Genomic DNA, 123156 nt, shown 5'->3' on the forward strand with positions numbered 1-123156 from the left:
AGCCAGCACCTCTGCACAGCTGATCTATAGCAGCTGTCGAGCGCTCCCCCTCCTGCATGCCATACATTATCATTTGATTGCACCCATGTACCACACACATATGTCACTGTACACACATGTTGTAAGTCTGAGTGAGGCAGGCTACTTAAGATTCGTAAGAAATATCAATATAAACAGTGTCCTGTTGCCCCATTACCTACGCATTTTAACTACTGCCATTATCATTACTCTAGTGATGTTTAATTCACAAGTGTGTGTGACATCATCCATAGGAGGAAGTCATTAGATTGGATCAATAGTCTATTCCCTACAGACGAAGACAGGTCGTCGTGGTGGGACCCAGTAGCAGGGCAGCCAGGATTGAGTTAGTGCACTGGAGCCAAAGAGAAACGACACAGTATGATACCTTTATTATGTTATTTCATTACAGCCCGGCCAGGCGCTGATACAACAAGACTAGCAGGGGATGTTTTCATATGATTATAGTCCAGGATCAGATAACAAAAGCAGTATGAGACAGCTGTGCAAAGTCCACACGGCACTGGTACATTTGCAGCTGCCATATGGTGGTGATATCATTAATACACTTTTAAATAGTTCAGTTGAAAATCTATTTAAAAAAGGTACACTTGCTAAACTGGAAGTCTACTAAATAGAGGTTATGACTGAAACTATCATGGCTTCGTTACAGTTGCAGGAATCCAGGAAAACCCACATCCTGACTAATACACCCACATGCTCCTGTAAACAGGGAACAGGATACATATGAGTACCGATTTTTTTGGCTGGGTCCATTTCCTGTCTCTTCACAGAACGCAATCAATATTATTTTACAGATTAACCACCAGAGTGATGACAGAAAGGGTAAGCAGCTGACGTAGAAACAGTGTGAGTCAGAGAACTGTGTCTGTAGGTGCCATTTTGAAATTGGTTGACATTAAAAATAGAAAAGACTGAAGAAAACAGCTGTTGATTGGTTTCGGTGATCTATCTGCTATCTGCTAAGTGTTGTGGTAAACATCACATGCTATGTGCAGGAAATCAAGCAAAAAAGGGGAAGGGTGTGTGACTCTGACAAGAGACCTGCTTTACATATTTACAACAATCAATGAACAATCTATGAATTTTTAGATCAAGCCTTTCTCCTAAATCTGTGCATCATTAAAAATTACATAATGATTAAAAAGGATAGAGCAGATCAAAAGAAAAATATCATGCAACAATGATAATCAATCAGTCCATTAAGGCATTCTTCAAATGTGAAACATTAACTGGTTTTAGCTTCTTCACTGTGATATTTTCAGCATTTGTTTGTCTTCCCTGACAGTCAATTTAATATCTTTGGGTTTTGGGGCTGCTGGTCAGACAACAAAAGTGAAGACGTCCCCTTGGGCTCTGACATTTTATAGATCAAAGTCTAAGTTGAAAAAAATAGCTGCCAGATTAATCAATGATTGAAACAGTTGTTAGTTGCAGCCCTGTTATGGAACATGCCCAGAGAAAATATTACAAACTAAAAAAGTCAGTTTTGCAGCTCATTGCCTTTTTCATTATAGTGTATGAGTTTATTAAGAACAACTGTTCTACAGTTGTACCAAATTAGTTTGCCAAAACAAAGATGTGGACTGCAGTACATAAACCAAAAAAACTCTTTGGTATGTCAAAATGCTTTCGGGTGTTGTTAAACTGAATTTGATTGAAACGGCTACAGAATAGGACAATAGGGGCTGTCAAACCCATCCCCTGTCAAACCCATACTGTGGGAGGTGCATTTCACCATCACAACCAATTGTGTCAAACAATGACGGCAGTTAATTGGCAGAAAGCTACTAACGGAGACTTCAGATACTTTTGATTGCATTTTTTCTGCCCTCCAATTACTTTCATCAGAACGTATCTCTGAAGACTGAAAGTGTGAGTTAATTTGCAAGCACACAATGGCAAAGTCCATTAAGACTGCTGGCTCCTTCATGCTCAGTTTTAGCAGCTTAACAGACGCAGTCTCAGTTGCCCCCCCTCCCTTTCCTTCTGTTTGGAATCATAATTATGGCTTTACTTTACTTTCTCCCAGTAGTTGGTTCTGCAAGGGCGGCTGATGACTTCAGAGTCTGTTGACAGCTCAGGCAGCTCAGAAAGATGAGATTTCTCTTAAAACGCAAAATGCTTGTTGATGCCAGCAAAATCCCTCATTGTCAGAGGGCACACAGTCAACACAGTCATAAAAGGGTGTCCAGGAAGAGTGGAGCGTAGAAAGTAAACACTATCTTAACCATATGAGGTGGTCATATGAAAGGATTTTAAGATGCAAAGAACAAGTTGGTGCAAAAGCAGTCCATGTTATAGAGTCAAACTTACAGAGAAAAAAGATACCAGGTTAAAGTTCCTCTTCTTCCTGTTTTGATATGGTTGCCTGCTTATTATTGTCAATGGGAAAAAAAATCCAACCCTGAATATTTTATGTCATTACTGTAATTCATCTAATAATATAAAATATCTGAGCACTCAACACTCAAGCTTTGATGAGTTGAAAGCACATCATAAATAAAAAGACTGACTTCTTTTTTTTTGCCTTTGACTTTCACAGACTGCCATTGTAAATATAAAAAAAGCATCCCCAATTACTCTGTTTTCAAAGCCAAGATCATTCTTTTGTTCAGCTCAAGTACAAAACCAAGATTAGAGCTCCAACTGCTCATCTACAAAAAGGCCACCGTCCGCCATCTTCAAACACTCCATTGTGTCAGAAACTTAAACAGAGTTTGTGTAGGAAAGAAGCCAATCTATATGCGGTAATCCCATGTAAGGAGGCAGGATTGGTTACACGGCAGCACAACGGAGAGAATAAGCATTGTATCTGCAAGTTTATGCATGCACACGCCACATATACCACCAGGACAATGATGCTTCCTATCACAACAAGTATTTCTCAACACTAGCAAAGACATAACCAGAGGCTACAGTGATGTAACGCACACAGACAGACAGCTGGTTATTCCTCAGCTAAAGCCTGCATAATGCTGAAGATGGCATCATAAGAAGCTGCCTTTGACATGAAGTCAAGACCTTGGAATGAAGATGACTGGGAGGATTGCCCTACTAGTGTAAATAAAACCACAGCTGGCACCCATACAGTGGAAGTGACAACCAAAAGCTTTGGAGTACACGGCAGTGCTTTGTTACACCTTTAAAAGGATTTAGAAAGCTGCAACTGCAATACACATGCACTGACTAGACAGTATCATAGCACACAGCAGGGTAGAAGTGTAAGAAGGAACAAACCAAGGAAAGCTGATCCTGCAGCCAATGAGAAGACAGAGTGTAATGTGAGAGCCAGTGTGACAATGAAGTCTGACTGTTGGCTGCAATGACAGAATGGGCACAACCCTGACTATTGCTTTGGCAAAGCTACACTTTACAGCGTTGTGTAAGTGTGGAAGTGCTGTACTGTTGATGTTGAGCTAAAAATTGGCATTGCTGCTGTTAATATTGTTCTGAGGCAACCGTAGCCTGTAGAAGCAGTGCGGCTATGCAGGGCGCTCCTCCCGGCTTTATTATGGCTCATAATAAAAGGGACAGTGCGCGTTAGACCAGAAGCGTCCTGCAAATATGAAAATACACTTACAAATGCACAGAGGGACAAAACAATCTGTGCAGATTATATCTCTGGTCCGTCATGCAAATCTGACCATCAGCAATAAAATCAATATTGATCCACTGTGGTTAACTAGGGAGGACAGACCCAATGTACAGCAAGCTTAGATTTTTTTTTCTTCTATTAAAATACAAGAAAGCAGCATCCCAGGAACACACAGACGGCCATAAAACAATCGGATGTTTGATCATGTCGGAATGCAATAAATTACATCTTCATGACCTGCTGTTCCATCTTATTCCAGCACAAACTGAGCATCAAAAGGCTACGGGTGAAACTAACAAAAGGCTCGCTCGGACCCTGTTCACACTGCGTGTCATCCCGAGTCACTAGCACGTGCAGAATGGACAAATCTAATCAATTAATTCATTAAAAACAGCAGCGGGCACAAGCGCGTTGTTGAATTTTGCTGCAGCTCCCATTAAACTGAATGTTCATACCTTTTAATCACAACAGACTGTGGTGACCGTCGCCGGGGACCGACTGTCGGCTTCTACAGTGTTTTTTTTTTTTTAATAGCAAATTCTCACACAATTACATCCCAGCACAGTCCAGACGCACGTCCGACCGACCGACCGTCAGCTGCCTCCGGTTGGGTTTATTAAAGCGAGAGGCGCAGCGGAGACAGAGGAGCCTCAGTGTGGACGAACGCATAGCTGCATTGGACCAAATGTCGCTCCATAATTATTACTGACATACAAAAGAAGACACTCACCGCTATGTTTGGCACCGAACGACGACGTGGTTGTTTTTATTATTTTGTTGATTTCATTGCCCCCGCTGAGCAGCTGTGTGTAGTGGTGCGTCACTGACTTCCGCGTTAAGATGGAGAGGTGGGGGTGGGGGGCAAAAAAACGCAAAGGAAATAATAGATTTAAAGGACAGGCGGCGCACGCGGGCGCACGAGGGCTGTGCACTACTGAAGAGATGAGGATGATGAAGGAGGTGATGATGTTAGTACTGGATGGGAGAATATTGGTTTAGGATGAGAATGATAACGGTGGTAGAAAACTGTAAAATATAAAGCTCCCCCTCCTCCTCTCATAACTGTGTTTTTCTTCTGGTTTATTTAGTTGGATGTTTGAGCTTCATTGTGCAGAATGATGTAAGTGCAGAGTTTGACAGTGAGAAAGCTGTTTTCACATTAATTTGCTGAAAGTGAAAAGTTTCTCTGTGTTCAATGAAAATCTGATTTAAGCGCTGGGCGTATGAGCATGATTTATGACATCACAACTAGTTTTTAAGCCAATTGTGGAAATGAAATATATTTGCATATTTATTGGACCAGGATTGGCTTCTAAGTAGTTGTGATGTCACAAATCCCTACTGGCAGGCCCACCTCTGAAAATCTGATTTTCAATTTTATACTTTGACCAGATGAATGTCAAAACAGCCTTCTGATGTCAAACTCTGCACATACAGAAACTACCCGAACATACTCAAACATGTAGGAACATGTGTAGGAACCATAAAAAAACAGTAAACAAACAGGTTATGTATGTTAATTAGAGAGAGGTGCTGGCAGGAATATTTACTTTTACATCTTTGGACCAAGCCAGGCTTGAAGTATCTCTGATTTCCAGTCTTTGCTTAAGCTACTCTAATTAGCTGCTGGCTTCAGCATTATATTTTAACAGCTGCATTTATATCACAGGTTTTATTCAAAGTTTCATTTAAACTCACATTCACACACACACACACACACACACAAGATCAGGAGTAATTTGAGGTTCAGTTTCTTGAACCTCAAACACCAGGTGGAGTTAGGGATCGAACCACAGACCATCTGATAAGCTGAACCAAATTATTTGAAACGTATAATTGAGATGTAATGAACAGACTTGAGAGCCTATAGTGGACACAATAGTGGAATCAATCTTATCATATAACTCTATGCCACAAAGTGAATAAGCACGTTTCTTAAAATGTCAAACTATTCCTTTAAAGACGATGCTATAAAGATCAACATGTTAAATATAATTTCTCTTTTGTCTTTAAATACATTTCTTATTACATTAGATTGAATGAGTATTACATAATAGATTTCCTCCAGAAAATAGCTCCAATCTGTGAGTCTGTGTTAATATATTCTGGTATGGTCATTATTTCTGATGATGAATTGCCTGCAGTGTACTGAATGACTATACTAACTCAAGTGAATAAGTGAATCACACTACTGTAATTCCACACCAAGAGAGCGCCTCACTCCCAGCAGTATGTTGGGAGAGGCTCACTTATTAAACGAGGGAATGTATCCTCTGTGGACTCAAAGGCTCGGCTCTATCTCTATGAAACCTGTCATTGTGTTCAATGGGCTTATTACTGATGCGCAGTCCGCCACTCTGTCCGCGGGGTGGGACAACGGAGCCTCTGTGCTGTCTGGACAAAGTGGGCACCTCAGAAGTGAGTCTGCCAAATTGTCATGCATGTGTCTTTGCATCCAAGAGATACAGGCTGTCTTGCTGCATGGCACGGAGGGATTAGGATGAGAGGCAGGGAAGTGAAACACAACTGTCATGCTGATACTAAAAAATCCTTTTCACCACATTTACGGGACTTTGGAAATCTGGATCTTCCTTTTTTTCCAATAAACAGTTTGACTGGTGTACCTTAACCTCCCAACCAGGAAAGCAAATATCTGGAACAGATTAGATTAGAACAGGGTGTGTGTTAATTGGGTCTGGTGTAAGAGTTTGACTTGCCAAATCATCTTGCAAAATGTTCAAGACAGGGTTCATAAGAAAAAAGGACTGCTGAGTGGAAGACAGAGGTGGTGGGTGAAAGACAAAGAGGGAGTAAGCACACATGTAGAGGCAGATGAGTTAGTCCCAGGAGGTCACTGGGCTTGTGTAGATGGGATTGAAATAGTGGGGGGTGAGATGGTAAAAGACTGCCCGATGTTTCTTAAAGACTTTGTTAGTGTGTCCTTCCTGATGTTTTATTTGCTGCAGTGAACTAGTCAGACTGGTAGTGCTCGATCGTTTCATGTTTTGATCTTTCCATCCCCGCCGTACACATATGACTCAGCAGAGTTGACACTCCTATTTCATACAGGTACTGATATGTTTTTTAGATCAGCACTTAAGGTGGAGAATATTCATTGTTATATTTTTGATTAACACATGACCTATGAATATTGTAAATACTTGATGAAAAAAGGATTCTGTTACATTTACTGTCAATTATCAGATGACCTAACCCTCTGTACTTTATAAAGCTGTCATATTACAACACTACAATATAAACCACAGTCTGTATATTCAAACTGAAAATGTGGCTGAATGCAGAATTTTTAGGTTTTAGAGCCAAAAAATTGCACAAAAGGTTCATTGCACAGTTCAACTATTCTAATAGATTACTATTAAACTGGTAATCAGTAACTAACAATGTATTGTATTTTCAAATGATCCTTTTCAGACTCCTAAACACTTTGAATATGTAAATTTCCACACTCACTGAACTGGATTTCTTCTTCTATGAGCCATATTTAGAATAAAACCTCAAAAGCTTTGTTTTTTTGGTCCATGCAAAATATAGGCTCTCAGCACTTGGCAGAGTTGCAAGAGGTGAGCTGAACAATCCTGAAACAGAAAACAGACATTTTGTTGGTGTGTTTGTGTGACACAGTGCAGGAACTTTGAAAGACTGTTTCACTGAAGAAACAACTGAAGGAAACCAAATCAAATACTCAGAAAAACCTGTATGTGTCCCTCAAGTACAATATGTAATGAGAAAGAAAAGAATCCACTCTTTAAAGTGATTTAGTGTTGCACTACCTGAAGCACTCTGACTTTTTGCTCCAAAAACACTGGATCCTACACTACCCATAATACCCCTTCCCAAACTGGTAAATGCCCACATCTTTCAAGCTATCTGCCCCAGATTGTAATGTAGGCTTTGTCGAAAATGTGTCCTTGATGTCACTTTTAGCTGGCAAAGAAAATCTTCAGTGTTTGTCTGTGTGCCATATAGCCGAATATCCAGCAACCAGCATTTACCAACATCTGAAACTACTATTGAAGTCACCCATCAGGTTAGAGGATTTTTACTTACGGCAAAAATTGGGTTGGTTATCTAAAATAACCCCCTATAATTGTATATGTGGCCAGTGGAGACGACAAGCTTTAGTCTGGCTAGTAAATTGACTTCGAGGTCTAAAATTGGTGTGCGAGAGTGCCTCTTTACGTACAGTATGCCATAATGGTAACTTTGTATATCAATTTAATTTTGTTTGTATATTGCATTCCCCACTTTCAGCAGCCTGCACAACAAATTCAGTCAAAAATCATTCAAATTGGCAGAAGATAACAGAAACTCTGTGCAATAACAAACTCACCGCTACTGCAGCGAAATCAAATCAGCATGTCTTTCACTGATGTTTATCTGGAAACACCAGATAAAGATACGCTGCCTCTGAACTCAACCTTTTTCAAAAAATGATGATCCTCCTCATGTTGAGATGCATTCATCTGCCAAGAGACTAAGCAGTGTTTCAGCACTATAAACTGCACAGCCCAATTATCTTGCATCATAGCCAGACAATATGAAGTGAGGATAACCCAGGTCAGGGTCTACTTGTTGCATAAGAACTGCATCCAAAGTGAGAGCAAAGTAAATAAGAAGCAGCTCCATTTCTCAATTAAACCTTTCTACCCAGTGACTCACCGGAAAAGAAATACATATTTATGCTTTTAATGACACATTTTGTTTGTTCTTGTATTCATCATTATCAGCACTCTACTCTCTAAGGTTATATTTAATGATAGGAGCTTTTTGTTTCCCATAAGTGCTATCTCACATTCAACAAAAACCTTCTAGCACAAATGAACAATTCTCACTTGGTCGCTTGTGTTCTTTGTCAGAGTTGTTGTTTTGTTTTTTAAATTAAGGGTGTTAACCTGTCTTGACTCTTGTAAAGTTGAACCCTCTGAGTAACAAATAAGATCACAAGTTCATCATTAGATGGTGACACAGCAGTAATGAAGAAATACAATGCAGTCGGACTAACAAGATGTCGCCTTCAGCAATATACGTGCCACTTCGACTAGAAATTAGGAGAAGTGAAGGTCTTATCGGCCACAGTTTAAAAAACAAGTCCAGCTTTTTGTTGCTATGGAACTAGTGGCGCATCTGAGTCAGGTAGACAGGACAGTTAATGTGACACGGATGAGTCTGTGATACAAGACAGGAAGAAGTTCTTATTCAGTTCACAGAAATGTGAGGACTAGTTGAGTGTTGAACTATTGAGGTAAGAGTAGCGGGAAAGGTCAAACATTCAATGTGCAAATAATGAGGAACAAGAACAGCAAACTCTGAGAAAACTGCAAAGAAGTGATGGTAAATAATAGCAGGACTCTACGTAAGAGGGTTTTCGTTCCACTTTAACTCAAAAATAACTTAAGACAAAGTTAAAGGACAGTTTCACAGTTTTCCAAGTATGTCTTAAAACAAGTCATGTACCCAAATTAACATTGAAACTGTCTTTTCTGACCGGAATAATTCTTCCTGTTCATATGGACCATTAGAAGATCCCTTCATAATGCAATTACAATGTAAGTGATGGGCGACAAGTCCCTCTCTTTACTTCCACTGCAGCCCAACAGGGAAACACAAATACTGTAAATGTGGCAGATATCCACTTGATGTGACAAATTCCGTCTGCTGAAGCATCAGATAAACTTTTTTATGCACTTTTGAATGAAATGACACACTGTGGATTTTGGCCACTCATCACTTACACTCAATGAAGAGGAGGAATGATAACAGTGAGGAAAACCTCTTTCAGTGTTCATATGTACATCTGACTGTTGTCTTAAGTCTGACTTGAAAAATCGAAATGCTTAAATACGAGTCAGTGACACACAATATGTACAGAAAGAAACTTTATTAGATCAAACCCCTGTAGATACTGTAACAACATTTTTGCAACAGCTGAGCAATAAAAAAAGACTTAAAAAAGATTTTTTTTTTTATGGCAACCACCTTACTGTAGACAAATCATAAATACCATAACCCCAACACCCCCACCCCCATCCTAATACTTTACTCAATAGGCATTACGGATTACAACTGACATTCACACCTACACAAATTGCATACTTACTAAAACCAACCTTGAATTTAAATAAGTACTATTTCATTAATAAATATTAAGTATTTCATCAATAAGTGGGTGTACTGTTCTCTTTTAAGAATGATTTAATTAGTGATGTCAGATTATATGTGCCTGTGTAAAAAAAGACTTTTAGAGATGTGGAATATATAAAAATCTCGACAACATCATAAACACTTCATAAGACAAACAAAAAAAAGTAAAGATCCTTCCCCACACAATAAGGAAAAGTTAAATGTATAAATATGATAGTTCTAAAGTGCATCTGTCAAAGACTTGTCGAATGAAAAGTCATCAGCGGTCCTATTAAAAAAAAAAGATTAAAAGAAAAGTCTGAACTTGCAGCAGATATATTTTGCAAAAACTACCTACATACATGCACAGTTTTTTGTTTTTTTTGTTTTGTGTATACGCGATGGAAAAAGAACAAGGTAACAGAAACAGGACTAACATCTTCACATTTGTCAAGAGGTGATAATTACTTCTGTGCCATTTCAATCCACTCTTGTTTGTTTACACTTGGCTTCACAGAATATTTTATTTCAATTTTAAGCAAACTTGGCTGATTAAAAAAAAAAAAAAGCACACAGTGGTGAATAAGTTCCTTCTTCCTGCAAGAAATGACTGCAGACTCTTTTCCCTTTCAGTCAGTTTAACCTCCAGGTTTTTAATTCGTCCCGTATGTGAGGCGAGGGTTGTAGGGTTTAAATCTTAGGCAGCTTGGGAGCGCTGATAAGAGGGTTGGTCTCTTGCAGAAATCGTCTTCCAGCACTCTTGTAGTCGTAAGTGCAGTCATGCGTCTCTGCATAGCGGTGGGTGGCACAGAAGTTGTGACCGCACCTAAAAAAAAAGGTATAAATAGGGGTCAATGACGTATAAGGATTTTCAACAACTCAATTTTAAATAATAAAAACAAGCATATCTAATGCAGTAGTTCAAACATTCAGAATGTTGTGTACCTGACAATTCATATTACAATTTGAAAGTGATTTTAGAGGGGGTTTTCAAGATTAATTGGCACTGGCCTGAAAAAAAAGTCATTTGGTGCGACCATGATTCATCTTGAAATGTCTTATATAAATAAAAGACCATCATTTACAAAGATTTAAAAAAATGCAAATACTTTGTTTCCAAACACTTTATATTACTGAAAACTTGTAAAAAAAGATGTGAAGCGTGTTAAGTAAATTAATTTATTTCAAGATGAATCGTGGTCGCACCACATGACTCTTTTTAAAGGCCAGTGCCAATTAATCTTGAAAAACCCACTAAAATCACTTAATTTCAAATGTATAATATGGAGCTTCAGGTACACAACATTCTGAATGTTTGAACTACTGCATTAGATATGCTTGTTTTTATTATTCTACAATTGAGTTGTTCTAAATCCTTATACGTCATTGACCCATAGACAGATTTGGATATATATGCAAAACCCAGTTTCTCCATTTGTAAACCTCATCTGCAAATCACAATAGTTTTTTTAAACTAAATGGCATCTCGATGCATTTTAATCATTCTATTCAAATCAGCCCATTAGTAAGAACAGCAACACCCTATTACTTATTTAATTTGGTGCACTGTAATGTTCAGTAAACATTACGTGACTTGACAAGTTCAGCTTGATTAAACTGTAAACCTCTTTTGAACACAGTGGGGAGCTCGACTCTATTATGGCTCCACAATTTCAAGTGGTCGCTGCTCATGGCGTTGGGAGAAACTTTGATCAGGCTAATAACTTGCGGCACAACAAACTGCAAACAGATAAATGTTTTCACTGGAGAGGTGGCTCAGAGGCAAAATGATGAAGCAGGAAAGGACCACTTCTACTAAAAGGGTGCTTCTAGGACAAGACTGACAATAGGGAGGGATTTCATTTAGAGTCAGGCAGTGTGTGTGTGTGGGTGTGTGTGGGTGTGTGTGGGTGTGTGTGTGTGTGTGTGTGTGTGTGTCCTTTGGTGTGTGGCAACGTAGGTAGAAAAGCTGAAGCACTTGTACCTGCACTCGTAACTGGTGGCCAGGCCAGTCTTCTTGCCACAAAGGAAGCAGTGCTTAGAGCTCTTCTTCTTGATGCCTGCGGGAGGCTTGACTGGAGGTAAGTGGTACACTGGAGTGCCTGAAAGTAGAGGAAACATTTTTTATTTACTTTAGGGGAGCCAGTTTGGAATATCTGAACGTGGCAGTGTGAAGGTTTTCTATCAGTAAATATCGGTATTTAAATCTGGGATGAATCTAAATATTTTAGCCTGGACCTCTGCTTTAAAAATGATACAATTTACGAAGTATTCCTGGTGTCTGCACACAGCGCAACTGGAGACGTTAGGTAAGTTTTACAACTTTTTCTACTTTCTAACAAGCCCGGTGGCTTCTTTTCTGATTGTTAAACATTTCCTCAATCCGTTACAGTAATCGTGAAGCCATAAAAGGACAGAGGAACAGAGTGCTGACCTGTACGGGAAGAATATTGACCTGCTTCCTGCTTATTACATCCTGAGCATTTTTCTCAAGCACTTTAGTCAAAAACAACACTGTGACATTACTGTAAGTGCCTAAAAGTTTCCACCCTAAGAAAGAAGTGCAGAAACAATTTTCTGAATCCCATTGTTCAGTCTTCACCATTTTACTTTCTTTTGTTTGTCTGTTTTATTGTTATTTCAGTGAGTGTTGTCATGTTGTGCAATATGTCTGCTTACCCACGGGAAAAACTCTAAAAAACTACAGCATACAAAATGTCACTTTCATGTCTTTATGTTTAGTGTTTCTTTGTTAGCCATGACAGTTCATTTCAAGCTTGGTTTAAAAAAAAAACTTTTAAAAACTTTTTCCAAATGAAAACCATCACGTTATATCTAATTACAAACAGTTTTCAGTGTCAATAATTGTTAATTAAATCAAACTAAATGGAGGTAGATTTGTGATAAAAATTACAGTCATTTTTTCAATAGTACAAATAGTTGTCAATCATCAGTGTTTCCATTTGAAAAGGGTTTGAGGAAACACCTTTTCCATATTAAAGCCTGTAATTGTAGGAAGAAAGTCATAAAAGGGTGTTCATTTCCTAAGTCAGGAAACAGCAGTTTATGTCAGCTTGTACCAGTTATAATCGTGTCTGTGGAAGCATGCAGCGCGGTTAGGTTTGTGAGCCGTGGGGATAGAGGAACAGATAAACCTGCCAAGCAGCTGGGCGTGGGATTGGATTTTTATTTGTTTTGTACACTTTAATCTGCCACAGAACAGACATACATCAGGTTCAAATATATTCAGACCCCTGCACATTTTCCACTTCTCCTCTGTCGAGTAGCAGAGTGGAATTTAATAACATTTAATTCTGGGCTGTACCTATCAACTTTTCTTTGCTCCTCAATTCTAATCTGACTTGTTTCATAGAGGATCTGATACGTAACAGCTTTACAACAGTGCCGTAGAGACACCAACATAGAGTCAAAGGTACTTTTTTTGGTAACTTGAAGTGTCTCAGCTTGTTTCACTTGCAGTTACTGTTGGTATCTTCATTGAAACTGCTGACCGTTGTTTGCATTGCTCTGCAGTTCAGCCACCAGTGACTTGCTTTAATGAAGCAAAAAGGGATGTTTGTAAAGCTTGTGTACCTGGAACTGAATGGCATTCTACTAACAACAGAACTGAATTACACTGGACTTAATATTGTTACATACCCATTAAAATATGCTTAACATTTTATTTTACAGTTCTATAATGTCCAAACAATTTCCAAGGAAGTTTCCTGGAAAGAATTATTTGGTAGTAATTATAGAAAAAATGGCTCCATTTACAACAAAGGTAAATACTCATATATCATTCACTTATTATTGGAAACTTTATCCAATTGAACACAGTGTGTATTTTTCCTGTAATTTTTACCAAATCACAGAGTTCTTTCCAAAAAACCTCTAGGAAATTATGACCGTGTAAAATAAATCAAAAATAAAAATAAAATCTGTTAAAATCTGGTTTTGATGCTGATTATTCAGAGTGTTTCAGAACATCACTCAGTTTTTGAGTTGGCCTCTACAAGCTTTACTCAGACATTTTCTTTCGTTCTTCCGTAAACTGCATGCATTCTCCTTCTCTATCCTGGAGAAATCCTAAAAACAGTTTGGAAAAGTGTCTTATCTCTCATGCTTTGTGTTATTGGCTATTGAACTATTTGACCTGAATGCCAACTGTTACACCCACTGCTGACAATTGACTAACACATGACTACAGTAAAGCACGGAGGAGGAGTATCATGCAATGAGAAAGTTTCTAATGAGCCTGAAAGTAGAAAATTACTGTGAGCCAGGAATGATGTCAAATACAAGACAGGCCCCTGAAAGAAAAGTCAAGTACAAGATCTTGTAGCAGAGTGATGATTCATTTTTCAGCAAAACTTGAAGTACAAAGTCAAGACCATCATGACTTTTGAGTTTGATCTCCACCAATAAATTCTCCTGTGACGAAAACACTGATACTGATAAATGAACCGTCCAGTGATAAAAGAAAATGAACTCACTACTTGGTGTACTGATCCATGTGTACTCATCCATATTCTCTGAGCATATCAGTGGCCGACATAAATAAGTGAGTGTGCTGGTGTGTGAGCCTGCCGCCTTCTGCTGCGTGTGCTTCTTCTGCAGTTGTAGCAATGATGAATATTTAAAACCCTTGGGGTGCTTTGTTGTTGTGCTCATACAACATGCACCGAAAGCTTTGTCATAACAATATCCTCTCTGTATGTGACTGCACCTCTTAAATGATGGCTGTAAAGTCAACAACTCAAATGTCCATTTCAGCCACTTCAATGTAACAATTGTTTTATTTGCGAGTACTTGATGAATACATGAAAGTGTTTGTGTTTCTCTTACCTATTCTGCCAAAGGAAGTCATGACTCCCCCACCTGACACAAGACTGTTGGTGGCCTGAGAAAAACAACAGCAACATGAAATATTTCTGAGGAAAACAATAAAACTACAGCAGTCACAAGATCAATCATGAGAAAATGTAGATTTTTAGCGAAATTTCATGCTAGAAAAGATGTAATGGTAGTAACCTTTACTGGTGAAGTAAGAAAAATATGCACAGGGTCTTGAATAGGAAATACATATTAAGAGAGTGAAGTATACACTCAAATATGTTACACAGGTGTTAAAGTACAGAGGCACGGCAAAACATAAGTTACAAAAGACTCAAAGCTATTGCGACATAGCTCCAAGACTGAAAGCTGATTTTGACAGAACTTGCTTCTGGCTCAAGACTCATATTTGCATTCCTACCTGTGTAGCCACAATATTTACAGGACACTGACTTTTGCTTATTTGTGAAGTGTATGTTGCAAATATGATACATGTTGCTATATGAAATTCACTGGATATCATTTGTTAAAGCCTGATGAAGTCCAACTACTGCATTGTATTAAAAGACTCCTTTTTTTGTTTGAAGAAAAAAAACAAAAATCAGCATAATGTGTGCTTCGATCTCGTGACAAAAGTCATGTGATATCCTGCCTGACAGTTTTAATCTCTGAATGACTGCGGTTTGATTCATCATGAAATATGTCACAGTTTTATATACTAGAGACTGCAGTGCAGCTTTTGAAAAGGCACGACTCTGTACTAAAACACAAAATAGCAACTTGCCCGTTGGGGATCTTCTGTAGTTTTGACTAATTCATTTACTGTGACAATTAAAGAAATAGAATATAGGATTTGATGACAAATACTTAATTACATTCTTTGAAAAGCAAAAACATTTCCACACATCCAATCTTAGGCGCAAACATCGATGCCTGTCTGTGCTCACCATGTAAGAGGCTGCTGTTCGGTGCAACGGTGACATTTGTCTGATGAGATCATCCTGAAGGAGTCTATTAGTTGAGATGGGTGGCAGCCTGGAGCCAAGGCCGCCCCGTCCTGAGGCAGTGGCAGGAGGCAAAGACAGAGCAAGTCCCATACTCTCTCCAAGGCAGTCCTTGCTGCTGCCATCTGGAGCCCTTGTGGAGAGAGAGGCCAAGAGCTCAGAGCTGTTCAGTGACCCCAGTGACTCCTTACAAGCTTGGTTGGGCATCTTAGTGATGCTTCTTGCTTCCCTCTTGGAGATAAGCTCGGGCCTCTTGCCAGGGGATTCCACTTTGACAACACGAAGGCGCGGCGCATGAGCTGATGACATCGTGGAGGGGTGAGGGGATGTGCTGCCTGGCCGAACTTGCGCTGAGGAATGTGCTTGAAGGTTGGGCTGTAAACAGGAGACAGGGGAGTCAAAAGGCTGAGGCAGCGGTCTGGTAGAAGAGGACGGGGAGGTGGAGGTGGGTAATGGAGAGGGGGCGCTGATATGAAACGATGTGCCAAGCTGTGTCCCATCTGCTATGCTGGTGACGGTATCACTTGTCCCAAGTGTCAAGGTACTGGGTGGGGATTGGGAGAGCGGCAGCTGGTGCTGAGCCGCAACCTTGAAGGACCGACGCCCTCCGTCTGGCTGGTTGGACACATCCAGAGTCAGAAGGTCTGGCAGTTCCCCAAATGGAGCTCCAGGTTGTGTTTGTGCCACCAGTCCAGCAGCTTCCTCTAACAAACTCAGCCCGACTGCCTCCCCAATAGTCTCAGCTGGGTCAAATGTGGCTTCAGGTGGCCCTCTGGTGCACAGTGGAGGGAGCTGAGGGTACACACAGTCCCTCATCAACCTGGTGCTGCCAATGTCCAGCCGGGATACTTTGGGAGGGGGTCGGATTTTTGCAAATGGTGGGCATGTCTCCCATGGCTCCTCCTCCTGAAGCATATAACAAGAAGGCGAGGAGAAAGAGGGAGGGGGGCGTCTGAGGATCGAGAAGTGGGCAGAGGTTGCAGCAGCAGCAGAGGGCAGCGGGGAGTCTGTGGGTTCTTGGTCTGCAATTGGAGGTAGTTGTGCATTTGCCCGAGGCTGGTTAATCTGGGGGAGCGAGCGAAAGAGGCGATGATGGTGTCGAGTGCTGGAAGGTCCTAGGGAGCCACTGCAGGGATGAAGGCTGACGGGGGGCCGTGGTTTTACTTTAGTCGACTTCTTCGGCTGAAGGACAGAGACAGTCAGATTATACCGTAGAACCCTCTCAAATGCAAGTGCATTTTCAGTATTTTCCCCATAGTGTAAAATTATTCAATTGTAGCGGTTAACTCATCAGTTGATTTAAACAGCTTGCATAAATCTATTATGAGCATAAATTATAGAGTCGGCACAGTTTAATGAAACACTTGGCTCTATCTGCTTACAAAGACATGCAAATTAGTGTTTGGTGCAGTACATCTGCATTACACAAAATGGTTGCGGGCTACCATATCAAGTCTATGAATATGATAAAAAAGCATTCAATGTTATGACGACTTTAGACAGAATTTGGTTTTAGTTTTTATTTATAAAATGAATGATCACTGCGATCTCAATATAATAATGAGGTGCAAGGTGACAAGAAACATACAAATTTGAGAAAGAAAGGTTCTGCACACATAAGTCTCTTTGGGGTATTAGATCTAAAGAGTTCGTCCTACTTAAACTTAGAAGACCAAAATTTGTTTAAAATACCTCAACTGGACCCACAAGTGTACAACCGTTTTTTCAAGATTCAAGATGAATAAACTGAAGAATATCTTTCACATACAGGGTGCAATACAAGTCAATTTAAAAACGTTGTGAAAATTAATACAGCTTTGGAAACCGCATCTGCGATCAAATTTTAATGGGTTTCTGTGATCCCACTATCTTCCTACCTTCTTGTTGAGGTTCATGTCCTCCATCTTGGCTTTGAGCAGCTTCATTTTGTTCATGGTTATGGAGTTCTCAAGGCTCTGCTGTGCAGCTGCAGAACTCTCTCCATCCTCCTCCTCCTCTGCGTACACATTGTACACCGAGCCACCGCTGGAAGACATGACAGGCAAAAAAAAAAAAACACGCTTCCTGTCAGTGATCTATAAAAGCAGCTCAAAACACAGAGAGCCTGCTCACTCTAACCTCTACCACCACAACAGATGTGCACTGAGCTGCAGCAGTGTATGACTACACCTAAACTCTACACTGGCTACATGATCTAATAAATCTTACTTGAACATTATTTATGCCTCTTTTTTGTGCACGTTCACCTTAACACTCAAATGGCTGCCAATCAGTCCAAATGGTTAAAATCTTACATCATATCATAGGTTAAAAAAATACCCATCTTCTAGATTAATGTTTACTATTTTAGACAATGTTGTTTAACAATAACTGCCAGTCTTTTACACTAAGTGCACTCACAGTATTTGGATAGACAATAATATAATGACATAATAATTGCACTAAAAACTGTGACAACCCTCTCTGGACAGACTCCTTGTCCTCTACATGCAGGAGCCTAGTGGATGGAGTTGGGTCGTCGGGGATTCTGCTCACCTGGACTGACTGGTGTCTATATAAGCAGGTGGCCGTCAGTCACTTGCCCTCTCTCCTCCGGCTTCCATCAGAGTTTGGTTTAGGTTGTGTTTAGTTTCATTAAACTTTTAATTATGTACAATAAATCTATTTTCAGTTACAACTCATGTGTGGTCTCCCCTCCTTTGTCCAGTCTTGAGTCGGGTTGTGACGAAATATGCGACAAAATAGACTCTGTGGCAATTTGCTGACCTCAGAGATTCAGACTGAAGCGTCAAGGTGCCATCTCCTCTGTCGACCACACGGAAGAAGTTAAGCTGGTCACCCTCACGGTACACCACAAATGTGACTTGCTTGTTGGCCAGGCTTTTCTCCCAACCCTCCTCCTTAGTGCCCTCCATCAGGTCAGCCACCTCTTTGATAGGATCCTCCATGGTTACTGATATTAAAAAGAGAGGAAGTTCAATGTTTAAAACAGTTAAACACTATATCTTTGTTCCCTTGTGCATTAGCGAGTTTACTTTAAGTTATTTTTGACATGATGTAAATTTACAGATGTCCAGCCTTCATGTGAATATAGTGCCGTTTTTTTGTGTTTTCTTTACCTCTCCTGGTGTTAATTGGGCCTCCCCTCATAGCTAAGACCAGCTTCAAAGTGCAGCCCTCTGCAATGCTGCAAACAAAAACACAGCAGAATATGTATAACAAAAAATTATTGTAAACCGTTCCTTTATGTAAAAAAATCTAATGGCAGAGAAGCAAATAACAGGAAGCATATTCACATTGGGGGTAAAATGCTTTACTTCTGAGGCAAAGGAGAGAGATGTAAAGTAAATAGCACTTGCAAGGGTCAGGATGATTTCCAGATGAACTTAAGAGCACAACTGGGAATACCATTGGAACATTTGTTTATGAGCAGATGTTTCATTGCCTACTCAAACTCCTCTGCTTTGAAAACTTCAAAAAGCATGCTGCAGTGTGATAGACCAGCCTAGCGATCTCACCAGAGGCTGTTCATGTGGAAAATTAAGTGACAAGCATTCACAACAATACCACCATCTGCAGCCAGCAGAGCACTAGAGGGGAAGGTCTGCATCTCATAAACTGACAGGAGTCGAGGGGCGAGATCTTTAAACACGGCCAGTGTGTCACTTGTCTGCATCTCTGGCTGATTTACAACATGTTGAATTACATTACGACTGACTTACCATCAAAACAAGAAGGATTTTAGAGAGTGCATATGCAAATTATTCTAAATCTACACAGAGTGCTTTCAAGCATATTTCCCTTAATTGCTCTAACAAGGCTTGTTGTCTGTGTGAGCTTGCCTCCGTGTCAGAGCCCTGAAGGATAGAAAGGGTCAGGAGGAATAGATTTACCCATAGTCGTGTAGACAATGTTCATCATCCAGCTCCAGATTGTTCCAGATAAGGTGTTGCTGGGCAACAGGGATACCTTTACAGACAGATGGGGAGAGGGTAGGAGAGAAAACAACCAATGTTGACATGGACCTGTTCATATTTCTTATGCTAAGTTCACTAATCTGACAGACAGGATAGATGTGAATGCCATACACAGAAGCATCCACACAATTAATGATAATTCATGTCTGCCCCCTACAGAAAGAACTATGTAATTGCTTCAACAAGAAAAAAAAAGTCACAACAGATGCATTCTCAGCTAAAATAGGATCAATTACGAAACCTGTTGATGTGTTACAGTGATACCACACATCAAGTCAGTTACAGCCAAGACACACCAGGGGTGGTTTGGACTACTATTGGTCTATATTATATCCAATATTGTTGCATATAAGACCGAAATAATAAAACTCTGGTAAAGGGATGAAAGCCTGATCAAACACAAAGCCTCTGTAGCGCTCCTCCTCGGAATGAGATGGAGTGTATGCGTGGTCAGGCGGCTCTCTGTGCTCTCAATGAGTGAACTCGCTGACCCGGTGCTGGAGGTGAGCCAGTGTTTGAGGGTGAGCGCTGGTGCCTTCATTGCAGAGCGGTGTGCTCCATCACAAACACACAGGCTTGGCTAAACACACCTCCTCACACACACACACACACACACACACAGAACACAGAGAGGCCTTTCTGACCAAAATGGGAAACAGCAGCAAAGAATGTAGATACAAAATGTCATCTTGATCTGAAACAAAGCAACCTTAGAGCACAGCCAAGGTCAAACATTTTTTTTGGACATAAATCAAGTTTGAATAAATGAGAGGTAATTTAGTCGAGTTAATTCCAACACAACCCATATTGGCTAATCACAAACTGAGTTTATTCGTGGTGCCTCCACCGCCTCACTCGGCTGACAAGCCAAAGAGGTGACTCCAAAGAAATGCTATTGTGGTAATGAATTAAGGCAGTTGTATTTTTACAAAGTCAACAAACAGCCTGATCTTTATCAACAATTCTCCAACAAAATAATGAATTAGGATAAATCATTGCACATGTTTAATTTTAAGAATATGAATGTTTATTTTTCACCAACAAACAGTAGTTTTTTAAACTTGACACTATCAAACTCTTTATGCTTTTTTTTTGGCATTGTTTTTTTTTTTCTTTCTCTCAAAATTATATTTAAACGTGGTAAGTAGCTTTAATGAGAGTCTACAGCACAAGCAATATAAAAACTTGAATCTACTGGTGCAAAACTTAACCTGAAAATCTACAGTAGCACTTTTATAAGAGAAAAGTAAACCTCTTGAGCATGATTCGATCGTACAACATGGACCAACAAACACTATGAAAGGCTTTAAATGTGCAGTTTTCCAGACGAGGCGATCTTATAACCCTCCTCTTCTCGGTCTAACAAATAATTGATACAGCTTACTGTTACAGTGCACCGTCCCCTAATTGCAGACCACAACAAACAACTACTACTACACATTAGTGAGCTTTTTACCTTCCAGCCTCTGGATCTTTGCCTTGACTGAGATGACAGCCTCAAAGGGCAACACGCGCAGCTCGAAGCAGGTCCCAGTCAGGGTCTCTATGAAGAGCTCCATAGTGTCATAGAGAGGAAGCTTATAGCGAAAAGTTCCCATGCTGTCATCGTTGAAGAAGGGGGGCTCCTTCTTGTCGGTCATCTTGGCAGGGTTGGAGAGAAGGACTTTTTAGGGAAAAAGCCAAATTGAGGGGTTGGCCCAAGACGAGGGAGAGGGAGACAGGTATGGCTCACTGGCCTCACAACCGTCACACATCATGCAGCATGACCGCAGCTGTGAGCAGAAAACAAACATCACATGATCACCTTAACTATTTAAGACATTTGATTAGTTTTACCACTCTCAGCGCCTCCACTCCAATGACTTCAATACACTCTACGTGCTTCCCATGTTGATAATTTGTGATTGTCTGAGCTCTGAAATCAGACAGGTGTACGCTGAGGTTATCTAGCATTCTCAACTAACCTCTGATATTGTCATTTTTGATCCCACGTGAATGATTTTGACACGTTTCAATCAATTCATGCATTCATCTGCATTTTTGTGCAGATGTATAAAAGGCAAATATAAACACAAAGATCTTTTTGGGTGGGCGACATAAATTATATACAAAGTAAATACAACATAATTCTGGGGAGTATTCACATGATTCATTAAATAAAAGTCGAGTTAATCACCTGAGGTGGTCATTTTGTATATGACACAAACAGGATGGACAGTTACAACAATATGCTAATGTACGTAAAAGCTGTCCCCAAAAATGAAGCTTTGACTTCTAGTACGTTTCAAATGTTTCATTTCGTTTCGGAAGGAAGGCTCATCTCAGTGGAAGCAGACATGTATAACCCCTTCATAAAACATTCAGTGCAGCATTTAGGGCCCTGGCCAAAATTCAAGAAGATCAGGTGTGTTACATAAACCCATCCAGTGGAGTAAGGTGTCCGCTGCCAGACCACTGCCTTTGACAGGTCATCTCTGGTGTGTCTGCACTCACCAAAAACGTAAAACAGATGCTGTGTGAGAGGGCAACTTCATCCAGTCATGCTTTTATTTACATTGAAAATGAAGATGAGATCAATTCAAGATTTGGGAAAATAGTGGTCCTATAACCCCGGACATTTTGTGGAAACATTATAAATTTTTCTGGTGTGGGACCGATTTTTCATGTCTGCTGTAAAACAACAGTTAGGTGTCAATATGAATACTGAAAGAAGTTTTCCTCACTGTAATCATTCCTCCTGTTCATACTGGCTATTAAAAAATCTTCTTCAAGTGAACTTGTAAGCGATCGGGGCCAAAATCCAAACAGTGGATGTGTCCACACAGTCATTTTGTACAAAAATGCATTTAAATGTTTATATGAAGCTTCTACGAGTAAGTCATAACAAGTGGATATCTGGCACATTTACAGTCCTTTTAGCATCAAATCGCCTCTTTGTGTTTCCATGCTGAGCTGAGGTGGATAAATAGTAACAAATAAAAGGGATCTTGGCCCTAAAAGGACTGTTTAAAGATATCTTCTTCTTGACTTGACACATTTGGACATCTGAAGCTTCATATTAGCTTCAAGTATTATTACATTGCAAACTCCTTTAATATATGGTATTATCTTCTCTATATGTGTGTTTTGAAATACAGTTGTCCACAAGCTGCTTGCTGTCCGTGGCACATAAAATCCTTTAAATGACCCTCCAAATTGAGTTATTCGACTTCATCGGGGGCTGACAGGAGCTCACAAAGGATTTTAAAAAACACTGAGGATGAGCGCTGATTGTTGGATCTGTAATGTTAGTATACGAGGCCTGAGGTGTATTACTGAAGGGTTGTCATAACAGGCCATTCTCCAAAGGAAAACTATTAGGTTGTCAAGTTACATGTGAAGATATGTGTGGATTACCTCTGAGTTAGTTACATTTATTTATAGTTATAACAGGAATTGGCAGCTCCACCACAGCAGAAGCCACAGACCAGTTCAGCAAGAGATGAACTAAACGGAGAAGAATGGAGTTGCCAGTCGTCTCAATACAATTTCAGCGGCTAACACTATTAGATAAAGATCACACACACACTATTTAATTCGCCGAGTTTTAACAAAGACGTTCAAACGTAGTTTAACAGTAGAGTTTCATTGTTGAGACCTGCTTACCGATATCTTCTTCAATACACGGCAGTGAAGCCCGTCAAGCCGATGCTGCTAACCTAAGCTTTCGTTGCCATGTTAGCCAACAACTCAAACAATGGCTACCGTTCTTACTATTTGGCTAGTAGGCTGCTAGGCTACATCCATCCATGGGCTCCAGTCCTGTCCGGTCCGGTGTAGCTGTCGACGGTAGCGCTAACCAAGCCGCATTTCATCACGTTAATCCATGAAAACTATACACAGGACAGGCTCTCGACCTTTTTCGGTCGCCGTGGTCCTCTGGTCGGCGACATCATACCTGTCACAGGCGGCTGAAACAACACCTTTGTTACTTCACATGATTGACAGGAAAACGAACCAATGGGCGTCAGGAAGGCTTATTTCATTTCCCACCCGCATTCCACAAACACCCACCCTACTCTGCGCCTGATTGGCTAATACTAGTTGCCTTCATTGGTTAGATTGGTTGGGCTCTGGGCTAGGGTAAAAAAAAATCAGGACCAGAGCCAATCATAGGCAGAGCAGGGGCGGTTCTTCACCGAATGCGGGTGGTAAGATAAATACCGTGGGCGAGACAACAAATGGTCCATTGTCAACACCTAAGGTCAAAGGCTGTCTTTCACATCCTCCAAAACTGGCATCAAAATTATTATAAATTTCTTATATACAGTCTATGCATCAAACATATTGTGAGGAAATTATATCGCAAGTATGCCAGTAATCCATAAAATGTGTGGTTTTATCATTGATATAAACACCATATATCTAGTATCAAATATTAAATATTAGGACTTAATCTCTTAAAAAATGAAAGAGATGAAATGAAAATAATTGTTAGTTGCAGTCTTATGCATTACTCCATCGTACCTAATACTCCGTCGTACATATCACATGTTGAAAGTACAACAGGATTTACATCCCATGACCAAAGGTTTATGGCGCTTTCACCAACATCGTCACTTTAAAAGGTGACATAAAGCAGACAGGCAAGTTCTGCATTCTTTTCAGATTCTAATAAGGGAGCAGCTTCAGTTCCTCCTTTTTTAGTTTAATACTGATTTTGGAAGAAAAAAAACACTAAACCATAATCATCAAAAACTCAAATTGAAATGTTAACAGTTCTAAAATTCTGTCAGACACAAAAACACATGAAAACAAATGAGCTAGAAATAAACACACACATTTCAGATAGCATAAAATATGTTTCCTTTTAGTTATTAAAAATGAATTTCATTTTCATCACAGCCAAAGTTAAGAAATGGATGAATTTCTTATTAATAAAAACATTGTCAAAATGCCTAAGACATTAAGTAAACACATTGATTTCTCATAACCATGATATGGCACAAACCCAAAGACATGAAATCTCAATATGGCAAAGCCAAATGATAAACATAGTCAAAACAAACAAAACAATTTACTGCTAATTTCTGCAGGCTTTGAGGCTAAGCATATGGTATGCTTATAAAGTGCTATCATGTATAATAACGATTAACAGTATTTAAGTGTTACATAATATAATCTGATGCTGAGATGATTTTCGGAAATGCTTTTGAATGATGACTGGAATCTTTATATGGAAAAAAAATAAGCCACAGTATTTATATGAATTTATATGAATAAATACTCTATCAACAGTGTATCCGATCTCCAGTCTGTCAGCAATCCAAATGACAAAATAATTAAATCCACATTTGTACAAATCTGGCTACTCAAAAACAGTTCAGTTCCCACCAAGAGCATTAAGTGGATCATCAAATATGTCGCCTGAATCTGTTGTTGCACTGGTATCCTGGGATGGTGTTGTTTTCTTTGATTTTGGGGGAGGCTTGGTCACTGGCTTTACTGTGCTTGGTGAGAAGATATCATCTTTAAAGAAGAGAGAGGTGGCACAATATTTAATTAAATATGACAATCTTAGAACAGGATCGACCACAGGACAGATGTTATCAAAAGAGCTGCTGTTTTATTGTTACTTACCCATGTCATCGTCGAATATTGACTTGGTCTCTCCCTTTGTCTTGGACTTCTGTTTTGGTTTAAAAGTGTCTGTCAGATCAGCAAAAATGTCTATGTTGTCATCAAACAAGCTGGCATCAACAGGCTTTTCTGTGTTCTTCTTCTGAACTTTAGGCACAGTGGCTACTTCATCCTGGGGAGAGTCAGCCAATAAGGGAAGAAATTAAAGTTATTATAATGGCACAGTTAAAACATGACAGTATTATCATTGATGTAAAATTTAGTTACCTTGAAGATGTCCTGCTTTGAAAAACTACCGCTACTCTTGATTTCTTTACCACTTGTGGATGTGGGGGTCGCATTGTTGCTCACACCAAAGATGTCCTCATCATCATCGTCTTCCAAAAAGGACGAGGCCTTGGCTTTCTTTGTGGTTGACTTTGGCTTGACCTTTTGGAAAAGGTCAACGCTGTTGTCATCAAAAATGGATGGGAGTGTGCTCTTATCTTTGTCTTTCTTTAACGTCGCCCCGCTACCGTCTTGATGTTGTGAAGTCTTCGTAGTTGTCTTGGTGGAGGGTGTATTTGTGACTGAGGCAGCCCCAAACAAACCTACAGAGCCAAAAAGGTCATCCTCATCAGAACATGGCAGCACTTTGGTACTGCTGCTTTCCTTATTTGAGTCTTTCTTTCCAGCATTTGTGGATACCGGCAGTGTCAGTACGGATGGTCTGGTAGAGATTTCAGTAAGTGACGGTTGAGAAGGTGAAGAGGCAGACGAGGCGGACGAGGCAGATGAGGCGGGCGAGGCGGTGGTTGCACTTGAGTTCGGTGGTGTCGGACTGGCCTGTTTCTGGCTAGACATGTCTGGTGGAGGTAAGACTAAACCAGAAACACTGGGCTTGGACACAGGGACATCAACACCCAGAGTTACTTCTTTATTCTCCATAGATCTTTGGGCTGATTGCTGCCTTGCCGCTCTGGACTGGGGTCTTCGTTGTGCAGAACCTTTAGCACGACCCTGAAAGATAAAAAACGTTCACTCACAAGAACGTGCCAGAAATCCAACCTATAAAAAAGCAAATAAAAGGATAACAGACATAATACTCCAGAAATTAAACCCCACCTTGTGTGCACTCTGCAATGTTAAGATCTGGACTGGGGTTTCGAAGCTCACTCCAGCTTCACTGTCTGTCTGGGCTCCTACAGGAGTTGTGGCAGGGCTGGGGCTCAGGCTGGAGCTGGACACCCCAGAAGAAGAACTGGGAGCCATGCCAGGCAGTACACTTACAGCCCCAGGCATACTGGGGGCAGCGCCAGGGAGCAATGCAGCAGGGTTGATCATCAGATTGGCCTGAATATGAAAAAGAAGAGATGCACCATAAGAGACACTTATCGAAGTGGAAAAGATATCACGGATGCTAAGACCAAAGACTATTTAAAACATACTACATTTGTTTCCATGCTTCAGCTACACATTTACAGCTGTAGAATAAACTATTCATGAAGTTTCTCAGCATTTCAAGCAGCAGATCATTTAGAGGAAAATGAGAAACCAGGACTGTGGATGGGAATGAGGCAAGAACAAGATGCATTTCTTGTGAAACTGAAACAAAGAGTGAGAGAATTCTTCCGAAATCAAAACAGACAGTTCTTCATTTTGATAGTCATGCTACTGTATCATAGCCAAGCTTTTAACCTGGAATGTAAAAAGTCCAGACAGAAGAAACTTTGAAAGAGAAAACATGTAAGTTAGAATAGGAAAGTCTTTCCAGTAGTAAAAAGAATGAAATATCAGGAATGAAGACTTTCGATTAAATAAAAGCCAAAAAAAAGCAAAAAAAATTACTTGAAGTTTCCCAATCCTTGATGAGGGATCTTTAGGTTTTACAGGGCTTGGTGCAGGTTTCTGTGTGGTCAGATTACAGCAGGTTTAATATTTAATTCAATAAAAAACCATCTAGACACATTACTATACTACTGACTGTGAATGACTTGCAGTATAAAGGCAGATTAAACTAGCAAAACCTATTCAAGAATTATAACCACAAGGCCACACAGGTATGTTTTCATGGCTCAAAGAAAAAAAGCACTTCATGGTATTACTGCAGCTGTAATATATGTTGTTTACAGTAGACTCACCTGAATCTCTGATACAGATTCTGGACTTGCTAGTGGTGCCTTGTCATTAGGTATACTAGGCTTCTCTGCTACTTTCTGTGAATGTAAATCAACAGAGAATAAAACAAGATCAAATCTCCCACTGTTAGAAAAATGCAAGACTGATTTAAATGATTATTTACACGCAAATAAATATACAATGCTTAGGAAAAAAGAATCTGTTGTGCTAAAATAAAGACTTATATTTACTTTCTTTTACTTCACAACTGGCAGGGTATACATGACTGTCCACTCGTGGTTAACCAACAACCCCCAGCCTGTAACCTGGAAGCTCTATAAGCCCGCCCCCTGACATCCCTAATATAACGATGGCAACAGATTACATTACAGCCTAATTCTGATCATTAACACAATAATTATTACCGGAGGAAGCGTTTTGGGTTTGGTGGAGCTGAAGAGGTCATCCTCATCGTCATCTGCAAACAGACTAGGTGCTGCTGGTTTCGCTGAGCTGAGCTTGGAGCTCTAGAAAGTAAACAGTCATGTATCATTATCATCTAGTGAGAGACATCTGCATTGGACAAAGTACATTGTTTATAAGAGATAAAGATACAAACAGATAATAGCATCTTTTATACTGACTGTAGCTTTCCCTGAGGTGGCAAAGAGGTCAACGTCTGGGTCATTGTCCTTCTGCTGTGTCTGACTGAACAACAACTCCTCATCCTGGAACACACCTGTGCTCTTTGGCTGTGGCCGCTCCTCTGTGGGCTGTAAACACAACACAGAAATGCATATTTTAATATTTTGACTGCAGGAGAAATGTTGTTAAATTGAAAATAAAATCATACAAACCTTTAGTGTGTTTTTGGCCGTGGGTTTACTGGGCGTGAATATTGGATCATTCCAATCTGATTCATCTTCTTCCTCGTCATCAAACAGACTCACAGTGTTTGTTTTGACTTTCTCTTCCTTCTTAACATTTGGTGGTGGGCTGTCTTTAGAGAGGAAGCCATCGTCGTCGCCGTCAGCTTCATCCAATGGGCTCTTGGTCTGCTTGCTGGCAAGAATGTCAATGCCTCCAAAAAGACTGACAGCTCCAGCAGGCTTCTTTTTACTCTCACTGCTCTCTGGCGATGACGGGAGTGTCTCGGGGGTCTTTACTGCTGGTTTCTCCTGCTCTGAAAGCCTATCCTCTGTTGCTCTCTTATTATCTGCAACCGCTTCTGATTTCTCTGAGAGCGAGGGGGATTGAGAATCCACAGCAGGTGTCTGAAGAAAAAAGGGCATTTGAATTTAATCCCAGTGAGCAAATAGTGCAATAAATTAATTATAACAGAATCTCATTACAAATATCATAGTTGTGTCATAAACTCATAGGGCCAACTTGATTTTCAAATTTGCTTTCTCTCTACTTGAGAGTGGCTCTCTAAGGGCTGAGAACATTGTCTTTTTTTTGTAAGTATATTTTTGGGGCATTTTATGCCAGTATTAGATAAACATATTTGAGAGGTGACAGGAAGTGACGGGAGATAGACACAGGGAATGACATGCAACAAATATCTGATGCTGGAATTGAACTACATTGTGACAATGTGGCATGCGTCTTTAGTAGGCTAACAGGACACTCCAAAGCTGAGAGCACTTTCTTATCCCTTAAGCCTTTTAAAAAGGCCACTGAAAAGAAGTTTAATACAAGATTGTTTTTCTTGGCAAAAGCTTTTTACCCAGCAGCAAGATCTATTTTTAACTTAAAAAATAAGTTAGCACACTCACTTTAGCAGCTGGGGCTGCAGTGTTTGTGGTGACAGCAGGTTTGATTCCAAAGAGGGATCCTTTATCTTCATCATCATCACCTTCATCTTCAAACAGAAGAGCAACTCTCTGAGGCTTCTTATTACTGTGTGAAGACAGAATGGTAGCGTTAGAAAAGAATCCTTGGCACTTTTAAAGTGATTTAAACCTAAAAAGTATATTTAACAAGCTAAGTATGAGTAAAATAATTCCTAATGTATTGATAGGAACAAATGCACTTTTAATACCTTGACTCTTTTGTTGGAGCAAACAGGTCATCACCGTCATCATCAAAAAGGCTGCTTTTTTGAGATGTTTTGGCACTTGGGAGACTGGAGGGGGCGCTGGCACTGGGCTTCATCCCCCCTGTCTTGGTCTCCTGCTTTGCTGCACTACTTTTGGAACATAACCACTGGTCCTGTTTTCACACAGTCACAAAAATAATGCATCATATTGTACTTTCATTAATACTGACAAGCACAAGTAAAATATTTGTTTTTCTTTCACATACCTCATCATCGCTGAAGAGGGAGCTGGACACAGTCTTACTGAGCTTCGGGGCAGAGACTTGAGCTTGATTAGGTTTTGGTTTCGATTTAGCTGCAGATGCAAACAAGTCCTGCAAGATGATGGACAAGATTACTGAAATGTACTCACAGCAAAGTAGGCTTAACCTGAATCTGTTTTGCCATGCATGTGAAAAGATTTTTTTTCACCTCTTCTTCCTCATCATCAAATAATATCGAAGAAGCCTTGCCCATTTTGCCTTGGCTTGTGGGTTCAGGCTTAGACTGGCTCTTAGGGATGGTTGGGAATACCTGTAGAAGGCACATACATATATAGTATAATAAAAATATCTACAGGACCAGTCAAAACTTCCCATTCACTTGAATGAGAAAGTGCGTCCAACGTTTGACTGGGACTGTATTATTATTGTTTACTTTATTTCCAGTGAACCTCAAGATCCTTACTTGTGTGTCTTCATCATCTGAGAAGAGGCCTCTGGTCTGTGGCTTCGGAGCCTGTTTGACAGCAGCTTTCCCCACATCTACAGCAGGCCCATTCTAAAATGCACAAAAATAGATGATAAATTAATATAAATATATTTTAAAACTGTAACTTCCTTTTTGAATGGGTGATATTTTTGTCCTGTAAGAATATACTGGTAAAGCGAAGTAAAGAGAACTCAACAAAGTGAACGAAAGCAGTGAAGTTAAACTTGTTCACAGGCTACACTCAAATATGGCACTCTGAGCATACATTCATTTAATGAGTGACTCCAGTTCTGTTAATTAAATGGCATCCATGCCAGATAAATGCTGTTGGGAGTCATGGTAAGAACAAGCACGACCTAAAAACAAAAAAAATAATAGGAGGCGTCAAATATCTTTTGACAATTTAGGCAAGACAGCCAGCAAACATTGTGCTTCTTGAACCCCAATACAGCCCTGTTTTGTTGAAAATATGCCATTTTGCTTGTGAAAACAAACCAAATTTAATTTGGTCAGGAGTATATTGTTAGACAATGATCTATTCAGACCTCCTCAGATTTCTCTGACTCCTCGCTGGTTGATGGTTGACGTTTTTTCAGGCCCTCAGTGAGTAAGCTTTTAGTCCCAGGACCAAACATGGAGATGGCCCCAGCTGGCATCTAAGCAACGAATGAATGAATGAATGAATGAATGAATGAATGAATGAATGAATGATCATTAGCAAAGGAACTCTCAGACAACAACAAAGCACAATGCAGCCATAACAACACAAATTTGATTCACACAACCAAATCAGATGTGATGAAAACTTATTCAAGCTTTTTTTGAGGGGAAGTGTTTGTGAAGCCATCTATGTTCAAACACAGTCAAATACTTGTATGTTGATCTTTACCTTTTTCTCAGGTGATTTGACCTGCTCTTCCACCACCTCCTTCTTGCTCTGAGCTGGAGTTGGTGCACTGTACTTTTCACTGAATATGTCACCATCATCATCGTCATCATCGAAAAGGTCAATAGCATTCTTGGGTTTGGGTTTCTCGTGTCCAGCTGCAAAAAAAACCCAACATGGTTTGAAAGTGATCATCCCCATCTGAACTTGAACTGAAGCACAGAAACACCCATTCCCACACACTTACCAGAATCTGACTTCTTCAGGCTTTTACCATTGAAGAAGTCATCATCCTCTTCCTCATCATCGAACAGCCCACCTCCTACTGGGACCTGTTTGGAGGTGGCAGGGGTTTTGGTAGCAGGAGCTCCGTTTTCTTTGCTCTCCACTGAGTCGGACTCATTCCCTGAACTGAACAGGCTGTTATCTGTTGGAAGACAGTGACTTGGTTTGATTGAGGATGATGTAGCACAAAAAGAAGTGATACAAAGTGGCATACAAGTAAACTGCTACTACCTGGGAATATTGAAACGGCACCTGGTGGAATTTTTTTTCCAGGCTTGCCAGATTCTTTGAAGGAAAAGAAAAGAAAAAAACAACAACCCCATACATTAAAATACTACTAGAGGCAAATTAAAAAACAAATCCAAATTATTTTAATATGTACCTACCTGTACCTATCCCATTTGTCTACAAAGAGAGTCTTACCTGCAGTTTGAGCTGTGCTTTTCACGCGTTCATTCACAGACTTCTCTTCAGACACAGGGGGTTTTGGTGCCTCAGAGAAAAGATCCCCCTGAAAGGTAAAACATCATACAGCACAAATCAAATTCTGGCTGCAGTCCACAGTTTCTGTCATGTGACACTGGACTGGATTCAGAGGGAAAATCATTTAGTTTAATATACCTCCTCGTCGTCGTCAAACAGGCCTTTCCCTCCGCTGAAGAGGCCACTTTTTCTTCCAAACGGGGAGAACTCGTCATCATCCATAGGTGGTGGCTTAAACATGTCATCGCTGTCATCTTCAGCTGCTGCTACAATAAACATAAACAAAATTTAGCAACATTGTGGAAATAATGGCTGTGCTATGGAAAAAATCACAAATGCAAAATGCAAACAAAAACAAAATGATTGCAGTGATGATGAATGAATGTCATACCCTCTGGCTTTGCAGGCTTTGGTTCTTTTCTGCCTTTACTTTTCTTCTTAGATGCCAATGCTTTCAAGACATGACACGGTAGAAAGAAAATATGCATAAGCATGCACATGGGGTGATGGCACTCATCACTGAAATGCTTTCAATGTAAAAGTCAAGTATAGTCTTTGATTAAAATTAAATATGAAGAGTGGCAGGCACAAAAGTTTTTTTTACGAAAATTCAAAGTGATGATGATAGCTGGCTGGTGATGAAAGTGACTTACATGCTCGATCTCCCTCTGGTTTGTTAACAGGTTCACCTTTGATTCGGGCTGCAAGCTCATCAGCAAAGGAAGATGGCCCTGTGTTCTGAATGTGACATGAAAACAACCAGAGGACATACGTCACACACACACAGCATACATCAGTTTTCCCCAAGGTAGCTGAGAAACAGATCTGAATGATGTAAGACTCAAATCACATATAAGCAACTGACAAAAGTTATCTCGAAACTACTTGTATATTCCTTTTCTACAAGCGTACCTTTGTGTCATCATCATCGTCGTTGTCTGAATCTCCGAATATGTCAGAATCCTCATCTTCCTCTTCTTCATCTTCGTCATAACTCAACATTGATGATTTCTAGGAGAGTAGGGGAGGAGGATCCAAAATGATAAAGTTATTCAGTTTAAATGCAATCTTTGATAGGTCTGGCAGTCAGCTAACCTTCTTGATATTGTTGTGCTCTTCATCGTCCTCCTGGTTAAAGTCGTCATCTGAATGCTTTTATGTAAATAAATTAATAGAATGAGGTTTCAATTTTTCGTGTGCAACATGCACAATTAAAAAGCTGGAAAAATACACTTAAAGAAAAAAAAAAAGTCTTACAACTGCGTCTTGGCCGTCTTCACTCTCGATGACACTGTCTCGGTCACTGTCGACTGACATTTCTGCAAGAAGAATTAAAAAGCTGTAAAATAAGAGCACTAATGAGGCATGTATGGTGCCTTAAGAGACTGCCATGAGTATATTACCATCACTAGAGAGGTCACCAAGTCCAACATCATCTTGTTCCATGAAGGCTTGGGAACCAATCAGATACGGAAGAGGCCTGTCCACATAAAGATCCTAAAAGACAAAGACAGAATGGTTAACACACACTATTTCTAATGACAGATGCTGCATGTCATAGACGTGCATTTCTAAAACAATTGCTTTATTATTAAGAAAGTACATTAAAATACATAAAAATGTTGATAATGCAAATACACATAAGCATATCTCAGTGAGTGTCTTAAGATTAAGAGCACACCTTAGGCTCCAGGATTGCCTCCACTCTGTCTGTGACCTCCTCGTCCTCTGAGTCAGAGTTTCCTGCTTTGATGTCCAGTTGCTCAAAGGCCGACTCCAGCACTTTCAAACCATAATTCACTGCTTCCTGCATCTTAGGGATCAACTCTGCCTCCTTCTGCTCACGAGTCTTCTCCTTGAGGGAAAACATTAATAACAAATAGGTCATATGTCACATAGGCAATACAACAAGAGAAAGAGATGTTTGTCAAGTACTGTGGCCACACGATCCTTGATTTAATAATAACAAAAAGCATTATTCTGTATGTTGGGAGCAACATTCACCTGCTCAGGCTGCTTCTCCAAAGCGTCAGCCTTAGGAACAGTCTCTTCTATCTCTTCATCATACACTCTCTGTGACAGGACACAAATTAAACAATATTTTTACCTCCAAAGTACACAAACAAGTAGACTGAAATTCAACAGTTATATGAAACACGTAAAGCAAGAAAGTAAACCACATGAAAGTTGAATTGATATTCATTACATTTTCTATAAACTGTGTATTGGAAAGCATGAGGAAGTCATTAAAGACAGAGTGCAAGCAGCTGTCTGTGGCTTTGGTGTCACGAATTAGACTGTCCAGCTGCTTTTCAATCTCATGTGTCTTTGACAGCATCTTCTGGGAAAAGTCTTGGAGGAACAGAAAGAGCTGTGAAGTAAGCAAAAAAACACAATCAGAAACACAGCTACAGTAGCAAGGTCATGTTCATTACAAAGCAGAACATGTTTCACAATCACCTTCTTCACCTCTGACTTCTAAATCATTTCTGCAGCATTTGTCTAACTATTTGAGTAAAGGTGATGATGAGTTGTTGTTTTTGTTTCTGATTTACCCCTGAGTCAGCTGCCAAAGACCAACTGGCACTGCTCTGCCGCATCTCTTCAAGACTCCATGGTCTCTCCCAAATCTGAGCATCTTCCTCTAAGTGTTCACTCCTGCTTGGGCCATTTGCCATTCCATCCAGCAACCCGCTCATCTGCAATCGGATAGATTGTTGTCATTTATGCAATTTATTAATTCAGACAGGCTTTTGATCACCTGACATTAATCATGAGGGGAACATATTTCAACCTAAAAAATAAGTATTATTTTACTACTGTAACAATGTAGCCCACATATCTGTTTTAAGTTGTATTTGATGATGACAAATCCTGGAGCTGCTTCATGTATACAGTGCCAATCAAAAGTTAGAACATGCTTTCTCATTAAAAGGTAATGCAGCAACTTTCTCGATGTTGTGCCTGTATTTAAAGAGACATTACTAGGATATAGTTGCAATATCTGCTTGGTGCTCTACATTTATCTCCTCCAAAAACGTTTAAAAAACAACAACTTGCATCCAAATCTAACAATTAGAAACTGGAAACATAAGATCAATGGCAGCAGGATTGTGGTAAACCTAAAGAGAATCAGGGCCAAATACATCATACTTGATGATTTCCACCATCTGAACAGGCTGAATGAACTGCTGCCCTCTGATCAAAGGTTTAAAACACTCTGTAAAAACAAACCCCAGCGATGTGATCACTGATCATTTGTCCAAACGCTTCATGTTTGAGGAGCTCATGTGATGTCGGTGTTGTAGTTGTGAATTTGATTGCCTCTGACTAAAATGATGCACAGAATAACTCACTATTACTGCTAAAAACTTATGATTTTATTTTCCAGAGTAATTAAAACAAGTTATCACATAATAAAATCCATGTTAACTGGTGGATCTTTATTTTAACTAGTGTAGAGTTACTGCTATACTCGCGTTACAACAAACTAGTTTGGACTATGGCAATAATGTTACGCATTTGCGGAAGACAACTTGTTGAGTCCACATAAAGTTGCCTAAATTTCCTCTTACTAGCTTTCACATTCAATCAGACTTGCTACTAGAGGAGTAATCGGGGACTGTTTGGCTAACAGCTAGCTCAAGTTAGCTAGCCAACATCAACGTCAGCTACAGTAGTGCCAAGCGACGCAAGTCACATACAGCCACCCACATTTAAGCGCCCTCGTGCTTACCTTGAACACCTCCGTCAATTGCAGTCCGCGACGGCAAACTGTGGTCAGAAACGACGTAAAAAAATAAGATCAATTATGCTAAATTTTGGCCTTTCCCTCATTGGTCTTCTGACAGGTCAGCCATGTTCTGTCTGCAGACAGTCACCTGACTACCGTTGCCTAGCAACCCCGGGGAAAGTGGGGCGGAGTGGAACAAACCAACAATTAATGCAAAGAGGCCAAACGACTCTTTTACTCTTTTACGCTCACTATAAACTGCCGCTGCCGTGAAAAACAGTCGAGTTCATCTCAGATTTTATCAATGATTACCTATAACTATCCCACATACTTATATAAGCAATTTAACATCCATTTGTATGTATTTTGATCCATTTAAAACCAAATGCGTTCTACTAACGTAGACTATTTAGCAATACTGGACGTTTATATATTTTTGGCTGTTTATATCCAACATTATCTTTTCATGACCCATTCACTCCCTCGTTCTTGTTACATCTCTGACTTCTTCCAAATTTACGAGTTTTGTTTGTTTATAAGTTGTAGGTTCTCATTCTATCAACCACATTTTCATCATAAGCTCATTTTTATCATCACACTTTTGCCCTTAATTATTTACTTTATTTCACTGATGATGTGGGCTGTATCACACAAGAGTACTCAGAGTGTCTACAGGCCTGTTAGATTTAACACTTCTGAATATTGTGAGTGCAATCTTTAGAGGAAGTTTTAGGAGAGTCCAAATAGGCCTATCTCTGACACAATAAAGTCTTAAATGAATAAGACATCTACTCAAATGTCATTTTTAAGGCTTGTTAGTAGGAATACTGGCAGGTAACTTATAGGTAACTGACATGCACTTAAAAGAACCATGTAAAACCACCCCTCACGGTATAATCCTAATAATGAAAGGACAGTGCAGAACAGCTGGATGAAAGGAGAGACCGTTGCACAGAGCTATGCATCATTGTATTTAAAAATATTTTCATCCAAAGCCTGACTAAATCTGAAACTAAAGTAGTCTGTTTGAGTCTAAATAAGTCACTTTTCACTACTGAATATTTGACTGTTTGTTATTTTTGTTAACTTATCATGTAGGTCAGTCTGATCCACAGGCATTCATCCCATTAGGAATGCACGTTTATAATGAGTTAAACATATCTATGTATGGCCTTTTCTGGTGATTAGGTACATTTCGACTAATATCTTTGCTTTTTAAATGCAGATTAAGTTTGTAAACTTTGTTTTTGTGAAAGAGTTCTGAATATGTTTTTAAAAGTTGCCATAAGGAGAACATGTTGTGTTAGTCTTCCCCTGCACTGCACCATGCTCGTTTAAATACAAAAGTTTATAACATATTCAGTAAAAAACAAACAAACAAACAAGCAAAAACACATGCTCAAACAACCAGGATAGGCTGGTAAAGAAAGCTGACCCCCCACAGCCTGGACTAAATTCACTTTAAACTATATATTGCACTATAATTTTATCTTTGCACTTTATCACACAGCCTCAGCCTCAGACCTTGGTTTTATTTAGTATACTGTTCTTAGTATTTTTATTCTTATTTAACTTGTGTTTATACAGATTTTACTTTTCACATTCCTGTTTATGTTGTATGTTATCTGTGATGTCTTTACGTGTATTAAGCTGCTTGGACCCTACATTTCCCGTAGGGGATCAATAACGTTTCTATCTATCTATCTATCTATCTATCTAGGAAGATGCATAATGAACTGGCATGAATCAAAAATGGTAAAATAAATAAATAAATACTACAGACAAACGCTGACTGATCTATTTTAACGTTACAACGTGATACGTTTCACGTTATAAGTTAACGTGATACAATGCTTTTTTTTCTTTTTTTGGCGTGGCAACAATACGTTTCCGTATGATATGGTCCGCTGCTGGTGTGTGGAGAGGGGCAGACACCATGCCCTTTATCTGATGATTTGTCTATCTCTTGTTTGGTGTACGGATGCCTTCTAGCGCGTTTTCTTTCTTTCTTTCTTTTTTTGTGTGTGTGTGTGCCTTATCAAGTATAGTGATAGGCCTACATCATACTAAGTAGGCTAGTTATAAAGCAGCATAACCTTTATGTCTTCATGCTCATGAGTCATGACAAGTAGCTAGAGTTTTTGAATTTTAATTCAAAAAACTATATAACTATACTATACTACTATATTGATCCACTGGGGGGCGCTGCAGTACAAGAGAAGACAAGTGGACAAACTCCGCTTGTGGCTTGTGTGCATAGATGTTGAATTAACCTACAGTACTGCACAGTGATGAGTAACACAACTTTGAGTTAAAGGTAAAATATATTTTGAAGAGGTAATAAGAAAAGTAGGCTATCCTCTACAGGTAACTCGGTGTGCCCGGGCTCGTGCTGGCTGGTGTGTTTCATGCCTCTGTATGACTCATGCGTGACGGCCCCATATTATATCCACTCCTCTCTCATGCTCACATCTGTTTGTTTCAGTTCCCTCTGCAGGGTCTGTCTCATTCCCCAAGGATTATGGTTCACTTCAATAAATAAATTTGGTCTTCATCAAGATGCTGCGGGTTAATGTTGAGTCCGCCAGTGGGATCCCCAAAAAGAAACTTGGAAACCCTGATCCAATAACTTCTGTTATCTTCAGAGGTGAGTCAGTGATTATTACTCTAACTTTAGCTGCGTGCTCGGGTAACTGTTTTTTTGTTTGTTGCTCAGACAGCTTTATCAATCTGTTCATAAAAGTGTAATATTTCCTGACTCCACATTTACTTCTCAAAAAAAAAAAAAAGCAGTATTTTATGGATGTATTACTAAAGACAGTGGTTCTCAAACTTTTTCACACCAAGGATCCCTAAATGGACACAAATTAAACCATAAACCCCCATTTGAGATTTTGTCCCCCATCTGGTAATTTTTACTTTTAGATGTTACAGTGTGTAGTGTATGAAACCCATAACCAAAAATATTAATATATTGTGTGATTGTGTTACTTATGGATGAAATTATAGTGAAAATAAACGATTCCCGTTATTGCTGGGGACCCCCTGGAACTCCCTTTAGGACCTCAGTGGGTTCCTAGGCTCCACTTTGAGTATATAAAAAATATTTTGGCAGTGACTCACATACAGTACAAAACGGAGAACATCCTTATAAGGTCAGGAGTAACCCTCTGTACTCAGAGAATAGAAACCGTTTCGGCCACTACTGGAATTATTCTTCATTTTTATGCAAAACTATATCTCCCATCCTACTGTAAAATGTTATTTCTGTCATTTATTTCATGGAAGAATCTTATTGGAAGCTTGTTTGTGTACACAGTGTTTCTACACAGCTGTTGACACAATGTTGTAACATCAGAAAATCTCTTTTTTGTGTATTTGAGTTTTTGCCAATGCGTAATGATTGATTGTGCTTACAGGTGAAAAGAAGAAAACCAAAACAATTGACAATGAACTGAATCCTGTATGGAATGAAGTAAGTTTGACTGTAATGTGTGAGTTACAGTATGTGAACTTGTTAACTGGGAGATGATAAGTCTTCTGAGAGCTGCTATTGCCAGGGTTAAAATGGTTTGTAACAGTCTCTTCTTTCCAATTACAGGTGCTTGAATTTGACCTGAAAGGCTCTCCCTTGGATGCATCCTCATACATCGACGTTGTGGTGAAAGATTATGAAACAATCGGCAAACACAAGTATGTGAACTTTTCACCAAATGAAAGCTTATAATTCATACCTGTGTTAGTCCTAAACCAAACAGGAATGCCGACAACATTTTTGCCTTTTGGTGTGAATCAACCTCAAACTTACATAATGTGTGACAAAGTACCGCTTACAGAAACACCCTTCTGCTTCTGAGTGAAATCCACTTCTCCTCATGAGTGACTGCAGGCAGTCACCAAAGAAACCCCCCTGTCCAAAAAAAACAAACACCCATGTTATGCCAAGTAGTGCAGGTATTGACTGAAAGGGAAAACCTCACCCCTCCTCAAAGGTTTACCCTTTGAGAATACAGGCGTGTGATTATAATCTCTGAAAGTACTTAGCATTTATATCTAGATTCCCAATATTACAACCTGCTGAACTGTTTATTCCAACAGTATGGCTGAAAATAGTAATGGTGATCTTTTCCTATGGTGCAGAGTAGCATGTTCTTACTTTACTTACTGTAGCTGTATAAACACAAGATGTGCTTCGACCATGTTAAGACTTGCAGTTTTAATAAGTAAGTGCTTTGTCTTCCTCACAATAGCACTCAAGCTCTTTCTGGGAACCTTGCCTTAAAAGGAAAGGATGTTTCCTCAAGATAGATAGAGCCAGATTGTTATACTCAGCATAAATTTCTATTGTTTGTCAGTTTGTTGGCACATACTTGCATTTCTTTTTTTTATTAATGCTGTGAGTCTGAGGCATTTTGTCTCTCTGCCATGCAGACAAGTTGGTAGATCCAAGTAACAACAATTCCTCTGAGTCACTCTGGTGACTGATTGTGTAGAATATAAATTATTTTGGGAGGCAGTCTCAAGAGGTGGGGGTTGGGGTGGAGAGTTGTCTGCCTCAGCCACAAAGCCACGAATGCACTTGGATATTTTTCCATGATCACTGCATGGCAGTCATGCAGTGGGAGTGGTGGGGTGCTGAACAAGAGAGCCTACACTGGCTTGTCATTGGCACATCTGTGATGACTAGCTCTGCCTGTATGATTTGCAAAATGAACTTTATACACAGCTGATTCAGTGGGGAAACACACCAGATCGGTAATGCATTCTCCACTATGCCTACAATCTAAAATAATCTAGAAGAGCAATGTGACTCAGAAAGCCTTCTGTCTAATCTGTTGTACCATCAACATAAACCATCTCCAGCCAGTCATTTTTGACTGCTCAGTTTGTATGGCAAAGATTGTTTTACTCCTTAAGTTGCTTTGCTAAAAGGCAGTGGCAAGTAGTTGAAGAAAATATATCAATATTCCATAAAAGTCATCATCTGGCTCTTCCACTGTGGTTAAAAAGTCTGTTTCTTTGTATTCAATGGGACAGTTCCAAATACTAGAGACTAGAGGTCAAAGTTTTGGTTTCTAGTAGGAGTAGAGTTGTATATACAAACATTAATATGTATAAACAAATCACTGCGTGTGGCTTCTACAACGGCAGGAACAGTGTTATACTAGATTATCTCTCAGTCTGATCCTCCACCACTGACCCTGCTTATCAATGACGAGAAGAAAAAGAGAGCCTGAGCGGTATAATCCTGAATATTGTGATTGTGCCTGTTCTGTCTGCTTAAGACTATCTTTTCACCAACCTCCCAGCCTTAAACTGGGCACAGAACTCCCAGCACATGCCGGTGGTGCATGTGAATTGTTTGTCTTTTTAGTTTTTCTCGTGCACTTTTTCTTCATCTTACAGTCTTGCCTGTGTAACCAGATGGTCCTTGTCACTGAGCAAAGTATCCCATTTGTTATCTAGAAAGACGCTACTGCAACTCCCAAATCGCTGTTTTGCAAGAGTTAGCCAGGATGTTTGTCACAGGGAGAACTTTTTATATGCAGTCCAGTCAGAGAGTATTTGCATGGCTACGTATCTTTTGTTTCCCCAGGCTCTGTGCTACAGCAATATATATATATATATATAAATATAGCTCTTTTAACATATAGGGGTTTAGGGGTTCTAAAATAATTGGACACTTGGCTAAAACATTTCTTGGGCAGCTGTATGTTGTTTCAATGTTCATTCATGAAAAGCTCACGTGCAGCCAAGAGTTGATTGAGAGTTGAAAGTTGAGACTGAGGTGGAGTTGTCTGTCAATATGAGTAAAATAGTTACTATGCAAGCGATGAAGATAATAGTGAGGCTGAAAAAAATAGAGATATCAAAGGGAGTTGATTTGCCAAAATCAATAACTGAGTATGTTCTAAAAAGCTGTTGTGCACAGAAAAACTAGAAAATGACAAACAACATGTGGATGACTGGAAAATAATTTTCATAGTGACAACAAAAAACCCTTATGGCTGCATAGCAAGCAAAAAAAAATGCTCTCTAGGATGTGGGCATATATGTTTTCTTGTCAAAGAGAAGACTACATGACCATAACCTCAGAAGATTCACCACATGACGCAAAAACAGAAAGGCAGAAAGCTGATCGCTTGAGGTGCATTCCACTTTCTGAAGACCAACTAAATGCATAGAGACCACACAACAAGCAAAAGCTGAAGGTGGCTGCTAATGACGGCCTGGGAGAGTAAGAATGTGTAACTGTCCAAATACTGAATGTTAAACAGTGGTGAAGAGAGTTTTGGTCTTAAATGGTTTGAAATTATTTTAGAAAGTTTCCTATGTTTTGCAATCCATGGGAGGTATTAATCACTGTTGCCACATGATATCTGTTTGGTAGACAAATAGTAGTGAAGAGAAGTTAAATTGGGAAGTGGAAACTGTCATTGTGAATGTGTGTGAATGAGACGTAATGTAAAAGCACTTTGAGTGGTCATAACGACTAGAAAAGCGCTATATAAGTACAGTCCATTTACCATTTACCATTTACCGTTTCCCATTTCCCTATACAGAAGTTGTTTTAGCTATTCATCCTGGCTTCCTCTTCAAAGGCAGTTGTTTCTCTCCAGCTGCAAATTTCTCCTCCTTGACATAAGCCTAAATATAGTAATATAATAATTCTGCAATTGCTTTTCAGGTTCATAGGCTCAGCAAAAATCTTTCTGAGAGACCTGGCCAGTGGTAACGCGAGGTCCCTCCCATCCAAGAATGTGCCCTTGATTAATGAGAAACAACAGGCCATTGGGGTGAATACCATAAGTTAATAACATGATTCCTGACAGGTTACATGCACATTACACTTTTTGAATATCAGATTTAACCTTGAATCACTGGGATCTGTAAAGACAACAAGTTTCTGAATTTGGTGAATATGCATGACATATCATTTGCTGTTAAACCTAATAATACATTAGAGCTAATAATACTAATAGAGCAAACATACTTTTTACAGGCAACCATTAATTTGATCATTGGGTATGAGCCACCTGCCAACAGCACTCCAAACTTAAATAATCAGCCTAATGGAGACATGCCTCAGGTGGATGCTGGTAAGTATGCACCGATTCACTTAAGACACATGATAAAAATTCTCTTTGCCTCATAATGAAAACAGATGGTGATGTTCCCTCTCAAAAGAACAAAACTAAATGAAAAACACTCCCCCTACAATAATCCATACATAATTTTTTACCTGAGATTCACAATGATGAGCAAGACACAAGGATGAACATCAATGCAATTTATTAATTAATGCACATACTGAAAAGGAATTTAAAAAATAATTAGTTTACTAAAAATGTTCATCCATGCCATTTTAGCAACTTGCCTAGCCCAAACTTTAAAAACTCATTCAGAGTTTTCATCAGATTATACACAACTTTTTAATATGGAACGCTGGATAAAAACTCATTGAAGCACATTTATACAGATGGTGGATTATTATCTCGCCAACGAAGTACAATACACTGATTAAGAGCTGCTATTCATTTAACTGTTTTAATATTATTGGTTTTGGGACATTCTCCTACAGGGGAAAAGATGGCTCATTGATTATTGTTGCTTTCAATCACATTTTGCTGTCTATTTTATGATGGTAATAAAATCAAGCTGTAAAAAAAACAGTACTAAATGTATACAGAATATTGATTCAAGAATGCTTGTGATTACAGGAGACAATGAAGAGGGTGAGGAGGGGGAGGCAGACGTGGATGCAGGGGGTCAGGATGGAAGTCCAGGAGCTGCCGCCTCACCAAACCACCCTGGGAAACCCAGCCACAAGCCAATCCGTCTTAGCCGTAAGAGGCATAGAGCCCTAGCCAATAAGCCCCAGGATTTCCAGGTATTGTTTAAGTTTCGATCACTCTAATTACTGGATAATCACAAATGTCAATTTGGGATGGAAGTATTATTGCTAGTTGTGAATGACAGTAGGCTTCGCCAGTGTAAATATACATTGACGACTGGGCCAGCCAATAGAGAATTATAACAATTATCTTTCATTTCAGAAATGTGATCATCTTTTGTTATTGCATTAGGGCAAAATCATTCATGAATTATTTTCTTTTGGGAGCTTGTTTATGTTCCCATGAAAAGCCCAAATATGTATCTGATTAGGTAGTTGTCATTAGGCAAGGCACAGCAATTTTATTTGTACAGCACATTTCAACAACAAGGCAATTCAAAGTTTACATAAAACATAAAATGCATCAAGACATGATATAAAAGCAACACATGACAGACATTTATGACATTTAAATATGATTAAAAGTGTTAAATTGGAAATAAATTAAGCTAAAATAGAATAAGAAAGATAAAACAGGAGATTAAAAACTAAAGTGCAGTGTAAGGTATTAACCTTAAAATTTGGATTTAACAAAAAACTTGCAGCAGACCTGCAGTTTATTCCAGATATGAAGAGCAAAAAAACTGAAGAAAACTGATAAGAAATGTATATTTGCTTTAAACCATTCCGTGATTTATAAACCAACTGCAGTTTTGAAGTCTATTCTTTGACAGACAGGAAATCAGTTTAAAGATCTTAGAACTGGAGTGATATGATGTACTTTCTTGGTCTTAGTGAGTAATGTTTAAATAGTCAGTTTTGACTTTTCATAAACAATCTAGATTGTCTCACTGTTTACTCAATGTTGCTTGCAATGTCCAGATTCGTGTCCGCGTTATCGAGGGTCGACAGCTGCCAGGCAACAACATCAAACCAGTGGTGAAAGTGAATGTTTGTGGACAGACCCACAGGACTAGAATCAGAAGAGGAAATAACCCATTCTTTGATGAGGTAATGAGTTCATTATCACACAAAAATACATACAAAATACAAATACATAAACAAGTCTTGCTTTTACCTTGCTTGTCTATTTTAACACCGTCATATCTTCTTTTGCTTTATAATCTCCGCCAGTTTTAATAACCTGCTGAGGTATTCCTCTCTTTATCGGCAGTGGTGATATGACAGCTTGGAGCTTGAAGGCAAAATCTTCAGCTTTCTCTTGTGTCTGATTCTTCTTCTATGCACTTTCCTTTGTCTCAGTTTTTCCAAAGCATAAAAATATCAGCTATTAAATTGTAAGTGAGTAATATTTGTCATATTCAAAGATAACTAAATGTAGCTTGTTCATACGGTAACAAGAAAAATATTCCTTCACATGACTTGTTTCTGTCCCTCAGATGTTTTTCTACAACGTTAACATGCTCCCATCAGAGCTGTTTGATGAGAGCATTAGTCTTAGGGTGAGTACAGATACCTGTAATGCAATTTTTTTTGCTAAAATAAAAGGACATTATGTGCTTTCTGCATATTTTGAAGCTTAGCTGCTTTGTTTTTCTTGACAGGTGTATGACTCCTTCTCCCTCAGAGCAGACAGTATGATAGGCGAGTTCAAGGTATGGCCATTCAACTATTTTTTGAAGCATTTGTCTCTGCTATAATGTACTTCTTTGTTTTTGACCAATAGAAGATTTATCACTCACTCACTTTTATCACCAGCAGGCTGACAGATTTCAGATTTGTTGCATTAACTTCACATTTTTCTCTTGCTTACCCAGTTGGATGTTGGCTATGTCTATGATGAACCTGGTCAGTATTTGCATTTGAAATACATACTGTATAGATAATGCGTGTCGATGTCTGAATGTGTTAAATATTATACTGTGTACAGGTCACGCCATAATGAGGAAGTGGCTCCTCCTGAGTGATCCCGATGACTCTAGCTCAGGAGCCAGAGGTTACCTTAAAGTCACCATAATTGTTGTGGCAACTGGGGATGACCCACCGGTGCGAGTGCCTTTACTTATAATCAATATCGGAAAACATTCTCAAACCCGAGTATAGATCAGTATTAAATAACAGCATGATCTCCTCTCCTCTCCTCTCCTCTCCTCTCCTCTCCTCTCCTCTCCTCTCCTCTCCTCTCCTCTCCTCTCCTCTCCTCTCCTCTCCTCTCCTCTCCTCTCCTCTCCTCTCCTCTCCTCTCCTCTCCTGGTTGCAGAGTGAAAGGAGAGAGATAAGTGAGGAGCAGGACGACATAGAGAGTAATCTTTTGGTGCCAGCTGGTATCACAATGCGGTGGGCCACAATCAGCATCAAAGTCTACCGTGCTGAGGATATGCCACAAAGTAAGTTCCTGTAAATTCCTGTAAAGCTTGCATTAACCCCACCGAGGAACCTCTACTTAGAAAGTATCTTTTATTGCAGTGGACGATGCCTTTGTTCAGACAGTAAAACAAGTCTTTGGAGGGGATGGAGACAGGAAAAACTTGGTGGATCCATATTTGGAAATCAGCTTTGCTGGGAAAAAGGTATTTCATAATTAAGTAAATGGACAAAATCTTGTATTTTTTATGTTTTTGTATGTTCTTAATTTATGAATATTGTTGATATGTCTTTTTGGTTTGTTTCTTTTAGCTGTGCACCAAAATCATTGAGAGAAATGCAAATCCAGAGTGGAATCAAGTCATCAATCTCCAAGTCAAGGTACAATCTTACAGGCTTGATTCAAATTTCAAATTTACACTTTAACCATCAGCACTAATTAACACGCTGTCTGCCTTTGTAGTTCCCTTCAATGTGTGACCGCATCAAGTTGACTATGTATGACTGGTAAGGGCTAAAATTCATTCATACTCATCTGCACAATTGACAATAATATCACAACCAACAGTTGACATGTCAATTTCCTCTTGGCAGGGATCGTCTAACCAAGAATGATGCCATAGGAACAACTTTTTTAGATCTGAGCAAAATATCCTCTCCTGGAGGACAGATTGAAGGTAATGGTGCAATTTTTGGGATTGTTGTCACTCAGTGTTTTAAATTTGGATGTTACGATATAATATTCAATATGTATGTTTTGTTTTTTCATTTGAAACAGACACACAGGGTGAAAGTGGCAACATGTCTGAATGTACGTAAGAAATGATGGTTTGCTATCATAGTTTTTTTTGTTTTACATCAAAAACAGATAACCTCTAACAGATAGTTCTGTAGCTGAGAGACTTCTCAGGTGGAAAGTCTCTGGGCACAGGGGCCTTTAAACCCCAAATATGAGTTTTCTCATTGCAAGCTACATAGTAGATATACATTTATTTTAAAAATAGCTTTGCTTTCGTCTCATTATATTAGCCTTGAGAATGTGCTGGTGGGGTTTAAAGGGAGTGTCTTTGTGTTACAGTGAGCACTGCAGCGTCTGAGGCTGGTTTTCTCCCAGCTTTTGGGCCTTGCTATGTCAACCTGTATGGCAGCCCAAGAGAATTTACTGGCCTCCTTGACCCATATGAGGAACTCAACTTTGGCAAGGTACACGACCCCATCACCTCAGTATGGAGGGTTCAGCAATTTTGGCTTGCTTTGTTATTATTTGTGCTATTCACATCATATTTCATTTTCATGTGTACATGATATTGTTTCACTTTGATACATTGCAGGCTGAAGGGGTGGCTTACAGGGGGAGGGTCCTTGTTGAGCTGTCCACCCAGCTGGATGGGAAGGTTGATAAGAACATAGATGACATCTCCAGTGATGACATCCTGGTGGCACAGGTATATTCCCTGTGTACTGCTCGTTATTTTGACTTCTTTTTTAACCTTTACTTACACGGTTTGGGATTTTGAAAGTTGACGTATTGCTTAAAGTCTGTGTAAAGTAAGAATAAATATGTGTTCTGAGTTTGACATACCACATAAAAGTGTGTTGTTAACCACCCTGCCAAATTTGAATGATTAAAAAAATCACCAAATATTTGAAATTAGGCTTCAAAGTTGTGTAAAAATCAGCCTCTTTCTCTCCTCCCAAACGCTGTGGGCGTGCCCGCCGAGTTAGCTGAAACCCCGCCCCCTACCAAGTGTCACCTGTCAATCAAAGTCACCACCTCTACCCAAGGCCGTAGCCAGGATTTTTCAAATACCGAGGTCCAAAAGAAGATTGCAACTTTCTTGCTGTGCATTTCTCAGTCATGGTCACTCTTGTGGTCCAGTTCTTTCTGGAAGTGAGCACTATATAACTGCGACTTAAAAATCTCCAGTAATATGCTGTGTATATTTGTAAATCTGCTGACGGAAGCCAGTTGGGACATAACACTGGGCCGGGGCCAGTGAAAAAATTCTTTCAAGGCCTCACTCCGCCGCTGGCTATAGCCGACTACTTTCGTTTTGACATGGCGCCGGTATCTGCAAGTATGTGTCACGTGACGGTCCATTGATGCAAGGATAATTGTCTCGTCGGCTATTTTCACTTCCCAATGAAAATACCGAGGACATGACCTCGGTGTCCTCAATGGTAGCTACGGCCATGCCTCTACCAGAAACATGGATGCTATGTCTGAGAGCTTTCTGCCGCTAGCTCGGCGGCTAGCTCAGCTAACTGGCTAACTGTAGACTGTAGTAGTAGTAGTGTTAGATATTAACAATAACTCGCCCCTGAGCAGGTTAACCACTGAGGAGAGCGGACTCTCGGTCTCATATAGTAGGGGAGGAACAGTTTAAGGCTCTATCTCCACAATTCAGTACTTCATAGTTATCAGCCTTTTCACATGTTTTCTGTAACCATTTTCCAACATGTATAATATGTTTAGAAGTAAATCAATGAATTGACTTTACACAGACTTTAATTAAACTTTTCCTTGACATCTTTTTAACAGTGTTTGTCTTGTACTTTGTACTTGTGAAGGTGACAGAAATGCAGTCTCTATCAGAAAAGCTGGCCTGAGCCGGTCAGAGAGGATACTTATAACTGAAAGTGAGAAAGGAAGTTTAGGAATAAATATTCGTGCCTTAACCTCTAACACTGCCACATACATTAATAACTGTGTGCAGAAATACCAGCGGAGGAGGAAGTACTCTCTCTGCACTGTGTTCCACAGTGCTTGCATGCTCCAAGAGCCAGGCGAGCCAATCCAGTTCGAGGTCAGCATTGGTAACTATGGTAACAAGTTGGACTCCACCTGCAAGCCACTGGCATCTACAACCCAGTACAGCGTTGCTGTGTTTGATGGTATGAAACTTGGTCTTCATTACATGCCTGTTATATGTAATAGGTTTCTCTTTTTTTGGCCTGTAAAACTGTTTTGAGTATGGCACATCTTTATTATCTGACTTAATCTTAAGATCATGTTGGGAGCTCCAAATGAATTATATATAAACTGTAATTTTTCAAAAACTATATTCAAACTAAATATTTATAAAACTATAAATCAGTCAAATGTACTGTAAAAAGTTCTTCAAGATCAACAACCAAATGGACAGCTAATCTTAATATGTGGTCAGTTCCACAACTCGTGTTTAACATGATTGGGTGTATTTATTCTGTATCCTATAGGTAATCACTACTATTACCTGCCCTGGGCTGACACGAAGCCTGTAGTTATCCTGACTTCATACTGGGAAGACATCAGCTACCGTCAGGAGTCTGTCAACGTTCTCCTCTGTATCGCTGAGAGACTGGTGAGAATGAGTCACAGTGACACATCTGTACAATATGTTTTGTGTGTGTTTAAAGATTGCATGTCTTTGCAGGTAGTACAGGGCTCAACAATATCCTTTAATCTTTGTCATTTATTTTAGGAGTCCCATCTCACCTCTTTAAAAACAGCCATCTTAGCCAAGTTGTCTGACACACGTCTGGCAGAGATTTGGCTCAAACTCATCAACCACATGATTGAGGACATTAACAGGTAAGACAGAACTACACAGATCCATCACTCGGCCTATGAGTTGTTTGTATTATGTAATACTGTAATGTAACATGTCATTTGGAATCTGAAGTGTTAGGTCAAATACAATCGCAGGTGGCTGTTGGATAAAGTTCAATTATTGTTTCATCTTGTGTTGTTCCTGTCCAATGTTACTTTCAATAACAACATTTTGACAGTTTCCAGTTTCCATTGCTGGAGGGCCAGCCCAACGTGACTGCACTGGATCTCCAAATAAAAAGTCTGCGTGATGCTGCTTTGGAGAGTCTCAGCCAGATGGCCAGTCGCATTAGAGAAGAGGCCACAGATGTCAGAGATACCATCAGTGACATTGAAGACTGGTTGGACAGAATCAAGCAGCTAGCAATGGAGGTCAGCAAAAAAAAAAACCAAAAAAACAATGCAAATGTTGCTTTTCACTGCATGGAGTCCAGGTTGCCAACTTAAGCAAACATATGATATGATTAAAAGAGATAGAAACAAAACTTCGTTATGAAATGTTGTGTCTCTATCAGCCTCAGAACAGCATGCCAGATGTGATCATCTGGATGCTGAGAGGAGAGAAGCGTGTGGCTTTTGCCCGAGTCCCAGCAAACCAGATTCTGTACTCCAACTTCAGTGAACAAGCCTGTGGCAAACACTGTGGAAAGACTCAGACCATCTTCATGCAGGTACAAGACCAGCTGACACAATAACACTTTCACTCTAAGGTGATAGATGTTTGTTTATTATTGTTATTGTTCAGCAGGTCTTACAAACCCAATTTCATTTAATGTTTTTCATTATTAAATTTCAGAAAGAGCCTTACACTCTCATAAATTTTGCTTTTTCAGTACCCAATGGACAAAAACAAAGGTCTGAAGATTCCTGTTCAGCTGCGGGTCAACATGTGGCTTGGTCTGTCTACCTATGAGAAGAAGTTCAACAGCTTCTCAGAGGGAAACTTCAGTGTATATGCTGAAATGGTGCAGTAGCTTGACAAAACATTCGCTTTTTTAGAATACATTTTTATTTTTTTCTTATGGTTTCTGTAACATTTCTGTTGTGAAAAAAACTTCTCTATGCAGTACGAGAACCAGGCCCAGGTTTTTGGGAAGTGGGGAACCACTGGTCTGGTTGGCCGCCACAAATTCTCAGATGTGACTGGGAAAGTGAAACTCAAACAAGAACGCTTTATGCCACCACGTGGATGGGAATGGGAGGAAGACTGGCTTGTGGACCCTGAGCGATGGTATGTTTACAAACATTGTCTACTGTGATTAATGGTTTGCACAGATTCAAGGATAAACATCCTGCTGTACATTTTAACAGCCCTGTTCATAGTTCAGCTTCATCTTCTATTAACTGGCAGTAATCACCTTGTACCAGCCACAATAACAAATCTTATTACAAAAACAATCACAGGAAATCTTTGGAGCCCGTCAGCATTTTGGCATAAGGAGATCTCCCTCCCTGAGGGCCTCCTACTTCTTAAGTGCTTACCTACCAAGGTTCATGTAAATAATTTTAGCTCTCTGAAGCCTGTCTTCCTGAGCTGTTCCTCTCTGTTTATCATAGTACTGCATAGCTACTATCTGAGTCACAGAACCCACCCATTAACCTGTGTGATGTTTTGGTGTTTTCTACAGCCTGTTAACAGAAGCAGATGCGGGCCACACCGAGTTCACAGATGAAGTTTTTCAGAATGAAACACGCTTCCCTGGTGGGGAGTGGAAGCCCGCTGCAGAGCCCTACACGGATGTGGTACGACATAATGTTCTTGCCCACACACACACACACACACACACACACACACACACACACACACACACACACACACACACACACACACACACACACACACACACACACACACACACACACACACACACACACACACACACACCATCCAATTCTCCTGTGCTATTATATTGTTAGAAAAAGGTAGATTGCTTTATAGTTGTTTTTACATAAATATACATGTGGCTCTACATGTGTGTAGATTTTATTAGGGGTGCATTACCAACTAGTTGGAGAGCATAGTGGAACATTTAGTTGCGAAAAAGACAGATGTTACCCTCAGGAATTGGTGGAGAGCAAAACAAAAGAGAGTGAGTACTGGATGTCATCAGGCCCCCAAAATGAGTTAAAGCAGCTTTAAGGATTATAATTATTTAAAGTAAAATGAAAAGTATCCATATATCTGACCAATTAAGTCTTAATCAGTATTGTTTGTATTAGTGTTCATCATCATCGTTTAGGCAAACAAAATGAAGATTTTTTAAGCACCAAATACTACAGCTATACTGTATATCACATAAATAAATGAGTGTCTATGTTGTTTAGAATGGAGAAAAGGCTCAAAGCCCAGGAGACTTTGAGAGTCCATCAGGATGGACCTGGGAGGATGAATGGAGTTTTGACAGCAACAGAGCTGTAGATGAGAACGGTAATGAACACTTTATTTAAATAAAAAGTATGTAATAAATATCCTTTATTAAAGGTGTTTTCATGATTGAAATACTGCACGTCTAACCAGGTCTATGTGTCTCCTGGGACTAGGTTGGGAATATGGGGTTACCATTCCTCCAGATGATAAGCCCAAATCCTGGGTAGCAGCAGAAAAGATGTACCATGTCCACCGCAGGAGGAGGCTCATAAGACCGAGGAAGAAGACATCCGATAAAGTGGTTGCTGTTGAGGTGAGGACGAAATAGATGAGAATTTGAGCAGATGTTGATTTGAAAAATTGTCGTGAGTGAAGTTTCTCAATCTTTTCTTGTCCTCGTCTCTTCGACAGAGGCGAGATCCAGGGGAAGGCTGGGAATTCTCTTCCCTGATTGGCTGGAAGTTTCACAGGAAGGAACGCACCTCTGACACATTCCGCCGCCGCCGTTGGAGAAGAAAGATGGTCCCATCTGACTGCATCGGAGCCTCTGCCATTTTCAAACTGGAAGGGGCATTAGTGAGTGTTACTTAAATTACCTGAGTAGTAAATAAATGGTGCCCCCCCTCCCCCCTGAGGCAGTTGCCATGGAAACTTCATGCCATCTGAGTCATATCCTCTCATTATTCTCCTGCATGTGCCTGTTCCTGTTAGATCTGGGCATATAACGCAGGAAGTTTATTTTAGGTCTGCATTCTTTTTTTCACATTTTCTTCGTGAAGCACTCCTTTAAGAAACCTTCCCTGTGTTTTCTTAACAGGGGGTTGATGTTGACGAAAAGGCCAGTAAAACTGGTGCAGCCAAGCGATTTGGTGCCAACACACCCACTGTTTCCTGCCACTTTAACCGTAAGTATTTGGGTTATCTAAAGTCACTAATGCTGATTGAGGCCTTCATCTTTCTTTAAGTGCTACTTCCTGACTGGTCCTAATGAAAGATAACACATGTGCACATGCCTAATCAGTTGCATATCCGGTGTCCTGTGAGTTTATATTGTTCTTGGTGGTGATGAATTTCTAAACACTGATAAACATGATCTCCCTTCAGGGTCTTACATTTACCATCTGAGAGTGTACGTGTATCAGGCGAGAAATCTCTGTGCCATGGACAAAGACAGTTTCTCAGGTAAAAATAAATACAACTTGTGTCTCAGAATAACCAGAGAAAGCAAAACCCTGATCAAGAGGAATAAACAAAATCTACTGGTGATGTACAATTTTGCAAGTAAAAATGACTTAATTTCATACATATTATCTCATGTTTCAATCACGATAATACCATTGACTTCTCCAGATCCTTATGCCCACGTGTCATTCCTGCACATGAGTAAGACCACAGAAGTCATACGGATGACTCTGAACCCTACATGGGATCAGACTCTCATCTTTGAGGACATTGAAATCTATGGAGACCCGCAGACCATTGCCCGCAGTCCTCCTGATGTAGTTTTGGAGCTGTACGACAGCGATCAAGTGGTGCGTGATATTCTTAAAGTGACATATTTATATTAATCAGATCATTAGATACATGCAAACATTTTATTCTAGAAATGCAATTGAAGTTCATGATGGATTTGGATGTTTTTGTGTGCTGCTGGACTTTATTCATTAGGGTAAAGATGAGGCCATGGGTCGCTGTACCTGCCCCCCAGTAGTGAAACTGAACCCCAGTGTGGCTGTCAGCCCAAAGCTGCTGTGGTTCCCAGTCACCAAGAAAGGTCGCAATGCAGGAGATGTACTGCTGGCTGCTGAGCTTCTACTGAAGGACAAGGTAAAGAAGACATTAAAGAATTTCAATTGTACTGCAACATAACAACGTTTATGACACTACACTTAGAAGATGATGCTTTGCTTTGCTCTCCAGGTGAATGAGGGAGATTTGCCCCTGGTCCCTCCTCGGCGGGGGGAGAACCTCTACATGGTTCCCCAGGGAATCAGGCCTGTAGTGCAGCTTACTGCGATTGAGGTACATCATCCACTCATCCAGCTTGTCTGCCAGCCGCTATAAATTCCCATCACACACATGACATGATCAGACAAGACCAGCCCAACCCTTTCTGCTGCATTTCTCATCTGTAACTCCCTTCCCTCCTTTGACTTATCTCCTACCGCCATCCTAGTATTTTAATCTGCCCAGTCTGGTTTTGTGTGTTGATGTGTTTTTATTTGATCTCAGGTCTTGACTTGGGGATTGAGGAACATGAAGACTTACCAGTTGGCCACAGTTTCCTCTCCCAGTTTGATAGTGGAATGTGGTGGTGAGATTGTTCAAACCGCCATTATCAAGAACTTCAAAAAGAACCCCAACTTCCCCGGATCTGTGCTGCTACTCAAAGTGGTACTAACCCACACACCTTCTAGTCCTACTCCAAATATTCATACACTTATAACTAGTTCATTTGTCGATTTTAAATACTTTTTGCATGTCCTTTTTTATACTTATTTCACCTAGCTTCTTCCTAAAGAGGAGATGTACACCCCTCCTATTGTCCTGAAAGTAATCGACCACCGACCCTTCGGTAGGAAACCTGTAGTGGGTCAATGTACCATTGATTGCCTGGAGGAGTTCCGCTGTGACCCGTATCGCATTAATGATGAATTCTGCATGTCTGCTAGAGGTACAAACATGCATGGATTTTCACGCATACATACAGCTACATACAGTACACTAGAAATGAATCATATCCTGTTTCCAATAACGTTCTAGTGGCAATGATAACGGCTGCACAGGGAGATGTTGTCATAGACATTGAGAAGAGTCCAATCGTGACAACTAAGGTAAATAATATTGCACTCACAAAAGTAGGGAGACAATATTTCCCATCTGCTTCTTTTTATTAATGTTATTTTTGTTCGCATCCCACTTTGCAGGCTCAAGCTGAAAAGGTGAGACTTTATCTTTTCAAAGATACGCAATTGATAAATAGCATATCTGACAATACTAATTTAATTGTTACCTTCCATCATGTAGGAAGAGGATACAGTAGACTGGTGGAGTAAGTTCTATGCCTCTGTGGGAGAGCAAGAGAAGTGTGGGCCGTACCTGAAAAAGGGATATGACACATTACAAGTGAGAACATGTCATCACACATTTTGAAAACACAAGATATGATTCAATCTGTGGTTATGTTTGTGGTGGTTAAAAGATAGAGCCTGTGAACTGTGATGGAATGGGATTTTAGTCTGTCAACAGCACTTTTCAGTTGTATACAGTTGTATGCACAAGTTTGGGCACCCTTGACAAATAATATATTTTGGTGAGTTTTTAACACAGTCTCTTTAGGATATTGAAAAGAAAACATAATATTTTATACAAAAATATATTTATAGTCTCAGATTCTTTTTACAATGTCTCAGACTGGGAAGATAATCAAAAAAGCACTGCCATAAATGACGCTGTTGTTACCTTTTAAAATAGTGCTGAGATTTTCCATAGGAAAAACCTTAAATGTTTCCCTGTACCATTGTGTAATCGAGGGAGGCTTCTACTGAATCCACTGGAACAGAATACATCGCCTTACTAGAAGCAAAAGTTTACACATTAAAGTCAGTTGTCCAGTGGATAAAGAGAGCTGACCTGTAGGTATACTCAGAAGAAACAATACTGGGTCTAATACAACTGTTTATTGGAAATTGAGCTGTTAAAGCAGTTAAAAAATCACCAAAATATCTTTTTTGTCAAGGGGTGCCCAAACTTTTGCATACAATTGTATATCCTCAGATACTGACATGAACGGTCAGACGTTAGCAAAATACAGAATTTGGTTCTTAAAATTAGGAGTTATCTGAAACCTTGAGGATAAGGTATAGCTCAAAATAAAGTTTGACTGTGTTTTGTGCAATATAACGCACTGGTATATGTAGATGTAATCTGTGTTTTTAGATCTGTGGTTGGTTGCATAGGAAACTGTAATGTGGCATGTGGCTTGTTGACCTTGTGCATTACTGTGTTTTGTGGTTTTCAGGTTTTTAACAGTGAACTAGAAGAGGTGGCCCAATTCAAAGGACTCACTGACTTCTGCAGCACTTTCAAACTACTGCGAGGAAAGACTGAAGATGGAGAAGATGATCCTTCAGTGGTGGGAGAGTTCAAGGTAAAGAAGCTAAACACTGAGAAAGTATTACAGCCTTCCACTTTCACTGAACTATGGCAATATGAGCTGTCTCTACTTGCAGAGCTACTTTTCATAGCCTTTTCCCGCTCCCTGGTGGACAATTTAAGAATTTCAACTAAACTCAATGAATAGTTTTGGCAGGTGTACATAATTTGCTGTAAACTTTGAGACACTGGAAGGTGTCTCAAATGTGTATAACCTGCAGATTGGGATTGCTGCCCAGCTGACTTGTATTTTCAGGAATATGATTATAGGATAGGATATATTTTTTTTTAGGGTTTACTCTTATTAAACACTGTATATGTTTTATGTTTGTTTTTACAGTTTTTAATTGTATCATTGGTATATTAAAGACCATTCCACTTTGAATGGGTAATAATGTTGCATTTTAAAGTGGATATGGCACAATATCAATAAACAGATTTTAGGATACATACTTAATGGACATGGGAAAATAAAAAAAATATTTGATTCTGGAATAAAATGATCCAGTTTTTGTTAATGTATTGGACAGCCAAGTAGCTTCTTTAATTTTGACAGTTTATTCCTCGGGTGGTGGTTAAAGTTGCCCATTTATCGTCTCCAACTCCACAATCTATTTTTACATGAGAAGGGATGTGGATAAGTTCCTGTGAGAGTTTTAAGGCTTAAAGCCTGTAATCATTCTAAACCCAAAAAGATGAGGTGTTATAACTAATGTTATAACTAATGGTGCTGTCCTCTTTGGTGGTATACAGGGCTCCTTCAAGATTTACCCACTGTCTGATGACCCAGGGGTGTCGGCTCCACCCCGCCAGTTCAGAGAGCTTCCTGAGAGTGGACCTCAGGAGTGTCTGGTCAGACTTTATGTGGTGCGCTGTTTTGACCTGCAGCCTAAGGATACAAATGGCATGGTGAGTTTTACACTAAGCTCAACTTAACAACCACCTTTGTTTATTGATTAAAAAATGTAACTGCAACTATGCCCTAGATTTGTATTAATGTGTACAGATGGGTGACCAACAAAAGAAAAAAACAAGATTAAGTGTCTTAGTATGGAGTCAGGCCTCCACAAGCCTTCAGAACAGCTCCAGTTCCCCTTACCAAGTCAATGTAACTCTACTGGAAGGATGAACACCATTCCCCCACAAGATATTCACTCATTTATATACAACCTTTATTTATTTAGGTAATCTCATTGAGATGGAAATCTGTTTTGCAATAATAACAATAATAGCCAGACACAACAAAATGGCATACAGCATCAGAGACAATTACAGACATCACTAAATAAATTTGTAGATGAAAGTTTATATTATAGAATTTGGTCTTACGGAGATGGTGGATAGCATTGTCTTACATGTTGATTGAAAAACTGGGTTGAGATCTGATGACTGTAAAGGCCAGAGTATTTTATTCACATCATTTTCATTCTCACCAAGCCATTCAGTGAGCGCTGTTGCACAGAAGCATCTGCATTTGTTTTGTTTCTCCACTTTTTTATTCAGGTTTTTCCTTTAATTTGTCCCCCGTCTGTATATGTGTATGTACAGTGAAAAAGATGTTTGAAGCCATTTAAGCTAAGATCATATTTTTTTGCATTTTCATTTCAGTGTGACCCATACATTAAGATTACACTGGGCAGGAAAACAGTGGATGACAGAGATAACTACAAACCAAACACTCTCCATCCAGAGTTTGGGAGGTGAGACACCGATATGTCCTGCTCACAAAACTTTTTGTTGATTTAGAATTTTTTGATCATTCAAATTATTGAGGCCAGTTTGGAGTTTATGAGTTTGTGTAAAGAGAGATGAAAGAGCAACACACTCATTATGTGATGTCCTCCAATTTTGTCCAGGATGTTTGAGCTGTCCTGCTTCCTGCCTCAGGACAAGGATCTTAAGATTTCTGTGTATGACTACGACTTACTGAGCAGGGATGAAAAAGTGGGTGAGACAATCATCGATTTGGAGAATAGACTTCTGTCCCGTTTCAGGTCCTGCTGCGGCCTGCCTCAAACATACTGTGTGTAAGTATGAGCTCTTTGTGTATTTATTTGCACTTGCATTTGTGAAGTGTGACTACAGATACTACATCTTCAGTAAAGCTGATACACCCTACATTGCCTGTATTCTATTCTGATTAAAGTCAAATGAGATGCACAAGGCTTTATTGGTACCATTTTCTTACAGCTCAGGAATTAATCAATGGAGAGACCAGCTGAAGCCCTCTCAGATCCTCCAGAATGTGGCCAGGGTGAAAGGCATCCCTCCTCCAAACATAGAAGGAGACGGCAGTTCAATGTCTTTCTCAGGAAAACTATACAACCTGCAAGATTTTGGTACTGCTTGTCACTATTTATTATTTGTGGATATATTACTTCTATTATCACGTTCGCTGTGTCTTTAATACATAATATCCTTTCATCATTGTCTTTTATGGACTGCTGTGTCACTTGCAGAAGTTAACACTGTGATCCACCCACACTTGGGACCAGCGAGAGAGAGACTGGCCCTGCATGTTCTCAGAGACCAGGGCTTGGCACCTGAGCATGTTGAGACCAGAACCCTGCACAGCTCCCACCAACCCAATTTGTCCCAGGTTAAAACAACAGCACTCAAACTTTATTTGTAGCAAAGACACAAATATAAAGCTTTGTAAAACAATCATATGAATGTTACTGCATGATAAGTTTTGTTTAAATGAGGCATCCTTTTTTTCTGCAAATGCAGGGACAAATTCAAATGTGGGTGGACGTGTTCCCCAAGAACCTTGGTTTGCCAGGGCCTCCATGTGATATCACTCCACGCAAAGCGAAGAAGTAGGAAACGTTTGACAAAATAAGCTTTTAACTTAACGCATTGAAGGATGAACTATAATGAAATCTTTTAAACAGGTATTTCTTGCGGGGCATCATTTGGAACACAACTGACGTCATTCTGGATGAAACAAGCATCACTGGAGAAAACATGAGTGACATCTATGTCAAAGGGTACAGTTACATTTGCAGTTACTTTCATCAATATGCTGTACCGCTTAAAACAAACTTATTTGTGCCATGTGTCCTAGGTGGATGCCAGGAATGGAGGAGGACAAGCAGAAAACTGATGTTCATTACAGGTCCCTGGATGGTGATGGAAATTTCAACTGGAGGTTCATCTTTGAGTTTGAGTACCTGCCTGCAGAACAGCTGTGTGTTGTCTCAAGAAAGGTGAGTGAAATCATGGAGCAGGAACAAAACACTGAGTGATTGTTGTTTATAACCATGTCATTTGGTTTGTTTTCTGTCTGTTTATAGGAACACTTTTGGAATCTGGACAAAACTGAATTTCGAATTCCTCCCAAGTTGATCGTCCAGATATGGGACAATGACAAATTCTCGCTGGATGACTACTTAGGTGAAATATCATCATTATTTTCCCTCAATTTATGCCCTGAGCATGCAAACGGAACGTTTTCAGAGGCTGACAACTACAATAATGTGTGTATTGTATCTACGACATGCGCCAGAAAGTCAAATACTTATTTTCTATCCATATGTCTGTGACAGGCTCAGTTGAGCTGGACTTACTCAATCTGATCCCTCCTGCTAAGAGCCCAGAAAAGTGCAACCTGAAGATGTTGCCAGGAATGGGAGGCTCAATCTCCTCCAAGAAACCACAGCCCAACTCACTCTTCTCCCAGAAGTCTGTACGAGGCTGGTGGCCATGTGCCATCGAGCAGGATGGGAAACATGTGCTTGGTGTATGTTAATATCCACAGCACAGATCCTAGTTATATTTTCCTAGTCCCTGTTTGTGACTGTGTTTCAATATTTCACAGGGGAAAGTGGAGATGACCCTGGAAATAGTGGAGGAGAAGGAGATGGAAGAGAGACCAGCTGGGAAAGGCAGAGATGAGCCCAACATGAATCCCAAACTGGACGAACCAAAGTAAAAAGATGTGGCTCCTAAAAAACTAAATTATGAATTGTTTTGCATGAATTTACATTGTGTGAACATTTCTGTCTGTCTCTTGTTCAACAGCCGCCCGGACACATCATTCTTCTGGTTTACAAACCCTTGCAAGACCTTGAAGTTCATAGTCTGGCGCAGATTCAAATGGATTTTCATCTTGTCGATTGTTCTTCTGCTGGTTCTGTTGTTCTTGGGGATCCTGCTCTACTCTCTACCTGTAAGATCACTCCATTTTCTCAATTTCTTGATTTGAAAAATTCTTAAACTCAATTTTTTAATCATGCATTTATTTTCTCTGTATTTCCTAGTCTGATTGAAATGTAATGTGTAATGTCTATTCCATATCCACAGAACTACATCTCAATGAAGATTGTGAAGCCTTTCTCCTAAGAAGCATTGCAGGGAAGCTGTCTGTCCTCCTGCTGCAGAATCTACAATCCTCTTAAACTGTTATAGTCCCTCAGAAAAATATACAATATCTTTCTCTACTGATACCAGATCAGACAGGGACTCAGCATTTTCCTCTCACATAATCAAAGCTGCTTTTATTTTTTGCACTGCCAGTATTATTTGTATCTCTTGTATATCAATGTATTTCTCATATGTTTGAATTAAAACAAAAATCAAGAATGTCAAGATATTTTAATAAAATGTGTTATTGTTATGTTCAGCACGTGTGAATGTCTGTGCTTCATCAACATTAAGTTAGCTGTAACAAAACAAAAAAGTCATTTTCATGTCCATTTTAGCTACCAAAACAAGTAAGTGCTATGAGAAGTTTTTAGTTAATTACACATATACTTGTGTGCATATACTGTATACAGTACATAGAAAAAGAGATACTTATTTAAAGTCTAAAGTTTTTCTTGTTCCTACAGTTGATTGTTTGACCTTCATTGTTTAACATTATGTATGTGCAGAGCATGATTTGTGGCATCACAAATAGTTTGGTACAATATTGAATTTACACTAGTGTGATGTGTGGAAACTTACATACACTGCACTGAAAATTATCTTAACTGTGAGGTAGGAAACGTCTTGTGTCCAGCAGGAAAAAACTTTTGAGATGAAATATATTTATTTATGATTATGGAATTTTGAATGAGGGAGAAGGATTTATTTTTTTTGTGGAAAATTATTGGACATTGTTATTTTATTATTTTTTATCATTATTATTATTATTTGTAGTGGCAGTCTGTTCTTAACGTGAACAAAAATAATAATAAGAAGAAAATAAATGAATAAACTCAAAATCAAACGGCCACTGATGTACCTCAGGAATTAATCTTACATGGTAAAATACCATACGCCCTTCCCGATGCCTGCTGGTCCTATACCTGTTTACCTATAGAAATGAATCCACCCAAGCTGCCCAGCACCCTCAAAACAAAAGCATTAACCAGTACTCAAATTAACCAAAACAATGCTACCATTATACCATCAAACTAATTCAGTTATATTCTTCAAAACAAAGAGCAAAAACAAACTAACTAACAAACAAACATAAATTAACGTTTAATTATTAAATTCAACAGGAACAACAAATAGATCCAACATAATAATAATAATAATAATAATAATAATAATAATAATAATAATAATAATAATAATAATAATAATAATAAGTATTATTATTATTATTATTATTATTATTATTATTATAGAATTAAGTAGTTTTAACAATTTTTAATTATTGAACAGTCACATTTTTAGAAAGATGGATATCGTAATTTTACTTTAGTCTATTAAAAACTCCGACGGTTGCACGCACGACACTACACTCCTTTTTCGACCGAGTTGCTACGATACCATCTCATGATCCCGCCTCTTTTCCAGTGAAGAACGCTTCTGATTAGTCCCGGTGTTCCTGCCGTCAAGGCGCAGCAACAGCTGCAACAACAACGAAGCGGCAGTAAACCACTAACTGGACAATAACATTTGGAGTGATACGAGGTGTGGAGAGAGAAATAGTTGTGTGTTAAATTAAATAAATAAATAATTATTTAATGCACCCGACTCAGAAGCCTCACACAAAGAGGGGGCATGCTTGTAAGTTGTATCGTTTTGTTTTAATGGAGTCAGCCCTGCTAGCTTGAATTACGTTGCTGTTATCTGCGTTATGGAGCTGCTCACCATATCACTCGGGACAAAGTACTGTGCCACCCACAGTTGATGATATAATGTTAATGTGAGAGTAATGCTAAAAGTAACCTAGCTTCATAGGTTACGGTTAGTTAGCTAGCTCGTTGTAGCGTCTTTGGGTTAGTTTCTCCTCGCGGGCTGCTGAGCATACACAAAATGACTGAAGGCAATAGGCTGAAATGAAAGCTGGTACTACTTTATTTATGTACACGATCATCCCGACTAGCAGCCCAGCTTCATGACCCGAGAAAGTGAACCCATTAAAGTCCCAAAGACACCTCTTTAAGTTTTACTGGCTGTTCTTTCCAAGGTCTCAATGTAGATTCTGTCCGAGAACAGAAACACATTTTAGGGGTTGTATTTGGCTCTAGTTGTAGGAAGCTAATAACATCTTGGCAGGCATGTATAAAAATATGTTTCAAATATGTTTTTTTCCCCTTTCTCAAGCAGCTGTTGTTGATTCATCTTGTCTGACCTGTCAAAGATGGATGAAGCAATGGCCTCTCAAAGAAGGTAAAGCAGTCCAGTGAACATTAGGATATAGTGTGTTTAAATAAGGAATGTAAATGTACTTTGATAATGAGGGGTTACAAAGTGTACTTTGGCTAAAGGGCAGATGCAATGAGCTCGTAAAGGATAATATTTGACTATGAAACTTTGTTCTCTTCATGTTCTGCTGCAGCGTGACTGCTGACGTCAAGCCAGACGGTGTGAAGAACGATGTTTCAAAACCAAACCTTACAAATGAAAAGGATGAGCTCTTTTGTGGACCACAAAAGCATGACAAAGACTGTGTAAAAACAGGGGATTCACATGTTGACAAAGCATCTGAGAATTCAGTGGACGGTGGGTCTGCAGGTGGGCTGGATGAATCCGACTCGAACACAGCTCACACAGCTCAAACACACTGTTCTAATGTGCAGAAATCTAAGAGGCCCAGTTCGCCTGGTCCCCACCCTGTTAAAACAACCTGTGTTGCTGCACACTCCCCCAATCCAAAACTCACCCTATGTCTTAGTATCAGTCCGGGGAAGGGTGTAAGCACACCCAGTGATGTGGAGATGCTGAGTCCTGACAGCCCTGTCTGTAAAACGCTGCCTGTTAACAACTCTGCAGACAGGGATCGTGATGGCAGTGCTTGTGCGGAGGACTCTGGCTTTACAAAGGCTCAGGTAAAGGAAGCTCAGCAGTTTGTCAAAGACTCTGATTCTGGAGGTTTGGACAAAGAAAGAGTCAATCAGCTTGCCATGGGAACTGAAGAAGCTGAGATGGTAGAATGCAGTGGCTCATCTGATATGAGCCAGGACTTAATTGGAGGCCAGTCAGGTGCAACTTTTGAAAGGTACCTCAACATTTTCACCTCTCTGTGCAATTTTTTTTTTCATTTAGATTGTTGAATCACATTTCAAATTGTGTGTTAGCTCCACTATGCTCACAGTGTCTTCCTTTAATATTGTAGTACACTGTTCTGCTTTTGTCCTGTACAGTGTGTCATTTGCATTGCATAACATGGACAGAGGATGGCTCGGGACACCCATAGATGAGCTGAACAGAATGCCCCAGTGTGCCCCCCCTCTGTCTCACCTGAAAGTACTGCCTAACCACACTGTCACAGTCAGGGTGAGTTAGCAAACACTACATCTGTTTGTGTTCTTTATTTTTATGTGATTGTTGCAGTTTGAAAAAAACGGTGGGATTACATTTTAATGGTATTTCAATGACGAAGACAAGTGGAAGAGAGAATGTAAAAGGGTTGGTTTAGACACTGACAGTGGGAATTAGGAAAAGGGAGACAGTGCTGGGCAGATCAAAGTCCTCCTCAATGATTCCCTTAAGGCCTCTTGTCAGTAATGCTCCTATCAGACTGTGTCCTCCTCCGCTAGTCTCACAGGAAAACTGTCAGTGCTGCTGTGTAGCCACCACTTTTTTTTATAAATATGACCCAAACTTGACTCTCCCAACCAGCCCCTTAAATCAAGAGTAATATTTTTAATTACTTTTGATCAATCATGCCTTTACACAAACACCTTTTTAAGTTTTTCAGTCAGCCAGCAAAGACAGAATATATTTGTTATCTGACTTTTTTTAAGACAAGTAACAAGCTTGTATGCCCCTTATCCATGTATTCAGCTTTAAAAAAAGGCGTCACGCCAATTAAGCAATCTCATTAATTGTTTTTAAAGGAAAGGAGACTGTGGTGTTAAAGCCTGGCTGCCATTGTGAATTCCATAAGATTAGTACCATACTTTGTGTCTAGTGTTTTTTAATTTATTGCTGCTACATAAACAGCAGTTATTTGTAATTAATTTGAAAAAATAATTTTTTCACTGTTACAGACAGATCTCCTCAGAGAGGGAGAAGTCCCTGTCTCATACCCCACCAAGTTCAAAGACGCCTGGGATGATGTGTCTGTGAAGATGCCCTGCTCTGAAAAGAATCTGTTTCCTATGGAGACAGAGGTATGTGAGTTGTAGTCCTGTTCTAGTACTGCATGATATCATGCGATCCGAACATGCAGATTTAGAACAAGGTTAATTACTGCAGGAACATTATTTTAAAGTAATGTGCATTTTGTGTGTTGTGAGTTCAAATGATGCTGCAACTATAAACTCTATTGCTACATTCTGGCAAATAAATGAATGAGCAATAATTTCTTAAAGTTAAATGAGAAAAACTGAGATCCTTCTAGTGGGCCCCAAAACAAAAAGAGAAATGCTGTACAATAATCTGGCGAAATTAACTTCCTGGATTAAAAATGAGGTTACAAGCCTTGATGTTATCTTCAATTCAGATCCTAGCTTATTAACAAGGTGATGAAAACACATTTTTTTTCACCTTAGATATAGCTAAAGTACATCCATTCATCCCAAGACAACTTGCAGCTCAACTCTGCAGCTCAACACATTAGTCCAGTCTTAGCTGCTCTGCACTGGCCTCCTCTAACATTTAGAATTTACTTTGAGGTCCTTCTCCTTACATACAAAACCCTTACTATGCTAGAACCAAGTTACAAGTTATCTGCTGCTGGTTTATTTGAGGTTCCCAGCAACAGCCGAAAGAAAATTCGGGAATGTAGCTTTTGTCATCCACGCCGCCATACTATGGAACACACTACCTTTAGATATCCGTGAAGCCAGCTCGCTAAATATTTTTTAAAGAAAAAAACTTGCAACTCTGCATTTTAGCCTTTAACTAGCTTTTCTCTCAGTCTACTTCACGCAGTACTGCTCGTATGTTTTTATTTTACTCTTATTACTATTCAAGATGTACTCTATTTTATGTGTCACAGGGTGTTATACTTGTTTTTATTATATTTTATTCTTATTAATATTATTAAATGAGGTTTTTGCTCACTTTATTTTCTCATTATTATGAAGTTTTATTTTCTCATCTCATATTACAAGGGTAGTGAGGTCAGTAGTTGGTACGTTTGAGAAAAAACGGTGTGTGTGTTTTAAGGGTGTTTTTTTCCCGGGACAGCCTTGGGTTGCGCCCTACACAGATAAGACCCACAGTAAGGTTAAGCTTGAGGGAAAATGCCATGGCATAAGCTGAAAGAGGCTTATTTCGGTTCTGTTTGCTTATGGCTTCAGAGACCAAAGTGCCGATTTATGGATTATGTACAGAGGGTGAAGTACTTTCTGAGTTCTTACTTATTACGTCTCAAATTAGCACTACTGAAGTATACATTCTTTGTATTGCATTTTCTCTTTATTGTATCTTATTTCTGTTCATGTTATCAAGTGGGTTTTATTTGTTCACATTTACTTTTATGTCCTTTTTATGTCTTTCTCATGTGAAACACTTGGTGCATCTAATTTATTTTGTTGTAAAGCACTCTGAGCTGCATTTCTTATATGAAAGGGGCTATACAAATAAAGTTATTATTATCATTATTATGTTCTGTCTTGTAGGATGGAGGTGGTGTCCAAAGTCGGTGGGAGTTAATCCAAACTGCTCTGCAGGGAGGGTTCAAAAGTTCTCTGGATGTGAGGGTAAGACAGCATTGCTGGGCTGGACCGAAGTTTTCTGTCCCCAGTAAAATGACAAGACCTAAGAAAACTGCTAACTGTTCCTCTGCTTGCCCTCAGTAGTTGAAAAGCTCTGTTCTGGCTCTTCCTCCTCTCCATGATAACCTATATTGTGTTTCAGTAGATCTTTACACGCCATTAAGTTTGTAAATGAGGGACAGCAGACAGTGAATTAATGACATAAAGTTTGTTTCTTAACATTACTGTGCATGTCTGTGTAGGCATTCATCATAATTTTGGCAAAAGCTTTGATTTTCACATCCACACTAAACTGTGAGATGTCTTCCACCCAGTCAGTGTTTCTGAAAGCATTGTTTTTGGTTGTGAAATTAATCAGCTTAGTGTGGATGGAAGGCCAAAACAGTGAGGACAAGATGCCTTTTCAAGTTATTCGAATTGAACTAATCGTAGTGGCTAATTAAATAAGAATGTCCCTCTCAACTAGTATGTTGCTCGTTTGGTCAGCATTTCTTTATTGGAGAATTTCTGCTCATAAATTATTCCAATTGAACTATCACAGCAGTTTCAAAGATACAAAGTAATTCCATGAACAACCACAGGATGGCAGAGTTTGCATAGGGCGGCTGTGGCTCAGGAGGTAGAGCGGTCGTCCTCCAATTGGAAGATTGGTGGTTCGATTCCCAGCTCCTCCAGTCTACATGTCGATGTGTCCTTGGGCAAGACACTTAACCCCTAATTGCTCCCGTTGCTGTGCCAACGGTGTATGAATGCGAGTGAATGGTTAGCTCCCTTCTGATGTGCAGGTTGGCACCCTGCGTGGTAGCTGCCTGCCATCAGTGTATGAATGTGTGTGAATGGGGTGAATGAGTTGTAGTGTAAAGCGCTTTGAGTGGTCGAAAAGACTAGAAAGGCGCTATATAAGTACAGTCCATTTACCATTTGCATAGCTTGTTACAACAGGTATTAAAAGAAGACTTAGAATTTGTGATCCTACATATTCTTCTGGATTAAACCTGCTGTTAATCTGCTGCCATATGGTATCATACATTATATAAATTCATACAATTGCTATGAATATATAATTCCTAATTCTCCTCTTCAGGATGCAATACTGAGATACAACATAGCCCATGCAAAGAAATGGGACTTCACTGCCCTGAACCTTCTTTGCACAGAGGTAAGCTGCATAAAACATATGACTGTTACCTTTTTTTGTTTTCTTTAAGGGTAGGCTGGTAAACAAAACACAGCAGGAAGACAAAATGGCTTCTTAAAGTCAACTGAACATGTGTTCCCAAAACATTTCTTTAGTGTTTATCTTCATTTGAATATATAATCTTTTGAATGGGAGAGCTCAATAAAATCAAATTTAACACAATAAAGAATAAAGCAGTTGATACCAATTTAGAGTTGTTATAGCAAGGGGAGTCTGCTTTTTCTCTGTTTACCTGTAAACCCACCAGTGTGCATCGTCCCTTCCCAGCACCTGAAAGTCTCATAGGAGCAAATATATATCATACAGTTAGGACAGATGAGCGCAGAGCATGGCGGCAGCAGCTGTTGCAGGTGAACCAGGGGAATGTCTCTCCTTTTATCTCCTCTCTCTTTAACACTTGCTCAGACAAATTGGGACTATAATTACATATGTGTTGTTAGAGAAACTTTTTCCTCTGTGGGAATATGTGTGAATATTTACCTGTTTTTCATTGTTACAAAACTAGTTTTAAAATGGTTTATTATATTTAGGATTTCCAGCTACAGTCTTTTTTTTTTAAGAAGCTTATCAAATGTGAATGTTGTCTGGTTTTCTTAATTTTCTGTGATGATTAAATTTATATCTTGGGGTTTTGGACTGTTGCTCAATTAAAAACAATACATTTTATAGGAACTTGTGATGGGGATTTTTTGCTATTTGTTCAAACTCTTATTTACCAAACAATTAATCAAGACAATAGCTGGTCGATTAATCGGTAAAGAAAATAATAGTTGGTTGCAGCCCTACTCTATTACCATCCGAAGTGGCCAAAGGAAAAAAGAAGAGTCTTTGAATGGATAGCAAATCAAACTCAGCCTGAAGCCTTTAGTAACCTACATTTAATCAAAGCACTCAGTTTGTTGTCATTCTTTGTGGGTAAGTTCATTGTTGTTCTTGTTTAGAGCTACCACGAACAAGATAATTATTTTAATGGAGCTCTTACAATTAAGTGGAAGCATTTGATACATATTACAGCTCAGTCAGATATCTGATGCCTGTCCCTTCTCATCACTGATTACTTAGCTAAACACAGACCATTCCAAAATGGGCTTCTTTTTCTTCTCCTCTCTGAAATCATTTTTTAGTGTAAAGCAGTGCACTTGGTAGATCAATAGCTGCCTGAGCCATTTTATAGCTTAATCCAATTTAATTAAAAGGACCTATTAAATCTGTAAGGATGCTAAGTAAGGCCTGCAAGAAAGTTGCCCTTCCAGAAGTCTATTGCGTCAGCGGCTCGAGCTGTCCACTCACTGCCCAGAGTGAGGTATTCCCCCCCCCCCCCCCTATTTTTCACGCATTTGCTGCCAAAATTTTTTTTTAAAGAGGGGCCGTCCTAACAAGAGAAGGACAACTGAAGGTTTGAATATCAAAAGTGAACAAAAGTCAATGTTGAGCTGCAAGGATTAGTCAATTAATTGATTAGTTGCCAATTATTACATTAATTGCCAACTATTTGATAATCTATTAATCATTTGGAGTCATTCTTTAAGAAAAAAATCTTTAAGTTCTCTGATTCAAGCTCTCAAATGTAAATATTTTCTGGTTTCTTTAGTCTTTTATGACCTAACTGAATACTTTTAAGTTGTGAACTGTAGGGCAGGACAAAAGAAGACATTAGAGACATCACCTTGGGCTTTGTGAAGCAATAATCAACATTTCATTGATCAAACAAATTGATTAATTGAGAAAATAATCGACAATGAAAATAATGTTAGTTAGTTGTTAGTTGCAGCAGTGAAACAGCCATGAGAACAGGGTGTTTTATTTGAAAAATAATCAATGAATTTACATTTCTAATCAACACATACATGTGTTGAATAATATGAACAGACGCAGAATACCTACTGGTTGCAACAAGTTGATGGATGCAGGATGAAGACTCAGACCATCATGCCAACTCTTGATTATGATTAACAGCTGCCATTCAACAGCAAACATGCACCATCCTAAGTGATTTGTCTGTCACGCACATTCTAATGTAGGGAAGAATCATATGGACTGAAGTTACAGCTATTCTCTGATGCTGGGCCACACAATCTATTAATAATTGTCAGAATACATTGTCCTGCTTTTAAAAAAGAACTCATAATTTGGTGTAGTTTTTGGTGAGTTTAATCCTAACCGTTCTACTCCTGAATCAAGAACACCTTATTAAATCTAGAACAAGATGTGTGCATCACTGTGGTAATTGTCAAGAGGTACATTGCCCCTGGGCCAGTGATTGACACTCCGCTCAACGTGTAATAGCCATAGGGGGGGAAAAAGAGATATCCAAATTAGGGCTTGTCTGTAAATTGTCTTAGTGTTTCTCCCCTGCCAAATGAAACTGTCACTGTGTCACTTTCTGATAAATGTCTGAGGGCTGAGTAGGAATCCGGTCCAGGAGGAAGTACGGCTAATGTTCCAATGGAGTTCATGAACATTCAGCATCAAGATGACAACAACACACTTTTCACTCTTCTTCTCACTTCTGTGCCTTGTCACTTTTTTTCTATCTTATCTTAAAAATTAAAAAAATTCTTAAAATGTCAGTTTGTCAACCTAAAATCTTGCTCTTATAATAAATATGAAAAAAGGTTCACTTAATGCATTGAAAAACATTTTCTTGATCCCCTAAATTAAAATGTAAAAACCAAGAGTTGTTTAGTTGGAACTGCCAGGATATGAAGATAACTTGTTAGGAGCAGAATGGATGGAAGATCAGAGTGTAATCGATCATTAGCTTATGCAGCAGTAAATCTGGACTGTCCTGCTAAAACTCATACACAGTATATCGATGTGGAAGGTTAAGTTGTGTGTTACCCTTGCGGCCGGCTGCTGTAGCTGTGGAAAGGCTGGGGGGATCATCTCTCTACCCTCATCCTGCCGCATCACCAACTACCATCTATTAGTCCCACAGGAGCGCTATATGATGTCTGCCAGCTCATTACTTCTGACAGCATTTAGTCAGACCTGCTCTGCAGCCATATAAATGCCCCCCCGACCAAATCACCCAGCAAAGACTTCCTGTTGGAAATCAAACCACTCTGCCAATCTCTCTCCACAATTGGTCATTTGCATTTGGTCCAGAAGGTCCATTTAATCAGTGCGAGGTCCCCTGCTTACCTTGATAGAATAAGGCAAGTGATTGATGACAGTGACATTCGAAGCCAATACACTCATAAGTGATTGCGTTGTAAATCTGGGTCTATGATGGAATAACTGGATGTTTATTTTAGAGGGAACTGCAGATGGATGCTGAGGTAAGCTATAGGCTGAAGTATGGTTGCCTTGGCTGTGGCAGGCTCAGTGCCAGATTGATGGTAGTTTCTTCTGAAACAGGTTCTGTGTAGCGAGTAGCAGCATTTCTCTGCAGCATTTCTTCTTCTTCTTTCACTTCTGAAGTGAAGTGCAGGGTTGGAATTATTGATATCTGAGGAGAACCACATAACAACAATAACCCTCTGTTATCTTTACCGACACTGATTCTTCTTGTTGGATATGAGACAACTGAGTGTTTTTCCTCAGATATTGGTTACTGTTATTGGACTCACTGCCAAACCTTTATTATAACATTTCAACTTTTAATGAAGTCGTTGGCTGCTCCTCATGTATTTCTTTTTCTAAACTATACCAAACCATAAAAAATGAATGCACAGTTAATGGAGAAAACAACATGGCTCGATCAGCTCTGACATTTCTTATTATTCTATTTTATATTTATAAAAAAAAATTTATAGACAATGTGGGGATGGACTGTTGATAGGACTGTTTAAAAATGTCCATAGTTGTAGTTTTGTCATAACTATCTACTGTATATAAAATAGCGTATGACTGATATATTATATATATTTGAATTTTAATGTAAACTTATAAGAAACAAACAAAAAAGCAACATTTTGAAAGGTTTTAATTAAATGTCTGTTGTGATATAAACTATTAGCAAGGTAAAAATGAATAAATGTGTCACTGGGTTGCAACTTGAATTGATTTTACTTAACATTTGTGTTGGAAAAACCAGTTGTATTACACACTAATGTCAGTTCAGATCTAATCAGTCACTCTGGCTGCTGAGTCTGAGTAACTGCCTGCCTAACTAGGCAGTCAGCTCCACAGAGATATCCCATTTAACAATATTTCCCTCTTTTTTCCTTCTCTCCAGTTTCTTGAGCATGCTGAGGTTCAGCATCTTTTTGAGTCCGTTTTGCCAGACATGGTTGAGCTAGCACTCACTGCTCCCAGCCTCTGCACGATGGTAAGTGTAGTTTTGCATTTTTTAATCTGCACAGTCTGTTTAGGGAGGGGGAGGGAGGAGAGAAAGAGGTTTAGATGGTGGATGTTGTGCAGGAGCAGCTCATGAGTTACAACTTTCAGATAATAAATGCCCCTTTTTGGATCCATATCAAGAGCTGCTTCATTAGAAAAGAGGGCAGAGAGAGGAGAAGTCTGTCTCATGTCCTGTCATCCATCTGATGTGTTATGCTTGTGCACTTGAGGAACTTACTTTTTGCATTCAGTGCTGCACCAAACCAGGGCTTGTTATGAATTTAAAATCTAGTCTCTTCTAGTTTGATAAAATAAAGAGAGCAATGTATTTTGGGAATGTAGAGTTTGATATCACTCCCATCAAAGCTAAGAGACCCTCTTCTTTTATTCACATTAAATGGAGCTCATCCATATCACAAATCTTTTAAATGTCATCTCTATTTGTCTTCATTTTCCTTCTCTGTCATCTATTCGTCGTGATGTACAAATTCCAAGATTGCTATTTTTGTAATTCAGTTATCTATTTCAGAGCTCTCAGTTCAATTCAATAAAGGTGACTCAGCTCTCTCTCCGGGCAGGAGACCACAGTCAGAATGTCATGGATGCTCAGGTGGTGGTGGGGTGTTTCTGGTACAGTTCTCCTCTCAGAAAACCATCATTTGTAGCAGTTGGATAAGCTTCTGGTCTCTCTCCGCTTCGTTTTTGCTGTATTAAGCGTCACGGCTAATCTTTAAGTGTGTGTTATTAGAGCTGGTATTGATCTGCTAACTGGGCAGCCTTGGTAGGCTCTTTAGCCCTAATCAGTGAAGATAGATGGGGCCCGTGTGCCTGACTGAGCGAACCTAGGGGAGAGCAGGAAAACCACGACCTTAATTACTACCACCCATTTACTTAATGGAACTCCCTTTGTCTCTCCTGTTTGCTAGATTGCTAAGCTAATCATCTACCCCCATTAGCCCTCAGATCTACAGTATTGCACCCACGTAACGTTATGTTTCTTCAGCGTCTCTCCTCATTTCCCATTCTGATCTCCAGTCCCTCAGTCTTTGTCTCTTTGCTTTGACACCACACCTATACTCTCTCCTATGTTTTTATTGGGATTTAATTTTCTATTTTCTCTCTTGTTCTCTTTCTAGCCAATCCCCCTGCTGAAGTCGCGGATGAACCATTCCCTGACTCTGTCTCAGGAGCAAATAGCCTGTCTTCTTGCCAACGCCTTCTTCTGTACATTTCCCCGACGCAACTCTCGCAAGTCAGAGTACTGCAATTATCCCGAGATCAACTTCTACAGGTAAAGGCACACTATCCCCTTGCAGATAGACATACAACAATGATCAGTAAGCTCACTAAAGTAATTGAGTGGGCTGCAGTCGTTAGTTTTTTATACACAAAATGAGATATGCCCCTTGAGTCTTTTGCTGAGTCCCTTTGCAAGACATTACCTTAAGCAGGAGTCTGAGTAGATCTTTGCAGACTCAGATATTGATCCTGATATAGACTCAATGGTGTAGCCCAAATCTCCATGCTTTAAGAAGAATAAGTGAAGTTTACTATGCAGTCAATCAGGAGCCAGATTGGACTCATTATACTTGTTGTAGTCCTTGGTGACTGTGGAACAACATGTTTCCAAGCCTTTATTGGCATTATTACCGGGGTTAGTTTTCATTAGTGTTTTTCTTAATGTTCTTAATTTTGTAATTTTGGCATTGAAAACAATTAAGGATGTATATTATCATTTTCACAATTAATTAAAACTATGTGTTACAGCCTCTCTGTTTTCAGTGATTCTACCTTTCAGAACAAACTAAACTTATTTCCATAAGGGGGCACTACTGCCTTAAAAACCCCTAATAGGTGCATCTGATGTTTTTACTCAGCTAATAAGTGCAAGTCCAATACAGCACTGGAGTTTAAAGGGTCTTTAGCTGTTGCATGTAGTTGGGTCTTAGGAGTTAACCTACTGTCTATCTGGCTGTTCAACACAGTCACAACATTGTTTAAAAAAAAAAAAAAAATTCTTTATTAATGACTGCAGGTTTAACAGACATTTTCAAGATCTATTCACATTTCCATACGTTTGACATTCTATTGTTTGCTATTACCCTACATTTCTAAAATTTTGGAGAAACTGGTTCTAAAACATCTTCTGCAAGCTCTCTTAATAACAACAGCATTTTAGAGAACTTTCAATCTGGATCTTGCCAGCTGCATAGCACTGAAACAGCTCTTCCAAGGGTTACCAGTGACTTATTATTGGCTGCAGACTCTGGACACTGCTCTGTACTGGTGCTGCTTAACCTTGGCACAGCATTTAATACCACTGATCACACTATGCTAATTAGTAGACTTTAGGGTTGGGTGGGCATTTGTGGGACGGCCGTGGAGTGGCTCTCCTCCTATCTGTCATTCAAAAAATGTTATCTCTCAGTTGATTCATTCATATCTTCAGCTGCACAGACAACATGCGTCATACCTCAAGGATCAATTTGCTCTGACTTCTGCTTTTAAATCCTGTCTTAAGACATTTTTACAGAGTTGCCTTTTCACCTAAGTAGTCTTATTTGTTTACATAATACAGCTTTGTTGTGTAACTAACTGATTTTAAGTTTAATAGCTGGATTTGCTTACCTTTTCAATTATTTTTTTTGTAAATGTGTTTGCTCCTAGCTTGAAAAGAGATAAAGTTGTTATTATTATTATTATTAACATTATTAAGAGATAGTTGAAAACTTCTTGTTTTTAATATTGCATACTGTAACTGCCCGTGTCACCTTATAGACTAGACAGAAAGTCGTGAACACTGTGTTTTTGTTGTGTTATTTGTGTGGGAGTGAGTTACAGAGTGTAGGATTATTAAATTGGTGTTCTCTGTTTCTATCTACTCAGAAGCAGTGGTCTGTTGAGAGAGCCTTGGATGGCTAATTGAAACAAATTAATGTTTTGACAGACTGTGTTAAGGTATACTGTCTACTCACTGAATCTCTGGCTTCTCACAATCTTGACTTTTTGAGGCTTTTACACTGTTGTACACAGCATCTGCTGTTTTCTGGTGGGATTTTTTTTTGTCATCTCACAGATGATAATGGTTAGAAAGTGGAGATGATGTCTGCTGGTGAGGTGGAGGTTGGTAATAGAGTTGGTAATAAATGAGATTTTGTTACCAGCTCTATTACTGTACTTACGGACTGTAGCCACCTCAAACTAGACATAGTCCAGATTTTGTCTCAACTCAATTTCCGTGAGGCACTTTCTCCTCATTAGTGACGTGAAATAACTTCCGGTCTTGTTGCCTAACATACTCGGACATGTCAGTTTAGTTTTACCTCATTATGATAGTGCTTATGCTCTTTGCAGGACATGAAGGGTGTAATTTTGATATTCCCTGCAATCTGCATCGGTCCTAACTGCTATCTTGCAGTCTAATTAGCCATATGCTCTCCCTTGGGGGTTGTGCTATATTATTTTATGAATCCCAGTGATGGTAATATTGATCATCTCTGATTTGCTTCACGTTCCTGTCGTTATCTCCCTTTTTTTTAAAATCTGAACCTTAATCGTACTCTCGCAATCAGTCATCCGTATGAGTGCATGATATCTGTCTCCACATCGAATGTTAGTGGCGGGCTAAGTAAAGAGGCCCTTGTAATAATGTAAGCATTGATTCCAGTTGTAAGGCTGGCTTTTTCTGACCCACGCCAGCACGTGGTTGCAGGCGCTCCGGTCTGCCTTCACTTTCAGCATTTCTGCCTGCAGTGAAATACAGGAAGGAGCAAGAGGAGAAATAAAAGTCTTGGTGTCTCTGAGAAGATGAGACAAGACAACCAGTGCAGTCTAAAATGGGCCATGGATCGTTACTGGCCCTCCCTTTTCCCCTGTAATTGAGGGAGTGTCCGTCACTTTGCTTATCGGCTACAGTAGCGCTCTATTTTGGACAGGCAGAGCAGCAAGCAATTTGCTGATTGCTGTTTTGGCAGAACTGTCAAGGTTTGTCCTGCGTTAAGTGATGGATAGATTCGAGGGGCAGGAAAAAAGGCAGAGACTTATCTCTTTAGCTTGTGTTTTCCTCTGCTTGAGAGGAAAATGACATAGGAAAAATGTTTTAACAATTTGATCAACAGTGAAAGCCCATTATTAAGAAATAAAATCCTCTGTTTTTGTTTGTGAACAGAGTGACCATTGGGTGGCCTAGCTCATTTGCAAGAAAACAGCCCAGTTGGTAATTGGAAACCTTGTTTTCTGGTTCACCTTATATAGTAAATAAGGTTACAGCGCATAAGAAAATAAATTGAACATAAGTATTGCTTCATTATATTTTGTAACTATATCTTTCATAATTAGTTGCTCCTCTCAACAAGGTATATAGTGAAAATCTCAGACAGATCTAGCAGTGGTTCACTTACACTCTCTCATAGGTGGGTTGGCGGGCTTCTTAGAGCATTAGTAAGGAATTAAAATGGGGAAAAACATGTTTTATATGCAAGAATGGCCTTAAATAGTGTCTAACAGAAGGGCTTTTAGTGCATTACATTATTAAATTCATTTCCCCCCTATGTTTTTATTTCTCCACTGCTCTGGGTAGAAAGTGGTAGGAGGGAAAGATGAATGCACAACTGTGATTAGTCATCAGATTAGGTCACTTTTAATGGAGAGAGAGCACCAGTATGGGGTGAATTAAGCTGTCCACCCAATGCTCTCTCTTTCCCTCCTCCCTCCATCCTAGTTTTTATGGTAACTGAAGAACTGAAACAGGGCCTCAGGCAGTGCCATTGTATGAAGGATGGAGGTAAATGGGAGAGACATCGTGCCAGTTTGAAAGCTTGACCTCACTCATGACTAGCTGTAGCATGCTTGTGCAGCGAGCTACAGATAATGACCCTGAGTGGAACATGAAAGCCTCTCATCTGCTAAAATGTAACACATCATTTTATTTAATATATAAAAAATAAAATTTAAGACAAAAGTTGGCATTTTCTTGGCTCAGAGAGTTTCAGATGTACTACTTTAGAAAGTCAGTAACCTACACAACTCTTTTTTGCTTTCTTTTTCAGGTTGTTTGAAGGCTCCTCACCAAGAAAAATCGAGAAATTGAAAACCCTTTTCTGTTACTTCAGGAAAATTACACAGACCAGTAAGCATTTAGAAATGTGTTGCAATTATTGCTTCTCTCAATGTTTTTCAGTGTATGAACATTTTTGAATATGTTTTTTTTTTTTAAGGGCCCAAAGGTCTGGTGACATTCGCAAGACAAGTACTGAACAATCCACCAAACTGGGAAAGGTATTACTCTCTGCTTTGATTTAATGATTTACTTAATGTAATTAATTACAAATATTTGTCTCATAATCCTTAGATAACTATTCATATTAAGGGAGATATGTTGTCCAAATTAGTCAAATATTAATATTTTGGTCCAGAAAATATTCTTTTTATATTTATTGACACTCCAAATGTAGTCAGGTTGTATCTAAACATCCTCTATCATGCCCCATAAAACTTGGTTGAACAATTTTGAATTGTGTTGGTGTTCTCTAAGCAGACTAAAGTACAATCAGACAACATCAACCCAACATCAGAGTTGTTTTGCTGCCTTGAGAGATCTTGCTAGAAGAACAACATGATGGCAGAAATGTGCCATTGTGTACAACCAAATCAACATGGGGAATTAAGGGTTTGGTCTTTTAGTGGCCCAGACAAAGCTCAGACTTTAATCACAATGAAACTTTCTGAAATGATGAACGCTTCACAGATGCTTCACAAATACTCCCCATCCAACTTTGTCTCACTAAATCCCAAATTTGTGATGTGCGGATCTTATCCAAGGAGGTTAAAGACGGTGAAGCTCTTGCTCCAAAAAAAGGTTCCTACGAAATAATGACTAGAAAAGCTTGATCAGATATGTATAATTTGATTTTATTCCAATAACTGTAGAAGCATTGTTTCCTGACCTTTCTTTCCTTCATGTGTACTACCCCAACAAATACTAATTAACCTCATGTCTTAGATATTAGAATAAGTGATATTTCTATTAAACCTCTAGATTTGTTTTCAGCACATGCACATTTTGTTGTGACTTTCTCCCTTTACCAATAAATGCATATATTTGTGTAATTACTCTTTGGTGAAGGGGCATAACTGTAAGTTTTACCATCTTTTTTTTTTTTTTTTTAGCTCCCAGACTCAGCTGACACGCCTACATATCACTTGTGAGGGGACGATTGAGGATGATGGATATGGGATGCTGCAGGTAGGGTTTCTGTACAGTTTTCCCAAGTACATTAGTTATTACCTTGGCAGCATAATAAAAATCTGATCCCCTGCTAGTGTCTGTCTCTCACTCATGGTGAGAATCTTCTTCCTTTTTTGTAAAAGTGGAACAACAAACTCAGTGTCAAGATTTCTGGTTTTGAGTGTCAGATTTGATGTAGCATGCCTGTTTGGCAACTGTTCCCATTGTGAAACCTAACAAACATGAACCAAAACATGCCTTCTGTCCAGCTTTCAAAAGTCAAATAGACTCTATTGCTCGTCTGAGTCCAACACCTTCAGCTCAAAACTGGGTGTATGATTTTTGTGCGTATCTGTGTAGGTTATTGGCTCTCTATCTGTCTCCTCTGATTCGCCCCTCTCCTCGTGCACCTCAGTGTATCAGGGTGCATTTTTTTTACTCTGGCTGACAGCTTATGTATACACATGAGTAGCTTAGAGAGGCAAGGTTCGGAGGAGAGGACCCTAGGGTGGGAGATGAGGGAGAAGGAGGCACATGGAGGGAAAGATGACGAGGGTGAGCCAACTCACTGGGGTGACCTGGTGTGCCAGGAGTCCTGCAGGCGGATTGATGGCTACCCTTAGCAGGCCGGGCACTGGCTATGTGTTGAGTTTCGATAGGGCAGAGTGGGCTGTCATTCTGTCAGGAGGTGAGATTGAAGGGTGAGGGGGTGAGGTTCGGGGTGAACGAGTGAAGGAGGTGAAGAAAACATACACACATGCACACACAAACACGCTTGCTGTCACAGATTGACGTTGCTGTGGGCCAGTGAGCAGAACCCTCACCCCCTGACAGACTGTTTAAATAGCAGCACTGACTGATTGAATGGGCTGTCCTCTTATCCATGTCACAAAAACAAGAAGTGAAGCCCCAGTATCCCTTCAAAATATTCCCTACATTTAAACAAGAGTCCCAACAAGCAGCTATAGATCTCCAGTGATCTGAACAGTAATTTGTCTTCGTGTTAATGTTATTTTAGGTGTAATAGTAACCCCTTATAAGGAATGCCAACTCATTGACATCCAATATTAAAAATACTGGAAGTCTGTAACCATTGGAGGTGATTTAGTATAACTGCTCTCCTCGCCTTTAGTTGTACATTTTATTGGTATTTGAACTATCTCTTTAGTTTTTATAGAATTCATTTCCTTTGCTACGATTTCCTGATTTGATTATTTCCAAGCAGGAAGCAGCTTTATGATCCTTAGACATTTATCTGTATTAAATGACCACAGTGGGTGAAAGATAATGAGGAGACACTAATAGAGTAATTTGTTAAGTAGAATAATAATAGAAGTGACAGTAGTCAAACCTCACAGTTCATCTCAACTGCATTAAATGTATAGGACAAAGGGCAATTTATTAACATCAGGGATTCAGAGTTTGTTTTGTCTGTCTCATTATGAACTGCACACCAGGCGCAAATTTATTTCAATAAATGAAACTTAAATTAAAAAGGAGAACGTAAAAGAGATAACATAATTCTAGAGAACCGAGGAATTGTGCCATTAATTACTATAATTTAGTTGGTTTTTTTTTTACTAGGTGGATTTTGCTAACAGGTTTGTCGGCGGTGGAGTCACAGGACATGGACTGGTCCAGGAAGAAATCAGGTTCCTTATCAACCCAGAACTCATTGTCTCCCGCCTCTTCACTGAAGCCTTGGAATACAACGAATGCCTAATCATCACAGGTAGGTTGTCACACACACACATGCTGGGCTTCCAGCCATTAATTCTTGTGCTTTATGAACAGACTTTTACTTAGTTTTTGCTGTGAGCTCAGAGGTTTCAATAATCTTTCATTTGAGTAAACATGTTCCTTCTTCGCTTGCTGTCTCTCTATCTACACTTCATCATACATTGAAAAATGGGATTTAACAGAAATGTATCGCCTATATAGGTAGAATTCTGCCTTTGGATTTTAAAGTAGTCTAATATCAATATAAAAAATGTAGTAGATTAAAAAAAATAAGTTGTGCAGTGAGCTTAGTCACCAATTCTTTTTGGGATTTCCTAGACCAATTGTCTGATTTGGTTACTTCAGGATTGCCTCTGCACACACAGCTGTTTGCAACTTAGAAACACATGGGATGAGAGTCATTAACGTAAGGTATAATGCTGTACAAGATGGACCGATAAATCTGCAATGAGGGAGTAGAGTCTAAAAGCCAATAGATCTATGTTTCAACTCTCATCTATCAGGGCAGTGTTAAAAGAATAGACACTGCATGAACAAAATGACTTTCCTTCATAGAGTTTGTGAGATCACCCTTGGGGACCAAGAGGAGGCCGCAGGGCAGAACCAGATTTCACACATATCTTACCTGACCCAAGAGTGCTAAGGCATCCAACAGCAGGTGCTGGAGAACATGGTTGGGAGATAGGTGTCTGGGATACTCTGTCTTTTGCCCCACCACTACAGCTTGGACTTAGATCAGCATCACAAATGGATGGATACACGATTATTACAATTCTTTGTTTCTGTTCTTGGTTCTATAGTTCTCGTAACACGCTCACAGAAGAAAATGGCACTCTTAGAAACATCTTTGTGGTGTCTCCCACTTAGTAGCACACACAGACACACATATGAAAAACAAGATATTAAGACAGGCAGTGTTTCCACCTGGTTAAGACACAGTGCTCGTTGGCCACAGGATGCATGGAGCAGAGCTGTTGTAGAGCAGACACATTGCTTACATGGTAGATATTTTTCAATGCTATTATCTACTAGTTAGCATTTTGTGGATCAATAGTTACAGAAAATGTATTTTGGTCATAAAAGACCAGAGAGAGGGTTTCTAGTTTTAGTAGTGCTGTATTGCAAATTTCCCCATTGTGGGACTAATAAATGAATATCTTATCTTATATCTTAATATCTAATGTTAGGAAGGGTTAGTTCCTTTATACACACTAGTATAGTGTATATATTTACCCTTTATACACACTAGTATAGTGTATATATTTACACGCAAGAAGCAAATATTAATAACATCTAAATGGAGTCAGTAACCCTGTATATATAGTCCTATCACACTTTGAATGCACTGAATCTAATGCATTTCCTTGCCATGTTGTGTATTGGACCTTGCATTGCTTGATATTTTGGTATTTTCCTCCTTCCTTACACATCTGTGTATCACACATGTCTCTGCTCAAGTAGAACTAGAGTCTCCACAGACTATATCTGTGGTCCTTAGTACAGAGGGCTAAACACACAGGGCTCATTGAACCCCCCTCCCCTTCCATCAGGTCCAAAGGTAAATCCATCGCATTGATTCACTTGGGACTGCCCAGTTATCCTTCATTTCTCTCCAGCAGAATTGCTCTATTTTTCAACCTCCAACTCACTCTGCTTCGGTCAACCTGTCTAAATGTTCTGCCCTCTCACCTGCCTCCCTCCCTCCTCTTCCTCTGACCAGCTTACCGTTTTTCCTTCCTATTAGCTGTACCCCGCCCCCCATTGGTCACACGAAAGGACCAACGCAGATTAAGATCATGGAGGCGAATACTAAATACTGGTAGCCTTTTCTGCATTTATATTTGTTGGGGTTTACATAATATAAAGGCTGGTACCATTTAAATCAATCAAATACAAAACATAGCTTTAAATTAACCTTCCTTTCCTTTTTACCTCATTGCACCCTCACCGTCCCTTGAAACAGTCTTGATGAATTAATCACTTGATTTATGACCACATCATATTTGTTTTATTGCCACTTTATCTAGCTATCATACTGTATTAAAACTAATATTCAACAGCCTCTTGTCCTGTTTTGGAGCTTGTATTTCACTTGGACATAAAGCCTTCTGTTTTGCCTTTGATGACACAAGAAGCATCATTATCCTGTTTGATGAACCCATCCTCTTGACATGAGGACATGTATTATAACTTGGCTGTATGTACATTAGACATCTGCGTTCCCAGATGTCTGCACTTGATTGATTCTTTTGCTTGATTCTTCTTTGAACCTGTGGAGTGCATACGGACAAATAAAGAGCTGACAGGGCTGTCTGCTACTGCACATTTCTTGGTTCTTCTAGGCTTGTTGTGAACAGCAGAGTAGCCAAAGGAAGAGCCCTTGACTCCAGTAATGTCACCAAACAAACAAACACAACCAGTTCTGTTCAGTAACTAAAAAATCGACTTACTCTTAGCAAGTCATGCAATGGCGCCGTGTTGTCTTGTTGTCTAACAATCGTCTCGCCTAAGTCACCTTCAGCGTCCCCCTCCCTATTTCCCATCATCCTGCCTCCCTCCCTCTTTCCCTCCTCCTCCTCTCCACTTAACTTTATTACATTTGGACAGAAAGGAATTTATAACCGAACTAAGGTCATCGCTCCACTAATGGAATGGGCCAGTTACGGCATACATTTATTAAAATCTTGGACAATATTCCTTGCACGCACATAGTCTTTCCTCTTTAAAAATGTTTCTAGACTCTTTATCTTTTCCTCTCTCCCTGTTATTCCTCTTCTATTTACTTAATCACATTTCTTTGTCTTCAGAGGTGTCCTGACACGCGTCTTTCAAGACATTTGGAACTGAAACGTCATATCAGTTTTTTGTCCATAGGCGTTTTTAGATCGGAAGGTAGATTGCTCCAATGTAATCTAGTGATGGACGCCTGTATGCCAGGATGCTGTCATGGGCAGTTGCCAGGATAAATAGGATCAAGGTGAAGGAGGAGGGAAGAAGAGGACGGCTCTGCTGATGAGGAGAGCGATATGAGCAGCCTGTTCTTTGACGTTAGGAGTCGCTCATGTCGTAGAAATTACTTCATTTGACAGGCTGGACTTGTGATGTCATTGTTATGATTAAAAATAAAAATCAGCTAAGCCTTTTCTCTGCATAGAAACATATTTCTCATTTACCCAATTGTACTGTCAATGGTGTTTTATACCCTGGCTCCAGTACAGGTCATGTACTTGAGTCCTGCTTGATCATAAAAAGGCACGAAAAAATCATCGTTCACACTTGGACTTTAAGTTTGTTTTTACAGTTGAAGCGCAGGTTGACGATACATGCTTGAAATTGAATCAAGTAAATGAAAAGACAGTAAAAACCTGCTTTTTATTCATGGATTTCAAGTGTTACTTGCAAAAAAAGGAAATTCAGCTTTGCTCTGGAAATGTTTTTAGCTTTTCTAGTTATGGACTATGGACTATAAAACTCTAGTGGCACATTAACCTCCTACATTGTGTTACTCACATGTTTAACTCCTGCTGTTCATTAAAGAATGGTGTAACTACCTCATACCAAAAATATGATGTATGGAGCTTTTTAAAGGTATCATTTTAATAACAGATGTGTGTTACCTCGTCAGTGAATGCAGAATACGATCTTGTGGCGTTTCATGTTTTGCAAGCTAATGTTGGCTCCTTTTTTCTAACCATTTCTTCTTGTTATGGCTGAAAGCTTTTCATTTCAAACTCCAAAGCAGATTACTTATTAAATCAATGGCCTTTACTTATGACAATCCAATACACGCTGATACTATGTACTCACATGTGGAGCACAGAAAGCACTAAATTTGATTTAAGACATAAGGCGCTGAAACAGATTTAGGACCACTGTGTGCTCTGACTGCTGAATACTTAATAATGTCATTTTTTCTTGTTCTGCAGGTACTGAACAGTACAGTAAGTATTCTGGCTATGCTGAGAGTTACAAATGGAAAGACAACTACAACGATGAGACTCCCAGGTATTTTTCTTACATTGTACTATGTCATTATTTTTCTCTGATCATTTGAAGCCAAAATCTTAAATCCAATACTAAAAAGTTGGAGGAGAGACCGATTTTAAGTCATCCTGCCCCTCATTTATTTTCTTTCATTTCCAGGGATGACTGGCAGAGACGATGTACAGAGATCGTGGCTATTGATGCTCTTAAATACAGGCACTTCTTAGAACAATTTCTCCCTGAAAAGATGAGCAGAGAACTCAACAAGGTGAGAGAGATGTCCCAGTCCATGTTTGAAACCGTGATCGAGAAAATCCAGTAAATATGTGCTTATGCTCACATACAATGTTACTTACTCTCCAAACAGATGTGCCCTAGTGAAAGTGCACAATTAACCTATACAATACAGCTTCAATTCTTGGTACCTTCCCAAAGATGTTATTGTCAGTAGATGATAGATAATGCCGTACATGACAGATATTCTTGATATACAGGTTTTTTTATTTATTTAAGCCTATGGTGTTGAACTTTGACTTATCGTCAGATACTACCTGCAACAATGTTAATTAAGGGGCCAGTGATCTGTAAGATCATTACATTTAGCTCAGGGCTATCAACAGCTTATCTGACCGTGCTAGACAGCGACTTTATACAGTTGTATTACTGTCATTAAAGCTGTTTATTATACACCTGTATGCTTTGTTTAATTTAAAACATGCCTTTTTTGCCTTTAAAAAAAAATGTGATAATAGTTCAGCCTTGTGCTTTTTTGATGCCAAGCTCACAGGAAACCCACTGAAGTGAAAACTTTACTACCATATTGTTTTTAGTACAGCACAGTCTTTATCTCATTTTAAATTCCAATCCATCATGAAAATATATTGCTAAAGTTTATCTTGTGGCTTTTTCCTCCTCACCTTCACTTCCTCCTGCTCTCCCAGGCGTACTGTGGATTCTCCCGAAATAATGCTAACAGCAAGCACCTCTCTGCAGTAGCCACAGGCAACTGGGGCTGTGGAGCGTTCGGGGGAGACACACGACTTAAAGGTATCACTGACTGAATTAAAAATATGCTTCCAAAATAAAGGAGGGAAGAAAAAGGCTGTGTATGCTTAACTGTTGTATGTAAAAATGAATGTAGAATTTAGACTATGGATTCTCAAGCAGGAGGTAAATAGCAGTAGGTCAGGCAGGATTCACCCATTAATTTGCACTTTCTGACTCTCCGTACTTTATGTAAGCCCCTGCCGAAAGACATTCAGCTTTCCTTTTTATCTACTGCACAGCACAGTCACAGACTCCAGTTTACTCAAAACCCCTTCTGGTCAATTAGTAGCTCTCCCAGGGTGTCACTCATCCGTTGCTTCCCTGCATTTATTGATCAGCTGACACACATTTATGTTTTCCATTAAAAGGGCGATTGATTACAGGGAAGGGAAACCATAAATCCAGGCTTATGCAGGTCTCTGTGGGCTTACATAACATCACTCTTCATAAGCAGGGGCCCCCTTACTGTCCCCTTGAGTGCTACACGCTATACATTTTAGCCAGTTGTTGACACATTTTCATAAACTTAGTTATTTTATACTAATGCTACAAGTTACTGCTCTGTTACGTGCAAATTCATGGAGAATGCTAAAAACACCTCTCCCATAAATGTCCTGTATTACGAATGCAAATGAATGTTTTGATATGGGAGTTACATTTCTGTGTTATATCTATGTGTATAGTGTCATTTAGAATTGAATGTGTTAATTTTCCTTTGCAGCTCTCTATGAATAGATCCACTGGACTCGTCAAAGTCCCTGAGGATGATATTAGCTTCCGGGGACCCCCGCCCATTAGCCCTGGAATTAGCATAGCGGGTATTTTTAGAAGGCAATAACTGTATGTTACATTAAAGTCCCCGGAGCTGACATGAGACGCGGTAGTTACATAAGACCGAGCTGTTTTGTTGTAAAGATTACAGACCTTTTGCAAATGATGGTTTGCTGTGTGTGTTCATTAATCTGGAATCAATATGCATTCTGTTAAATATTTAAAATGCTTAAGACCTCATTTGCAAAGGCTAAAAGATTGAATGCTGTTGACGAGGCACTGCTACTCGTGGTGGATTATTTACTGTTCTGATACACATTGACTCCGTCACTCGTGTTCTTTTCTGCCAGAGGCCGTACCTTATTTGGCTTATTGACCAATTAATTAGTTTCGACCACTTATTTGGTCAATTACATGTTTGTTATTTCATTCTGAAATTGAAGGGTACTAATGTTGCTTATACTATGTTTTAGTGTTGCCTGAATTTTCACAAAAGCTTTCTCCTTTCTTTATTAGCGCTCATTCAGTTGATGGCCGCCGCAGAGGCTGGGAGAGACGTAGCGTACTTCACCTTTGGAGATGCGCAGCTTATGAGAGATGTTCATAGCATGCACACTTTCCTCACAGAGAGACAAGTCACCGTCGGTAAGACTAACACACAAAAGCAAAAATGTTTTTGTCTTTCCTTTTTTTGAGGGTGTCTGAGCTGCAGCTATCATCTTGTTAAAATCAGCCCTGCATATGTTGAGCTCTTACAGTAGATTACATAATGAATAGGATTGAGATTGCTGGGCTCTTGAGGCTCGTACAGCAGGTGGAGGTTGTCCTTGTTGGCGTCATTACGGGCACAGTATGTATAAATAACAGAACACAGTCCATCTGTATGTTAAGTTATTCCACCTTATGGACCATCTCTGTTCCTCAGCTCATCCATTCAGCCTCAGCTGCAGAGTGGATTACTGCCTGAACTGACCCCAGTCTCTCCCCTCCCCCTCTTTTCATTTTTCTTCTGTTGACATTTATTGAAGCCTTTCAGAGAAATTCCCCTCCAGCCATCCATTTCCTAAAGTGGAGCTACAGAGAAAAAGCTCACGGCTTGTGTGCGCGTGTATGTGCGCTTGATTTATAAATGAGCCTGAGCTGGCTTTCATTTTTCTTACTTTTTTCTGTTGCAATTTCGTTCTCTCTTGCTTGTTCAACCTGTTTGTTCTTTTTGTCTATTTCTCTCAAATCCTGTTTTATCTCCCTCCATATTTCTTCCCTGTCTTGACCCCTATATCATACCCTCCCACTGTCTGTCTTCCTCTCTCTATATCCCACTCTCTCCCCACTCTTCTTTCCCATCCCAGGGAGGTTGTACAGCCTTTTGAACCAGTACTCCAGTGTGGTTTGCAGGAACTGCCGCACGAGTCGACCTGACATCAGTCTCTACAGTTTCATCTTCGAGAACATCTCCTCCACCGCGACCACTGATGCCTCGAACTCCACCGGGGATCCTGGGATGTCCCCTGTAACATCAGACTCTCATTAACAAGGGGAGAGCTGCAACCTAACCTCCCTCCCCTTCTCTGTCTCGCTGTGTAAAAGAGACTCCAGGTTTAGAAACCTTGGTCTTGTGCTTACAATCACTCTTTCTCTTACACACACTCCCTTTAAGTTTGTGATCCCAACACACAAACTACCAAAACACAGTTTTGCCTTTCTCGCTGGTGGTATTATAGGAGCCTCGTAGTATGTCACCACACGTGGTAAAATGCTTCAGACTTATAGCAATAGTAAATACTGGTTGCTGGTAGGCCTTTTTTTAGTTTAAATGTGATGTGGAATTTTTTTGTTCTTACACACTTATGTTTGATGAAACCCAAATATGGCCAAATATTCTTCATATGCATGGTTGTGGACACTTTTCACTCTTGATAATCCAGGATATGATAATCCTTCCTGGTTATCTTGTCTTATATTGTGTTTGCTTCTTTTTTTTTGGATGAGTTGTCTTCTCTATTTACCATATACCCAGGCAGTGGAGAGGATCCTGTATGCAGAGAGACGTTGAGATGCCATACTGTAGTCTATGCATGGGTAACATTTATTTATCAAATACTCTACAAATATATGCTGCTCTTTTATATCTCTAGGATGTCTAGGTTAAACACTCATATTGTCCTTAATGTTTATTTTAATTTGAGTCAAAACAATCAATAAAATGGTCAGAATCATAACAGATGAAAAATACGTAATAAGTAATTTACGGTCAATTTCATCTTTATTCATCTTTGAATAAATTCAAAGTTAAGCACAGTATTCAAACTATGTACAAATAAAGGGGTAGCAGATATAGAAAGAATTGCATGCAAAATTTTTACATAACATTTACTTTGGGGATGCAGTTTTGTTTTTTTATTATTTTCTGTATTTTGATTGATGGTATGGGTACTATTTAATGATGGTTTCATAAATAGATTAAAAAGCTGTAAATGTATTGCATAGTAATGTACTTTAGGTTTTTAAGTTGTACTCTTTATTATAATTTCTTAATTAAAATATATCCTGTTAAAATTGTACATCTCTGCTCAAGTCAAGGAAATGTGCTTTATTGCTAAATGACTAAAATAATGTCAAGGGACCATTCTGCAGTACGCTCACTAGTTGTTTTCGTCACATCAGGGTAATTGAATTATTCTTAGATTATCTAGAAATAACTGATTTTATTGCAGGCTCCTCTAATCGTGCCTTGGCACCACAGATTTGTGACTTAATTTTATGAAATCATACATTATTTAATTATTTGAAATGTGATTTTTGTGATAGCTCCCGGACCTCGGGCTCGAAGACAAATTTAATTCTGCCTCCAAACATGCTTTATTAGATGAATTAGTGTTCCTAAATAACCTCATGACGTGGACTTCCATAAATGGGTTTGTAGGCTTGGCTAGGGTAAGTGGATTATCTGCTTCTCCGCCCTCTGCACTGAACCTGGCATTGCCCAAATGAGCTGTGGACTCCTGTGCAAAGTCAATTTGGTTACAGTACAGTAACTGTTGATGGCTGCAGTGAGCTGGGGTCATACTGGGTCACCTAGGCATGTACTTTATTTAGGTTACTGGCACTTCCTGAATTAAATCTGACGTTTATTTGGATACTGAACATTGAACATGCCGAGCAGTTCCTACAAATGAATAACTTTAATCAACAACAATGATGCTTTACTGTTTTTCACATTTCAGCAACAATTCATGTCACCAGAAATAGAAGTACTTGTGAAATAGTCACTTGTTTAATTTCCCCACAGACAAGAAATGTTTGTAACACTGAACAGCTAGTCCCGTTCAGTGATGTAATTATTCTAAACAGGATGTAATTTAACATTAAGCTAGTAATGTAACCCCGGCGGCACAGGTCTTTTTCATCGATGAACACTATTAATAAAACGCCAGAAAGCAACTGGTCTTCACTCCATCTTTGTCAGGCAGCAGAGTCACTACAACAAAATGACATTTCAGTTCATAATTGCCTGACCCTACATTCTCCAGGTCACCTGGAGAGCAGCAGCAAACACAAATGCAATGCAGATGCAAATAATGAAAAAGGTAGAACTCTTTTAAGGGAACATGGAGTGTTATAATGGATTGTACTGTTTTAGAGAAAAAAATATTAATTTAATGTTGGAATTGGTGAAAACATTTTCTATTGTGATCTACAGCATGCTGTGCAGTGTCTTGGCATTGGGTTGCTCTTTAAAGGAAATGCTGCACTCCGTGCTAGTTTGGACAAAGACAACCCGTTTAAAAAACACACAATGATGCTGTGATTAATGTGATGTTCTGATATTTAGACCTACACTGTTCTGTCTGGTAGAGCCTCTAGCAACTTGTGCCCACTCCATTTACACCTTTTCAGTGGTGTGCTTGTTATGATTGATAATACTGGTCACTTCTGTGCCAGGGAGTATGAATGATGAAAACCTTAGATGAGGAGGAGGGTAGGGGAGGAGAAAGAAAGAAGCTGGAGGGAGGGCCAATTATCTTATTGTTTAACCCACTCAAGGTGGAGGCCCATCAATCTGAAAGCACTTACTCAAATGACTCATGTTTAGCCTTTATAAAAGTTTAATTGGCCTGTATAATTAACACTGAGGGGAAAGACATATCTGTGGTGTGACTTTGGAGAGAAGAAAAAAAAGACCTGTCTGGATGAGAAGTGTGCAGAGCCGACAGGATGAAAGTGAGTGATCTTATTGCTGTTATAAATAAATAATTATTAATCATTCAATTTGTTTCAAACAAGAAAAAATCTCTTAAAATATAACGGAACTTGATTGTTTTCCTTTCTTTGTTACTGAGCTGGTATATGGCTGTTAACTTGGCACCTATGGGTGCAGATGAGGCACCACCTGACCCGCTGGGAGGCGTGTCAAACTGCACTCGGATCTGTGTCACCTTCAGTGATACCTGTCCGACATGCACCCATCGGCGATGACAATAAAGCCAAAGAGCGGTGCAGTCTAAGGTAAATGCAATTCCTACAATAAAGCGTAGAGGTTACATGTGAAAGTACTGTCCTTTTATTCTCGTTATACCACGCGTTAAATGTCCACTGGCAGAGGCGATGGGAGATTATAAGGATTTATGTTGACGTTGAGGGATTAGGGGACAGAGCCAGAATGAAATAGGCAATGTTTTGGCATTGATGTCGGTGCTGTAGCCTGAAGGAGCCAGTAAACGCGTCCTACATGAGAAGGTGAGGAAGTTGTAATGAGGGGTAGATGCTGCAGTAGGAGACCATCATACTCAGGTTGTTCGCGGTTACGCGCTTTTTGCAGCTGTAAAAACGCTGCGCCGAAAGGCATAGGCCGTTACGCAGCCGTGTTTACTTCTGCGGAGATTTTGTATAATCGATGCCACTTCAGTGCAAATACCATCGAAAGCCTACGTTTGTAAAGGTCGCAATTGAGTCCCCTTTAAGTGCGGCGCGGTATAAAATGCATAATCTACAATCATTGTAGCAGAATTATTGTTTCTAAGTGTGGCATTCAAAATATTCCCTTTCAGATATGAAGGTTTGTTATAAATATGACGTCAAAACCACATATGCACAGTTTTAAATAGATGCTATGCTGTGTGTGAACTCCTTCTGACCCCGAACTTCCTCTCTGTGTCCCCCTGCTTTCTCAGCCATGAGTCAGTTTCGGGCGATAGTGGGTGTGCTGAGGGGCGGGCGTGTTGGAGGGAGTCAGTGGCTGCGAGGGCGTGGAGGGGGCCCGGTCAGGCGCTGGATTGATCCAAAGAGAGGCTGCTCCTCCGGGGCAGCTGCGCCTGTTCCCTCCGTGGTGGCCAGTAGTTCCAACTATGTGGAGGAGATGTACTTCGCCTGGCTGGAGGATCATAAAAACGTCCACGAGGTAATAGTGTGAAACTGAAAAAGTCGGGAATATTGAATCAAGATTTTTTTTTGTTTGCCCATGAATGGAAATTTGTAGAAGGGGAAATGTGCAGCAGCTCTGGTACCATGGTTACTTTTGCAGCTAAATTACATACAGTTCAGCATATTATGTCCGACTTTAGAGCACTTAATAAATGTTCACTGGGGCATGTATGACATGCTTAGGGCAACGTCCTCGATTTTTGTCCAGCCTTTCACCATCATTTCACCATACCTAGACCTCTCCCCGTCTTCTCTAGACTACATTGTAACTAAAAGGCTAGAAAAATATTAAAGTTAATCTTTGACAAACTCCACTTATTTTTTTTTTTTTTAAATCAAAGAGAAGCAGGGATATTTTGTTCCATGTTTTTGATGGACCTGTTTGCCTCTTTTTGATCTGTCACTATCTGTGTGTCCAGTCCTGGGACACGTTCTTCCGTAACATGCCGGCCTCCAGTCCGTCTGGCGGGGCGGGAGAGAGACGCCCCTCTGCTCTGCTCCAGGGCCGAGTGCTGTCCCACTCACCAGACATGGCACAGAAAGTGGTGGAGGACCACCTGGCTGTGCACACTCTCATTAGAGCCTATCAGGTACTTGCACTCACCCTGCCCAGCTGTGAGAAACAAACATACAAACATACACACATACACACACACACACACACACACACACACACACACACACACACACACACACACACACACACACACAGCTTTTAATGTGGATTTATGATATTTACAAATTAAAAGATTGATTACACATCTCATGAGCATCCATTTAAATCTTAATGCAGTGTCTGTGTACAGAATTAAGATGTCATCTACCAAGAGCCACAACTGACTATTTGTATCTCTGATGTGTTTTGAAAAATGCATCAAACAAAATCCACTTGACTTGCCAAAACAGCTGCAACTGGCAATGAGCGATGTTTATACTGGGTGTCCTTGTATTAAAAGGAATATACAATTTGTTTGTCACTGCACGAGGTTATGCAAATTGCAAGATTAACTGTAACCTACTTATCCTGGCTGCTTTTTGAAAATGGAAATATCAAAGAGACTACTTAAACAAAACAGGTGGTAACATTTCCCCTTGCCCTCAAATTAATTCGAGGAACTATCCGAGGGATTTATTAAATTCTGTCTTTTGGCAAAGGCGTCACTTTTATTCCCAGCTTGTTGCAATCCTGGTGGGAATGAGAGTATGTGTGTACATAGACATAAAAGCACTCCCACGGGGCTCTTTCCTTAAAGAGGTTGACCTATTACAGAGTGTTGGCATCTCAAGCTGTTTATACCCAGCATCATGATGATTTCTTAATCTCTCTTGCCTGTCACTTTCTTTTTTCTTTTTCTTTTTACCTTTTCTACTCTTACCTTTCCCCATCTCCACATCTCTGCCTCTCTCCCTGTGTAGATTCGTGGTCACCATGTTGCCCAGTTAGACCCTTTGGGAATCCTGGATGCTGACCTTGACTCCTTCGTTCCCTCTGACCTGATCACCACCATCGATAAATTAGGTGAGACTCACGACCCAATGCACTCAGCTTAGTCATGTCCCGCACAAACAAATGATGACTAAATGCAGACAAGAGGAAGATGTTTGTCAAGTTGTTGTCTTGAGTTGATTGTCTTAACAGTGAAATCCATTTAAAACAGGCCATATTGTTTCAAAAATACATGAAGGTGTTTTCCACATGTATTCTTGAAAAGCCGATAGAGAGGTAAAAAGTTGATACTGCAAGTCTAATTATACATTTTTATGGTTCAGACTTTGTACAGTGGAGGTAAAGAGTTCTTGTTTTATACTCCTCTCTCCTACCTAAAGGCATATGGAGTTAACCCACAGGCGGTATATCTATGCTGATGAGATTCCCACTATAGTCCTTGTTTCTAATTAACTCAGGATACTTGCTGAAGGATTTCTGTTTTAAGCTTATTATTCTAATTACTTCAAAAGCTTAATTCGCCCTACAATGAAAATATCAGATTTTTCCTGCATTTTATTTCAATAATATTTCTGCATCCCTCTGAGGGTTTGCACAGTACACACGCACATGTACATGTGCATCTATACATGCATTATACACACATATATGATCCATTGTTGCATAACTCATCAGACCCAAGAGTGTAAGTGGTATTTCAGTCTAAAAAGCCCCATCACGTTCTCTGCCAAGTCCAAGTTGGTCAGCCTAATGCTGTCATTAATCTCAGGCATAGCTCTTGTCATTCTCCATTTAATTTAGTGGACTGAGGGTCGGAGGATGTGGGACGGCCGCAGAAAGCAACTGAAGTCTACAGTAATAGCTAGGAAAGAGCAAAGAGAGAGAGACATTGTTTCTGTTGGCTGCTGTTATCAGTGATCAGTGTGTGTCAGGACATAGCGTCGCATTATGCATTGTCACCAGGCTTATAGTTCCCTAATGAACGCTAATGACAGCCTCCGTGGTCCCTTATTTGGTCAGCTGATAGTACACGAGTCTATTCTTGGCCCCCTTTGTCTTTGCTGCGTTCCTAATATGATTTGCACCTGTCTCCTCTTATGTTGCCTGCAATCTTGAGCTTGACCAGCTCCCTCAGGTGGGCTTTGTCAGCACGGAAATTTATGTGGGGCCACCGATACTGATGCTGTGTCTCTACAGGTCCTGCTTTTGGACTGTCTAAAAAATACTGTTAATCCTGGATAATTTCTTTTTTTAACTTTCTTGCTAAGCTTTATTCTCACAGTTTTTGACATCAAACCAACTGACTTGAATTAAAATATAAATTTCTTTTTAGCTAATTCACTGCAAAGTCATGCATAGACTTTTAATAGAATAACAGCATCGCTTAGTGCTGCAGCAATTTTATTTTCATCACCACTGAATCTGTTGCTTATTATGTTTTGGTCAGTTGGGTAGTAGAGGAGGCTTTTGCAGGTTGACCATTTATTGCAGTGTAGGTTGGTTGTTTGATCCCCAGTTCCTCTCATCCATGTGTTGAACTGTCCTCGAGCAGGACACTGAACTCTAAACTACCTTGCATGGCGCCATTGCCAATGTTGTGTGAGTGCATGTATGAGTGAGTGAATGTAAGGCAAATTATACATGCTTTGTCTCTTAAGGTATAAAAGCATTTAGTCTATAAAGTGTTAGAAAATATTTCAATCTCCCAGAGCCCGAAAAGATATCTTCAATTTACCTGTTCTGTCTGATCAACAGTTTAGATCTTAAATTCACAGCATTAAAGAAAAAAAAAAAGATCAAATCAGGAAATCCTGATCCATGATAAACCTATTACCATAATGGTTTGGTCATTTCTGTTAACAGATGTGTTCAGTTTTGTTCAAATGATCACCAGAAGAAGTGGAATAACTCAAAAATTCTCATTAAACTTTGATGAAGGCATATCTTTGGCGTTATGAATGTTATTGTGTTGAAAATGATTTGTTTTGGGTGTACTTTGGTCTGACAATTTGGGATTTTCTGTAACCCAGTTAGAGTGCATTAGAAATGTGCTCCCTGCAAGTTAATAGCTTTTTCCCTCTACAGTGAAGTACTAGATTTTTTATTGTGAATTAAAAAAAAATGTTTTAATCATGATTAATTTTGAAGGGAGTGTATTTTTCGTTAATACATGTTAAAAGACTGGCCTTAAAACTCTTCATCAAACTTGTTCCACATGATGTCATTGAAGGTTTCTACGGTCTTGATGAGTCTGACTTGGACAGGAGCTTTCAGCTGCCCTCCACCACCTTCATCGGAGGAGGAGACACCACTCTTCCTCTAAGAGAGATCATACGCAGACTAGAGGTATTGTGTGCTTGTGTCTACAAATGTGTGTAATGGAGAGAGAAGGCTTTAACACTATACAATTTGCTTTTTAATCCCTTCTTTTTTTTCAGATGTCCTACTGTGGTCACATAGGAGTCGAATTCATGTTCATTAACAATGTGGACCAGTGTCAATGGATCCGTCAGAAATTTGAGACTCCAGGAATCATGCAGTTCAATAATGCTGAGAAGAGAACTTTGCTAGCCCGCCTGATCAGATCCACACGGTCAGCAATGATTAAAGATCTAATGATTAGCATTTTGTTGACAGCACGATACCTCACTTTTAGTTATAGCTCACATCAGGGACTCACATTACATAAACAAAACTCTGGGTTGCCCATATATTTAGCAAGATAAACACCCCATTCTTCATGTGAGCTCATTTTCATCTTTGATGAACAATCTCAGGACTCACTGGAGGTTCCTGGAGGAGATCTTATTGCTAGCGTGCATACTCTTTTGCTGTATTCTTGTTTGTTCCATGTTGCTGCAATGTTATCTTTAACTTTATAGTTCTTTTTCATACACACATACAGTGGTGCTGAAATGAATTTACTAAAACCTCGAATATAAATCCTCCAAACCACCATAGCATTGTTACAGAAAATCTTTTCTGTATTCAAGCTCCAGTATCATCATTATCAGTCAGTAGCAGTATCAACAGTTCTGTAAAGCTAGTGGTACAGACAGACGTCCTCAAACTGTTATAAACAGAACTATTTTATGTCTAGGTTTGAGGACTTCCTGGCCAGGAAGTGGTCATCAGAGAAACGTTTTGGTCTGGAGGGCTGTGAAGTTCTCATCCCTGCTCTTAAAACCATCATTGACACGTCGAGCGCTGCAGGCATCGACAGTGTGATCATGGGGATGCCACATCGGTAATGTGCATTACAATCTCTGTATGCATACAGCTAATTCTTTTCCCTCCATCTGATAAAGACTTTGTAAACTCTGCCTCCAGTGGTCGACTGAATGTCTTGGCCAATGTTATCCGTAAGGAGCTGGATCAGATCTTTTGCCAGTTTGACCCCAAATTGGAGGCGGCTGATGAGGTGAAGAAACTATTGATACATGATTGTATGGAAAAACTATCACAGTAAAATAGGTCTGGAGCTTTCAACTGCTTTATTTCATAACCATTTCTATACTTGCAGGGCTCAGGGGATGTCAAATACCACCTTGGGATGTACCATGAGAGGATTAACCGTGGGACAGACAAGAACATCACGCTGTCACTCATGGCGAACCCCTCCCACCTGGAGGCAGTAGATCCAGTGGTTCAGGGCAAGGCCAAAGCTGAGCAGTTCTACAGAGGGGACACTCAGGGGAAAAAGGTAACAGTTACTCTAACATGTACATGGTGGGAGGATACATTGGTGATATAAATGAGGATTTGTATAATATACTGTGTTACCTTGTGAGTCAGTTATGTGATTTTTTAGGTGATGTCCATATTGATGCATGGTGATGCTGCTTTTGCTGGACAAGGAGTTGTGTATGAGACCTTCCACCTAAGTGAGCTCCCTTCTTACACCACACATGGTACAATCCACGTGGTGGTCAACAATCAGGTATAGGAAGTTTTACTGTCAGTATAACACAATCCCACACATCTACCAGAATATTAAATATTATATGCTGCAGTAATAATAATACTATAGCTAATCCTAATTTTACTGATTTCAGTTTTACTACTGCTACTATTGCTTTTATTATCGTTAAATAATAACAACTGGGACTGATCAGTACTCTATCGTCTGGCAGTTGTTGACTGGATGATATGATCATATTGTTTTATTGTTTTGCACATTCTGTTGTAACAAAATGAGCTGTTAATCTTTGGTTTACACATGTATAGAGATTTACTGACATTATTCATCTACAGTAGAGCACATTTTATTGTACTGAATGTCATTTTGATAATTATGTCTGTGATTTTAGGCTTTAAATGTCAAGTTATCAATTTTGAGGTGTGATTGTTGCCCTCAGATTGGCTTCACGACTGACCCTCGTGTGGCCCGCTCCTCTCCTTACCCCACTGATGTGGCTCGGGTTGTGAATGCACCCATCTTCCATGTAAATGCCGATGACCCCGAGGCTGTCATGTACGTGTGTCGGGTGGCTGCAGAGTGGAAGACCACCTTCAACAAGGATGTTGTCATTGACCTCGTCAGTCACAGCCAAGCCTTAATGGATTAACAGGAAAACACAATTACAAGCACACACACAGAGATATTGTTTTTAAGATGCGCGTGTGTTTTTACAGGTTTCTTACAGACGGTTTGGCCATAATGAAATGGACGAGCCCATGTTCACCCAGCCGCTGATGTACAAACAAATCCGTCGGCAGGAACATGTGCTGAAAAAGTACTCCGACAGGCTCATTGCAGAAGGAGTGGTGACACTGCAGGAATTTGAGGTGTGTGATCTAATGCTGTTTGCTCTTGTTAAATATACTGTATATTGGTAGCCGTTACTGTATACTGTTTTATTTTGTATCACGATATGCTGGACTATGTGCATTAAATCACACTTAGATATTGCAGTGCCTCCAAGTAAATATGTTGTGCCAGCCCTGAGTTTCAATTTACTGCCTCAGTTCAATCTTCCAGCCTCACAATCCCTCACATAGAGTATATATTGCTCAATGAAGTTAAAGTATACCTCAGATTCTGGCCCCATTCAGTGGAATCGCTGAGGTTCTTCATCCAAAACAGAAACTTTGATCGTATAATCCATTCTGAACATTTTTTCATACCAGATGTCAGAGAAATACTGCTGCACCTCGACTACTTCCTGGCATTTGATGGACATTGTTTTCTGTTGTGTGGCCTGCTATTTGGACCCTTGCAAAAAGCCCATTTGTAATATAGCAAGGCAGAACCATTACCGCTGCTGGAGACTTTTTTTTCTCCTTCTCTAATACATCTTTCTGTCTCATTTTCTGTTTCCTGCTGTCTGTGTCAGCTATGTACAGTATTGGTTGGTCAGCTGTATTAAAAAAAATAAAAATAATGATTAAATTAGACTAACTTTGTATCAGATCATATGCACTATTTCTCTTAGTTCCCAACACACATTATCAAATGTGGTTGCAGGAAGAAGTTGCCAAATATGACAAGATATGTGAGGAAGCATACACCAGCTCCAAGGATGAAAAGATCTTACACAACCGACACTGGCTAGACTCCCCCTGGCCAGGTAAAAACAACTATTATCCCTGCATTTTTAAAGGACACCTGATTGCAAAGTCGGTGGATGCAGTGACATGAACACCTGTACAATGTAATGCATTCCAATAACTCTAAAACAAATACTACCTTTGTGAAGTTTATAATGTCCACCTTTTTGTGGAAGATTTTTTTTTTTCTTTTGGTTTGACTTTCTCTGCAAATACTTTCTATTCCTGTCGGAGTGACGTTGTGTCTTTCTGCAGATTTCTTCACAGCTGAGGGAGAACCCAAGAGCATGAGCTGCCTCCCTACAGGATTGGACGAGGAGGTCCTGCAGCACATAGGCCAGACAGCCAGCTCAGTGCCTCTGGAAGATTTTAAGATCCACCCTGGTGAGTGTAGTCGCTCTGTGAGGAAGAACATTCAGCAAAGAAACAGGCGATACTGCATCAGTGATACTGATGAGCTGTGCTAGCAATCAACGCAGAGAAAACGTCTCTATGGAACGGTATGGGATTCATGCTCCTGAATAATGCCACAATTACCTCATAATATTGAGGCTTTTTTTTTTTTTTTTTAGAGCAGTTCACCATTTACCACACCATTTCCTAACAGCAGGTGTTTTGACTGCACAGCTGATTGGACTCACACTGTAGCCATTCAGAGTGCCACAAGGGTTTTTAATGTTATTTACAACACAGTATGTCAGTCCATTGCATTTTACACCCCCCCTTTCCCAGTGCTCTCCTCAAATATCAGCTGTTTAGGTTTTTCTTTCGCTGTGTGTGTATGTGTTCTTCAGGTGTGTCTCGGATCTTGCGTGGTCGGGCTGACCTGGTGAAGAATCGGCAGATGGACTGGGCTCTGGGAGAGTACATGGCCTTCGGCACACTTCTCAAAGATGGAATCCATGTGCGACTCAGTGGGCAGGATGTAGAGCGGGGCACCTTTAGGTGAGTGTGTGTCATCACAACTGAAAAAGGACACTTTTGTTTTTGTTTTTTTTAATCTCTTTGCCTGTTGCATTAATGGTCTCTTCTGCACCAGGATGAGCTGCTGTACTAAAGGATCTTCAAGTGTAGTTACTGAAGAAATAAAGTGTTTTAAATATATTGATTTTTCCCATCTAGGTTTTTATAGCTTGGGAGTCCTTGAAGAGTCATACCCTCCACTTACTGAATGAGCTCACACATTAGCTTTATCTCTCCTTACAATGATGAAGGGCTGGGTGATATTTAACAATTTTCTGTGGAATTACATCATTTAGGAAAATATCTGATATTATGACAGTGATTTACACCATGTCACCCAACCCTGCTATTACTCTTAAATTTATATTGCCCTAAATCTACTATTTTGTAATCAAACTGGCACATTTGTTCTTTATGTCATGGTCAGCATGCCTGACCAAAGAACACTCTCCTAAAGATGGTGAATTAAGTAATTGGTAGGGTGGGGTTGGTGGCACAGGGAGTCTGACAGGCAGAAGACGTCAGCACAGTCTCCTGGGAACTGAGAAGCCCACATGCTGTTGTCATGGTATGGAAGGAACAAGTGACACATGAACAAAAACCAGCTCCCCCTTCCACTGTGCCTGTCTGATCTGTCCCCTATCATTTCTCTACCAGCCCATCTTCAATGACACCGCCCCCCATCCCCCTCAGCTTGCAGCGACATACATCACACTAACTAACCAGAGGCTACGGGGCTTCTTCTTTTTTACCTCGCATTTACCACTGACATATACTTCTACCCATCTGCCGTCCCCTCCAGCAGGTTAATTTGCCTGGCTTAAAAAAAGACATCAGTCAAGCACTTTATCTTTGCATTACCTGTTGTTTATTTAAATCCTTTGTGTTACCTTTTATTTTTTATTGTACTTCAGCTATACCTCCTACCACCCTGTATTGATTCTCTCCTCCTCCCACCTCCACTTTTCTCATCCCCCACTACTCTGTTTCCCTTCATAGTTCTTAGCAGCTGAGCATATTGGCATGTTACAGTCGAGTGAGCCTGCTTGCGTATCTGCGACGTACGTAACAGTGCGGACTAATGGATTCAGTCGTCGTGTTTGGGTGGGTTGCATGCGCTGCGCTGTGCACCCCTTTCTCTGACTAATGGGGCCCCCAGTGTGTGTGTGTGTGTGTGTGTGTGTGTGTGTGTGTGTGTGTGTGTGTGTGTGTGTGTGTGTGTGTGTGTGTGTGTGTGTGTGTGTGTGTGTGTGTGTGTGTGTGTGTGTGTGTGTGTGTGTGTGTGTGTACACCTAAAAGAAAGAAAGAGGGGGGTACACAGTTTATGAAGCAATCCCAGAGAAAGACCTCATTCTCATGAGGTTTTTTGGTCTCCAAATTGAGAAAATTAAACAGGAAATGATGTGGTTATCTCAGTTAATGATGGATTCTCTCCATTTCATTCTTTCATCAAAGGGTATCTTGAGGAGAAAGTGTATATCCTGCAAATGTAGAGCAAGGATCAAACAAAACAATTATGCATTATGTGCCCTCATTAGACTATAATTATGGATGATATTATTCAAAGGACTCAGCTCAAGATAATCTAGTCTTCTAGGGGATAATATATCACATTCAAGATAATAATCAATAGATTTAGGTTATTTCCTGCAGTTCTTCTGCCTGACCATTACATTACATCCAGCGCTGCGTGTGTGTCTGCGTGTGTGTAGACATCATTAAAGTGATGTTAAAGGGGTTTAAGTGATTGTCTGATCGTGCTGGTTTTGAAGGCTGATTCCTACACTGGGAGCGAGTGGACAGTCAGAGCTTGTTAACGTTTGGCTCTTCGCTCCCATCCTCTCTGGTTGGGCCTCATACTGATGGAAGATGAGGAGAGAGCGCGGTACTCTCAATGAATTGCCTGTACCACAGGCTGTAATGTGTGTGTTTAGCCTGCATCTTCTACTTGGTTAAGATTGTTTACATAAATTATTAGCAAATCTGTTGTTTTCCATCAGCCTAGAGCCCTGACAATCTTTATTTCTGTGTCAATATCCTTTTGTTGCAATAAATACAGAGCTTTCTTTTTTTTAGTCCTCTAAATACTTGTGGTGAAATGATAGGTAGATTAATTGATAATCTTGATTAACCATTTAGCAAAACTGTGGAAATATACTGCTATTATCAATTTTACATAATGATAATGGCATATCTTTGGGTTTTGGACTGTTGGTCAAACAAAACAAGCAATTTATATTTGTTGACCTTTTATAGACTAAACCATGTATCAGTTTATGGTGAAAAAAAAAATCTGGTCAATAATGAATATTAGCATATTAGCAGTTGCAGTTGTGTCACAGCCTCTTAAATGGTTTTGTGTGGTTGTTTTTGGTTAGATCCCACTTCATCCATTAATGTCAGCTAAATGTGATACATTAATATGCTCTCTTAGTAACAGATGATGTCATTACACTGATTGATTTTGTTATGCTTTTTAAGTACCCAACACAAATGGATGACATGGGACAACAGTCGTTATTTATTTTTTTTTTTTAAGTGCCTGTTTCAGTCTTTGCCTCACTTATGTTTATCAGTCACCGTCATCACGTTCTGCATGACCAAGAGGTGGACAAACGTATCTGTGTTCCCATGAACCATCTGTGGCCCAACCAGGCTCCTTACACCGTCTGCAACAGCTCTTTATCAGAGTACGGAGTTCTAGGTAAGGTTGAGGTCTCTCTGGCTGCACAGTATGCTGTACTCTAATAAATCATTTTGTGGCTCTGTGTAATGATGACTGTGACTTCAGGTTTTGAACTTGGCTTTGCCATGGCCAGCCCTAATGCTCTGATCCTCTGGGAGGCCCAGTTTGGAGACTTTAACAACACAGCCCAGTGTATCATTGACCAGTTCATCAGTTCAGGCCAGGCCAAGTGGGTCCGCAACAATGGCATTGTCCTACTACTGCCACATGGGATGGAGGGAATGGTGAGAAGTGAAAATCAGCCAAGCTGTTCTGCTTTAGAAAGTCAAATAATTCTGTAATTCTGTAGATGAAATTGGATTTTGTTGGAATATATTACGTGGGATTCCATTTTCTCGTTATGTGTCCTGGTCTTGTTCTCTTCTGTCATCAGGGTCCTGAACATTCATCAGCCAGACCTGAGCGCTTCCTGCAAATGAGCAAAGATGACCCTGATCACTTCCCTGTATGTTCACATGTACAATTCACCTTATATCAACAGCTTCATTCCACTGTGTGCTGCAATACCTTCCTGTTTTATTGGCTATACTGTAATGTCATGACCACTGCAGTGATGGCTCAAGTGATGAAAAGTATCTTCATTATGGCCTCCAGAGCCTCGGTATTCAGCAGTAACTCAGGTCCCAAGGGTGAGCTGGTGTGAGGGAACATTAAGGGAGGGAGGCTATATCAGCAGCCCCGCAGATTCATTTACAAATGGGATATTGATCAAACTATTAGTGGTAGCATACTAAGGGATTAACATTCTCTGTAACATGTGTGTGTTTGTGTGTGAGGGTGGTCATACGGTACATCTCCAGCAGAATTATGAGAAAAAACATTGCTAAGACTATAATTCTAAAATTGCATCTACATAAAGCTGAATTTATTTTTTCAGAGTCAATAACCCTTTAACCCTAACCCTTTTTAAATGTATTTTGTAATTCACTTTTCTTTTACAAAGGAGTTCATTGGAGATTTTGAAGTCCAGCAGCTGAACGACTGCAACTGGATCGTGGTCAACTGCTCCACGCCTGCCAACTACTGTCATGTGCTCAGACGCCAGATTATGCTGCCATTCAGAAAACCGGTAAAGCGTAACATTGTCTTCATTATATTTTATCTGTGTCGTGCTTAGCTTCAGTTTGTGCTTCTCATGTAACAGTTGTTTGGAAGACATTTTCTAAAACCCTCTTATTTCTGGCTGACATTAGAAGTATTTTGTTTGACTTGTATTCATCTTTGAGGCAAACAGTCAAAGTCTCAAATATGAATATGTCAGAGGCACAAACTGGAGTTATATCTTTATTTTGTTCATTATGACTGACATACTGTTAAAAATAACAATTTTAATGCAATACTGTGTTCGTAATCTACCCACCTTATATGCAAATGTGGAACTGAATGTTCTTAATTAGTACTCTGAAGTACAAAGGTGAAGTAGTAAAGTTTTTGGTTGCAAATAACTTCTTTTTTTCTAATTTGTATATGCAGAGCTCTTTTTTTCAGTTTTCAGCCACAGTGATTGTCTTAACTGATCCCTTGTCGCACGTAAATGCAATGCTTTGTGGAGCATGAGAAAATGACTTCCTTAGCAAATTAGCGAAGAGGCCAATAGGGAATAATATTGTTTGTTTTCTATGAAAAGGACTGAAATTTTGGACTTGGTCGGTTGAGCACGAAGGGTTTTATTTATTTGATTGTTAAAGAAATGTTTTGTTTTCCCAGTGCTGATGTTGCGTGTTATATGTCGGCAACAAATTAGCGTGAAAAGAGATAAAAACTTCTATCTCTTGAGTTTTTTTAAAGCCCACAATGAAGATATGGATGACAGAGTCAATCTGTTGTTTGTCGTTTGACAGAAACTTTCTCCCTTTGTTCACAGTTGATTATTTTCACTCCCAAATCTCTGCTGAGGCACCCCGATGCAAGGTCCAGTTTTGATGACCTCGCCAATGGTGGAGATTTACTTGCACTTATTGAAATTTGACATAAAAATGTGCCACAAATGTTGGTCTACAGTTATGGGAAATGTATCATATTTAATGTTTGCAGGTACTAAATTCAAGAGGTTGATTCTAGACATGGGAGCCGCCAGTCAAAGCCCTGGCCAAGTGAAAAGGGTGATCTTCTGCACTGGTAAAGTCTACTATGAACTGGCTAAAGAGAGGAAACTGCAAAACCTGGAGAAAGACATTGCCATCATCAGACTTGAACAGGTGAATTTTATCCTTCTCCAGTTTGTTTCATATTCCACTCATTTATTTCTTCCTCCACTTAATCTACAGCTTCCCCCTCAGATCTCTCCATTCCCGTTTGACCTGGTCAGAGCAGAGGTCGAAAAATATGCCAATGCTGAGCTGATCTGGTGTCAGGAGGAGCACAAGAACATGGGTTACTATGATTATGTCAGGCCACGTTTCCTCACAGTGGTGGCCAACAAGAAACCAATTTGGTAAGTGTTTTTTTTTCACTTGTCATCGTATTTCTTCACAACACACTTTGGAACAGTCCACTGAGAGAATCAGGTGAAGTCATGTGTCAGTGGTGACAGCTCAAACATATCAATGGCACAAACCTTTAATGTTTCTTTAAGGTATGTGGGACGAGACCCTGCTGCCGCTCCTGCAACAGGGAACAAGTCCACCCACCTCAATGAGCTGAAGAGGTTCATGGACACAGCTTTCAACCTGAACGCCTTCCAGGGGAGGGACAATTGATGGATCCCTGGAACGTGAGGCAAGCTCTGGAGGTTCAGTTTCATCTCCGACCACCATGGGCTATTTATTAAGATGAACAGCTCTTTCAAATTTGTGACAATCTAGAGTATAGTCTAATGTTTTTAGTGCTTATTTTACCCCTGTTTAACTTATGTGAAAGATAACTTCACACTGACGGAATTTTTCCTGGATCACACTACAATACATTTATGTTATCAAATTAGGTGAGAGAAGTCAAAAAAATTTCGAACTCACACTCACTCTGTCAGGGCTTTACAAGGTCTCCTAAATGCAGAACCATTTATCTTACACTGTGACGCACTTTACAGAATAGAATGACAAATTATTGTTCCCTGCACTGATTTTCATTCCCTGGCCATACCCTGTGTCAAGTGAAGTCAAGTCACTTTTATTTATATAACAGAAAATCACAAGTTTACCTCAAATGGCTTTACGGTCCTTAAACCCTGGAGTCAGATAAGGAAAACCTCCACAAAAAATAAACAGTTACAGTTGGTGAATTGTCCATTTTTCCATCTGATCTTGGCTTTTACATGAAGAATCAGGGCCTTTATGAGGTATTTTAGGGAATAAACACAGTCACCACAACGTTTTTATCCTTGAAAGAGTGCTACACCTCCAACACCTGTTTCTAAATAAATGTTGCTTACAACACATTACAGACAGTAAATACAATCACTCAGTCACAGAACTGTCTCTTTAACACCTACTGTACTGTAGAAGACTGATGAAGTAGCAACAGTGTACTCTTTGTAGCCCTGATAACACTTACATACTAAAATTCAGATTCCTGACAATCACTGTTGTTGTAGGTATAGCACAGTAGATACCTCCATTGCTGCTATGCTGAATAGAGTTAGTAGAATCGATTTGTATTGTATTGATTTTGTAGATGAATAGTTGAAGCTACAAGACGCACACTGAATACCACACTGGTGTACTTACAATGAATGTGAATTACATATCACAGGTATGAAGACTGTTCCTGAAATTTAACACATCAGTAGGTTTAATGCCTGTTTTTGATTTGGCTATCTTCGCTGTTGGTGGAGGAGTCTGTATTTATTGTCATACTTCACTTCATCAGGAGACATGAGCCAGCTGGCACAGAGACTTGCAGCCATGTTTTCTACTTAGGACATAAGGCTCAGCTTCCTCTTTGGAGGCTGAGGGATGCACACACAAAAACACAGCAAAATCTTGGACGCTTTGAGAGCAATACTGACGCTTGGTTGTCACATTTAAATCCCTAGGTATTTAACAGGATTGATTTTAGTTACCTTCGTGCTTTTAAATTCTGTTTAAAATTATGCTTGTTGTTCAGCTGTACTGTAGCTTACCTTGTAGCTGGGAGATTTAACTATAAGCCATACACAAACCTACATTTACATATTTGAGGTTTTTACATGTTAGTTTATTAATGAAAATAAAGTACTGGAACATGCACAACTTGTTGGAGTTGCACTTAACTTGGAATAATAAATTATGCAATAAAATATGTTTAAGTTTAACAATGAGCTTTGGTCATGATGTTTAGTTGCAGACGATTTACGGTTTATTTGTCAAAAAAACATTATGAAGAATCTACAGTCATGCTAGCAGCTCTTTGAGCTGAATATGAACATGCTGTGTTTTAGCCAGTATGCAATGTTCACCAATCTCAGTTCAACATGTTAGCATGCTAACATTTGTTAATTAACAAAGAACAGTAATGGCTGATAGGGTTGTTTTCTCTGTGTTTGGTCATAAACCAAATATTGTTTAGACCAAAGATTGGATAAATTCAAATTGTAAAAGTTAAGGGATCACCAAAGTTATTATAATTAATCCTTCAGTGGACTAGATGCTGCAGATTCATTCATTAACCTGTGTGCTACGTTTCCTGGGTGCACATATGATTGCGGTTTACATGAATAAAACTTAAGAATATGCACCATGTGTGCCCAAAATAAATGTGTCAAACTACATTTTCACACAGGCTTCTTAAGACTGACCCACAAAATCATCTTAAAGGATGATGTTGATGTTGTAATTTTATGGTGTAAATAACCTAACAAATATGCACTTAACTAAATTACCAACACCAACTCCCATACAGCGAATGTGGGAAGTTTTGAGGGCCCTGTGGGTATGGGGCCCCGGGGCAGTGGCCCACAGGGGCTAGCTATAAATCCAGCCCATCACCAGCACACCTGTGAATTCATTTAACAATACAAATAAAATTGCAATAAAGTTAATGTAGCCAATTCGATGTATCCAAACTTTTACTTGTACTGTATGTATTTATTCTATTTTATTTAAAAGCTGAGTGGCTTTCTGTTATCTTCAGTGGGCATTCTCCACAGCAGCAACAGCTTCTTTGCAAACAGGGTCCAGTTTACCATCTCCACCTTGGGGAGAAAAACACAACAGGTTGTCAGTCTGATTCTGTTTAAAAGAGTACTGATGTAGCAGTGTTCCTCTATAGCACTCTCGGACTCACAATGGAAAATAACGGGATTAACACTGATGCGACACAGTGAGATATCCCACATTTTATTCCATTTCTTTTTCTTACTTGTCAAAACCTAGTGTCTACATTACCCACAATGCTATCTGCTCAATTCACTGGACTGTACAGATGTAGGTTTGTTATCTTGACATTTGTAGTATTTAGTCCTGAACTGTGTAAATCAAAGTGACATTGCATACATAATCTCAGGAATTTCTGCATATTGCACATTTATATACACAGAGATTGTCTACTGTATATAGTATGTTATTTCCTTTTATTTTTGAATTTCTCCCAAAGGGGACCAATAAAGATGCATCTTATCTTATCTTGTCTTGTCTTATCTTAACCGACACTGCCTCAAATGACATCACTTGAGACAATTAATGAAACTCCCTCTAGAGGAAAACATTTGTTTACAGAGCTGTTTCACAACGACTTTAAAGTGTAAAACTGGTGGAAGAAAGACAGAAGACAAGCAGTGACTACGTGTTACTTTGTGGAAATGTCAAAGCAAACAAAACTCACCAAACTCCAGCTGCTTGATATCACAGGTGAAGACGGTCTCCCCGTTGACCACGAGCTCCACCATGTTCCGCTGGCTCGTTTCTTCCCAGACGCACTGGTGCCCGCGCGCTCTCAGAGCAGCTGCAGACATATTGGACGGACAATATTTGACCTCACCTGAAAGCAGCCTACGCGCATCTTAACTGGACTCTAGGTGAGCGAAACATACCCTTGAGACCCTGAAGGCGGGACGTCCTGTGCTTTACGACTCCATTTGATTCATAAGGTCCGTAGCAAAGTGTCACCCGTGCGTTTGCTGGCATTGTTTGTTGCAGTTTCCATGGTAACCGCCACACACCAACTCCTATTGCTAGTTTGACCTCCTTTCAAATGAAGGGTCCAAAAAACGAGAATCATTAAATATATTTTTCGTTATATGTTTTGATAATTGTGACACATTATCATAATTATATAATATTAAATAATGTCATAATTATGTCAAACTTATAATTATACATTCAAATGTTTCCAAGTACTACTATCTTAATATCTTATGTAGGCTGCTGTATTTCATAAAGCACAGTGTCCAAATATCTAAAACATGCATCTATATCCATCTCTAAACATCAGAATTAACAAAAGTCGTCAATTTAATTTGGTTTATTTTTTTATTTTAATCTTTAATAGTTCTTTATTAATACAATACTCTGACAGTCACAGTGATCACCTCTGGTGAGTAAGTTTCATATACTTACTTTTCAACGTACATTTATACCCTGCAACACTATATAATAGAAAAATAAATAACTTAATTGATATGTTTTGTTCATAGATTTACAAATGCACAGTTTTAATCACACTTAACATTCTTTGATAAACTGAAAAGTAACCTTTTCAATTCTAGTCAGTTTTTTTCCTTCTTACACCATATGGGAAACAGTACAATATGAACAAATTTTCTAAAGATATGATTATTGATTTTTATAAAAGAATACATTTTTAAACAGACATTTTAGTAATACCACGTGTACTTCCAGTACAATAGACAACAATTTATGAAGACAACACAAATTACATTTGCATAGAAAATTCTAGTTTTACAATATAGCCTACCATAATTTAAGAAAAATAGAGCGGCATGCAATTGCAGGTTGACACATAGTTAGACAGTTGGCCATTTATCATAACTCACAGACTACGTTTGGTCCGTCACACTGACTGACAGGTGTCACGGAGGAAATGATGCAGATGTGTAAAAGAGAGATTGAACCTCTGTTCTTCTTTTTTAGTGTTTGCTCACAACCAACTGCAATTGCACCAATCATCCCTCAACAATAAATCCTACTTCTTTGGCTGATTCATCTCAATTTAGTGCAAATCAACAATCACAAGCCTAAATTTGGCTTGATTATTTTTTATTTTTACCCCCATACAGAAGCCATATTTTAATAACCTGCATGTATTGGATGTTTTTGTGACAACAGCAGAAAGGTCCTCTATAATAGCCAAAAAACTAATATTTTCCAAGAATGAGCAAATTACATTCTCAACAACACTTTTACAATACAATAAATAACATTACAGCTGTTACGTAACATTTTGTATCATTTTATATCAGTGTGTATATCTTTTGAATGATTTAAGAGGAATACATCTAAAATCACACTGTTTTCTATGATTTACTTCCGTTCTTCAAAACTTGTGGCTCTCCCTGTGTTGAGGTCTGGGTTTGAGCCTCCACTTTAGTCTGGTCTGGTGTCTTCACCAGAACCTGTGGCAGGCTTTGCTGATTCTTGCTCAGGTCAGCTGGCCTCTGCTGCGTTTTGCTTTGCCAGTTTGTTTCCGTTTGCGTGTGTGTCTCCAGAGTCTGACCCTGTCTTTGCTCGGTCAGGCTGGAGCTGGAGTTGTAGTTATTGCACAAATCCCTCATGTCCAGGAGTCCCTGCACCAGACACTTGACAAATTCTGTTGAACACGTCTGCGAGCTCTCGCGGAAACTGGATAAGCAGAAGATGATGTGGTCTGACTGAGGGTTGTAACACGCGCCGTATCCATTTGGAACCACGGGTCCATAGCAGCAGAACATCTCAACAGTAGTCGGGACCTGAGAGAAGAGTGAATGCTTCAATACTGAGCTACTGACAGTATTACTCATCTGCTTAAATACTACTGTAGGTAGAGAGATTAAGATAAGTATGACAATCAACTCCCAGCCACATTAACAAACCTAAACTGCAGTTTGGGAATTTGGTTAAAAAACATCTCTCCAGTTTTATATTCCACAATAGAAACACAGTGCTCATTACGTGTAGTTTAAATTTGATGTATTAGGATCATATGAGTTTACCTGACTTGTAGAGAGAATGAACTGATTACTGATGCGATAGGCCTCATCTTTGCATATTTCTGGCTTCTCCATGTTCAGTTCATGTGCAATTTCACGTAATCCTAGTAAATGGTTGTCTATTCCCATCCCAGTAATCGCCTGAAAAGGAAAAAAGAAAATGCACAATTTTTGTATTTTACTGCAATCAACATTGTGACGTAAAATCAATAATATTACGTAAATCAATATTTACCAGAATAGTATACTTTGTCTGTGCAGTTATGGCACCTTGTAACAACTCCATCTTTTCTGCATCCTGGAGAAGTAAACAACTGAGAATCAATATGAGGCTATAAAAGCCCTTTATTTACAGTAAGCATAGTCTTTCATAGTGGAGTGCAGGTGAAGATTGAATGACACTATTAGAAGTGGAGACAATTGACAGTCTCACTACTTTATTCAAGCTGAGTTTTTACTCTGCTGCAACATTCACTCAGCATCTTACGCTTGTGCTCAGTTTCCCATCAGTCATTGCTTTGAGAAAGGCCAAGGCTTCTGGCGTGGCTGAGCGGATGTTGTCAACTCTGCCTTCCTGAAAACGCCGAATTGAAGCACTCTCATAGGTCGACACAACTCTGCCGTGGCATCTTCAGTAACAAAGAGAAAAAGTATTTGTAGCTCTGAGTCGTGTCTTAATGTGATATATGAATGAATGAAGGCTTTATTTCAAACATGTAGAAAAACAAAAACAAAGAAAAAATATAAATATATGTATCTTACATAACAGAAAACAACAGTCAAACGCACAAAACAAGGAAAACAAAATTGATTAAACATGTTTGAAATATATGAATATATGAGAATCAGTCCTGTGAACTCCAGCTTTTTTTTTTTTACCTGTAGTAGGTTAACTGAAGAGCAACCTGAATGTAGGCATCTGGACTCATTTTCTGTTTTTTGATGAACTCTTTTCCATAATCGTAGAACTTGTGGACATTCATGTCAAGATTTCTCACTAGCCTGGATGAATAAAAATACATTTTGTTATCAGCAGAAAGCATTTGTTTGATTTAATAGAAACCAGAGTAAATGCAGACCTCTGGAGTTTGTCAGCAGATGAGGCGAGGAGCTTGTGAATCTCCGGAGTACATTTCCAGCGGAGTCTGCGAGGTGCAGGCAGCTCGCTCACACTCGCAGCCCTCACCAGCTTTGATGGACTGCCAATCCTGGTGACACATAGGAATACATTATCATTTGGCATTTCCCTTTTTTTCCTTTTAATAACTTTTTTAATTTGTTTTATTTATATCAGCAATTATGTCATATAAACATGTTGCATTTTTAAAATCTAAATTGTATTTAGTCTTACATGTATTTGAGCAGATACTCTGTGCACTGCACAAGGACAATTCCTTCAAATGCAGAGTGTTCGCACACAACTCCGCAGCAGCCACCAGCTCCTACGACAAACTGAAACAGTCACGCTACTTTCAGTGGGATTTCCTTGAAAGTAGCCGAACTTCAATGCTCAGATTAACTGAGATTTAATACATGTATAGTTGCAATCTCATTAAAGTACTTGTGCATTCTGCTACACACTGAAACTAGATGTTCCCTCATACAGCATACATTTCATCCACACGTTACTCCACAGTGCAGGAATTATTCAGAGAACTCTACGTAGTGACTATGATTCATGCAATACATTCAAGTAATTTGAATTCTTTATCAAAACACATATATCAAAGTTCATGCAAATGATATTTCACAGGCTGGGGGCTTATTATTCAATGGTAACTTCCTCTCTCCATCGCAAGTAAATTCTTAATTTGGCAAGGGATTGGCTAATTACATCCTCTGGCACTGTAAGAGAAGAACATGAATTTTCTCACTGTCATGTTTGTCATTTTCCTCAGTAATTAAAGCAGTCAATTGATCCTGTTATTCTATAGCATCCATCATTCATCAACACTTTCGTCCTTATTTCATTCATCTTGTAATGAATTTTTCTCAAAGAATTAATTCTCAAACATAATTAAGAGTCTAGCTCACAGTGTGCAACAAGTGAAGCGAGGCAAACGTTAAAGTAGCTTTACTTGCTAAGGTTGCTCACTAACCTGCATGGGCTTGTCGTACCAGCGGTTGCCCCCATTCTTGGCCCCTCCTCCTCCGTGCAGCATCAACATGGCCCGTGTGGTGTCATTTAGGTCAGGCCCACTGCCGTCATCCAGACAGACCAAACACAGACAGCGCTCGATCATGTCCAGGGAGTCCCTGTTAGTTGACTCTGCAGGGGGGAAAAAATCCATTTAGTGAGACAAACAGACTTGGAAAGACTGGTATCCTCCTGACCCCAGAGAGTTTTTATTTGAAAGAATAGGGCTAATATTAGAAATGCACCTCTCATGAGCACACTGCGAGACTCAGCCCACTCTGTCCTTCCATCTGAAGTGAGAAGACCAATAGGTGGGAGTCGCTCATCTTCACTGTCAGCCATTTTGACAATCTTATCCAGCTGAGTCAGCAGGTCTCTTTCATTCAGTCGGCGGAAATTGATCACCACATCCAGCACAAAGAACTAGACAGAGGTTCAGATTGGACACAAGCTGTTTTAATGCACTTGTTTCTCGGGTATCATTTTAATATTAGCTGGGAATGCTGCCTCTGAGTGGCTATATGGGCAGTGATACAGAAGGATTAGTTTAGTTATTAGTATTCACGCTGAAAACATCTGTGATAATCCCCCATTGAACAGATAATCAGTGTATGCTGGTATACAATAGGCCAAAGTTGAATAAGTTAACTATGATGGGTGTTTGCTATAGACAGTTTGAGGTGAATGGATCAATATTTGCCTTTGTTACCTCTAACCTGGGGATTTGTTTAAAAGCCGAAAAATTGTCTAACTACTCTTGCCTCTTGCCCTGTTTGGATTGGTTGTAGCCAAGTTACGTGTTACGTTAAATAAACTTGGTGAGTATAATATAATTATTACCATTTAAAATAATAAAACAAACTACACGAAGAAGACCTAAATTGTAATAAAATGCAATTATCCTTTAAATAAATCAAACTCCCACACTTTTGATTACCTGTTCTAATTGTAATATAGTGGCTGTGCTGATGAGCAAATGTCACACATGCTATACCTAATTTACTTAACAGAGAGCACTTGTTAATGGGCTGTGACAGGGACATCATGTGTGTAGTCTTATTCTTATTTGTGTAAACGTCTCTGTTTGATGTTTACTGTGAAGCGATACTCCGATAAACAACTGTGGACCATTTGGTGTTCAGACTTCTTATCATTAATGAGTAATACTAGCTTCAAATTATTATTTTAATTACAATATTGATGTTCTTAAAATGGGGGGACAAACTGGTCACATGGTCTTAATAGATTGTCATGGAGATTGATCTGGTGATATGTGAGCGCAGTAGCTATTCTGATTTCATCCATCACGCATGCAGGACTTTTTATGCATGCTTGCTCATCAGCTAATAAGAACGAAGTTCTTCTCTGACTGCTGATGAAGACTGCTTGATATTACTGATGGCTCTGGAAATAGCTAGTAAATGGACCTTGAGTTGGGATTTTTTTTATTATCAAAGTGCTCTTTTTAAGGTCAAGAATGATTTTTATGCTTAATTTATAAACTAACACAGACAAGAGTTCTTTAAAGTGCTGCAGTCTTATCTCAACAGATCCATCTCCATGACAACTGAGCAATCCCCATCCACCGATGAGGACCATGATATGATATGATGAAAACTGGTAAGTGGACCTTGAGTTGAGATTGTTTTGTCAAACTAGCCTGTGACAACTGTGGAGTTGAATTAGGCTGTGTCTGACCTGGTTTTTACAAGCCACAATGATGTGTTCAGGTTCTGGCATCACGCTACTCTCTTGAGCCACGAGTGTATCCCTCTCAGACCCCGGTAGGCGGTAGGAGGTGAACAGGCGATAGTACTGCTCCATACACAGAGGGGTTCCAGCCAGCTGGCCCCGGGCGTAGTCTGTCGGCAGAGCATGTCTACACACACACGCATGTGACTTTATCAGGCTTTTTTTCCTTCTTTTTTTTCTTACACATAAACCACAAGTGAAATATTTCTGATCTGACTGAATCTCAAATGTTTTGACTCATTTGTGCTCTCATACATTCACTTACGCATCAAGAAGAGTCTTGTACTCCAAAACTCCAGAAATGAGGTGTGCAGCAAACCTAGGAAAGAAACACCATACTCTGTAAGATACTTCTCAAAACACACCCATTTTGTATTGGTCACTCCTTAAACATAGTCCTTCAACGTTGGGGAATGATCCTGATTTATTGTGTAGCCGTGTTACAGTTAACTAATAAATAAATAAATGCTTTATGTAAATCATTTGCTTAATGAGCTGGCCCTAGATCAATACCATTTAAGCAAACAGCAGCCTTCATTGTCTACTGTCCTTGCCACCAGTAGCCTGGCCTGGCCTCTCAGCCCTCAATGCGTCCTGGGTAATGACCCCATCTGTCAATGTGTTGCAAGGAAGTGTTCAATTTGGTATATTCGATCAAAGCTGGTCTTGGAGTGATTCATACAGTTTGACTATCATTTCTTAAGTCGTCATGCCTAATAATCATAAATTGCCTGTAAAGTGATGATATAGTGTTTTTTTTCTCTTTACAATGTAACACGCAATGCATGTTTTTCTTTTGCAGTGTTAGTTGTAGTAAAAGGGTCACAAGGAAGTCTACATAAGACAAAATGATATTCTGTTATATTGAATCATTCTGAAATTTCTCATGACTTGTTTTTGTCTTCAGTGTCTCGTACCTTAATGAGTCGATGGGAGCTCTGAACTGCTGCTGTGGGAACACCATCGCAGGACTGGAGTTGACGGGCAGAGCCAGTCTGTTGTTGAGGTACATGTCATTCAGCCAGTAGTCATACACCTGCAAAATGAAAATGAGGGATCGACATAAAAGGCACCATCTGTGAGCTAAATGCCAGTGTTTCAATACTCAAACACTAGAAAACTCTAAATCTGAAATGTTTTTGGACACATTTAGGGGTTTCATTTTTTACACTGCTAATATTTTGGAAATGATAAAACTGGCCTGGATGAAAGTATCATCAGCTCACAAGACAGTACTCAAAGTCTGCATGGTCAAAAAACTAGTAGCTGGGCCTTTTAAGCTTCATCATGTTGTATTTGTACCATTGTATTTTTGCTCTGTTTTTAACCACTGTGCCATTAAAGACAAACAAACAACATAAAAAAGCAATCTAAAAAACTATGAAAAAATCTAAAATGATGAGGGGGAAAATAACTTTGCTCACTACTTTACTTCTTTTGTGTGATATTAATGCTGGTTTGTAATATAGTATGCAAAATCACAGTATAACCTAATGCCTTATTGCTGCTAATTGTAAAGCATATTTTGGGGATTTTTGTGTGTTTTTAACCAGATGAGCATATTTACCCAGTTGGCCTTGCTCTCCCTCCTCTCCACCAGCTTGCTCTGCAGTAGCTCCCCCACTCCTCCAGGGGCTCCAAATTGCTTCACTGTGTTTTGGGTTTTATTGAACTGCTCATCTGTGAGCAGGTGCTTCATGCACTTCAGGTAAATGTCCAGGGTGTCTTTCAGGGCGGGGAGAGGCAGCTTCGGCAGACCCTGTACAGAGTGAGGGATGAAAAACTCTTCAATCCCTTTTTCCCCCTTTTTTTAAACTAAATTTGTGTCTACACATCAGCACACAAATCTTCACAGTCTCCAGCTCTGACAAATGTATCACATTTTCAAGAAAATACTTTAAATAAATAATAAAATACGTTTTTAACTGTACTTTTAGAAACTGTAAATGATTCACCTTACTGGACTCATTCTGATAAAATGAAAGATTTAAATAAAAGGTAGGCTGTTACAAACCACAACTACTCATAAAAGCTCAATTTTTAAATTCGTGTTTGTCATTATGTTCTTAATTATCTTTAGTTGTATTTAATAACCATCTCTAATGCACTCAAGTGAAATATATTCCATATCCATATTAGTCAGGAGATATTTACATCCCCGCCTCCTAAATCTTTGGAGGGCTCCCGTTCCAGAACTGGCATGTTGGCGGTGCAGAGGGGCAGTCAAGCAGGTTGGTTTCCTCAGAGACAGACTCTGTGTCCACAAATAAAATGATATCAAGTATTAAGTTCTTTAAAATAACAGACCGTCACTGACAGACAACTGAGAAAAGTTATCTTTAAATGTCCTGTTGGAGTATTTGAGACAAATGTAGAATGCTGATCAATAAAAAATGGATTACCGTACAAAAATACAAGAATGCCCACTTGGTAAGATTTCACATGCAGCATTAAATAGTTTCGCAAACTTGCGCGTTTGATGTTAATATGCTGTCATAAATTATACTAATCCATGTACGAATTTGGAATAACTATCACATAAAAATGAAATGTTTACTCACCAGCAAGCAAAAAGCAAACAAGCAATCCAACTCTTTATTCAGGCTCAAACAATTAGTTTCGGTTTGTTCATCTTGTCCGGAATCCGTTCCTGGCAGAATTTCTTATAAATTTCACCACCTTCATCATTTTGAACATCTTTCAACCCCCCATCATGGCAAGAGCACAACTCCCTTGCTGGCTTAGAAGAGATGCCGAGAGGGTACCTCACTCTCCAGGCAGCCAGGCTCCTCCCAGAAGTCCTGCTATTCGCCGAGAAGTTTATTTGGCACTTTACATCTTCACCCCACCTTATTTAGACACAGACTGAACAGCTCAGATGCTCAGACGCCGTGCAGAAGAACAATTAGGATGCTTTTTGCATGGATTTCTTGCTTTGGCTCTCTGAATGTTTTTTGCATTTTCCATCAAGGCGTTTTGGCGCAGACGTTGCTTCCATTTCAGTGACTGATTTAATCGACATCGTGTGTTTAATATTATATGCAAATGTTAGCATTTTTGAAAAATTGTTTATTTTACACATAACATTAGGCCTCACAATTCTACATTAACTCAGCGCTATAGATCGCTTCAAATGTACTTTTTTTAATTCAGAGAAGTTACTTTTTTATTTTGTAATGGACCGGATTCACTTTCAGTTGTTTTATATTTCTCATTCAAGGATCACAAAACTACTTCATTGTAGGCCTTAATCAGTTAATGAAATTGCCTTCATAAGGAAATTTAGGTACAGGTTTGATATAAGTGAAGAATGTACTCTTAAAATTGTGGTTGCATTTATAAAGCATCATGAGCATTTTTTATTGGCGGAAAATTATAACGCATTGAATAATTCCACGAAATATCTGAAGAAATAATTAACACTAATAACGTCTTTCACATAATATTGATTTATTATGTACATGAATATACATGTATGTACAGTCGCAGATCATACAGTATGCATTCCATTAGTACATCATCCAAAATACACAGACAACAAGACGCAGATATCAGCCCCATTCCTTCTGTTTTATCTTTCTAAATCTGTTGTGTGACACACAGTATTGCATATTGAGTTTATAGCAGCACAACTCTGGCAAAAATGAATACAGATTACACGCTTACATTATACTTGTTCTTTTGTTAAAATACATTTACACGTAATCCCTGAATACGATATGGATCCATTTTCTGATACAGTGATAAATACTGTTAGTGATTAGACATCTATCTCAACAAATCGTTCACAATACTTTCACTTAAAGATGAATAAGCGCCAGCGCGCGCCTTTCTACTGCACAAGCTTGAAGCTACTTGATTTGACAATACCCGGAGGAACTGTCTCCAGAAGCAGTAAATAATTGATGTAGCTACACAATCCTAATCGTGTTATGCAATTGATTGGATCGGACGGGATGCACACAACTCTACATGGGCACTTTGATAGTTTTACACCCAGTTAAACGTCTTTTACGCATACTCTCCCCCTGAGGATTCCTCCTCTGAATGGGAGCGCTGCGCAAATGTCTCAATGCCATTCTCGTCTATCGAGGTACACAAACCCTTTCTCTTCTTCTCTCGTTGCTCCATCTTAATTGTGTCATACAGTCCCGTTGGGCCATCATCCAGGAGCATATTTCTCTCGGAGAAGGACGGTTTCAACTGTGTTACGTTCTTCAGTAAAAGAAGAGCCGGTGCGTAAAGTACATTGGCGAGGCCCATGCCTAAGTTGAGCTGAACAAAGCCCAGGTTGTGCACTATTTGTCCAGCCGCTATGGGCCCCAGTGCATAGGCCAAGCAGTAAGAGATGTCTGCGATGGCGTACACACTGCCATACACTGACACGTGCCGCACATCCACCAGGAAAGCCAGTGTTGGCAGCAACGCCGTGTCCACGAAGGCGATGCCAAAACAGATTCCACACAGCGGGAGCATAAGCTGTCCAAAGTTTTTACAGGCTGGCACTGTGCAGGAGCTCGCGCCTATAAATACCATACCTATAGCACCATAAAACCACTGGAGGTGGGGGTATTTGGCTGCTAACTTGACAGTGAGAAATACACCTAAGACATGAGGAAAGAAGGCAGGGAACCATGTCATGCCGATCTCCCACTGACTGGAGTGCATGTTTTCCTCCATCCAGTTGGCGATAGTGGGCTCAAGGAAGGCTAGAGGGATGTTACAAATTGTCAGAGCCCCAGCCACTACAGCTATATAGGGATCAATCATCAGTTTATATATTGGGGTGCCCACTGGCATGTTTTCTCTCTCTCGGTTGCGGTAGGGCTTTAGCACAAGTAGGCACAATATGCCATCAATAAGACAGATACAGGCCAGAATCAGGAAAGGCACCCGCTTCCCAGCGAACTGATAGAGAACCCCTCCAAAGGGGGGCGCCACAAGACTTCCAAATGAGATGAAAGCCAGGGCAATACCCAGCGATTTGCTTCTCTCTGCCTCCTCTGTGTACGTATCTGCGATCAGAGCGATCCCTGAAGTGTCCGCGAAAGCTGAGCCGAGGCCCTGCATGCTGCGCGCCAGGAACAAAGTCCAGTAGTTTTCAGCGAAGGCAAATATAAGGGTGGAGAGAAACATGATATTGAGTCCGATGAAGAGTGGGATATCATAGCCGACCCTGTCGATAAACGTGCCACTTATCGGGTTCACCAGGAGCTGTAGGATGGCCTTTGAGGCAAAAAGAACACCTATCTGTAGGTCGAAGTTCCCTTTGGGTACTGTGTGGCCGGTGCTGTTAGTGGAGTTGGTGTGCGGTGCAAGGGCTTGGGCAGCTTTATCTGCTGCTGTCTGTAGTTCTTCAAGGTAATCGGGTATAATTGGTACAATAACCATATAAAGCATGTTGTCTAACAAAAGTGCTGTACACACTATTACTAGAATAATCCGGTTCTTCCGAACTGGGTCTTGGATTACAACATTGCCCAGCTGTTTAGTTCTTTCGCCCATTTGGGACAGTTTGGAGGCGGCAGATTGTGCCAAATTAGTGGCGTGTCCCTGTGTGGTTTCCTCCGGCTCCATGATTTTCTTTCTTTTCGACTCAAGTCTTGTCTTTTCCAAAAAGAATCGCTTCCCCCAGTTGATTTGTTTACAATATTACGCACGCTTTGCACATCTGTTCAGTTTTTTTTAATTGGGTTTTCTGAACCAGCACCGGGAGCCTTTCTTGAGCTAGATAACTTTCTCCTGCTTTACCTCTTCTCTGTCCCTTGCGCCGTCCGTCATCGCACGCGCTTTTCCACTCTTGGAAAACTGACTTGGACTCGTTTTATTCCTGTCGTCCCTAGTTGCTTCATGTCTCATATTCCGTCATTCAGGTGACGTGCTGGTCCCGGGCAGCACTCACAGGTTAGGGATTCAGTGTCGGCTCTATCAACCGTACTCGCTGTTTTAGGTCCGTCTGATGCGCCCCTGCGGTTCCAAGACGCTCCCAGCTGTCTCCAGTCACCTGTAACGCTGTGAGCTAAGTCATCATTTCACATCAAACGAACTGGTTTTTGTCGGCCGTGGAAGGAACACACACTGCAGTTTGTTGACTCCCATAGGTGTCCCCTCTCCCCCTCCCCTCTTCGCCGCTGGCTGTGACGCACAGTCCTGCTGCTCTCTAGCAGATCTTTTATGCTAATTAAACACAGAATCCCAAGTGCACACTGCTGTCCAGCCAGTTGCTTCAACACGGAACTGAATATGCTTTCCTTCAGTTTTATTGAACGATCTCAATTTCCAATGACAATAATCTCAATTTGATGTAAATCCAAAAGTAGTAGTAGTTTTCTGTTGTGTTTTTATAAGATCGCTAAATCTGGCAACGTTTATCTTTTGAGTTTGACTCCATAAGGAAGAAGAAAATCTGTAGTTATTAAACTAGATCTCTGCAACAGCACTGCTTCGAAGAAGAAGAAAAAAAATACACTGATTGATTTCATCACCACAGTGGAGTGGACAGCTCCACATACGACGTCCTTGAAAGGAAGTGATGACAACTACAAAATCTTCCCCTAACTGTATTTCTCTCTTATACACCCTCCCTCTATATTTGGTTGAAGCGCGTTGTTTGTGTTTTTGGACAGCTGACGTGAGTTTAGGATCAAGCAGGGTTTATGTTGCGCTCTCACTCACCCCCTTCAGTGTGTGATACGTGGTTGACAAGAAATATCGTATTACTTGTCTGAACAATGTCAGAACTGACTTGATTTCATCCTACATTTGAACGCATTATCGAAACGTAATCAGAAGAAACGGCACATAACTTAAAACGTCTTCTTTTGAACATTTCATTCTTTCATTTCTTTAAACTGTTTTAGCTTTTAAAATAATCTCACAAAGACTACAATGAACACAAATGGTTTCAGTTTGATAAAGAGATTCATTTTTAAGTAAACTTAAAGAAATGTCATCTGTTTCGCTGTCGCCATGAAGGATTAGAGTGAACTGGGAGTTGAAAGTTAGGTCGATCCTGCCATCTACCGGCACAGAGCAGCTACAGCAGCTGTCAGCAGCAGTAGCATTTACTGATTAGCGTCAGAGCAATTTACTAATGGAGACAAATAACTCAGTTACAAAATGCAGATCAGCCCATTGAAAGAACTTTCTTTAATGAATTTCCTTATCGCAATCAACTGTCTCGTCATCATGGCTTTTCTTTTTAAAGATATTGACACTTGTTGGACCGATATTTTTAAAACAGGAAAATTAAAACTGTCTATATGATTCTGTCGAAAGAGGATGGTTGTCTATTTCATTTTGTCTATTTCAGTCGAATCATTTGCTTGAGGTTGACATTAAAAAGCTGGTCCTGTTTTGTGGTAGATTGATGATTAGACGTGAAGCATGAGACAGAGTGGTATTGACATCTAGTGGAGGAAGACGGGAAGGACGAGTTAGTCAAGAAAAACATTGAATTTTGAACTATGAACCCATAAAAGTATTAACAATCCTCTGAATATTTGTAAAGATAGAATTAAATCTGTTGATTTTTTTTTTTAGCACTAAAACATGATTTGATATTCATTGATTCTACAAATGTAATGAATGTGGAGACAGTTACATATGTGTAAACAAATGATTTATTAATGAGTTCTGTGTATTGATCAATCAGGGTTTAAGTCATCTTGCTTATTTATGCACAAAAAAGGTGAACAAAAATTCTCCATTGGCTCACTTTGTGTATGTCATCTGTCTTGTTTGGCCAGCAGATGTCCTCATATCCCTGTAGATTTGTAGTGAACAGCAAGTAAGGACTGCACTGGTTTCTAACTTTACCTCTTTATACTTGTCACATTACATTGTCAGCGGTCTGTATCTTGTGTAATTGTTCTTGTATCAACACACTGTTGTCCCAGTCACAAACTGAGCCAGAACCTTTCATTCTAACTTAAAGATGAACATAGAATATGTTTTAAGAAACTGGAATCAGGAAAACTGGAGGAAAAATATACGTAGTGACAATTAGAGCAGCAACCATTAAGTCAATTAATTAACAATTGTTTTGATAATCAAATAATCATTTAAGTCTTATGGTTTCATGTACAAACATTTCAATTTGGTGCTTTTCCCTTCATACATGATAGTAAACTTTTTTAATTTGTCAAAAAAAACTAACTAGAATGAAACAATGAACCAAATAATAAAAAAAACTGAATATATATAATAAATAATGAATAAATAATGAAAATAATTGTTAATTGCAGCCCTAATGCAACTCAAAAACACTCACACTCAACTCACAATTACGAAATAACAATAACAACAGGGAACATCTACGCTCATATATACAGTTGATTTAATCAATTATAATGACATGATACCCATGTGATATCCATAGAATATGTCATTACATACAACATCAGACACAACACAAGAAAGCACAGATAGCCTCTGCAAAATGAAGTACTGTCGTAATGACAAAGACTAAATGACAAAATCTGTGGTTCAATATTTTCAATATTATATTAAAACTAGACACATTTTTTTCTTGAACAGTTGAGTGACTGGATTCAATTCACATAACACTCGATGTGGCAGTATGTTTGACTGCGCAATTTCCCATTTTAGTTATCATATCCGTGTCCCTCCTCTCTTAAGAGATCAGGACTGTTTTAGTATATACTGCTGGATCATCTAAGTATGTCAGACAGCTATATAGAAGTAAGGTCGATTCCTGAGGTAGTTCAGTGGTCCTAAGTTGAAAAGCATGAATGTGGCTTGAGACCGCCAAAGAAAAGTAAATACAGCACGCTGCATTGTTCAGTTCCAGCCTGTCGTTTCCCACTGGAGGCTTTGTCTGACGTAGATGGCTTATACCCAGGCAATGAATGTTAGGAATCCAACCAAAAAGGGGCTCAAAAACTTTGTGTTATTTTTAGACTAAATATTACGTCACATTAGTGAGAGAACAGCTTTGATAATGAACATACTGTTACTGGAAAGCTTAGGCAGAGTCATGAAGGCCCGGATTCGGCGTAGGCGCCTGGTTCACCTAAGAGCCACAAATGGACATTTACATGAGATGTTGCCATGGGTGGAGTCAGGACTGTCCTCATAACTGGATTGGCTGTGTTGGGGTCGAGGGGATCAACTTTTTTTTTCTCTGCTGTTTTCCCGGTGACCCTGCTCTGATCTGATTTGAAACCAAGCTCAGGAGATTCAAGATCACAGCGTAATCTTGTGCAGTTGCCAAAGTATTAATTTTTAACGGGCATGCAAAATCCCAAGCCACTGCAGCCAAATACTCACAGTCTGAACATCAGAAATAACCCTGGAGGCAACACTGAATGATTACAAAATTACGCTATTTTTACATAAACTGAAATTTGTAGATCGATAGATTGATAGTAAAGATTCACAAAATAGCAACAAGTTACCTGCTGAGGCAAAAAATAGGGCAGATATATCTGTAAAAGCCTTTAAAAAGCAAATTCCTTGATTATCAGACTGTCATAGTTCACATGGTTTACATTCCAGCTGACAGTGGTGAAATCATTGAAGAATTGTAGCACTGCCACAGTGGACTAACACATAACTACCGATACAAAGTTCAAATATTACTTAAGTAAAAGTCAACAAATGTTATCTGTACAAACTTAAAGAACACGCTAAACGTTTAGCATTTAAGTTTTCTTTTATCTCCAGTTTTGGGAATTTCTTGTTTTCAGATCAACTGAGAAAAAGGAGGAAGGAAAGAGGCAAGGGTAGAAAGATGTGAGGGAAAAGAGAAATAAATAAAGAAAGAAAAGGGGATGAAATAATCAAATTAAACTGTAAAATAACTTATTTTGAGGAAGAACAGAGTTATGGTTTTCTGATGGGTGAAAACTCTACTTGAGGAAATATTTTATCCTTTCAAATTAGTCAAACAGAGAAAGGAAGTAAAGTAGGAAAGACAAATTGAATAAAAGAGGGAA

General features: G+C 39.5%; 9 protein-coding genes across 17 annotated transcripts in view; 3 read left to right on the plus strand and 6 right to left on the minus strand.

Moving 5' to 3' along the window:
• marchf8 (membrane-associated ring finger (C3HC4) 8) overlaps nt 1-8116 on the minus strand; it is a 75647-nt gene extending 67531 nt beyond the window's left edge. The window contains exon 1 of one of the 2 annotated variants that reach the window (XM_062430058.1): nt 7989-8116. The gene's annotated coding sequence lies outside the window, so the exon portion shown is untranslated. Of the gene's footprint in view, nt 1-4367; nt 4457-7988 lie in introns of those variants that run through there. The other variant, XM_062430059.1, reaches the window with a different exon arrangement.
• A 1642-nt stretch (nt 8117-9758) lies between these two features.
• zfand4 (zinc finger, AN1-type domain 4) lies at nt 9759-23533 on the minus strand. Of its 2 annotated transcripts, none has more exons than XM_062430930.1 (10): nt 23349-23533; nt 21052-21367; nt 19512-19587; nt 18738-18805; nt 18385-18571; nt 17496-17643; nt 15562-16800; nt 14627-14681; nt 11763-11880; nt 9759-10604 (listed from the first exon to the last, which is right to left on the minus strand). In XM_062430930.1, the coding sequence occupies exons 2-10, from the start codon at nt 21233-21235 to the stop codon at nt 10469-10471; spliced, it is 2211 nt and encodes a 736-aa protein (XP_062286914.1). In that variant the 5' UTR covers nt 21236-21367; nt 23349-23533; the 3' UTR covers nt 9759-10468. The 2 variants fall into 2 exon arrangements, with proteins under 2 accessions (XP_062286914.1, XP_062286913.1); XM_062430929.1 differs by having other exon boundaries at nt 23241-23533.
• Nucleotides 23534-24185: 652 nt separating this feature from the next.
• Nucleotides 24186-35614, minus strand: washc2c (WASH complex subunit 2C). Of its 4 annotated transcripts, none has more exons than XM_062430101.1 (31): nt 35493-35614; nt 34312-34455; nt 33963-34127; nt 33761-33829; nt 33438-33611; nt 33160-33253; nt 33014-33075; nt 32852-32908; nt 32669-32767; nt 32410-32494; nt 32148-32207; nt 31895-32019; nt 31697-31784; nt 31505-31558; nt 31236-31415; nt 30992-31146; nt 30648-30758; nt 30079-30171; nt 29824-29925; nt 29619-29726; nt 29356-29525; nt 29090-29213; nt 28169-28585; nt 27956-28084; nt 27737-27838; nt 27335-27409; nt 27042-27101; nt 26319-26546; nt 25482-26213; nt 25215-25386; nt 24186-25103 (listed from the first exon to the last, which is right to left on the minus strand). In XM_062430101.1, the coding sequence occupies exons 2-31, from the start codon at nt 34453-34455 to the stop codon at nt 24958-24960; spliced, it is 4380 nt and encodes a 1459-aa protein (XP_062286085.1). In that variant the 5' UTR covers nt 35493-35614; the 3' UTR covers nt 24186-24957. The 4 variants fall into 4 exon arrangements, with proteins under 4 accessions (XP_062286085.1, XP_062286084.1, XP_062286086.1 ...); XM_062430100.1 differs by having other exon boundaries at nt 31895-32022; XM_062430102.1 differs by lacking the exon at nt 32852-32908 and having other exon boundaries at nt 31895-32022.
• A 2376-nt stretch (nt 35615-37990) lies between these two features.
• myofl (myoferlin like) lies at nt 37991-60373 on the plus strand. Its single transcript, XM_062430822.1, has 54 exons — nt 37991-38136; nt 38909-38964; nt 39091-39182; nt 42178-42286; nt 42493-42589; nt 43211-43380; nt 44206-44334; nt 44724-44786; nt 44889-44939; nt 45102-45132; nt 45215-45330; nt 45545-45671; nt 45751-45854; nt 45961-46029; nt 46112-46155; nt 46243-46325; nt 46427-46459; nt 46727-46851; nt 46980-47093; nt 48366-48543; nt 48868-48992; nt 49113-49222; nt 49420-49612; nt 49756-49911; nt 50074-50205; nt 50308-50471; nt 50869-50983; nt 51566-51668; nt 51782-51921; nt 52020-52184; nt 52426-52513; nt 52713-52790; nt 52959-53140; nt 53277-53435; nt 53529-53630; nt 53841-54002; nt 54117-54282; nt 54372-54442; nt 54536-54550; nt 54636-54734; nt 55630-55758; nt 56517-56672; nt 57372-57463; nt 57620-57790; nt 57954-58102; nt 58223-58362; nt 58494-58582; nt 58658-58753; nt 58831-58972; nt 59060-59159; nt 59312-59505; nt 59584-59693; nt 59787-59934; nt 60069-60373. Exons 1-54 carry the CDS (start codon nt 38049-38051, stop codon nt 60105-60107), a joined length of 6159 nt encoding a protein of 2052 aa, XP_062286806.1. The 5' UTR covers nt 37991-38048; the 3' UTR covers nt 60108-60373.
• Nucleotides 60374-61605: 1232 nt separating this feature from the next.
• On the plus strand, nt 61606-87671 carry parga (poly (ADP-ribose) glycohydrolase a). Of its 4 annotated transcripts, none has more exons than XM_062430827.1 (18): nt 61606-61670; nt 62310-62372; nt 62542-63201; nt 63347-63479; nt 64196-64318; nt 65774-65854; nt 66954-67028; nt 71248-71340; nt 72488-72642; nt 76400-76479; nt 76568-76628; nt 77520-77595; nt 79162-79309; nt 83244-83322; nt 83461-83569; nt 84243-84348; nt 85636-85764; nt 86469-87671. In XM_062430827.1, the coding sequence occupies exons 2-18, from the start codon at nt 62344-62346 to the stop codon at nt 86648-86650; spliced, it is 2319 nt and encodes a 772-aa protein (XP_062286811.1). In that variant the 5' UTR covers nt 61606-61670; nt 62310-62343; the 3' UTR covers nt 86651-87671. The 4 variants fall into 4 exon arrangements, with proteins under 4 accessions (XP_062286811.1, XP_062286810.1, XP_062286809.1 ...); XM_062430826.1 differs by having other exon boundaries at nt 61620-61766; nt 62307-62372; XM_062430825.1 differs by having other exon boundaries at nt 61620-61766.
• Nucleotides 87672-89188: 1517 nt separating this feature from the next.
• On the plus strand, nt 89189-105605 carry ogdhl (oxoglutarate dehydrogenase L). The gene is made up of 23 exons (XM_062430823.1): nt 89189-89625; nt 90291-90517; nt 90960-91130; nt 91957-92059; nt 94218-94333; nt 94426-94580; nt 95088-95234; nt 95318-95408; nt 95511-95690; nt 95799-95927; nt 96346-96525; nt 96623-96775; nt 97455-97557; nt 97793-97921; nt 98332-98482; nt 101077-101204; nt 101292-101470; nt 101620-101691; nt 102190-102315; nt 103111-103183; nt 103281-103444; nt 103526-103680; nt 103822-105605. Exons 2-23 carry the CDS (start codon nt 90293-90295, stop codon nt 103943-103945), a joined length of 3054 nt encoding a protein of 1017 aa, XP_062286807.1. The 5' UTR covers nt 89189-89625; nt 90291-90292; the 3' UTR covers nt 103946-105605.
• Nucleotides 105606-105998: 393 nt separating this feature from the next.
• On the minus strand, nt 105999-107287 carry c12h10orf53 (chromosome 12 C10orf53 homolog). The gene is made up of 3 exons (XM_062430829.1): nt 107194-107287; nt 106986-107105; nt 105999-106356 (listed from the first exon to the last, which is right to left on the minus strand). Exons 1-3 carry the CDS (start codon nt 107285-107287, stop codon nt 106292-106294), a joined length of 279 nt encoding a protein of 92 aa, XP_062286813.1. The 3' UTR covers nt 105999-106291.
• A 1349-nt stretch (nt 107288-108636) lies between these two features.
• chata (choline O-acetyltransferase a) lies at nt 108637-115399 on the minus strand. The gene is made up of 14 exons (XM_062431027.1): nt 115352-115399; nt 114765-114956; nt 114115-114233; nt 113463-113516; nt 113144-113324; nt 111691-111868; nt 111408-111577; nt 110660-110760; nt 110388-110516; nt 110188-110310; nt 109796-109937; nt 109544-109606; nt 109312-109449; nt 108637-109068 (listed from the first exon to the last, which is right to left on the minus strand). Exons 1-14 carry the CDS (start codon nt 115397-115399, stop codon nt 108637-108639), a joined length of 2070 nt encoding a protein of 689 aa, XP_062287011.1.
• Nucleotides 115400-117058: 1659 nt separating this feature from the next.
• On the minus strand, nt 117059-118774 carry slc18a3a (solute carrier family 18 member 3a). The gene has a single exon (XM_062430659.1). The coding sequence runs from the start codon at nt 118772-118774 to the stop codon at nt 117209-117211; it is 1566 nt and encodes a 521-aa protein (XP_062286643.1). The 3' UTR covers nt 117059-117208.
• Between the last annotated feature and the right edge of the window lie 4382 nt (nt 118775-123156).

This window comes from Scomber scombrus, chromosome 12, assembly GCF_963691925.1.
Source record: "Scomber scombrus chromosome 12, fScoSco1.1, whole genome shotgun sequence".
NCBI classification, from domain to species: Eukaryota; Metazoa; Chordata; class Actinopteri; order Scombriformes; family Scombridae; genus Scomber; species Scomber scombrus.

Bases quoted from the DNA above. Each gene is read 5' to 3' on its own strand.
- zfand4 (XM_062430930.1), bottom strand. From the start codon at position 21,235: ATGACCGACAAGAAGGAGCCCCCCTTCTTCAACGATGACAGCATGGGA. The intron at 19,588-21,051 runs GTAAAAAGCTCA...CTGTCTGTAAAG, and splicing joins AAAGATCCAGAGGCTGGAAG to GTATCCCTGTTGCCCAGCAA. The intron at 17,644-18,384 runs GTCAGCAAATTG...CATGTCTTCCAG, and splicing joins CTTCAGTCTGAATCTCTGAG to CGGTGGCTCGGTGTACAATG.
- washc2c (XM_062430100.1), bottom strand. From the start codon at position 34,455: ATGAGCGGGTTGCTGGATGGAATGGCAAATGGCCCAAGCAGGAGTGAA. The intron at 29,926-30,078 runs GTAAGGATCTTG...TGCCTTCTACAG, and splicing joins CAGATGATGAAGACACACAA to GTATTCCCAACCATCCCTAA. The intron at 25,387-25,481 runs GTAACTAAATTT...GACTCTCCCCAG, and splicing joins CAAAGCAGGACATCTTCAAG to GATGAAGTAGCCACTGTGCC.
- myofl (XM_062430822.1), top strand. From the start codon at position 38,049: ATGCTGCGGGTTAATGTTGAGTCCGCCAGTGGGATCCCCAAAAAGAAA. The intron at 45,133-45,214 runs GTCAGTATTTGC...TACTGTGTACAG, and splicing joins CTATGTCTATGATGAACCTG to GTCACGCCATAATGAGGAAG. The intron at 49,613-49,755 runs GTCAGCAAAAAA...TGTCTCTATCAG, and splicing joins TCAAGCAGCTAGCAATGGAG to CCTCAGAACAGCATGCCAGA.
- parga (XM_062430827.1), top strand. From the start codon at position 62,344: ATGGATGAAGCAATGGCCTCTCAAAGAAG. The intron at 65,855-66,953 runs GTAAGACAGCAT...TCTCCTCTTCAG, and splicing joins AAAGTTCTCTGGATGTGAGG to GATGCAATACTGAGATACAA. The intron at 72,643-76,399 runs GTAAAGGCACAC...TTTCTTTTTCAG, and splicing joins CCCGAGATCAACTTCTACAG to GTTGTTTGAAGGCTCCTCAC.
- ogdhl (XM_062430823.1), top strand. From the start codon at position 90,293: ATGAGTCAGTTTCGGGCGATAGTGGGTGTGCTGAGGGGCGGGCGTGTT. The intron at 96,526-96,622 runs GTCAGTCACAGC...GTGTTTTTACAG, and splicing joins AGGATGTTGTCATTGACCTC to GTTTCTTACAGACGGTTTGG. The intron at 98,483-101,076 runs GTGAGTGTGTGT...TATGTTTATCAG, and splicing joins GTAGAGCGGGGCACCTTTAG to TCACCGTCATCACGTTCTGC.
- c12h10orf53 (XM_062430829.1), bottom strand. From the start codon at position 107,287: ATGCCAGCAAACGCACGGGTGACACTTTGCTACGGACCTTATGAATCA. The intron at 107,106-107,193 runs GTATGTTTCGCT...ATATGTCTGCAG, and splicing joins CCGCCTTCAGGGTCTCAAGG to CTGCTCTGAGAGCGCGCGGG. The intron at 106,357-106,985 runs GTGAGTTTTGTT...TTTCTCCCCAAG, and splicing joins TATCAAGCAGCTGGAGTTTG to GTGGAGATGGTAAACTGGAC.
- chata (XM_062431027.1), bottom strand. From the start codon at position 115,399: ATGCCAGTTCTGGAACGGGAGCCCTCCAAAGATTTAGGAGGCGGGGAT. The intron at 114,957-115,351 runs GTAAATATCTCC...CACTCTGTACAG, and splicing joins AAGATTTAGGAGGCGGGGAT to GGTCTGCCGAAGCTGCCTCT. The intron at 111,578-111,690 runs GTGCATTTCTAA...TCCCCCCTGCAG, and splicing joins TCGCAGTGTGCTCATGAGAG to AGTCAACTAACAGGGACTCC.
- slc18a3a (XM_062430659.1), bottom strand. From the start codon at position 118,774: ATGGAGCCGGAGGAAACCACACAGGGACACGCCACTAATTTGGCACAA.